This window comes from Hemicordylus capensis, chromosome 9 (assembly GCF_027244095.1).
Source record: "Hemicordylus capensis ecotype Gifberg chromosome 9, rHemCap1.1.pri, whole genome shotgun sequence".
Classification (NCBI taxonomy): domain Eukaryota; kingdom Metazoa; phylum Chordata; class Lepidosauria; order Squamata; family Cordylidae; genus Hemicordylus; species Hemicordylus capensis.
The window spans coordinates 26679551-26798478 of record NC_069665.1 but is presented as its reverse complement, the minus strand read 5'-3'; the positions used below and the strand labels follow the sequence as shown (position 1 = coordinate 26798478).

Here is a 118928-nt window from a genome sequence, read left to right as displayed (position 1 = left end):
CTCCTGAAACATCTCCGTCTCCTACCTGATTTATAGTCCTGTGAATGGGCCTAACCTCTGCTTTGTGATGTATAGAGACAGACTGTAGTTTATGCACTCAGATGAAACACAACACTCTGGCTGCATTCACATGTAACGCCGAACAGTGGGTCTAATGGACCAGCAGATCCATGCCCCCCTGCCCCCACTCTCCCATCCACATTCAGACATACTGGAGAGTGTACTCTCCGCAGTCAGCGAGGCTGCAAAGAGGTGGAGGACGCTGGCTGTATGGGCTTCTTTCCTGCTTGAAGAAAAGCCAGCACAGCCAATCAGAGAGGTAGAGTGGGAGGAGCTTCCTCCTGGCCGAATGCAGGCTCCAGTGCTGCATTTGGACAGAATGAAGGGTCCCTGGACCCTCAGTTTAGAGCAGCATAACTCACTACAAACTGAGGTTTCAAACTGGAAACCTTGGGTCGCGCTAGGGATGGGACTGGAATTGTACACGTTTGGACATAACGGTAAGGAAACCGCGGGTCCCTGCAACTCCAGTCACCCATTACATGTGAATGTGGCCTCCGTATCTACTCAGAAGTGTTCTGTTATGTAATATATTCCACAGCCCAGGTCAACCAATGCAAATAAAAATTCTGGCGCTAGCTCAGATTAAACCACAGAAATAGTTATTGCCATGTTGTACGTCTTTACCAGGTCTCTGATTTGCTGAATGTATGGGTGACGATGACTTATTCCACTGGACGGCTACCAGGAAACTTCGGGTTGGACTCATGAGTGTCTCTCCAGAATCCAGCTCATCTTTGGGTGCTTGGAAGGTTGCAAGTAAATTGTCTATCTTGAGCCAATTGTTGGGAAATTAAGTCCACCAAGGCTGGGAGCATCATGAAAAGTTATGACAAGTTCAACCATTTGGCAAGTCCTGCTGTATTTTCATAGGAGCAATTGGATTATTGCTAAAGAGGCTTCTTGGCCATAAAAATATGATGTTCATTGGATGAAATGCAGCAGCAACAACAACAAAAAGATACAATTGCATTAAAGGCTTATAGGATTGAGTTGGACAAGTTTGTCCCCTGGGGCTGACGAGGAGCAGAGATATTAAGCTTTCAAAATTACATCGAGGAGAGGAGGGAAAGGCATAATTGATCCAAAGAAGTCTCAGTAGTTTATATCAGATCAAGTTGGCCTGATAAGCCGAAAGGTCAGAAGAAAGGAGCTTGATTGAAGTATGGCAGATCTGGGAAATGAAATGTTTGGCTACGGCAAGGAGAACTTCTTGCTGGGCTGTGGGATAGCAGTCCAAGCTATGGATCATTCTGATGACCCAAGCCACATACCCCGTCATCTTCCAAGGGGGTAGCAAAGCATAGTGGGCTCTCACACCTCAAAATAGTTCCCACTCCTCTTTTCATCTACCAGACTGGAACTTTACAGCACAGCGTCAGTACAGTCTGAGTATATTATGGTCCTACAAGTTGAATTAATTATTTTAAAAGGTTGGAGTGTTTAAATAAAACCTCATCCACTTACTCCTCTACCCCAGAACATGTTAGAGGTTGTTGATTTTTACCCACAATAGGTAAAACAGCAGTGCACTAAGGAATGAGCACACACTCCAGTTACAGAGTAGGTAGCAGAGGATGGTTTGGATATTGCAGCTGTTTAGAGAAAACACATGGAGATCCTTGTATGACTAAACACTAAATATTTATTGGTTAAATACACTTAGATAGGAAAGACCTATCTCTAATCTAAAGGACTACATAGTGGCTAGGTAAGGAGAGAGAGAGATGTTTCCATCTGCTCTCTAGGAGGAAAGGAAGATTGTGACTCAGCACAGGAAGTGCTGCAGAGTCAGTTCAGGGGTCAGAGTAGGGACAGATAGGGAGACCCTTACTCACTGTCTCTACTCCCAATGCCCCTAGTGGTCATTAGGACAGTTGGTGCAAAAGGTCGATGCACTGGAAGTTCATTTCCAACAGAAAAAGCAGCAGAAGCTGGTGCATCCAGGTCAACAGGATACTCCTTCAGCCTCCCAGGAGCCAGGCGAACTCGTTGGCTTCCTCCCTGGCCAGGAACTGGGCTGGTGGAGACCACGTGTGCACGATACGGTGCACGATACGAATACGATGAATATTTATGTGCCGCTTCTCAACCAAAGTTCTCAAAGCAGCTTACACAGATTGGGTAAAGAGGAACCTATTTTACATGGTGATTCTCTTTATTGAGCAGGGGGAGAGTAACTGGCCCTCTCCACCCCCAGCACAGCATCCCTCCAGTGGCTGTTGCTGGTGTCTATCTTGTGTTTCTTTTTAAGGTTGTGAGCCCTTTGGGGACAGGGATACATTTTATTATTTCTTTCTGTAAACCACTTTGGAAACTTTTGTTGAAAAGCAATATATAAATATTTTTTGTTGTTATTGATGCCAACAAATCTCCATATACAAGACCTGAAAAGTTGGAAATGATTTTAATTTTATTCATACACATTCTAAATGAACTAAGAGGATTTTTTTGGGGGGGGGGCATGGGGTGTGGAGGCCCACCTGGAAATCTAGTGGGGGGGAGAAGAGTGCCCCTGAGTGGGGGTATCCTATTCAGTAGGAAATATAGTTAGGACATCTTTTTTTTTTTTAGCCTTTATGAGTCTTTTCCAGAATTAACTCTCACACACTTCCAAGTAAGAAATTGCATTCAGGTTCCAGAGCTGTATTGGAAACCTAGAATACCTCCTTTCCCAAAATTAATAATAATTTGAACTGAAGACAGAGGAGGAGAGCTGGTCTTGTGGCAGCAAACATGACTTGTCCCCTTTGCTAAGCGGGGTCTGCCCTGGTTGCTTATGAAAGGGAGACTAGAAGTGTGAGCATTAGAAGATCTTCCCCTCAGGGGATGGAGCCGCTCTGGGAAGAGCATCTAAGTTCCAAGTTCCCTCCCTGGCAGCATCTCCAAGATAGGACTGAGAGAGATTCCTGCCTGCAACCTTGGAGAAGCTGCTGCCAGTCTGTGAAAACAATAGTGAGCGAGATGGACCAAGGGTCTGACTCAGTATACGGCAGCTTCCTATGTTCCTAAGACATCTTGTAGAAATGCTGGGCCCTCCCCATTTTTAATGCATCTTACTGTGTTTTCGCCTCCTGGAAATGTGCATATGCATGTGTGCACACACCACACACAGAATTTACACAAGTACACACCATTTTCATTTTAAATTAAAAAATATTTAATTTTAAAGCATAGAAATCACACAAGCCACAGGATTAAAGGTCCAGAGGTGGGAATGTCACGTTATATAAAACACAGTATCACATATAAAACAGCAAAATAATTTGGTAATCAAGAAGGCAAAATCCTACACATGGGCCATAGATTGGATCTAGAACTATTCACTCAGGCTTTTTACATTTAATTTAAAACAGACTTTTAAGAAGTTTTAAAATGGTTTTGTACTGTATTTTTGTTTTTGAATGTGTGCTGATTTCATGTGTTTTATATGTATTTTTAATGCAGTGTTTTGAAAACAATATCTTATGGAGCAGCTAATAATAAAAACAATAAATATTATTTATTTTTTAAAATCATCATCATAACTGGCCTCTTCACCTGATATTGCAAGACTCGGAAACCCCGATTCTTCTGTTCAAACAATATTTTGTGCATTCACATCTAGGGATGATAGAAAATTATGCTGAAATTTGTGACCAAATGCACAGTTCTGGATCCCTTCTGTTCACCAGTGGTTCAGATTTCACAGTGCATGGAGATTTCTGCAGATTCTGTGCATTTTGTATAATGCAATATTGCACCAGCTGGATAGGACAGAGCTGCATAACTTTGGCCCACCAGCTGCTGTTGGTCTACAACTCCCATAATCCCCAGCCAATGTGGCCAGTAGTCAGGGATGATGGAACTTGTAGTCCAGCATCTGGAACAGAGGAAGCTGCTGCCTTCTTCTGAGTCCAATCATTGGTCCATCTAGCTAGAATCGTCTGCACAGACTGGCAGCGGCTTCTCCATGGTTGCAGGCAAGATGCAGGAGTCTCGCTCAGCCCTGTCAGGGGGAGAGATGCCAGGGAGGGATGGAACTTTCCACATGCAGGATGGGCCCATCCCCTAAGGGGGATATCTTACAGTGCTCACACATGTAGTCTCCCATTCAAATGCAAACCAGGGTGGTCCCTGCAGAGCGCTTGCTACTACAAGCTGAGCAGCCCAGGGTTTGGAGATAACTGGGGGGAAATGCAAACCAAATACAGATTTCGTCAGTGTCAAAGAAAACATATTCTGAGATTTTTAGCAGAAGAAAGTGGAATGAGGAAAAAAGAATCAAAGAAAACTGTGCCGAGTTTGCACTGAATGGAGAACAGATCAACCACCCCATCCCTAGTTTAAGGGCATTTAATGCTGTGTTAGATCGCAGCTAAGGAATGCAGTGAATGCTGCTTGTTAAGAAGAGCATTCTACCCCACTCCCTCTACACAATGGTGGGGGGAAGTGTTGATCTTGTGGTAGCAAGTATCATTCAGCAGGGTCCATCCTGGTTTGCATTGGAATGGGAGACTACATGTGAGCCCTGTAAGATATTCCCCTTAGGGGATGGGGCCGCTCTGGGAAGAGCACCTGTCTGCTTGCATGCAGAAGGTTCCAAGTTCCCTCCCTGGCAGCATCTCCAAGATAGGGCTGAGAGAGACTCCTGCCTGAAACCTTGGAGAAGCCGCTGCCAGTCTGTGAAGACAATACTGAGCGAGATGGACCAAGGGTCTGACTTGGTATATGGCAGCTTCCTATGTACCCACAAGCCCAAAGAGTCCTCCCAAACGTCACAAACTATCCACATTGGATACGGTTGTATCCCACTTTCCCACCACAGAGCAGCATACATGGGATTTCTGTTTTCTGACTCTGCTCCTGAAATTGCACTATTCCACACACTTGCAGAGTAGCATCTCTCAGGAACCCCTGGAGCAACTGCAGCAATGACAATGCTGAATCTTTGGCTCCAAAGTTACAACTTAACACCAGTTATGTATACACCCTATAGAGTAGGAGGGGGCAAATCAAGCCCTATTCCCAACACGGAACTAGTCTTAAGTCTCCAGTGCAAACCTCAAGTTAAATGAGGATTAGACAGACATTACTGCAGTGATCAAACCCTAAAGTAAAGGGGTGCCGTCGAGTCGGTGTCAACTCCTGGAGCCCACAGAGCCCTGTGGTTTTTCTTTGGTAGGATACAGGAGTGGTTTACCATTGCCATCTCCTGCACAGTATGAGATGACGCCTTTCAACATCTTCCTATATCACTGCTGACCGATATAGGTGTTTCCCATAGTCTAGGAAACATACCAGCAAGCATTCGAACCAGCAACCTCTTGTTCCCTAGGCAAGTTACTTCCCTGCTGTGCCATTAGGTGGCATAATTAAACACTAGAAGAGTGCAAAAAATATATATTGTATTATGGCTTGGCAGTGTAGTTAGTTACAAAGCCAATGTTCCCTGAGTGAGCTCTTTCTCTCTCACACCCTCCATACACAGTGGAGAAATGACTGCCCAGCACAGCTTTGTGTGGAACCAACAATTTCTTTTTGAAGGGGGAAATGAATTACCTTGGCTGAGAGACCCCAAAACAAATTCCACCCTGCCAAGGTAATGTCAGAAGGAGGTCCTCAAGGTGCCACCATTAGAGCCAACATGGCGAGTTTTAAAGGGGGCATGATGCCACCAACGGACATTCAAAGTCACCCTGACTGAAGAAGTAAAGATTAAATCCCGATGAGATCGTCGGAGAGCCATCATTGGGTCTCAGGTTTTTAAAAATTATTATTATTATTATTATTATTATTATTGCAGCCTCAGAGGAAGATATACTTATTGGGAGTGAAGTGCTGGGGTTAGGGTTGACTACAGTTGTGAAGGCCTTGGGGGGGAAAGGGGAAACAGGTTTCCCCCCTTTCCTCCCAAGAAAAAGAAAAGGAAGAAACCTGTTCCCCACACCCGTTTTTTCCAAGCCTTTGCAGCTCTAGGACTGACCCATTATCCTATGCCATTTCTTTTGGTTAAAATACCCTCCCCTCCTTCTGCTTTTGCCCTGCAAAAAACACAAACACTCACACTCGTACATGTGAAGGCTGCCCTCAGGACAGTGACATTCCAAACAACATTCCAGTTCTCTCTGTATCTGGCTTCTCAATAGGCCCAAGGCTTACTGCCCCATTTAGAAAGTTACAGCACTACCCTAGGGCTGTATAGCTTCTGCAGATGCGGTACTACGACTCCCATCATCCCTGACTATTGGCCACTCAGGCTGGGGATGATGAGAACTATAGTCCAGAAACAGCTGGAGGGCTGCGGCCATACAAACCTGCACGACAGCATGTCTTTTCAAGGTGGTGATATATGGAGTCTTGCACTCTTCCAAGATCCACAAACCAAATGAGGGCAAGGATGAAATTAGGCTAACTGATTCATTGGATAGCATGGACCACATCATTTCCAGGCCGATTCATTGGACAGCACGGACCACATTTAGAGGGTACCATTTTGTGTCTTCCTGTTGGTAGATCCACTGCTCGTTTGGGGGTGGGGGGGAAAGGCCATTTCCTAGCAAGCACACCTTCTCCCACTTGTTTCTAAACCGCACACAACTGGAGAGCACAGCTTCCCAGCTTGGTCTACACAACTGCATTGTTTCCTTCACATTTTCCCCCAAAGCCATAACAATCATTCAAGGGGACAACCAAGGTGGTCATCCCTCCCTCCCTCCCTCCTCTACCAAACAGACACAGAACCAAGAACATGGCCCAGACCAAGAAAGAGGAACAGGGAGTAACAGCACATGGGGGCAGGACAAAAAGGAAGGGGATACAAGGTGTTGCACAAAAGATGTCCCCTATTTAGACCTACTATGAAGACCGCCCAAGAGTCAAAGTTGAATCCTATTTTTTTAGATCCCAAGAAGCTCCAGCTCTCATTTCAAAAGGCCAAGTTCTCACAGGGCTGAGAAAAATCCACTCACTGGTCCAGAAATAGTTAGCTGTTTGCAAGTTTCCGCCACCAGACAAGCAAACACACACACTCTGCTCTTCCAGGAGTGGCTGCTACTGGGTCCCATTTTGCTCAGATGCAACAACCCACTGTGAGCAGAAGCACAACTAAAGCAGCCCAAGTGCCAAAACCAAAATAATTTATTAATTAAAACTGTCTGACACATGAAAAAATAGAAGCTGCTAAAATCTTTATCTTCGCCTCCCGTGATCAAAATTCAAAAACATGTTATTAAATTAGAAAAAAATCTTTGGGCAGGTTGAATGCAAAAGTGCATTTAGGCATTTTAAGGTTCAGTCTTCCTTTTTATCTGAGACATTCGAATTGTCATCTTCACTGGCTTGAGGACAAACTTTATTCCTAGGCATGGAGGATTTTTCAGAGAGTGGAGTCTTTACCACCGGGGAGGAACTGACTTCCGTCTCTTCCTCTAACTGGCATCGTTGGAGCTCAAGGTAAGTTGTGAACAGCTTGGCATATTCAGGGTGTTTTAGGGCAAAATCCTTGAATTCTTCTGCAAATTAACACACACAAATTTAGAAGTTACTTTTTATGTTATATGCAATAACAAGCACACACATACACATACCACAGGTGGGTGGGGAGAGCTGGTCTTGTGGTAGCAAGCATGAATTGTCCCCTTTGTGAAGCAGGGTCTGCCCTGATCTGCATTTGAATGGGAGACTATGGGTGAGCACTGTAAGATATTCTCCTTTGGGGATGGGGCCGCTCTAGGAAGAGAATCTGCATGCTTGCATGCAGAAGGTTCCAAATTTCCTCCCTGGCATCTCCAAGATAGGGCTGAGAGAGACTTCGGCCCTACCACCTTGAAGAAGTTGTCACTGCCAGTCTGGGTAGACGATCTTGAACTAGATGGACCAATGGTGTGACTCAGTAGAAGGCAGCTTCCTAGGTTCCTATGTGTTTTATGGCTGAAAGGGTATTTGAATGCAGGTCCCCAATGCACCAGCCTATGCACTATGCAGGCTATCTAGGGAATATATGGGAAATGTATGGGAACAAATGACTAAATACAGCATAATATACAATATCTTAATTTCAACACAAGTAACCCCTCATTCCGCTTCCCGTGCTGTGGTGCACTCCAGATGGCACGACAAAAGTAGCAGTTTCCCTCAAGCACATGCAGAGTGCCTTTTCCGCACCCAACAGGTAACCCTAAGTCCGTCTGCTTGCACAGAAACGTGCACACACCTAGGACTAGAGGACTGGGCAGAGACCCAACCTAAGAGCCATTGGGTTCATCTCGCAGTTGCAACCAGGAACCACTAGGGGGCTCTCGACTAAAAGGGAACAGAGCTAAAGATGAAAGGTGAGATTGGTTGTGTGTTTCAGGACTCTTTCTGACAAAGTGCACTCTCTTCGCCTTCAGCAGAAATGAGTGTAAATTGTAGAGTGCGGGGGGCGGGAGGGGGGAGCAGGGATTAAAACCCTCCAGGGTTTCAGACTGGAGCCTTTCCCAGCCCTACCTGGAGATAGGGCTGGGAAAGGAGGAGGAGAGCTGGTCTTGTGGTAGCAAGCATGACTTGTCCCCATAGCTAAGCTGGGTCTGCCCTGGTTGCATATGAATGGGAGACTTGATGTGTGAGCACTACAAGATATTCCCCTCAGGGGATGGAGCTGCTCTGGGAAGAGCAGAAGGTTCTAAAGTCCCCTCCCTGGCAGCATCTCCAAGATAGGGCTGAGAGAGAATCCTGTCTGCAACCTTGGAGAAGCCACTGCCAGTCTGTGAAGACAATACTGAGCTAGATAGACCAATGGTCTGACTCAGTATATGGCAGTTTCCTATGTTCCTATGCCAGAAATGAACCTGGGGTCTTCTGCCTGCAAAAGCATCTCAAAAGCATCTGAGCTACAGATTAACCACTGAGCTATATAGCCCCCCTCTTTGGTACCAAAGAACCAAAGGCTTTTACAAGTGCATTCTCCTACTCAGTTGAGGGAGTCCAAGGCCCTTCTGGGGGTTTCCTTGACTTTGGAGGTTTAGCAGCAGCAATTTAAGGCAATTTAAGGCGGCAGCAGCAATTAAAGGTGGTGGTGCCCCAATTGAAGAATTCCATTCTGAGTGGTGTTTGCTGGCATTATAAGAACAGCCCTGCTGGATCAGGCCCAAGGAAGCCCATCTAGTCCAGCATCCTGTTTCACACACTGGCCCACCAGATGCCGCTGGAAGCCATAGGCAGGAGTTGAGGGCATGCCCTCTCTCCTGCTGTTACTCATTTAATGTGCCAGGTAATGTGTCTCATTCATTCGTGAGACATTTAATGTGCCAGGTAAAGTCTGTCTTGCTTACCTAAACATTTGGTGGCTGATAAATTGTCAATGACTAGTTTTCATTGCTACTATTATTACTGGCTTCAAATTGATTCTGATAGTTTTCTATAGGGGTGTGCATGGAACCGCTCCAAGCGGTTTGGTTTGAGTTCGAACCGGACTCGAACCGAGCCACCTGGTCCACAAGCCGGTTTGTTAGAAGTGGCTGGCAGTTTGGTTGGTGCCTCAGACTGGGTCAAACCAGTTCGAGGATGCTTGCAAAAGGGAATCTGCTAAGGATTGCCCTTTACAAACACCAGCTGAACCCTACTAGTTTGAAGGTCAGGCGGGAGGTCTTCTGATGTGCAACTGTGGGCTGGCGGGTTGGTGGCAGTTCCCCTAGACCCCACTGGTACTGGTACAGTTGGAACGCCACCAGTTCAACCTCAAACCCTGCCGGTTCAACCTCAAACCAATTTGCACACCCCTAGTTTTATATAGACTTAATTTTAACTGACTTCTGGTGCTGCAAAGTAATTTTATACAGTGGCTTTGTATACACTTGTATACCATTATATACAGTGGCGTTTGTCTTGTACTTTTTTCTTCTCATCGTGTTTTTGGTATAATGTTTCTATATTTTTATTGTTAACCGCTTTGTGAAAATGCTCTAGTTTAAAAAGAAGTATATCAGCATATGACATGGGAAGAAGTTGCATTCGTTTTTTTGAAGCCATACACTCTCATTTTCTTCTGATTTCACTTGTTCATTCATCTTGACTGCCCTTGTTTATGCTTGCTCTTGGTTTGTTCGCAGTTGTTTGCAGGATTGTGATTTTACAGACTGTGTAAGCGGTCTGAACCCCACAATCGAGAGAAAGGTAGAACCTTGTTTGTAAAAATGAAATGAAAATGAGGCTATGCTTACCATAGGTGAGCTTATTGGAGTTGTCTGCATCGATTTCCTTGAATAGATTTGAAACATCAAGGTTGGGAAGGCCAAGTGATGACCGCACAATTAAGGCAAATTCGTCTTCTGATATAATGCCGTCTTCGTCAATGTCAAAGAGCTGGGTGGGGAGAGGGAGAGATTTTGAATGTTTTGCAATGTGGACTTGAATAGGTAACCTGGGCCCATTTGTGCCACAGGCAAAAAGCTTTGCATTAGAATGCCCATAAAGCCAACTACAGTTTTTCAAATCATCTTAGCACCCACCATGTTTAACTGAAAAGACCAGAGTCCTTTTAGTGCATTGATTACAGACATGTCTCATCAATGGGGGAAAAACCACACTTTTCTTTCTAAGTGTTGGTCTTGATCTTTTGAGCCCTAAAGAGCTCAGCCTTTATCTGGCCTGAGAAAGAGAGCTGGTCTTGTAGTAGCAGGCATGGATTGTCTGCTTTGCTAAATGGGGCTCACCTTGGTTTGCTTTTGGATGGGCGACTACATAGGAGCGCTGTAAGATATTCCCCTTAGGGGATGGGGTTATAGCTCAGTGGTATAGCATCTGCTTAGCATACAGAAGATCCCAAGTTTGATCACAGGAACATAGGGATCTGCCATATACTGAGTCAGACCATTGGTCTATCTAGTTCAGTATTGTCTTCACAGACTGGCAGCAGCTTCTCCAAGGTTGCAGGAAGGAATCTCTTTCAGCCCTATCTTGGAGAAGAAGCCAGGGAGAGAACTCAAAACCTTCTGCTCTTCCCAGAGTGGCTCCATCTCCTGAGGAGAATATCTTACAGAGCTCACACATCTAGTCTCCCATTCAAATGCAACCAGGGCAGACCCTGCTCAGCTAAGGGGACAAATCATGCCTGCTACCACAAGACCAGCTCTCATCTGGCAGCATCTCTAGTATGATCCCTGGCCAGCATCTCCGGGAAAGACTCCTGGCTGAATTGGAGAGCTGCTGCCAGTCAGTGTAGACAATACTGAGCTAGATGGGCCAAGGGTCTTTACTCAGCAGAAGGCAGTTAGTTTCTTATAGCAGGGAGGTTTGGTTGTTGGACTTCAACTCCCAGCTTCCCCTGACATTATGGCAGGGGATGCCTGGAGCTGTAGTCCAACAACTTCAAGGGTCATAAGATTTCAGAACCCCTAAAAACATGATTCCAAAGGCTTATTCAATGAAGCTTTTTTTTTTGGAGGGCTTGACACCAGTGTTCCTTCTAACAGGATTCTCAAATGTTGTGGACTACAGCTCCCATAATCCCCAAGCAAAAGCCATTGCAGCTGGGGATTCTGGGATTTGTAGTCAACAACATCTGGGAATCCTTGTAAGAGGGAACACTGCTTGACACTTTACTGAACTTACCTTAAAAGCCATCTGAATGGTCTGTTCTGTGTTGGCAGGGTTACAGAGGATGGAGAGGCCAATGACATATTCTCTGAAGTCAACGGTACCATCCCCATTCTGTAAGAAACAAAGGGAAACAGCTATTAAGCAGAGAAAAGGGGTGACCTTGGAGAACACATTAGAAATCTCTGTGCAGTGAGGGTTTTATTTTTAATTTTTAGAGAAGCGTATTCACACGTGCTATTTCGCACCTACAGACTAAATGGTACAGTCCAGGAAAGCTTACACCACTCCAGATCTCTTTCAGCCTCAACTTCTTCATGCAACTCATTTGTTTAGAGAGAAAAAGAGAATTTTGCAGGAACAGCTGGTTGCGTGAGCTATGCATTAGGAGGCTTATAAAATAAAAGTATTAAAAAATAATAAAAAATGAAAGAGGGGGGAAAAGGAAAGAGAAGATTTGTCGCTTTCTTGAAGAGAATAAACTCCCAACAAGGAAAGCTCGTTTACTCAATACATTTTATTCATTTATCATTAAGATTATATGATTGATTGATTGATTGATTGCTGTCAGGTTGGTGTGGACTCTTAGCGACCACATAGATAAATTCTCTCCAGGATGATCTGTCTTCAACTTGGCCTTTAAGGTCTCTCAGTGATGTATTCATTCATTGCTGTCTTAATCAAGTCCATCCATCTTGCTGCCAGCTGCCCTCTTCTTCTCTTTCCTTCAACTTTCCCCAGCATTATGGACTTCTCAAGGGAGCTGCATCTTCGCAGTATGCGTCCGAAGATGATAGTTTGAGCCTGGTCATTATATACTGCCTTTTCTTAAAACAATCTCAAGGTGGTTTACAAAACATTGTTAAGAACTATTAAACTAAAAACTAAACTATTAAATGATGCAAGTCCTTAACACTGCTCTTTTGAATTCACACGAACCGGATCGATTCTCATCACAGCCTCCATTTTCAGGCTCAGCTCCTTCCAGGGAAAAGTCGGGCAAGACACGGGAGGACCAAATCGAGAAGCAGCCCGCAGCTAGAAAACACAAGTCTCTACTTTGTTCGAAGCCAGCAAAGACGCTCAACCCAGAAGTTTTATAGTAGGGATTCTCAACGTCGGGTCTCCAGTTGTTATTGGACTTCAACCACTGGGCCTGGGGATTATGGGAGTTGAAGTCCAATAACATCTGGGGACCCAACGTTGAGAATCCCGGCTTTATAGGGTCAGGGAGTACCAGCTGATCTGCTCCGACCAATCAGTTTCCAGGCTTCATTGGCTGGCTTCCCTGCAGTCTCCTCTTCATCCAGAGCTGGCTGGGGCCCACACAGTAAAGCCATCTTTCTGATCACCAGTTCAAAACCCGCCTCTGGACTCAGTTCCTGCCCCCCACCCCCAGAGACCACTGAAACACTCCATTGGGGTGGCAACGTCACCCTGTGGCATCCATGATGCTTGAATGTTGATCATGGAGAAACAATGGCAGTTCTTCCCGGACAAAAAAAATAAGTGGACTTATTTAGGTCCCCCCCCCCCCAGTTCTCTGAGCATTCATTACTCAGGCAATGTGAGCAGAATGTAATTCCATTAAAGCACTATCGCTTGGACAGTGTAACGGCTAATAGGCTGCATCTTTATCAGGGAGTCCCTGGTTCAACACCCACCTCTGCTGTGAGTTTCCTAAGCTTCATGCAGACAGAGTCATCTGCAAGGTGGAGATAATATGTGAAGAACTGTGGGCATTGGTGCAGTTTAATGTGTTCAGTAAGGGCTATAGTCCTTCGTAGGATAAAAGACCACAAGAATGAATTCATTCTGGAACAAGAGATAATCAACGTACGCTCCTCAAAACAACTCCATCTTGATGGCTGGGCTGGAACCATCTCCCAGAATGCCTCCATGGTGCCACTTCTGCAGCTTCAAATCCCTCCTTAAATTGGGGCTCAGTGATAGAGCATCTGCTTTGCTCACAGAAGGTCCCTGGTTCACTTCCTGGCAGCATCTCCAGGTAGGGCTGGACAGCCTCCTGCCTGAAACTTTGGAGAGCTGCTGCCAGTCAGTGTAGACAATACTGAGCCAGATGGACCAATTGTCTGACTCAGTAATAGGCAGCATGTATAATGCAGCTTTTTTTTTTTTTGCCGCAGCCCCATAGACCCAATACCCTAATGAAGCTAAATTTAAGTACATGCAAAATAAATCAATGCACATGTTTTCATTCTTTACCCCACCTCCACACACACACACACCCATCATGTTGAATTTTAGTTTTAAGCCCCTTGAGGGCAAGATCTGGTCGTCTAGTTAATCTTGCAAAGCACTAGATGATACTATACCCCTGCTAACTTGGCAAAGAGGCAGCTTTTAACATGGTGATTCTCTTTATTGAGCAGGGGGAGAGTAACAGGCCCTATCCACCCCCAGCACAGCATCCCTCCAGTGACTGTGGCTGGTGTCTATCTGATGTTTCTTTTTAGATTGTGAGCCCTTTGGGGACAGGGAGCCATCTTATTTATTTGTTATTTCTCTGTGTAAACTGCCCTGAGCCATTTTTGGAAGGGCGGTATAGAAATCGAATAAATAAAAATAATAATAATAATGGGGATAAATAAACCAGCAACTTTACACTCAAGTGAGCCAAGGAGTATTCACTAACTGTAGGGGTGTGGCAGCAAAACCTGCCCTCGGGATATTGGCCAATCTCCAGTTAGGGTAGGCAGAGAGAGGATCCCCGACAGAGGAGAACAGAATGCTTCTCCCTGTTAGTGCCACATAGCAAGATTTAATTGCTTTTTAAAAGAAAGAAAATGCCTTCCAGCAGATGCCAAGTGTACCTAATTCGGATATGAAGCCTGCTCCCCCAAGATGTGGTGAGGGTCATTAGCTCAGGTGGCTTTAAAGGGGAAGCAGACAGATTCAGGGAAGGCAGATTTATCAATGCTTTCGGTCATGACTCACAATAGTTGCCAGACTGACTTTTTTAAAGCCAAATTTTGGGTTATCAGGAGCAGTATCCCTCTAAATACCCATTGGCATTTGGTTGGCCACTGTATGAAGCAGGATTCAGGACTAGAATCCTGAATGCCTTCTTTAAGAAGGCGTTTAAGAGAACGGCTTCTTCTTCATCAACCCCGCCGCCTATTAAGATCATCTGGGGAGGTCTGGTTGCAGTTTTCTAGAGTTGCCCTGGGCCTCTGGAACATGTTTCCTACTGAAATTAGAGTTTCCCCTTCTCTGGAAGTTTTTAAGAAGGAACTGAAAACATACCACCTATTTAGCCAAGCTTCTAGTTTATAGTTTCAAAGCTTTGGGTTTTAGAGTTTTCAATTTGTATTTTAAATGGTTTTAATGGTTATTTTTAGATTGTGATTGGCCCAAGGCCTTTTTTGTATGGGGCAGTATAGAAATGTACTACATAAATAAATAGATTGAAACCCTTTGGCCTAATCCAGCAGAGGCCCAGGAAAGGGAAAGGTGGCTGGTGGGGAAAGGGTTAGACTCGTAGCCTGTCCTGACCCGAAAGTGGCCAGAGCTTTTGTCCTGCACAAAACTGAGACCAGGTGCAGTGAGTTTCAGAAGAGTCCCTGTAAAGCTGATATCAGACCACAGAGAAGCAGGGTGGTTCTGTACTGGGTGGAGAGATGAGCAATGACAATAGGTGTTTTGATTTGTTGTTTTTAAAGATGGGAACTGACTTGATCTGTGTGCACTTTGCCAAAACAGAATGAATAATTCTTGCACATTCCATTCAGCTAACACACCGACACTTTTGTTTGGGTGTGAAAATGCAAAGAGATTGAAGGCAATGCACAGCCCAGCCAGACCTGGCAATCTGGTATGAAACTGGGAATGTAATTTGTATGGAGGGAACGGGGGGGGGGGGAGGATAAGCATTAAATTTAAAAAACAGCAGAAAAAAGAGAGAATGGTGTGTTGAAAGAAAGAAGTATTTTAGTACTTTCCATGCCTTTTGTTCCCCTCTGGCCCCCAAACAACAACATAGGATGCTGTCATATACTGAGTCAGACCTTTGGTCCATCTAGCTCAGTATTTCCAACACTGACTGGCAGCAGCTCTCCAAGGTTTCGAGCCGGAGTCTCTCCTAGCCCTACCTGGAGATGCTGCCAGGGTATAAACCTGGGGCCTTGTGCATGCAAAAACAGATGCTCTTCCAGTGAGCAACGGCACCATCCCGAGGGAAATATCATACAGTGCCCACATGTCTCCCATCCAAATGCAAACCAAGGCAGACCTTGCTTAGCAATTCGTGCTGGCTACCACAAAACTGGCTCTCCTCCACTCCAGGACCACATTCAAACCAGGAAGCAGGCAACGAAGATCAGGGTGGTCAACCGGAGACTCGCCAGCTGTCATTGGACTACAAGTCCCATCACCTCTAGCTGCAATTTACTGGGACTGGGGATGATAGGACTTGTAGTCTGACAACTGCTGGAAAGCCTCAGGATGTCTACCCATGAGGCATTCTGCACCTATGGCGTGCTGCAGGGGTTCTCGCAAAGGCCATTGTGGTTGGGGATTATGGGCGTCGAAGCCAACGACATCTGGGGACCTTTGGAGAACCCATGCAAGATTGATTCTGCAGTTCCTGCACACACCAGAGTGGCATGGCGCAGAGTGCGCAGAACCAGGGCTAGCGAGACCAGCTCAGTTGCAAGTACAATTCCCATCACCCCCAGCCACAGTATTGCAGTTGGGGATGATGGGACTTGTAGTCCACCACAGCTGGAGAGCCTAGGTTTGGCCACTGATGTGCTACAGCTTTAACTTGCACCTCAACTCACATTGCGAATGTTATGTTTAAAATAACCATCAAGATGAACGCAAGTGGCTGCATTCTTGGCTTTCAGCTTCTGTTGTGTGGATCCTGGGAACTTTGGCCTCTCAATGGGTCCAGTGTTTTAAATTTATCAGCATGCTAAACTGTGTCTGCACATTCTAAGATACAAATAAGGTGGCAAAATGGACTATGCCAGGGGTGTAAAGCTACAGTCTTTCTGCAGATGTGGGACTACAACTCCCATCATCCCTGGCTACTGGCCGCTGTCACTGGGCATGATGGGAGCTGAAGTCCAAAAACACTGGAGGAACACAGTTAGACTCCTCTGGACTTTGCTCTTCCAGGCTACACTTCAGAACTTGAAAATGGAAAAGTAGCATATGAAGAGGAGAGCTGGTCTTGTGGTAGCAAGCATGACTTGTCCCCTTAGCTAAGCAGGTTCCACCCTGGTTGCATATGAAAGGGAGACTAGAAGTGTGAGCAGCACTGCAAGATATTCCCTTTAGGGGATGGAGCAACTCTGGGAAGAGCAGAAGATTCCAAGATCCCTAGCTGGCTTCTCCAAGATAGGGCCGAGAGAGATTCCTGCCTGCAACCTTGGAGAAGCCGCTGCCAGTCTGGGTAGACAATACTGAGCAAGATGGACCAATGGTCTGACTCAGTATATGGCAGCTTCCTATGTTCCTATGAAGGGGAAAGGTCCTAGAACCGTTTTCTAGTCACAAAGATCTCTCTCTCTCTTTTTTTACTCAAAGGAACATTCACAAAGGGTCATCTTCCACAGCCTGCAGCCTAAAGTTGGGCAATTGCTTCTACCATCTCATTCTACATAAACCAAGTTCTCTTCGGTGATTTTGCAGTTTTCAAGTTACTGTCCTCAATGCCTGGGGTGTGTGTGGAATTGCCCACCCACACCAAGCTGTGCCATGACCCAGCAAACAGCAGAGATCTCAGGCTTATGTGATCCAAGTTTTATTTTTCTCTTGTTTGAATTCCTTCATGCTCAGAAAGGAGTAGAATGTCTGTTTTGCTAGTGCTTGCGATTCAAACCTGCCCTTCGGCAAAAAGCTGGAAATAGCTAATAGCACCTACCAAGGAAACCTTGCTCAGCCTGAAATTCATCTCCCCCCTGCAGTTCAGATACAATTTAAACTCAAGGAAGAAAAGCCACCCTGCAATGCAGCACAGCAGTCTGTCCAAATAACATTTCTGCCCGTGCTTTCTGCACCCCTAAAATGTATCTGGACAGTCCAGCATGCAAAAAGAGACAAGGTCCTCAAAGCAGTACAAAAACTTCTATGCATGGGTGATTTTTGACATGCCAAAGACACTTCGAGCAAGAAGGTACATATTGCAGAAATGCCATGTGTTTATACCTTCCCCATCTCTCCTTTCCCACTGCCACCCCACCAAACCACCCGAGGAGTAGCTGTGGGGCAGAGCTGGTCTCATCATAAGAAAGCAAGCAGATCCAGCTATCTAACTAAACAGCAAACACTTGCCGTTCTAGGCTAACAAGCAATGCACGCAATTTCCCCACCCCTAGTTCAGTCTCAAGAGTACATGGTCAGCTGGAGCCAGTCTTGAAGGTTCATCTGGACCTTCCCGTCTCCAGCCCGGTCCAGGGACTTGAAGGCCCGGAACATGCCATCCAGGCGGACCAAGCAGCTGATGAAGTTGTTGAAATCCATGGTGCCGTCTTCCTCGGCGTATCGCCGGATGATCAGCGCGTACAGCTGCTCGTGCAGGTTGAACCCCGCGGCCTTGAAAGCGGCAGGGATGCGGGCCATCTCCAGAGTCCCTGACGGGCCGACGTGCTGCTTGAAGACACACTGCCACTTCTTGATGTTGCCCCACAGGTACTTGAACTGGTAGAAGTCCAGCTTGCCGGTGGTGTCACTGTCCATGACGGAGACCATGCTGCGGCACGTGTCCAGGCTGAAGCCGTCCGACCTCAGGTCCTGGTGCCTGGCCACCACCTTGTTGAGGATGTTCATCAGCTCGGTGGGGCAGACCTCCATGTCGTCGCCGGCCAGCTGGGCGAAGAGCCGTCGGAACTGGCGGAGCTCCTCGCTCTCGTTGGCTTCCACGTTGGCAAAGTGGCTGCGGGGGGTTGGAGGCGGCTCCGGGGTGTACTGAGCGGCCGCCTCGCTGATGATGTTCACAAGCCCTCCTAGCAGCCCAAGAACATTCCCGGCGGTTTTCCCACCGCCGCCTCCGGACAGGAGTCCACCAAGGGCTCTCCCAGCACTGCCACCACTCCCTCCTCCACCTGCCGCCGACAAGAGGCCTCCAATGGCTCTCCCGGCACTGCCGCCGCCACCACCACCTCCCCCTGCCGCCGACAAGAGGCCTCCAATGGCTTTCCCGGCACTGCTGCCGCCACCTCCTTTCCCCTCCAAGAGTCCTCCAAGGCCTCTCACAATGGCTCCTCCAGCACCGCCGCCGCCGCCACCCCGGCCGCCGCTACCAGTGGCGGCATCAATCAAAGCCTGAGCGAGGAACATGGCGAAGAGTCCGAGAGAGCCAAGGAGCAAGCAGAGAGCTGATCACCTTCCAGAAAGCTCAGAGCATCTGAGAATAGGGGAGCTGGGCGTGCTCTGCAAAAGCAACAGAAGCCACCCACGCAGTTGCAGCCCGCCGTGTCCGTACACGTCACCCTGCACCGTTGGAATCCAAGACCCGCCCTTTGCCGCAACGAACAAAAATGCATTCTCCTTCTTGTGGACGGGGAGCTGCAAAGCCTTTTCTAGGCAGCAAATGAGGCTCATCTGGACTTCATTTCCTCTGCCTTTTTTGCATGCCCATTCTCTGCCCCCGCCCACTCGAGGCCCCCGTCTTCTCCAGCAGAAAACTTTTAACTTGGTTTTTGGATCGAGACGTTCCTCTCTGTTAAAAGCTTCTCTTTCGCAAGCTGCACACCCCATTCCCCTCCCCGTACATTTGAGCTAGGAAAGGAAGCAGGCGGAGGCCAAGCTCACCCTGTCAAAAAGCGCAAACAGCTCTCGGAGGACGTCTGAGATGGGCAGCTTCAGATGGTCTGCAAACTCCTGGATTCCAATCCTGCCCCCTTTCGCGGCACCAGCGATTGCTGCAAACTGATCCAGCTGTTCTCGGATGTTGTTCCACTTCAGACTGTTCAAACGGAGAAGTTGGAGGTTAGCATCTGCCAGAATCCAAGGGATATTTTTTATTTTTTATTGTATTCGATTTCTATACCGCCCTTCCAAAAATGGCTCAGGGCGGTTTACACAGAGAAATAAAAAAAATAAATAATACGGCTTCCTGTCCCCAAAGGGCTCACAGGAGGTAACCTATAGCCATCAAAGTGGTCCCCGATTCCTTCCCCATCATCTCCAGATAGGCCTGAGAAAAACTACTGCCTGTAATGTTGGAGAAGCCGCTGCCAGTCTCAGTAGGCCATACTGAGGGCCTAAGCCATTTAGGACTTTACAGGTTATTATAACCAGTACTTGTATTTTGCCCGGAAACCTACTAGCATCCAGTGTAGCTCTCTCAGCAAAGGAGTAATGTGGTCTCTCCGTGATGGGACTACAGCCCCCATCACCCCTCCCCTTCAGCCACTGCTGCTGGGGATGATGAGAGTTGTAGTCCAAAAAAACCCAGGGACTGAATTTGAGAACCTTGGCCACCAACATTACAATGGCATGACTGCACTAGCAGTTTCAATCACTTTCTTAACCATCTTCCATTTGAAATTTCCCTTACTTAATTCTATTAGACTTAAGCCATTTATGCATTTGTTTAACAGTTGCATACCAATTCAGAGAGCCTGAAGCACATAAGAACATGCCCTGCTGGATCAGGCCCAAGGAAGCCCATCCAGTCCAGCATCTTGTTTCCCACAGTGGCCCCCCAGATGCCTCTGTGAAGCCCACAGGCAAGAGGGGAGGGCATGCCCTCTCTCCTGCTGTGGCTGCCCTGCAGCTGGTATGGAGAGAGAAACATTGTCAGACAGGCAGGCATTTGTGTCGGGCTCTGGACAAGCCACTTACTTCAGCTTCTTGCTGATTTTCGTGAACTCCACCAAACCGGCTTCCATAGGCAAGGTCAGCTGTCCGGCTGAAATCATCAGGCGGCAGTCTTCATAGGTATGGTCTGTAACAGGCAGATCCAAGGCACTGCAATTATAACACACACCCATTCAGTTTCCTTCTTATTCGCTCAGCTTCAGCTCACGTTTATGGAATTCTAGGGCAACTCTTGTACAGGAAAATCTCGGTATTCACACGGGATTCCATTGCCCGACATTGCCGTGGAAAAGGAACCCGCGAATCATTACAGGCAATGTATTCATGCGGGTTACGTTTCTGGGGGCTGGGAAAGTGTGGTGAAAATGGGCCAAAATGGGGGGAAGGATGCAAAATAAAGTGACCTATCATGGTCTGCGGGCCACCAGCACTCTAGCAATGCCCCCCAAAGTGCCATAATCATTTCCCCCATGAAAAATGGCAATTTTTTATTTTTTTAAAAAGAGCCACAAAATGGCTCCGATGCACAAAATGGCAGCCAGAAATGACCTCTGTGGTCATTTCTGGCTGCCTTGTAGCAGCAGATACATGGATTTAAGCCATTTTTGCCGGTTTAACATTGTGTATACCGAGGTCAGGTGTTAATGACTTGACTGCTGATACGTGAAACTGAGTGCTGGACCCGCAATTAACAAGGTCCTCCTGTATTGCAAAAGCTTCATTGCAAATTGCATTAACAGGAGCAGTTATTAAATTCAAATATTACTTTAGGCTTATTACAGTAGCCAGAGGGTGAGAGAAACCAGGTATTAGTGAGGCTGGTCAATATTGTTCATGTGTAAGTGCAACATCTGTAGTGTGAGAGGATCGTGCCCCGTGCATTGACACCAGTCACCATCAGCCTGGACATATGGTGCAAAAGATCTCCAAGTGAGCAATCACCTTGCCATCTTGTTACGGACCCTGCTGGCAAACAGAATCGGGTTTTTCTTCTCATCCTCAGTTGGAACATAGACAGGCAAAAACTGGGGGGGGAAGAAGCAACAAACTTAACCCAACATGTACAAGTTGCTCAGCAACATGGGCATTTAGGGGATGTGCACACGTATGTTTATATCTTTACACATATGGATTTAGTAGAGCCAACATGATATAGAGGTTAGAATGTCAGACTAGGACGTGGGACATCTGGGGTTTAGCCTGCCTCCACTTGGACACAAAACTCACCGATGACCTTGGGTCAGTCATTCTTACTTAGCCTAATCTGCCTTGCAGGGCTGTTGTGGGAGAGATACCACGTATGCTACTATGAGCTCCTTCAACGAAGGGTGGGTTGAAAACATAAAACAAAGAATAAAGCAGCCAGGAAAGATAAGGCAGGTCAGCCACTAGATGGCGCCATATCCTAAAAATAAAATAATAAAAAAGTATGTGGACAGATGCAAAAACCTTCCACAGAAATAAAATGACCTTGCTCCACTTTTGAAAAACAGAATTCAACCTGACTGTTGAATGGAAGGCAAGAACCAAAAAGGGCAGGGGGCAGGGGAGAGAGTTACCACAGAATGGCAAGTGATCTCTACCAAGAAACTCAGCAACTATATATTTTTATGTGAATGTTCAAACTTTATATATAGATGGTTCAACATGCATTCATATACAGAGGGATTACTAAAATACACTCAATCTCTAATGAAAACATTTTGTATGTCTGTCAAGCACTTTATCAATTCCTGTAATACACCGCAAAATTTCAAATTGGCCCATTCCTTCCAGAAATCAAGAACTTTTACTACGTTCTGAATAAAATTAAATGCCAATTAAATGCCCCCATTTTAGACAAGCTTCACCACTCAACGTAACATCTTGGAAGCCAATGTTTTACTATAAGCATTTTGGTGGTGGCCAAATATTAACTCATCCTTATTTTTGGATCAGGTTAGGACTGTATGCAGATGAGCCTTGCCATTTGTGGATCCATCATTTGTGGTTTCGCATATCCGCAGCCGGGGAATTGACACCCGACCTCAGAATATGCACACACACACACAAGTTTCACAAGAGATTAATTCCACTTATCAGGAGATTCTTCATTTCGAGATGAGATATTTTGTGGCTTTTTAAAAAAATACCCCAATTTTTGTGGAAAAAACTGGATTGGGAGGGGCATTGCTGAACACCTGGATACCTGTAGAGCACTGTAGGTAGGGCACCCCCCTATTTTCAGGCCCTTTTTTTCCATTTCCGTAGCCTCCAGGAACCTGACCCCAAGCCCCATTGCCTTCATGACTTGGTATCCGTGGTTTCGAGAACAGAAACCCTGCAGATACTGGGGTTCATCTGTATATTCATAAAACTTGAAGCAAGTTATAGATTTCGGATTCCTTGATGGAAGCAGGTCAGGAAATGCTATGAATGGTGCATTCTGACATCACACCCAATTACCACATTTCCCCGAATACAAGACAACTCTGAATTTAAGAGGAGACCCTTACAAAATAGCAGTGAAATACAGGTTATGCCTATATTTACTCAAAAGGAAGAGGTCTCTGAATTTAAGATGACCCCCTGATTTCTAACAATGAAGAACTTGGGGGTGGGGGGGGGGAACCTAGTCTTGGATTCAAGTAAATACAGTAAAATTTAGGACCAAGCCATCTGCTTGAACCACAACATTCCCTGGTTCTTCTTACCTCCACTTCAACTTTTGTGATGAACTGGCACAAAGTCAAGACTAATGCCTCTTTGCTGGAAAACAATTAAAAGAAAAACTCCGTTAAAAAGTTTCTAATCAGCTCATCTGTTTGCATTTAGGTGCTTAGAATCTAGTGACTAGTGCCAACTAAATATTGACCATCGATCTTTCTGCTGCATTTTAATAAATATATATATATATATTTTTCGAATGCATTCTTTTTTACACACTTCTGTCCCAATTAGGTGACGTGAGATAGGTATGCAATATACCTGGCCCTATCCACCCACAGCACAGTTCCTCCAAATTTTGCTCATGCTGATCATTGCAGTTCTTGATCAGCATGAGCAACATTTGGAACAGCAAAGATATTAGTCTTCCAATCAAATGCAGACTAGTCAATGCAATAATATTTCCAATAGCTACATACAGGTGAACACTCATGGGAACATAGGAAGCTGCCATATACTGAGTCAGACCCTTGGTCCATCTAGCTCAGTATTGTCTACCCAGACCGGCAGCAGCTTCTCCAAGGACGCAGGCAGGAGTCTCTCTCAGATGATCTTGGAGATGCTGCCAGGGAGAGAATGTAGAACCTTCTGCATGCAAGCAGGAAGGTGCTCTTCCCATCTCCAAAGGGGAATCTCTGACAGTGCTCACACATGTAGCCTCCCATACAAATGCAAACCAGGGTAGTTTGGTGTGGGAGGAGAGGGGAGCTATGCAAGAGCGTATGCGAGACGACCCTGAAGGAAGTCTATCAGGGATATACAATATTCCACAGCGGCAACTTTTAGTGAGAAGGATTTTGTGTGCAGTTTTTCCACCTTTCCTTCTGGGGGAAAAGGTCAGTGAAACATTTTACAGACAGATCAATACCTGGTGCATTAACAGGGCTACTGAAAACAAAAAGATAAATGGTGATGTTTCTCATCCCTTCTGTACTTCCCTGAAAGCAAAGGAGGGTTTTTAAGTGTTCATGTGAAGATGAGCCCTTGAAAATGCCAATTCAGTTGCCATTCATAAGAGATCAGGCTCAAGGCCCATCTAGTCCAACATCCTGTTTCCCACAGTGGCCCACCAGATCCCTTGGGAAGCACCCGAGCGGGAGATGAACCTCTACCAGATGCATTTGGGAAGTCCACAACCCTCTCCTGCCATTGCTCCTCTGCAACTGCTTCTGAAAGTGGAGGCAGCCTATAGTAGTGGTGTGCACGGAACCAGTGCCGGCCAGTTCTGACTGGAAGTACCTGGAAGTGCTTGGTGCATGAGATAGGGCTGGGAGAGACTCCTGCCCACAGCCTTGGAGAAGCCGCTGCCAGTCTGGGTAGACAATATTGAGAAAGATGGGTCTGACTCAGCATATGGCAGCTTCCTATGTTCCTAACAAACAGGAAGCACCCAGCCCAAAAGCAAAAGGAAAGACAAAATCTCAAGGTGCTTTACAGCGCCTTGAGATTTTGTCTCTCGTTTTGCTTTCTTGCATTTCCCCGGCAATTTCCCCCCCAAATACTTGCCCCATGCCATCCAACCCCCCGCCCCCAGCGTGTGGTCTTGGAAGGCCTGCACATCATTTTGCAACCTCTAGCCAGAACATATGAGCTGCAGCTCTCGAGGGTTTGAAGGCAGTCAAAAGGAAGTCAACGCTCTGGACTTCTCCTTTCAACCGCAAGGCAGCTCGTTTTGACAGCAAGAGGGTGTGATGGTGCCTCTCGCACACCCTCCGTGTGTGGCAATCACGCCTCTATCCAGAAGTAGAAGAATGAAGCATGTGTTCCCTCTGAACAGGGCGCGACACCCTTCGGATCCTGCCCACCTTTCTACACTCCGTGAACTGGCTTCTAAAACTTGCAGAGAGTTTTGGCAAGAGCAGGTTCTTCCCCCTCCGCAGACCAGCCAGGCGACAACAGCCTCTTCTGCTCATGCACAGAAGAGCAGCCCTATTTCAAGCACAGCAGCCCTATCTGAGGTCGGATCTGGCCACCTTTACCACATCCAAGAACGGACATTGCAGCAAGGAAGGAAGGAAGCCAGCGAGTGGTGTGAACACACATGACTGAAGGTTGACAGGGGAAGGAAGCTCATGACCAAAGAGAGAGGTTTCTACATCTTCAGGCTCTCTAACACAGCAGAGGGCTGACAGTTCCTAAAAGTTGGCTTGCATTTAAAATGGCTTGGTGCCACGTTGATTTATGAGTGTCTCTTTGCTTTAAGAGTTCCACGTTACAAGCTCAGTGGTACAGCTGCTGTCATCTGCTGGGAATCGGAACCAGAGTCATTGGAGAGGGCTGTGTAAACTACCATCGGCATCAGACATACAGTGATTAAGCAGATTTAAAAAGGTTTAAGGGCAAGAGGATCGCTGTTTGTCCTGAGCCTTTATCTCCTTATTGAAATCCATAGAAATCTACTGAATCCACCTGGAGCCTTTGGAGTCAGGCAGTATATAGATTAAATTAACTAGATGAACCTGCACAGAGCATCTGTGCGCTAGGACTTTGTTGCTCTCATCCCCCTCCTCCACCAGCCCCTGCTTTATTGCTCCATGACAGCCACCCACTCTCACCTGCCCCTCCCTGCTGCTCACTCACTTGCCCGCTCCCCACCTGCTCACTCGCTCCCCACCTGCTCACTCACTCGCCCGCTCCCCGCTCCTCTTCCCCTATCTGCATATGGAACCCCCTGCCCAATCACCACGGTGCTTCTGTTCCATTTCCTCTGACTGGTAAAGCACTGTGTGGGCTGGGCTTGCCATGTACGCCCTTAGTGTATCATCATCTTCTTCATCATCATCATCATCTATCTATCTAAATCATCATAATAAATATATGAACCTGCCTTCAAGTCAGATTCTTGGTCCATCTAGCTCAATATTATATCTTTTTCATTATGGTTAACAGCCAGCTCCATATCCCAGGCTAGCTGAGTCCCATGCTAAAGTTCAAGGTAATTTGTAAGGTAAGTTCTATGGTAAGGTATGATTTAGTATAAGGTTGCTTCCTGTGTTCACAGTCCGGTGTTGCATCTGAACTGAGAAGAAAAGGCCATCTTGAAAAATTAAAATTAATGCATTAACTAGCTGATCTGGCACAGAGCATCTGCGCTCCTAGTTCTCCCTGCCTCTCCTCTACCATCATCTTCATTTCATCTTCAGCCCCAGTCCGTTCTCCCCCTCCCAGTCCACTTTCTCTCACTGCCCTCTGGCAGCACCTTCCACTTTCCCTCCCCACCCACCGGCTGGCCTGGCCACCTCCTGCCCGTCCCCGCTGCTATCTCACAGCTGCTTGTGAATTCTCACGAGAGCTGCTACAGGTATATCTCAGCGGGTATGCCTAAGATTGATTAGATAGATAGATAGATAGATAGATAGATAGATTCTTTTCAAAGCAAAACACAAGATATCAAACCTTGCAAAAGCATGTCCTGACACTTACCAATTAATGACCTAAAGCTTTAAATAATTGCTCTGCCAAATAAATCCCACAGCTCCACTTACACACTCTACTGGTATACAGCTAATTCTGTCCTAAAAACCTTTCAAGTACGGCTTCTCTTTTAAAAGCCGCATGCTACGCCATGATACAGTGTAGTAAGGTAGCCCAGCCTGACCACTGTCAAGATCTCGGCTACCTGTGAAAAGTACATTGATCACCAGGATGATGGCACTTACAAATTGTAGCCTTGCCATGTCCAGGTCACAGTATCCTAGAGAAAATAAAATGAATATTTAGTAGACAAGTTAAGAAAAAGCAAAGCCCATTTGGTCAGTTATGTTTGTTCCCCAAGAAAAGCAGAATAGGCCAAGCATAAGTGGAATACATGCAAATTTCTTTACTGGTCTGAATCAATAGACAACTGCCATTGTATAAATACAAATCAATGGATCAACTGTTTGTTTCGGTCTATGACCAGTAATCACAACAAAACAGTACAGTAATTAACCAAGCAAAACACATCCATATCACTATTGTTGATAAAATCTCAGCGGATACATTCTGCCGGTTCGGTTCAAATTCGAGCCAAATTTGAATCAGACCACTGGTCCGCAAACTGGTTTGTGTCAATCAATCAATCAATCAATCATCTTAATATGATCCAAGACCAGCATATGACAGAACAGTAGGGCATGGTTCATAAAAGCAAATTATGGAGCCATAAAACTATACTACTTTTAAAATGGTTACTCTAATACTATAAGACTATATTATAATTATAATACTATAAAACTGCTACAACTTAGAAAAGAGGGTAGCTGGGAAATCATTAAAGTCGAATCAGCCCCCGGTTCAGTTAGACAGTCGAACCGGGTTGGACCAAAACTGGTTCAAGAGAAATGCTTGTAAAAGAGAATCTAATGAGGATACCCATTTAGGAACATTGCCTTTAAAATACTTCTAATGACAGCCGGTGGGGGTGGGCATGGAGAGGGCATCTTATCACTGCTGGCGGCAACTCCTCTACATTGCAGACCAAGTCCCGCGCTTATAGCAAAGTTGCAGCGGGTAGGGACACCTAAGAAGCAAGTTGCATCTCAGCCACATCCAAGAAGATTTTTTGGACGTAGTATGGAAAAGCAGAAGTGATAGCAACCGCTTGGTTGAATAGGCGGATTTTTATGTATTTTTTTTTTAACCAACCCTAAGTTTGCCACTTGATAAATGAAGTGTCAGGTGAAGTAGTGCAAGTGTGTGAGGGAGAAAGCCCCAATCTGAACCTTCAGATAATCTCGAATGCAAGGGCAGTTCAAACAATCGTTAACTGGGCAGAGCAAGTTTCCTATGTAATTTGAGGAGCTGTTTCACAAAATCTCATTCTGTGATTGTGTAAAAGTGTGACACAAGGTGGGGAGCTTGATTTTTTGAGAAGCCCCAATTGGGAAGGCTGAGCACACTCTAACCAGAATCCATCCTCAGCTTTGGAGCAAGGTAGGATGGGAAGATACCCCTGCCGTGCTGGGTCTGAGCAAGTGATCAAGCTCCTACCCAACTGTGTAAACTGCCCTACTGTGCTTTTGAGTGGGGCTCAGGACAGCAAGCTGGGCCAGAGAATCTACCACACAGCCACCTTAAGAAAGAATTCTCGAGAGGTTGCATTGATAAAAAGAACAGAAGACACACCCGCTTGTTTGGGTATCGTAGCAGCACCGGCTGAACGGGGACTCCCGGAATAAAGGCTCCTGAAATACAAATTGTTTGTTAAACCAGTCGTAGAAAACCTGCTATGGGGAGAACTCATATAGAGTGACTGGAGATTTATCTAAAGAACCAATCCATTCTCAGGATGAGGATGATAAAATCATCGTCATCGTCGTCGTCATTGGTGCCCTGGGTGCAGTTCCAAAACATCTTGAAGAGCACCTCAACATCATAGGGGCCACAGAAATCACCATCAGCCAACTACAAAAAACAACTTTACTGGGAACAGCCTATATTTTGTGGTGATGTCTATAATAACAACAACAATATTGATAACAAAATTCTGGCATCCCAGGTCCTTGGGAAGGACTCGATGTCTGGATAAAACAAGCCAGTCAATAACACCTGTCTGACTGTGTAAACAAGAAATAATAATAATAATAATAATAATAATAAATTTCATTCATTCATTCATTATTTATTTAATGTATATACAGCCTGGATCTACAGGCTCTATTATTGGCAGTATTATAATTACTACTACTACTACTACTGCTGCTGCTGGAGAACCCATTAATCGTGTGCCCAGCATCCACCGTGTCGCATATCCGCGGTCAAACAACCTCAGTATACAACAGAAAACAACAATCAAGCACTGAAAGGGTTAAGACTCGTGTATCTGCCAGTTTGGGGTGGGTGGAAATGACTCTGAGGTCATTTTCGCCCACCATTTTAACTAAGGGAGCTATTTGCTGGTTCATTTCTAGTTTTTTAAAAAACCAACCATGATTTTTTGCTGAAAAATTGAAAGGTCCTGCCTTTGGGGGGCATTGCTGGGGACACACAAGGCATGATAGGGCACTTTGCCCTCCCAATATCCTTCACCTTTTGCTTGTTTTTTCTCTCTTATTCCCCGCTCACTTTCCCCCACTCGTTTTTCGTGGCTAGGAAACCTAACCCCCAAATTCGCATAGCCCTAATGCCCCATTATCTGTGGTTTCGCTATCGGCCCCCTGCAGAACGGAACCCCCACAGATAATGGGGCTCTCCTATAACAACAACAACAACAACAACAATAATAAATTTAAGTTTCAAATCAGCTTCCCAAAGTATGTACCTGCTTTCTACTTCTGCACATTCAGCAGTAAGGCATGTGACAAAAAGCTCCCTCACCTTGTTTAAAAGTGATCAGGCATGACCGGTTTGTACAGGTACCCTCCGGGAAAATCAATACCTGGAATACACAAATGGGGGGAGGGGGTGTGAAGGGAGGAAGATACACACATCTTATCCATTTTAAGAGTTACATACTTGGCCATTATTTTCCAAGCATCATTTGCTGTGGCTTCCTTCGTATCATATTTTTTAAAAGTACTGTATTTACCGGAGTCCAGGACTAGTTCCCTCCACCCCCGCAAGTTCTTTGACACTAAAAAGTGTGTGTGTGTGTACCCTTAAATGTGTGTGTGTGTAAGGACCCTTAAATTCAGGGTCCTCTTCCATTTGGGTAAATAGTATAGCCTATATTTAACCCATATTTTTAAGGGGGCCATCTTAAATTCAGGAGCGGTTCCTACTCGGATATCTTTCTGAACAGGACTGAGGCATATCCCCTGATAACTCAATTGTTTACAATTGTTGTAAACTGCCCAGAGACAAAAATTTGGGTTGGTGTAAAAATCAGATAGATAGACAGACAGACCGGGGACTAGGACCGGGGAGACCCGAGTTCAAATCCCCATTCAGCCATGAAACTAGCTGGGTGACTCTGGGCCAGTCGCTTCTCTCTCAGCCTAACCTACTTCACCGGGTTGTTGTGAAAGAGAAACTCAAGTATGTAGTACACCGCTCTGGGCTCCTTGGAGGAAGAGCTGGATATAAATGTAAAATAATAAATAATAAAATAATAATAGATAGATAGATAGATAGATAGATAGATAGATAGATAGATAGATAGATAAGCTCAACCAATAAACTACCATGTAATGTTGAGTTAAGATTCTCCACCATACATTCATCAGCAAATAAGCTGGCAAAAATTGGATTATGGTTTTAAAAACCTGACAAATCCATTAAAAAGAAGTTGCTGTTCACTGTTGGGGGGGAAAAAGCCATGTTTAAGATGGCCTTCTCTGCTAATGGCAAGCCAAGCGTTATCTTTGGTTAAGGAAATCACACAATCATGACCACTAGAGGGCAATCTAAATTCAACTTGTGTCTTTGGGATGCCACACAGAATGAACACTACATGCCTTGCATACTTTACTCCCAATTCTAGAACATGAGGGCAGGTGGGGATATTTTTACATTCTTGGCAGGCAGAGATTGGGGCACATCCACACAATGCATTGCTTGCTATATTCGTCCTTCTTTTCACTTACATTCAGCATCGTTATTAGAAGCGTTCACAAAAGTTTTTAGAAACAAATCAGCACAAAACTGTTTAGGATACTGTAAAGGCCAATAACCATTGGCCATTGTGTCAAGACATAATGGGAATCATCTGAGGACCCAGGGTTGGGAACCCCTAGCCTAGATGGACCCTTGGCTTGAACCCACATGGCACTCTCTCGTGTTCGTAATAAGACCGCTTTCTTGAGTTTGCATTAATCACTTGTTAGTGCTTGCTATTAACTAGGGATGTGCAAATTGGTTCTAGTTTGAACCCATTTTGACTCAAACTGGGGCAGATCATGTGGTCAGAGTTGAAACCGGCCCAGCCCCCCAAAAGGGGTTTAAACCAGACCGATTCGAACTGGTTCGGGCTTCCCTAAGGTTATGAGAAAGAGATAGGGGAGTTAGGGGACCTTACTCTGGGTAAGCGGCGGCAGCGCAGACAGCAGTGGGGATGGCGGCAGCTCTCCTCAGCCTCCCCGAGGACAGCCCGGGCCACCTGCAGCCTGCATTGTGCATGGGTGGAGGTGTGAACCAGTTTGCAGAAGGCCCAAACTGTGCTTCAGCCAGCCCAGACTGCCCTGGGGAAGGCCAGCAGGGGTTTAGGGGAGCTGCAGCCAACCCTGCTGCCATCTACACCGCCACTTACTTGGGGGAAGGTCCTCTGACTCCCCTATCTCTTTCTCTTAACCATAAGGAAGCCCCCTGCCCCTTTATAAGCAGAACCCCGAACTGGTCCACGAACTGGTTTGAACTGATCCGGCGGTCGAACTGGACTGGGCCCGGTTCGGATTTGAACCAAACCGGCCTGACCAGTTCCGTGAACATCCCTACTATTAACAGCATAGCAGAATTTGAGAACTCTCTCTTCAAACCCTTTTCTTGTCTCCACACCAAAAGGAACTTAAGTTGTACCTGTGGCCACCCTTCTCCCGAAGTTGCCCGTCTGGTGATTTCATTAATTGTGTTCTTTCGCGAATCAGGGTCGACACGGGAGACTACTACAGGCTGAAGGGCACTGAGGATCCCTGTTAAAATACACATCGATAAATAACGAGAGAGAGAGAGAGAGAGAGAGAGAGAGAGAGAGAGAGAGAGATTGAGATTGTTGGCCGACACAATGGTCTCAATAATCCTCCTAAGTAAAAAGAAGAACCTGATTGGGCTATGGATTTTATTTAGAATGTACCACTCAGCCTATCCTAATGACTCAGAATGGATAACAAAAGCACCACCTCCAACACCAACAGGAAAAGGTTTATCAAATGCACTTAAATGTAGGGGTGTGCACCGGACCGCGGACCTGCGGTTCGGCACTGGGGTGGGGGGTTCCATTAAGGGCGGGGGGGCTTTACTCATCCCTCCCGCGCTTTGCTGCTTTGGCGCCATAATTCGTTTAAAAAATGCGCCGCAGAATTGCTCTCCGCCCGCTCGCCGCTCCTATGGCTCCGGACCGGGGCTCCTTCTTGTCTTCAAAATCGGGCAGCAGAATACTTCCCTGCCGCCCCCCGAAGCCCCCTCAAGCCATTTTAGCTCTTTAGCTCCCTTCCCTGATCCTTGAGAGGAAAGCTGGTCTTGTGGTGGCAAGCATGACTTGTCTTATTAGCTAAGCAGGGTCTGCCCTGGTTGCATTTGAATGGGAGACCACATGTGAGCATTGCAAGATATTCCCCTCAGGGGATGGAGCTGTTCTGAGAATTGCAGAAGGTTCCAAGTTCCCTCCCTGGCTTCTCCAAGATAGGGCTGAGAGAGAATCCTGCCTGCAACCTTGGAGAAGCCACTGCCAGCCTGTGTAGACAATACTGAGCTAGATATACCAATGGTATAACTCGGTATATGGCAGCTTCCTAGGTTCCTATGTTCCCTTGTGCTCTGAAGAAGCCCAACCAAACCTTCCACTTCAGACTTGTCCTGCTGCAGGCATAACCCAAAGTCTACAACAGGCTTCTTCTTTCGGTTCAAAAACCAGGGGGAAACACCCTACCCGCCTACCTTCTCTCAAATTTCATGAAGACACTTACTGCCAAGAATGGGGGCAGAGAGGTTTTCCAGTCTAGACACCGTTGAGGGCAACCCCGCAAGGACACAGACAATTCCATCAAAGAAGCTAGAGTGTGGTGCTACCGTCAAGATGGGTGCCTCTTGAGGGCTGGCTAATTGACCCTTCACTTTGACTTGGAAGCCCATGGCGAAGAATAAGGCACGGCCCAGGAAGGTGAGGGCTCTGTAGGTGACCGCCCTTGGAATGCAAAAATCAGAAGAAGCCTTGAGCTTGGTTGGTTCACTCACCATCAAGGCCACTTTGGTTGCTTTAAACATAGAACAAAATATTCCCCGGAAACACAAAGGCATTAATACAAGCTTATTAGGACAGAGCCACCTAATGGTGTAGCATGGAAATGCTTGACTAACAAGCAAAAGGTTGCCAATTCGAATCCACGCTGGTACTATATTGGGCTGCAGCAATATAGGAAGATGCTGAAAGGTATCATCTCATACTGCGCAGGAGGCGGCAATGGTCAACCCTTCCTGTATTCTACCAAAAGAAAACCACAGGGCTCTGTGGTCGTCAGGAGTCAACACCGACTCGACGACAGACATGTCCTTGATTTCCTGTGGCAAGCAAGAGTTACCGGTCGATGACGAGTCAAGAAAGGTTATTAGACTTTGGTCTTCCCCTTTTTAGGTCACACATGGCTCAATAGTTCTGGGAGGTCCAAAACTCATTGCCAGGAAATTTAAGACTGACAAAAGGAAGCACTTTTCCCACACAGGGCATAATTAAACCCATGGCATTTCTGCCACAAGCTGTGGGGATGGCCACCAGCTCGGATGGCTTTAAGCAGGGCTTAGACAAGTTCATGGAGGACGGGTCTATCAAAGGCTATTAGTCCTGAGTTCTACAGGCTACCTCCAGCCTCAGAGGTGGGATTCCCCTGAATACCTGTTGCAGGGAAGCAACAGGAGGAGAGAGGGCATGCCTTCATCTCTTGCCTGTGGGCTTCCCAGAGGCATCTGGTGGGCCACTGTGAGGAAAAGGATGCCGGATTGCCTTGGGCCTGATCCAGCATATGTCCAATAGGCCCATAAGAACGAGCTTACAAAAGGCCCAAATGAGCTTACTGAATAGTATTACTCAGGAACTACCCTAAGGGCCTACTGGGTTTCAACAGGACTATTCAGGAGTAATTTAGACAGGACATCATGCCACTGTTTATTTCAGCCAACCTAGTTCATAGAATTGTTGTGAAGCACAGGCCGGTGGAGTGAGGAGGGGTGTGCCACGTATACCATCTCCAGCTCTTTGGAGGAAGGATGGGAATTAACTGACAATGTGATAATAATAATAAAAACAATAAGAATAGAGATGCCACGAGAACGAAACAAAATCTTATTCCTCAGTGCTACCATTTTACAGAATTTTTGGAACTTTTGCAGAACTAGTCTGTACAGGCAAGAAAGCTGGCTTTATACCAATAATATTTCACACACATATGGCCTTCCCCCCCACCCAATATGCCTAATATACATTATATTGTTGTAATTCTGTCTACGTCAGCATTAATTCACTTGCTGAATGCTTTCCAGTTGCTCTTCCCTTTAATTTTGAGGAAGTCTGCAAATCAGCTTATAAAAAGGTTTGGAGACAGAAATACAAGCAAAACAGCCAGAGTATAATAAAGGCATAAAACCATAAAGCAGCAAGGCAGGCAAACAGACACCAGCGTTCTGTAAGCTGATAAAAGCTGACCCAGAACAATAGGACCGATTGGGTGTGATGCCTAGAACTATATGAACCAGGCACGAGGCGAGTGTTTCTGGATGAAATTGCAGGGTAGAAGAGATGGGCTCACCTAAAATCATCAATTGAGCCCAATTTGAACTCGGGACTCTTATCCATAGCTCAGTCCTTGGCTGCTATGCAACATATAAGTATATCTGGAGGCCACATTCCAATACTGTATTATCAGGTGGGAACTAGCAGTTCATACCTGCAGTGAGAAAGTTATCTACAAGACCCAAACAGGTGCAGTCAGAAAGGAAATATTTGTATTTGAGAGTTGGTCAGGAACCACAGAATTCGGAGATCAAAATCCAGGAAGGGGGAGGTAAGGCTGACTGGAGTTTGGGGATGCATCTGCTAATATCTGGTGAATCCCTCTCTGCCTTTCCCCAGGTAGCAGCAACCAGAATAACCAGTTCTTTTCTCTAACGAAATGCTTTCCACAAATATGTTAGCTTTGGCTGGCCTCCAAATGACCCACAAGAAGCCCTTTTGAAATTAATAGGACAACATAGGCATGACTTGCCTGCCCCACTCATTTCGATGGGACTACTCATGAGTAATTCAGTCTGGATGTCAGCCTGTTGGACTTCATGCCGGGCCCGGATGAAGTCCAAGAAGAGCACTGCCAATAATATGAAAAGCAGCTGCATTTTCATATCCTACAGACGTTTACAAATATTTTTTTCTGCATTGCCACCACTGAGAATGTTCCCTATTCAAATCTCCCCAAATGGTACTGTTACCTTTTCCATCCTAGAAGTGGCACAGTCCCCTTCCCGGAGTGGCAGGAAGTTGCTAGAACGGCAAATGGCCAGGCAATTAGCAGAATTAACAGGAGGCATATAGCACGGAGTGGGACCAGAACAAGCCCAAATAGGACAGCCTGAAAAACAAGGGAGAACATTCAATTTAATCATTTATAAGAAGGGAAGGGGCCAGAGCTTGCGGTAGAGCACCAGCTTTGCACGCTGAGGGTCTTAGGTTCAGTCCCAGCATACCCACAGCTGGCTGGGGAGCACCCCTGTCTAAACTCCTACAGAGCTGCTGCCAGTCAGAGTAGAAAATCCTGAGCTGGGTGGACTAAGAGGCTGACTCAGCAGACAGCAGCTTCCGACACTCATCTATTTCAAAACACCGATTTCACCTGTCTGGCAATATGTGCAAGGCAGCTATTGACAATTTAACATCACAACAAAGAAGTAAACAGGAATAGGAAAGGAGCACACAACCAGTAAGGAGCGTTAAATATATATATATATATATATATATATATATATATATATATATATATATATTACAGTTTCTCCCCTGCAGTCTCAAGTGACACAACCATTCTGTGAGGATGGGGTCATGGCTCAGAGGTACAGCATCTGCCCTGCAATGCAGAAGGTCCCAGGTTCACTCCCGGGTATCTCCAGGTAGGGCTGGGGGGAAACACTTGTTCTTCTGCACAATTCTGGAGAGCTGGTCTTGTGGTAGCAAGCACGACTTGTCCCCTTAGCTAAGCAGGGTCCGCCCTGGTTGCATATGAATGGGAGACTAGAAGTGTGAGCACTGTGAGATATTTGTCTTTGGGGATGGGACAGCTCTGGGAAGAGCACCTGCCTACTTGCATGCAGAAGGTTCCAAGTTCCCTCCCTGGCAGCATCTCCAAGATAGGGCTGAGAGAGACTCCTGCCTGCAACCTTGGAGAAGCCGCTGCCAGTCTGTGAAGACAATACTGAGCTAGATAGACCAAACATCTGACTCAGTATATGGCCGCTTCCTATGTTCCTACCACCTCAGTCTGCTGAATTTGCAAACCCAGTCAGTCTGGGCTGGGTTCCCACAGAAGCAAACTTCCCTCAAGTTCTTCATGCATCTGACAAAGTGAGCCCACCAAAGCTTAGACTAATATCCATTTCTTAGACTTGACGATACTCTGTTGCCTTTGTTCTGGCAAACTGATGTGGCTTCCCTGTGGTTACGAGAGAGAGAGAGAGAGAGGGAGGGAGGGGGAGAGAGAGAGAGAGAGAGAGAACTTTCCTTTTTTTAAGAATACATCACACTCAGTTCCTGGAAACATTTAGTGATAATCAGCATTTGCAGATTAGAGAGGAGTACAATTATAAACCAAATTCTAAGCTCAAAGAAAGGAAATCCTGTTCTACAAAGATTGGTAACCTCCAAATTAGCCAGTGCCAACATAATTCAAGAGATACCATTTGCAGCTTAGGCTTAAAAGGAATCTTCAAGACCACCACAACAGAGGTGAAAAGGCGAATTTAATTTAAACAGTGTGTACAAACAAGATGAAATGGACACCATTCTTGAGAGGTGTTAAATTAGCCACATCCCAGACTGGAATATGACCATTTACAGAAAGGGAAGTTTGCTGCATGCAAACACAATAGTCAGATGACGTGGAGGGTAGCAAGAGATCTGTATCAAAATCTGACCACTTGTTACAGAGCTTGGTATTGCATTCATCTTCTCAGTTCAGTTCCTTATTCTTTTTTAAACTGGGAGCAACAGAAATCATCTGAGCAGCGGCATTACACAAAAGCAGATTGCACTTTGCAACTCTTATTTCCTGCACGGACTGCTGTGTCTTTAACACAAAGAGCTCAACAAAGAGCTTCCAGCATTAACTTGCCCCAAGAGACAGTGATGACCCTTAGCTTAAATGGCTTTTAAAAGAGGAAAAGGAGAACGGGACAATAATTATATCTAAATGGAACCCCCATGTTCAGTGTGTGGCAGTATACCACTGAAGACACCAGCTGAAGAGCAATATCGAAGGAGCAATATATGTCAACTATCCAGAGAACCTGATAAGACTTTTATTTGGATCCAGCAGGGCTCTTATATCCCCGATGCTTGACCTGGTTGCAGAGGAGGGTCTATAGCTCTCAGCAAAACTTTTCCATGCCAAAAAAAAAAAGCCCTGGTTCAGGCTCTAGTTAGCAGATCTCATCTAACAGGGGCAGGGAAAGACTCAAGACCCTGCAGGGCTGCGGCTACTCAGAGAAGAAATTGACTAGCTGAACCAACAGTCTGCCTTTGGTATAAAGGTCGCTTCCTATGCTTGGAAATCCCCCCAGCAAAAACTTCCCCTGTCAATTTCTGCTGGTGATGCAGACATGCAAGGGAGAGGACCCCTCACAGAAAATGTTCCCAGCAACTCCAGTTTCAAAAAAAGACACCTTGTCCACAACCTCTCTCTCATTACCTTCTTTAGCTTGTTTACAGGGGTTCCATTTCACAGCTAGGAAGACAAAGACCCAGAAAGAGAATCAAGACCACTCATTTGAATTCTGTAGCCAGATTCCAGCCTCTGCAGTTCCAGATTATTTATGGAGTCATGATTTAAAATATTTGTTTCCCACCCCACCTGCTCAGGGGTTGCAGTTCACAAAGACAACAACAAATATTTATATACTGCTTTTCAACAAAAGTTTCAAAGCAGTTTACATAGAGAAATAACAAATAAATAAGATGGCTCCCTGTCCCCAAAGGGCTCATCATCTAAAAAGAAACATAAGATAGACACCAGCAACAGTCACTGGAGATACTGTGCTGGGGATGGAGAAGGCCAGTTGCTCTCCCCCTGCTAAATAAAGAGAATCACCACATTAAAAATGTGCCTCTTTGCCCAGTTAGCAGGGGTTTATAAAACAAATAGAAGACAAAATTAATAGAATTCAGTTTAAAACAAGCCCCAGCTAAAACCAGATTTACTAATTAAAACCCTACTAGAAAGCTACTATATTGGGCAGCAGCGATATAGGAAGATGCTGAAAGGTATCATCTCACACTGCGCGGGAGGAGGCAATGGCAAACCCCTCCTGTATTCTTCCAAAGACAATCACAGGGCTCTGAGGTTGCCAGGAGTCGAAATAGACTTGATGGCACACTTTACCTTTAGAAAGAAACAAAGAACAAAACTAAATGTTTCTCTGAGAGGATGGGTCTTCAAGATTTCATTTTTAAAAGAAAAAACACCGAGGAAACTCATTGAGGAAGCCGTGCTGATTGAGCAAAGAGGCATCTTTTTAAAAGTGGTGATTCTCTTTATTGAGCAGGGGGAGAGCAACTGGCCCTATCCACCCCCAGCACAGCATCCCTCCAGTGGCTGTGGCTGGTGTCTGTCTTACGTTTCTTTCTCTTTTTTTAGATTGTGAGCCCTTTGGGGACAGGGAAACTTTTTAAAAAAATTCCATCTATGTAAACTGCTTTGGGAATGTGTATTGAAAAGCAGTATATAAATATTTGTTGTGTATGTGTGTGTATCTGGGAGGGCATTCCAAAGTTGAGGGGCCACAAGCAAAAAGGCCCTGTCTCTGTTCCCCACCAACTGGAACTTAGTCAATGGTAAGGCAGTGAGTATGTAGAATGAAATATAGAATGGAGGGCCCTGGCAGGTTCAACAAGGGCAACTCTGGTGGGGGTGTTGGGGTGAGGGGGTGGGTTTTCAAGCCCACCCACCCCAAAAAATGACATGCCCCCAACCACTATGACCTATTGCTGTTTCAGAAATCCAATATGTGAGATACAGCTCGTCCTCTCATAAATGCAGTTTGCCCCTTAGTCTTGTGGTAGCAAACATGAATTGTCCCCTTAGCTAAGCAGGTTCCACCCTGGTTTCCATTTGAATGGGAGACTACACATGAGCCCTGTAAAATATTCTCCTTAGGGGATGGGGCCGCTCTGGGAAGAACGTTTCAGTCCCAGATTCCTTTCCTGCCATCTCCAAGATGGGGCTAAAAGAGACTCCTGCCTGTAACCTTGGAGAAGCCACTGCCAGTCTGTAAAGACAACACCAAGCTCTATGGACCAGTGGTCTGACTCGCTATGGCAGCTTCCTATGCACCTCCCTTCCACAACAACAACAACAACAACAAACACCATTTTTTTTCTGGTGCCACCACTGAGGCTCATATGGGCAGATGTGATCCAACAGGTACCCTGACCGGTTACTCCTCCGCTCTCCCCAAAACCTGCATCCTTGCCAGGGAGGAAGAGGGGAAACGAAATAAAAACCGGAGGTGGCAAACCGTTTCCTTCCTGAAGCTGAGAGTCCGTGATGAACTCTCCCTGGCCTCCCCTGCAGGAAGTCGGCAGGGAGTGTCAGGTTCGGCAGGTGGGGCCCTGCGGGATGCCAAGACGGTGGAGCAGCCCTCTTGTTTTCAAACGAGGATTCCCGCCCTCCCTTAAGCAGGCACAAGCTTAGTGACATGTGAGGGGCAGTGGTGGTAGTGGGGGGGGGATAAATAAAGGGGGTGGGGTCACAGAAGAGACAAAGTGCATTTATGGGTGGGCATGCCGGGTCCCACATATCAGAGTTCTCTGAAACAGAAAGGGGAGGCAAGCCCAGAGGCACTCTTTCCCAGAGGCGCTCTTCCCCTTGGACTTCGGGGCGGATGTCCAGGGCCTCCACACCCCCTGCCCCCCCCCCTTTAGTCTGTCCTGGGTGGTGTGGTTTGTGCCCTTAAAAAACGATGTTTTACTTGCAGCCGCGGGTGGGGTGGCCCTCCAAAGGTCTTTAGCTCCCAAAGCACCGAGGTGCACCTCTGCTCTTCCCCCTGGACTTCTGAGCCGCAGTTCAGGGCCTCCACACTGGGGGGGGGGGCCTCCAAGTCCTTTCCCCATCTTTCTCGGGTGATGAGGTTGCGTTAAACATGTGTTTAAAATACAGTGCGCGCGGGGGCGGGGGCGGAGGGTGTCCAAAAGCCTTTGGGTCCAGGCTCCATCCTTACCTGGGCGCACCTCTGGGCAAGCTACTTTTCTGGAGGGAGGGGGAAAGGGCGCCCTCCTTTTCTGGAGGAGGAGGAGGAGGAGGAGGAGGAAGCTCCCCCCCCCCGCCCCTCGTCTAGGCACGTTTCCAGGCACCTGCCGCTGGGTCGCCTGCAAAGGGTCTTGCGGATGCCTGCGGGCAGCGCCTGCTGCAAAGGCGCCCGGCTGGGCTTGGAGGCGGCCCTGCTTCCTCCCCGCTGCTGGCCTCGGATGCCCGGCTAAGCCTCCCCGCCCGCCCGCCCGCCCTTTACCCGGGATCTCTCCTTGGCGTCCAGCAGCCTCTCCTGCACGAAGGGGTTCAGCACCGAGGGCGGGTAGAAGGAGTGCTGCCGGGGCAGCGTGAGGACCCGCGCCTGGGGATCCGACGACGACGACGGCATCATGCTGCTGCTGCTGGCACCCCCGGGCGCGGCCGCCGCAGAGCCCGCTTCCAGCGCCGCCGCCGCCTCGGCCGCTTCTGTGCACAGAGTCATCGCCGCGGGCAGCCGCAGGAGGAGGGGGGGGGATGCTGCCCAGCCCGCCTCCTGCGCGCCAAGGCGCCTGCGCCGCCTCCCGCTGGCCTGGAGGGACCCTGGGCCAACGGCTGTGCCGGCTCCCGCTCCTCTGCATTTGGCAGCTGCCAGCTGCTTGGCTGGCCCGCGCTCCTGTGCCTTTCGCACACCACCCGCCGGATTTTTCACTTTCCCCGGCTCTTCTGCATTTGGCAGCTGCCAGCTGCTCGGCCTGCCCACGCTCCTGTGCCTTTCGCGCAGCTGCCAGATTGTTCACTTTTCCCTGCGACTCTGCATTTGGCAGCTGCCAACTGCTTGGCTGGCCCGCGCTCCTGTGCCTTTCGCTCACCCGCCGGATTTTTCACTTTCCCCGGCTCTTCTGCATTTGGCAGCTGCCAACTGCTCGGCCTGCCCACGCTCCTGTGCCTTTCGCGCACCCGCCAGATTGTTCACTTTCCCCTGCACCTCTGCATTTGGCAGCTGCCAACTGCTTGGCTGGTCCACACTTCTGTGCCTTTCACGCACCCACCACATTGTTTACTTTTCCCTGCTCCTCTGTATTTGGCAGCTGCCAACTGCTTGGCTGGCCCGCACTCCTGTGCCTTTCACACACCCACCAGGTTGTTCACTTTCCCCTGCACCTCTGCATTTGGCAGCTGCCAACTGCTTGGCTGGCCTGCGCTCCTGTGCCTTTCGCACACAGTTTTGCTCCTAATGAGGGGCAAGTGGTTGTTGTCCTAATCAAGCTCCTAACCATCTTTGTAGCAGGCTTCCAGTTTATATACCTGAGAAGAGGGAGAGTCAAACACCAACTCAGTAGCAGTCCAGGTGCAAAGAATCTGCCATCTTTTCCCTGGGACAGTTGGCAGTTGTTAAGTGCAGAGGAGCTCAAGGCAATCAAACAGCTGTCAGCTACTATGCACAAGAGCAGGGAGGGACCAGTTACAAATCAGGCTGGTGTGAAATGGACCGGAGCCTGGGCCAGTCAAACAGTTGGCAACTGCTCAATGCACAGAGACTCAGATCGATGAAGCAGTTATCAGCCCAGCTGCTAAATGTAGAGGCGCAGAGAGCAATGAAAAAACTGGTAGGTGTGCAAGAGGCGCTATATGAGCAAAGAAGCACCTTTTAAAAGTGGTGATTTTCTTTATTTAGCAGGGGAGAGCAACTGGCCCTCTCCACCCACAGCACAGTACCTCCAGCGACTCTTGCTGGTGTCTGTCTTATGTTTCTTTTTAGCTTGTGAGCCCTTTGGGGACAGGGATCCATCTTCTTTATCTCTGTCTGTCTGTCTGTCTATCTATCTATCTGTCTATCTATGTAAACCACTTTGGACACTTTTGGTAAAAAGCGGTATATAAATGTTTGTTGTGTTGTGTGTGTGTTGTGTGTATGTGATCCAACCTTCACCTCGATGCCCATTCCCAGAAGGTAAGACCCTCCGGGACTTTTTATGTGAAAGAAAGTCCTCCTAAATCCATGAAGTCTTCTCATTGATAATAATAATAATAATAATAATAAACACATTTGTATACCACCCAAAATGCAAGTCTCTGGGCGGTTTACAGCAAAACAATAAAAACAACAGACAAAAAGATTAAAACATTACAACTATTAAAATTTAACATGTTAAAACTATTAAAACCACAATTAAAACAATATCTAATTAAAAGCCTGGGTGAACAAATGCGTCTTGACCACCTTTTAAAAAGCTGTAAGAGACGTGGAGGCTCTTATTTCATCAGGAAGTGTGTTCCAAAGCCTCGGGGCAGCAACAGAGAAGTCCCATCCCTGAGTAGTCACCAGATGAGATGGCACCTGCAGATGAACCTCTCCAGATGATCTCAATGGGCGGTGTGGTTCATAGCAAAGAAGGCGTTCTCTTAAATACCCAGGCCCCAAGCTGTTTAGGGCTTTATAGGTAATAACCAACACCTTGTATTTTGCCTGGAAATTTATTGGCAGCCAGTGCAGATCTTTTAAGATAGGAGTGATCTGGTCTCTCCGAGATGACCCAGAGACCAACCTGGCTGCCGCATTCTGAACCAACTGCAGTTTCCGGACTTTGTACAAAGACAGCCACACATAGAGCACATTACAGTAATCCAGTCTGGAGGTGACCAGCAGATGTACTACTGTAAGAAAGTAAGTAAAACTTTATTTCAGTCGTAGACTGGCAATACAACAATATAAAACAAATAAGAAAATAATAATAATAACAATATACAATCTGACTACATGTATACGCATTTGGCATATTATATAACAATATTTGGCCACAATATGAATAACATCCGAATTAAGAGATGGACCACTGTTCTGAGGTCATTTATCTCAAGAAACTGATGCAGCTGGTGTGTCAGCTGAAGTTGATAAAAGGCACCTCTGGCCACTGCCTCAACCTGGGAGACCAGGGAGAGGTTTGTGTCCAGAAGCACCCCTAGGCTACGATAGATAGATAGATAGTAGGCTTATACGGGAGTCCATTCTTGCTCGCAAAGCTGAATATATCATTCTGGTCTGCAAGTGGCACTGTTTCTTCATTTTACTCGGTTATGCCGGCTAGCTTGTTCCTAACTAACTATAGCCTTTGGGAAGATGAGCATAGAAAACTGTGCTTTACTGAAATGCACCGCTGGACTGTTAGCCCAGCTACATAGTTCCAAAAGAACTCCTTCTGTGAGGTGAGGAGCAGAGATTGTTTTATCTTAGAAGGCATTTGGGGCCCTCTGAAGAGCTGGGGATTCAAGGCTGCGGGTCCCGGGTTTATGAAACCACATAGTGTCAACGCTAGTGGAAGAAAGGGTGTGAACATAACAGCGCTACTGGATCAGGTCCAATCTAGTCCAGCATCCTGTTTCACACAGTGGCCCACCAGATGCCACTGAGAAGCCCAAAGGCAAGAGCCCTCTGGCTACTAGCCGGAGGGCTACAGGCCACCTCCAGCCTCAAAGGCAGGGTGCCTCTGAGTACCAGTTGCAGGGGAGTAACAGCAGGAGAGCGGGCATGCGCTCAACGTCTCCTGCATGTAGGCTTCCAGAGGCATCTGGTGGGCCACTGAGTGAAACAGGATGCTGGACTTGATGAGCCTTGGGCCTGATCCGGCAGGGCTGTTCTTATGTTCTTAAGAGGTGAGGGCATGCCCTCTCTCCTGCTGTTACTCCCCTGCAGCTGGCATCCAGGGGCATCTTACCGCTGAGGCTGGAGGTGGCCTATAGCCCTCAGAGCAGCCATACAAGGGAGGCTCCTCACTTGCCCACCCCAAAATTTGCCCAGGTCATCAGCTGCTTGCTTCACAGACTCTGCCTCCCCATCTGAGCTGCCCTGTTCCCTGCGTGCAGCCTGCCTGCCGCAATGTTTTCGATAGCACCACACTGAAATGCCACATGGTTCCTTGGACTGGATGGATGGACGGAGGGATGGATGTATTTTTGCGCGTAATATTATGTGTGCTACATTTTGTCTTTAGCATTTTGTGTACTATGCTATGAGTCTGTGGAGAGAGGAAGAGTGGGCATCTCTAAATGAAGTTGTGTTAGAATTTTAGAGATTATAAACATTCATGTTTGACATTATGTCTGCCCCCTTCTGGAACTCCTGCTCTGACACCATGCTCATCAAGACTCTGGCGCAGACAAGAGGTGTGCTGGATATTCTTGGCCCCTTACTTTCATCTCCGATATGCACATCTTCTGGGCCATCATGAAAGTCCCATCTGCTTCTGGGAAGCACAAGGCTTTCTCCACCTGTCGCAGTGGTGGATACCACACCATTCACACATAGCTGGTGACTGGAAGTGATGACTGGAGAAAGCCAGGAGAGCTGTCAGGGCCGTGGAAGCAAATAAGTAAGGGGACCTTAGATATTTGCCTTGGATTGAACTTAGTTGAGTTGAATTGCATTTGAATTTAGTTAAAAGCCTTGACTTGACCTCCAAGGGATGGGAGGGGGAAATACAAGAGTGAGAATATCTTGGTGGAACGTTTTTTTCTCCATCAGCTGAAAAACCACAAATCAAGACAAAATGTTGGTGGAATGCAGTGAAATGAAATGTAACTTGTTGAAACTGCAAGGCAATTGAACCTAACTAAGGCGAAAAGATGAACCTGTTACAAGACAATGAAATTTCCCATTGATTCTCAGACATGCGTAGAGTACTGTGAATGCTGATGTGTCTCTTTGTAAAATGTGTAAATACTGTGCTGGTAGAACAGAACTTTGCCTAGAGCCACATACCTGCCTTTAGATGCACCTAGGCACAGCTAAGTGCTTTGCTTAGGAAGCCAGTGTTGGAGCTCTGTATGCTCAATGGTCCATCTCAGCTGAAAAGAGAAATACGGCAGGGAAATAAAATCTGTTTACAGGTGCCTAAAGTCAATGTGAAGTTTGATTTCTCCCACAAAGCCTTGATGTGTTCTATCCAGAATCTTTTATGTCTTTGTTTAGAAATTTGTCCTTGTGGCGATCCTGTAAAGAGGAGATGGGGTGGAGTCAGGAAGGAAAAGGGAGGGAAAGGAGAAAATGGAGTTGTTGCTGAATAAATTCTTACTTAAATCTTAAGTGGCACGGCGGGGAAATGCTTGACTAACAAGCAGAAGGTTGCTGGTTTGAATCCCCGCTGGTATGTTCCCCAGACCTTGGGAAACACCTATATCAGGCATCAGTGATATAGGAAGATGCTGAAAGGCATCATCTCATACTGTGAGGAAGGAGGCAATGGTAAACCCTTCCTGTATTCATTCTACCAAAGACAACCACAGGGCTCTGTGAACACCAGGAGTCAAAATCGACTCGACGGCACACTTTACCTTAAAATCTATATATGACCCTGTGTTTGTGAGGGAAGCAGCTATAAAACAATTGGTGATCAGATTTTGAACCCGCTAAGCGTGTGAGCCTGCAAGGCTTGTGAATGTGCCTTCAACTTCATTTCAGTGCATTACTGGGCTTCCTACTGTTGCTGCTGCTAGTTGCCTTTCGAGGTTCCTGACCTGCACAACCTCTGAAGGTAAACCACTGCACAACCCCTATCAATCCAGGACTCTGTTGTTCCCTGGATGTTCTCTCTCCCATTAAGAGGGAGAGAGAGAACACAATTCTGGCTTTTGAGATCTCTACATAAAGTAAATTAGAGGCAGTCGCTGATGGATGGACATTCTGCAACAGAAGAGCATTTGCATCATCTGTTCCCATGTAGTCCGAGAAAAACAGGAACTGCTTCCGCGAGATGTTCTTGCAGGATATCACTTAAGCTCCCACAGAACAAAATCCTCCCTCGGGGAGTACCTCAGGGTAGAATAAAAAGGTGTATGAACACAGATTGCCAGCAGATGGTGCTAAGAATACAACTCAACCTTCTTAGCATGCATTTCCTAGTTTGTGTTCTCCACGTCCTCGTCTCCCCCTCCCCGTGGTAATTTGTGCTGATGTTGTAATATATCCACATCTGGAAGGACCCATGGAATGAAATTCCTAAACACTAAGTCAAGACACTGAGGGTGTGGTCCAGCTGAGAGCTCCTTCTCCTTCTGCAGCCTTGGTTGTGTTGGGGCTGCTGCTAGTTTAGTCTCCACTTTCCTTGGCTTTCTGCAGAACTGTGGGCAAAGGTGACAATCATCCCTAGAGCATGGGAATATGTGGAAGTGCCCACTTGGATCGGAGAGCTTTCCAAGGCCAGGTTTGCAAAAAGAGCCAACCTCCGATGCCAGGACAAGTCCTTCCGATCAAGTTGCCAAGGTTCCAGGCCAACCCAAATTAAAATTAATTCTTCTCTTAAAGTGTGGATTTGTTTTGGCTCCACTGATGCTGTCCTTGCAGCCAAATAGGTTAGTCACTGTCTGGAATGGCTGTGTTTTCTTCCCTTCGAAGATCTCCCCCAGGCATGGAATTGAACAACTCCTGAGCAGTCACAGTTCCTGGAAGTTCTCTTCAATTTTATTGGCTCCCATCTCTTTATGAGTGGGAGAGTCATGATGATGATGGTTAGATGAAGCCTCCATGTCCAGAGGCAGTATGCTACCAAACACCAGTAACTGGAGTCAGAGAGCAACAGTGGGAGAGGCTGTACTTCATGCCCAGCTTGTAGGCTTCTTGGCATCATAGGAACACAGGAAGCTGCCTTCTACTGAGTCAGACCATTGATCTATCTAGCTCAGCATTGTCTGCACAGACTGGCAGTGGCTCTCCAAGGTTACAGGAGTCTCTCCCAGTCCTATCTGGAGATGCCAGGGAGGGAACTTGGAACCTTCAGCATACAGGTGCTCTTCCCAGAGGGGTCCCATCCCCTAAGAGGTATATCTTGCAGTGCTCACACATGTAGTCTCCCATTCAAATGCAAACTGGGAAAGACTCTGTTTAGCAAAAGTGGCAATTCATGCTTGCTACTGCAAGACCAGTTCTCCTCCCAGCCCACATCTGGTTGGTCACTAGGGTGGGAAGCAGAAGGGATCCAGCAGGACTTCTAATGTCGTTAGGTCAAGAGGTTTCATAGGAGAAGTGCTTTTTTTCTGCAACCCCCTCTATTGTGCTGTATCTATTTTCTAGACTGGCTGGCATTCAGGGTAGAAGAGGCAAGCCATTGGAGTTGTTCTCATGACCAGAGTAGGAGGAGTATCCAGACAGGCTCCTGGCCTCATGCGGGCTCCTGGGAAACAGTGGTGCTTTGGCAAAAATTGAGGTAGGAGAAGGGTGTGCGTCCTAGTCACAATCTGGGTAGGATGGGGTGGGACATATTTTTTCTTTACCCTCAGGATAATGCTGGGTATTATGGATATGCAAAAAATTAGACCGAATCATTTCAAATCCGAATCAATTCGACTCGAGTCTGCTTGCACAGAATGGGATTTCTTTGAATTGATTCTAATTCACCTGAACTCAAACTGAATTCACTCAAATTCTATGTGAATTCGATTCAAGTTCAGGTGAATTAGAATCTATTTGAACGAATCCCATTCTGAGCAAGCAGATTCGAGTCGAATTGATTCGAATCAAATTCAAATCAATTGGGTCGGATTTTTTGCCCATCGCTACAGGTTATGCAATGTGGGTTAGCCAATGCCACCCTCCCCAGATCAGGGCTAGCACACCATCACTTCCCTCTCCTCCTATTTTGATTTTTGCTGACACACAACAGTTTCTTGGAAGTGCAGACAGGACTTGGAGCCTGACTAGATGCTTCTTTGTCCCATCCCGTTGTGAGAACAATCTGATGGCCAGTGTTTTCAGCTCCAGAGAGGAAGGTCTACATCAGAATCTCTGCACAGTTCTGCAGGTCCCGTGTGATTCCCCATCTCAGCCTCAATTTCTTGTCCATAGAACCTGAAAAATTAGGGTGGGTTCGGACATTGTTCCTTCACTTGCCAATGTTGGCATGGGGGGTAGTGGCATGAAACTGACTCCTCTTTGCCCGACAGGCCACTGAAAACAGAGCATATTATCCAAACTGGCAAAAAAGAAAGAAAAAGTGGGGGGCGGGGAGAGACTCCTTCAGGTAGACTGTGCATTGGGTTCCAGGTGGGACATAACATTTTTGCATGCTGTGGATGAATGAGTGGGGGAAATCCTCTTCAAAAATAATAAACATTTTTGTATCTCGGTGATTTCCTAAACAGCAATAGTAAGAAATGGATCGCACACAAGAACCAAGATGGTCTTTTATTTATTTATTTATTTATTTATTCCACTGACCATTTCATGTATGCAATCCTGCCCCCACCCCCTTTTAAAAATTCTTTGTGTGAACATAAACATCCCATCTGGTTGTACAGCGAAAACTTTGCACGGCCCAACGCTTTACATCTAAAAAGGAGAGGAGAAGAGAGAGAGAGAGAGAGAGAAAGGAGGAATCCCCTGGATATAACAAAGAACAGAAAAAATAAAACCAGTTGGACCTCCAAACTTGGCATTTCTATATAAAACATCGACTTCAAAAATCTGAGTCATTCTGCTTGTATATATAAAAAAGTTATGGTAGGTAACAAAGTGCAAGTAACAAATTGCTAACTTTTAAGTAATGGCGTTTGATTTTTTTTTTTAAAGTACTTTAAAACAATACTTTCCATACAGTTTCTCGCCATGATTCCATCATGTATCGACACAAATCCTTAGGCAGCCTGTGCCTTTGACAGTCTTTCTGTATTGGTGTGGAAAGAAACGGGAACAATGAATAAGACCATCAGGAAAGGACAAGTATGGAACCAGTCAAAGAACTTGGATGTGCCTCGTTTTGGCAAAGTGGGAACCAACTGAAGCTAAAAATGCTGCAACTCAAACAATAAGGATGTCAGATTTAACTTGTAAATGGCTATTTCTAAAATCTGAGGACTGGATTTTCCTTTTTGAGGGTTATCGGTTCTGATGGGCAATGGGCATATGTATGTTGAGAATTGTATTGACAAAATACCATTTCGGCATCCAGATATGCCAATAAAAACCTTTGCAATTCTAAGAACAAACCTTGCCTTACAACTGTTAAATCCTGGAATTGCAATTTTCTATTTGGGTCATTTAACTTTGGAATGCAAACAAAATTTCATCTCCGCTCCAAATTGAATGTATCTCCTGGCTTCATCAAGGTCCATGGAATTTCCAATGACTGCTACATTATCAGCAGCGCCCAGTGATGTATCTGTCGCTGGATGTACCACTTCGGCTGCAGATAAGATGTTTAGAACATTCTCCCATATAGATAACTATAAGCCACCTTACATATAGAAAACTAGCAGGGGGAAAGTCTGACTCTAGCTTTCTCCCGGACATTCTCCTTTTCTATGTGCAAGAAAATTTCTATATGAAATTTATTTATATGAAAGCAAATTCAAAAATCTAGCCTCTGGCCAGGAATGTTCCAACTTGCTTAAGCAAAGCAAAGTTTAACAGCTCTTCCGCTTCTAGCACCGACCTGCAAATATGGAAAGCTGAACGATGTACCACATTTCAGGCTACAGAAGTAAACATCTTTCGTTGTATGCTGAAAATTTTCCCAGAGTCTTAAATTAACTGACAAAAAAAAATGGCAAAGTCCTTGTGTGGCTGGCACTCTCAGTCCTAAATGTGTCTACTTGGAAGTAAATCCCATGATTTTGACAGAACTTGCTTCCAAGTGAGAGTGCTCATTAATCTAATCCATGGTTGAAGAAATAGTGGTACTTAATGGTGGTACCAGTACCAGACTGGCCCGTGAGTTAGCATACAGCTCTATCTCTAATTGCAGGTAAGACATAGGACCTTTACAAAACAAAAAATGTGTACATGGTTTGTTGTCATTGTTAAGTTGTCACACTGCTCAGCAACCCAACCAATCTGATTTCACATTGCCGACTTTCACGATCTTTAGGCTCTGGTCTTCCAGTTTTAGATAATACCAGTCTTTGAAGAAATAGCTGAAACCTGTAAGAAGAAGAAAAGACTTATGTATTTATGTCTATTTATATCTATTTCTGAAAGAGGTGGGAATGTGATGATCCTTATGGCTGTGTAACTGGTGCAGTCGCCGGTGAGAGTGAGGTGATGACGAACGCAGGGTAACCCACTGATACATTGGTTTCACAAAAATTTGAAGGAAAAAACTCTATGGAGGGGGGAGGGAGAGGAACTGAACAACACACCTAAGGCACCTGCCTTCAACAACAGTTCTAACTGACCAAGAGGGACCTATGAACATCTCATCATGCCTCTAGTGGCCAGAAGAGGTTACTGAGAGCAATTACTTTAAATGAGCAATACAATAATTTAATTAATTTAATACTTTATTGCTAAGAGCAATACTTTAGAATTCTCACTTCTAATGAGGAAAAAAACACCCTCCCAAACTTCCCACAACTAACTCAGTGGAATGGAATGTTCATGGAGTCAGGGGGCAGCTAACACCCAGGTGCGGGGAGCTAATGGAACCTGGTAGCAAGGAGGGCTTCAACAAAAAAAGCAGGAAATTTCTCAGCTTGAAGAATACGCTTGAAGAATTTCTCAGCTTGAAGAACACAATCATAACCCCTTCTGCTTCTGAGGGAGAAAGGTGCTTAACAGTGCCTAAAAAAATCAAGTACTCTATTCTTTTCAAGAACAAAACACAAAAAGGAGAAGACAGAAATGAAAAACTTGAATCTGATCTTCAATCATCCTCCCCCTTCTAATGAAAGGTTTTCGGTTATTCAGGAGTTCCAGTTCAAGGGGTGCCTCAGTCCTTGGTCTCCCGATGAATGCAACGCTCTTAACCACAATCTGTGCTGCATTAGGAGTGGTTTTGATTACTCTGTTGGAGACGAGTTATTTAGACAGCTCAGCAAAGTTCAGGGAAGGTCAGACTTCCTAAGTTTCCTGACAGCAGCGGGACATTTTAATGGAAGAGAAAAGGCCATCGTGACGGCCGGCAACATGCCAGGCCAGCGGCCTGTTTGGTGGCCACCGCAGAAGGGAATGGCTCCAAGAGAGTCATTCAGCAGACTGAAGGAATCAGTCACAGGAAAGGCACCAGTGCAAGCAAAGGTGGCAGCTTACCACTTCCGCTCACATCCAGCACCGCGTCTAAGTTGTCCGGGACACCGTTCCAAGCATCTGCAATCAGCTTAGGGAAACCAGGGTCCATTTTCTTCTTCACTTCATTGTACCTGCAGAAGATTTTTGGGATAAATATATTCCAACGTTAATGATGGTCAGATATTGGAGTAGGTTGCTTACGAAGCTGTCCTGTTGAATTCTGTATTCTCGAGGCTCTCGGGCAACTCAAGACTCCGGGCACCTGAGGCCGGGGGCCAAAATGCCACCCCTCTGAATGTATTCTTCCCCTCCCTTTTTTAAAGTAGAGGGCAGGAGGGTATCTTGCTGCCTTACCGGAGCCCTAGTAATTCCCTCCCTTGCCTGTTGTGAAGTTGCCTCTAACAAAAAAGACCTGCCCAGCACTGCAGGATCAGAGCCCGGATCAGGGGTGTAGCCATAATTGAGCAGATGGGTTCAAAGAACCCGGGGCCCCCAGCTCCTGTGGGGCCCCCCAGCTCCTGAGGGGCCCCCAGCTCCACCCCTCCCTATATTTTTTCATTATCTCCCTCATTCTGAGCGGCCGTCGGGGAGAGGGGTGAACACAGACCCCCTCTCCCCTAGCTATGCCCCCGGCCCGGATAACTTCATGAAAAGCAACGATCTTACCTCCAGAACTTATCTCCCGCAAAAATGTAGGTCTTCTTGTTTTTGCTCCAGTTAAAAGCCGCATTGACGCGCTGCACATCGGGAGGTAACCCCAGACTGGTGAGCGGTTTGGGATAACCTCTTTCCAAAGTGCTAGCTGAATACACCCAGTATTCGTTGCCTATGAAAACAAAGCGTCCAGGTCAGAATGATCTCCGTTACAAATGGAGCTCACAGAATGGGGAAAGGATTGCCTGGAGCAGTTTCATCACAGTTCAGGGTTCGGACATAGCATGGACTTCCGTGGAAGCTGCTCTTGGTTTTGGCAAGACCACCTCAAACCTTGGTTACAGATCTCAGTCTGAGGCCCCAAATGAACCTGGGGCCCCTCCCTTGATGTGGTTAATGCAGTAATGGACAAACTGGTCACCAAAAGCTCATGCCGTTTCCGTGTGATGTGTGAACCCTTCCCATGGGTCCGCATGATATGCACTGCCACATTTCTATCTCATTTTCTTTAAACGACATATTGGTGGTTTCCAGTTGCCAAAAGCACTTTCCTATCTTCAGTAATCCCTTACACTACGGATTTGTGTGTCTGGAGATACTGAGTCATGTTGCAGTGGAGAATGACACACTTTTCAAATTGTTTGCTGGCTCTGTTATTTAGAACACTGGAAACAAATTCCCAGTTCACCCAACACAGCTGCAGCAAATATAAATACAGAGGAAGACACACACACACACGAGCTGTCATGGGCACTGGACGTTTCCCTCTCTGCTTTCATTACTTCCTCAGCAAGCATAACTGCTGTGAGATGACTGGAAGAGACCATGGGTTTTTGGTTTGGGTCAGTAATGAATGCATGCTTCTTAGCTTCTTCTCCTTATGATCCAGAACCCTTCATAGGTGGTCCCTAGCAAGTCTGCTAAATAAGACTTCTTGAGTAATCTTAATGGTGTACAGAGAAACTGCACAGCACCGGCTCCTATGCTGTTGAAGTAACATAAGCCAGGAACCTTAGTTAACACTAAGGTTAACTGGAAAGTCGCTGTGTCAATCAGTTGCTGCACAACTACAAGTCTCCAGTAGTTGTTGGACTTCCTCATTCCCAACCCCGGTAGCCAGCAGTCAGGCATTATGGAAGTTGTAGTCCAGCATCTCCAGGAGGGCCAACGTTGTGCAACTCTGATGTAGACAATACTACTCTTCATCAGTGTTTCCTCTAGGATTCCCAGATGTTGTTGACTACAACTCCCAGAATCCCCAGCCAAAGGCCATTGCAGCTGGGGATGCAGGGAGTTTTAGTGAACAATATCTGGGAATCCCCGTGAGAGGGGACACTCCTCTCCATACCCTACTGTAACTAAGCCTTTGGCACAACATCCTCCCCGCAAACCAGTCCCTAGTTCCTTGGGCAGGAGTGCTGGCCTTGTGGTAGCGAGCATGAATGGTCCCCTTTGCTAAGCAGGTATGCCCTGGTTTGCATTTGGATGGGTGACTACATGGCAACTCTGTCAGAGATTTCCCTTAGGGGATGGAGCCATAGCTCAGTGGAAGAGCATGTGCTTGCATGCAGAAAGTCCCAGGTTCAATCCCTGGCAGCATCTCCAGGTACGGCTGGGAAAGACCCCTGCCTCAAACCTTGGAGAGCTGCTGCCAGTCAGTGTAGAAAATGCTGAGCTAGATGGACCAAGGGTCTGAGTCAGCAAAAGGCAGCTTTTTATGATCAAGCTGTTTGACTCGGTGACAATCAGAAACACAATCCTATAGGAAGAGGATGAAAACCACAGTCCTATAGAACAGGGGTAGGCAACCTTGGCTCTCCAGCCATTGTTGAACTACAACTCCTATCATCCCCAGCCACAATTTATGGCAATCCTATAGAATGAAGGGCAATTATCTCTCTGTGCCAACTCATGTGGAGCAACAATTCATGGAGGGCTGCATAAAGAGCTGGGCATCTTTGGAAGAAACATATTTATAGTAGCTGTGATAAGAAATGTGATTCCATCAAATCAGCCCCTTCTAGTACAGCAAGCAGTGGGAGCTGGAGCAGGTTTGAATGCCCTTGGGTCGTGCTTCATGTGGAATGCATACTGCCCTGCTTCTGTTGATCACTTAGGAGGGAAAATAAAAAGCATGCTTATGCAGACCATTCGGTCTTCAAGCCAGCAATACCTGAAAAAAAGACCGCTTTCTCTTCCTGCGGGGCCTCGTAGACAGCATCGATCTTTTCCGGCACCTCAGACCAGAATGTAGCTGTAAGCAAAGGACCAGTTGGTCTGTTTCGTTGGTTTGCCGTCCTCCAGATGAATCTAGGCAGAAAAATAACAGTGGTTGACAAAGAACTGATTCATTTTCACATCTGTTTCTCATCATTGCTGGCAATGGCGCATGCGCACATTTATGTGCATACACACACACACACAATCCATCAGCAACACAAACATATAATTACTAGAGTATACATTTTTTTAAAAAAATGGACTCAGGGTTGGAAATCATTCTTTTATTTGGGCCATAATTCTGCTCAACAGACACCTTAATGCAACATACGTAACATTAACTATTTGTAACAACTGCTCCAGCACTAACATTAATTCACGTGCCGAACAAAATAACGTATTTGAGGCTTCAATTATCCCAGCAAATAAAGCCATTTACGAGGCACTTAAGCTTTCACAGTCAATCCCATCGCTGCGCATTGAACAGATGGATCCACATTTGGCAAATGCCAGATTTGTACTGGGCACATTACTCTGGGCGCATATGATTGTCGCAACTCAAAAGATCATATCTAATTACCATCGATCAAACAGCTTGGCTGTAAATGAAACCTGCAGCATTTAAGCCGTTCATTAGAGGAATAAAGGAGGTGAATTAGTAGCTGTTTTTCTGTAAAGGCGGGCTCCTCTTCCGATTTACGAGCATTAAAAAAAAACAAAAGGAAAAAACACCCGGCAGTTGGATCTCAGTGGCAGTGTTCAAGGGAAGGAGGTGTAGCAAGTTAACAAAGGCACTATTGTGGGTGAGTCCACCCCCTCCTTTTTCTGTGTGATGAACAGTCCATTTTGTTCACAGGACAAAAAGGTTCCACCAGCTGGCCAATTTCACAAGCAACAAGTTTGCCGAATCCCTTGTAATAAGATGAGGCTGCAATTTGGGGGATGTTAAGCAAATTGCCAGCCTACATTACTGCCTTTATGAGGCTTCTCCGATTTTGCCTTCTCTGAAATGGAAGCAGGAGCTCAAGCAAAGTGAAAAAAAGGACATTGTCACAGCCTCTCACTGGAACACAAGTCTAATTGGAGTTCCTAATGAGTTATGAGTGAAGGATGGCCCATTGCACATGTCTGTTTGTCCCATCTGATGCAGGCTCCTCCCCTGGAATGGTTCAGTCCATTCTGCCACCTACAACTGCATTTTGCTGCATATCACAGGCCAGACCTGACTTTGGAAACTTGGCGTGCAGGGGCGGCCCTTTCATGAGGCAAGGTGAGGCAGTTGCCTCAGGCAGCAGATTACTGGGGCGCCAGCAAAGCAGCCAGATGTCCTCCCACCACAGCCACTGGAGGAACTCATCCAGATCTTTTTGACCCTTTCCCTCTTTTCCTGCAACATCCTATTTCAAATCCCCTCTCAAAACTGACCATTTTCAAGAAGCTTTTTGTAAAACCCAGTTGCCATTTTTATTCCCCATAAGTCCCCTGGGAATGACACTATCACCACATTCACATGTAACTCAGAACTGAGGATCTATTCACATGTAACATGCAACCAATGGACCCACGTTCCCCCCTGCCACCCGCAGTTACCTGTCCACATTCAGCTGTAACCACCAGGACCCTAACTGCAGTCAGGGAGTCTGGAGAGAGGAGGGGAAACTGGCTGTGTGGGCTTCCTTCAGGAATGAAGGACAGTCCCAGCAGCCAATCAGAGCTGGTGCAAGGGAGGAGTTTCCTCCTCAGTGCCGATTATTGCAGCATTTGGAGTAACAATCAGGAAAGGGAACCTCAAGTAAGAGTGACAAAACTTACTACAAACTTAAGGTTCAAATTGGAGTTTGGGGAGGGAAACCTTGGGTAGTTGGGTGTCTGAACCATGGTTGCATGAGCTCGGATGTTCAAGAAATTCAACCTCGGGCCCCTTCAACTCCAGTTTCCCATTACGTGTGAATAGGACCAGTGTGATGATGCCATGTCATTTTCAGGAGACCTTGGGAAGTAAAAATGGCAGCCACCAATCACCCAGAAGAATGACCACTCATACAAACCTGACAGTGGTGGAAAAGGTAAGCAGGGGGGCATTTCATACCCGCTCCTTTACCCCCAATTTCTCCCCCAAAAATGAAGCCCAAAGGTTCTCCACTAACTCAGCTGTATTCAGAACACAACCAAGTCCAAACAATGGCTTCCCCCTTCCTATGTATGTGTTTTCTGAGCTGGATTAAAAAGTTAGGGGGAAAAAAACCATTTTAGTGGAGCAGGGAAATTCAAAAGAGCTCCAGCTGACAACCCCAAAGGAGGGAGATTTCAGGAGATGCAGCTGGCACCAATGACTATTAAAGTGGCTTGGAAGTTGGAACTTGGAAGCTCTCTTTTTTCTGAGCATGCCTGGGCGGTTTATTTGGTTTGAGTCAAAGCAACCAAGGCGCTCATGTTTCTGCATCACATACAACTGGGACAGCTTCCAAAACCCTTAGAACACATCTGGCCCTTTTAAAAATGTGCACAGTTCTTATATGTCTGAAACAATACAATTAGCCTCGACATGTTGATCAGTGCCAATTTCCGATTACTGGACTGGGTTTTCCCCCTTTTGAGCCATTTGAAACACAATATGTTTAACCTGCGGGTGGCTGCTAGAAAATGAAAGTGCTTAAAAAAGAGAGAAATGCATGAAAAATCCTAGCTCATTTGCTTTAGGGACATATGAAGCTTCCTTCTACTGAGTCAGACCATTGACTATCTAGCTCAGTATTATCTACACTGACTGGCAGTGGCTTTCCAAGGTTTCAGGCAGAAGTCTATCCCAGCCCTACCTGGAGATGCCACCAGGGAATGAATTTGGGATCTTCTGCATGCAAAGCCAATGTTCTACCTCTGAGCTAAGGCAGGGGTTTCTAACCTGTGGTACTCAAGATGTTGAACTACAAATCTCAGCACCCCAGCTACAATTAATTGTGTCTGGGTATGATGGGAGTTGTAGTTCAGCAACACCTGGAGCACCACAGGTTGGGAACCCCTCTGCCCTAAGAGCAGACAGAACTCACATGTATTAACTCCTCCAAATGCAAACCAAGGCTGGCCCTGCTTAGCAAAGAGGGCAATTTCACGACCACAAGACTAGCTCTCCTCCTTCTTTGTTTCACACTGTCCAAGCTGGGGCACAGATAACCGCCAAGCAGCTGGGGGAACCTGTTATGGCAGAAATGCCCAAGGCATTTTACTTGAAGAGTTTATAAACAATCAACTGAGAAGTCAAACACCACCACTAAAAATAGGAGCAGACGATAAGAAAAGATGATTGCAAGCTCAAAAGAACCAGAGAAAGTCATATCAGGTTTGGGCCAGGCCAAAGTCCAGCTAGAATAAAGCCTTCTGATGGAACAAAAGATCATCAATGTTGGAGTTGGGCCTTCTGGGCCAGGGAGTTCTATAACTTGGGCCAGATGCTCAAAAGATAAACCAGAGGTTTCCATCCTTGTGGTCCCAGATATTGCTGCGCTACAGTCATCCACAGTTACAATGCCCTTTGAGACCCAAATGTAGGAACCTATGGCCTAGGCAAAACAACAGAGAAGACTCACTCCTGTGTTCCTGCCAAATGTACTTCAGGTGGTGGAGGGGAGATAACAGCGCCCCCCACAGGCAACCTGAGCAGACAGAGAAGGTTGTCTACCATATCTGGCTTTTTCGCTGAGGAACCCATGACCAGCTTCTGAGGAAACCAGGGCTTCCCAAAAGAGAGCCAAAAAAGCATGGTTGGAGAAAACTGTTCCAATTTTAGTATATGTGCTGCTGAAGCAAGCACCGGAGAAGACTGTTTTTTCATATATACAGGCATATGAATGCCCCCTGATCACACCCCCTCAGATTTTATTTAGGTGGCCTATTATAACCAAACCAGTTTCTCTCACTCACCTGTCTTTGAAGAAGAAGATCTCCCCTCTGAGTTGGGCGACAGCATCAAATACCAGGTCTTGACCACAAAGCTCAGGGGTGACTGGTCCAAGTGTTGGACTCGGGCCTGGTCCCACATCGGTAGAACCGCCTGTGGATGAAGGGGAAAAAGGATGAGAATGGAATGATGCAGTAATGTGGGGATTTCTTTAAAAATGAGAACTCAATAGGTCACCACCATCACCATCACTTCATTTCAAAATATGTTTATGGGGAGCTAAAAAGAAATAGGAAAGGGGAGGGAGACTTGATGTGGTTCAATTCCCATATTAACCACTCCATTAGTTATGCCAGGGGTTCCCAACCAGTGGCACTCCAGATGTTGCTGAACTACAATTCCCATCATTCCCAGGCCAGCCACAATAAACTGAAGCTGGGGTTGTAGGGATGTGTGAACTGGTTCGAGGTTGAGCCGGTTCGCCATTGAACCGGGCCTATTTGACAGCTCGCCCTTGAGCCAAACCGGGCCCAGTTCGGTTGGGCTTGACCTCAAACTGGGGCTGGCTGAGGGGAGGGTGGTTGGATTATTATTTTTTTAATTATTTTTAAAAACCAAACACCTAACACCTGATCCGGCAGCCTCTGGGGAGTGCCGCCGTGGCCGGGGGTGAGCGTGGGTCTCCAACAGTCCCTGATCCCCCCGTTGGCCTCCCCCCAGTCTTTTTAGGGATGGTTTGACCCACTTATGGGCCTCCTTATGGGACAGCTCAATACGCTGACTGGCAGCGGCTCTCCAAGGATTCAGGCAGGAGTCTCTCCTGGCCCTACCTGGAGATGCCCAGGTTCAATCCCTGCCAGGTACTGAACCTGGGACCTTTTGGATTCAAAGCAGATGCTCTACTGCTGAGCCATGGCCTCATCTCCCATTCCATTGTGGCTTTCTCTGTGGTCTTCACCTGCTGTTGGGCTGCTAGCCTAATTTGGAGTTGCGGTTCTTCAGACACTTGCATTGCAACCCATTAAGTTCTGCAGGGCCTAAGAACTCAACACCAGAGGATAATATATAATGCAGAGTCATTAACATGGACTGTGAATATGTGGTATTGTGTGAGTGACAGATATCAAAAGCTGTAGGTCATGGATGCCAAATTGTTTCAGATGAATGACACTTGAAACGAATGAGCACCTTACCATAAAGTTCCTGGATTCCCTGAACATCATCCTGGGACAGCCGGAAGTGCTTGGTGTAGGTATAGATAGGGGCCATGAGTGCTCCAGGATCTTCAGAGTGTTCTAGTCCCATGGCATGTCCAAATTCATGAGCAGCAACCAAGAAAAGGCTATAGCCTGAAAGAAAACACTGTTCATATGACTGCCTGAACATAACCTTATTTATGGTTCTTATTGTTGAAGCCAGATTTGGACAATGTTTAAAACCACCATCAAGTAGGGGTTGCAGGAAAGCTGGCGTCAGTCTGTTGTAATCGAACCTTCCTAGTCATTGACCAAGCAGCCAAGAGAGGTTATGGAATGTTAGTAAACAGTCCAACTTCCCAGAAGTTTTGAAGAGTGACCTTAAGGACCGAAACACACAGGAAAACCAAATCCTTTCTATTTATGGTGTGTGTTTTTTTAAGTATAAAGGTCTCCTTAGATTTTTTTTTTTTTTTAGTTTGCAAAACAGATTACATTTAAGTAGCTCTCCAGCTGAAGCAATCCTAACCAGGCATGCATAAAGAGTGAGAAATCACGCACTCAGCCAATACATCACTTGGACTCCTTGACCACTATAGTGAGTTTTGCAGCTCAGAACCGGGATTCCGGTACAACCTGGAGCCTCCAGTACATCCGAATGCAGCACTGGAGGCTGTATTCAACCAGACTGGAGTTGAAGGAGGAAGCTCCTCCCTCTCTCCCTCCATGACTGGTTGTGTGGGTTCTCCTTAATTCACGAAGAAAGCCTGCTCAGCTAGTTCCCCCTCTTCTCTGCAGTCAGCAAGACTGCAGTGAGGAAGCTCTTTACTTTGTCCGAATGTGGGGGTTGTGGGTGGGGGTAGAGGAACCATGAGTCCATTGGACCAGGGATCCTCAACGTTGGGCCCCCAGATGTTCTTGGACTTCAACTCCCATAATCCCCAGCCAAAGGCCACTGGGCCTGGGGATTATGGGAGTTGAAGTCCAAGAACATCTGGGGGCCCAATGTTGAGGATCCCTGCATTGGACCATATAGTGGCCATATAGTTTCTCAGTCAAATGAAAGCCAGGGGGGAACCCTGCTTAGCGAAGAGGGCAACTCATACCTGCTACTACAAGACCAGCTCTCCTGGGAAGGTGGGACAGGGAAAATTATAGTCTGCAAGGCTGCTTCTGGGTAGGAGGGCTCGATCCCACCTCTCAGCTGTTCGGCATCCAGAGAGGCCTCCATGCAGGCTTCCCTGAAGCTCAGGAAAGAAGCAAGCAAGCAGGCAGAGAGTGTCCAGCACCAGAGTTCTCTGCAGACCCTCGGCCCAGCCCTTCCCAAGTCATGGAGGTATGATGTGATCTCCTTTTTGGGGTTATCTCCCCTCACCCCCTGAATATTTAGGGATTGGCTTGCCATAGGGCTTTGGTATTGAGCAGAGATGTAGGGCTGGGTGGAAGGAATATGTAGATTTAAATTGAAGTGGTTTTTAATTTTAAAAACCCCATCCCAAAAGTCCTATAAGTGGCTTGCTTCATGGCAGAAAATTTCAAAAATGTCTGGAACTGAAGCCCCCACTTAGACCATCATTCCACCCCCAGATGGAAGAATCTACCCTTTGCCTTCATAAAAAAGGGTAAAACGCCCTCCTTTCTGCACCAGCCTTTAGATCACCTGTCCTGGAATGACTTGCCGTAGGGCTTTGGCATTGAGCAGCGATGTAGGGCAGGATGGGAGGAATATGTATATTTAAATTGAAGTGGACTGGACAAATCATTGGGGTTTGGGGTGTGTGTGTGGTGTTTTTTTTAACCCACTCAAGAAGTCCTATAAGCGACTTGTTTCACGGCAGAAAATTACAAAAACATCTGGCAACAAACAACCTATTATTTATTTATTTATATATTTATGAATGCACTATGCTCAAGTTGATTTGCAACCCAGAAGGTCTGAGAACTGGGAAGCATGTGCTGTGCTTTTTATTTTCATTCCTTTAGAAATGCATTATATGTCCAAGCTGGTTGGACATGTCCAAAAACCTCACTCGCACTATTTACGCTGTATGTCATCAATCAATATGATTCTGTAATAATATGAAATATTAAGGAGGCCCCGCACATGCTCATTTGCCCCCAGCCCCACACACCCCAATCTAGCTCAGTATTGTCTACACTGACTGTCAATGCCTCTCCAAGATTACAGCCAGGCATTTCTCCCAGATGTACCTGGAGATGCTGCCAGGAAGTGAACCTGGGGCCATCTGCATGCAAGCTGATGCTCTACCAAGGAGCTATAGCCCCATCCCCTAAGAGGAACACCTTACAGTGCTCACATGTAGTCATCCATTCAAGCGCAAATCAAGGCATACTCTGCTTAGCAAAGGGGATAATTCATGCTCACTCCCACAAGACCAGCTCTCCTCCATAATGAATGAGGTAGGAGGAAAAGGCCTACTACCCAGTGGGAGCCTCAAAGGTGATCACTTCCCCCAACTCCTACCATGCTTTTTATGAGCACCCAATCACAAGCCAGGAGCGCACACAGCTCTCAAAATTGGGTAAGACTCTTCTCCTACCCCGATAATGATCGTGTGGACTATCCTACTGTAATATGTTTCTCATGCGGCTGGTTTTGAAGACTTTGTTCTTGTGTGTCTTATGATGCCATTGCAAACCATCCTAGAAATACACTTGAATTTGCAATATAAACATGAATTAAACTAGCAAACAAACAAAAATAGAGCCTGACTTACAGAAAGGTGGAGATAAATCAAAAGTATTCATGGATGATATGCAGAAGACAGACCGAAATGGAGAAAGGGCTCCCTGGGCCTACTAGAATGCCCAGCTCTACCTTAAAGAACCAGGATACTTCCAGTTATGAAAAGGATCTTACCCTGATCTGGACAAAATCCCCACTTGCGGTCTTCATCATAGTTGCTCGTCGTGGAGCACCACATCTTCCCATCTTGACGTCCAGAACTGGTGCAAGAGTCATATTTATTCCCAAGGAATATGAAAGGGAACACACAGGGTTCTCCTTCAGAATTTCCACCGACTGTCGACATGGCTGTGAAGAAGAATGCAGAAGGGTCATAATCAGTAGAGATTCATGGATTTGCTGGATTCTGATTCACCTAGGAGGATTTGGGAGAATAATTCCAGAACTGGAGAATGAAGAGTTTGCATCAAACTCTTTTAGCTCCTTCAGTTCATCTGTGCCCCCCCCCCCTTTTTCTAACCCTATGTGGAGAATGTCGCTTCCTATGAAAAAACCCTACAGAGTCCAGAGGGGTCTCCAAGGTGTCCATCTAACACAGCCAGGAATGACACCTCCTTGGGGAGGAGGGGATGAAGGGAAGATGGGGGAGCCAAGGAGGCAGGCTGAAGATCTTGGGCACTGAGGGTGTGTGTGTGTGTGTGTGTGTGTGTGTGTGTGTGTGTGTGTGTGTGTGTGTGTCAAGTGTCATCTCTTCCACTTGTGTGCCTCCCAGTGCCAGGGAGGTAGGAGGTCATGCCCTGGGTTAGGAGGAGGTGACAGCAAAGGACCATTTGGCACAACTCTTGGCAAAGAGCTGAGTGAGATGGCAAAGAGTGACAAAGAGCAAGGGGCATATTTCCACCCCCTGGTGCTCAAAAATCCACCACTCAAGGTAATTACTTCAATTACCTTGCCCCATGAAAGGGTCACCCCTGCTTAGAAGGCTCCAGCTTCATAACATGACTGCCATTAAAACAATACAAATGCGAAAACGAAAAATATTTAGATACTGCTTTTCAACCAAAGTTCCCAAAACAGTTTACATAGATATAAATACGGATGGATCCCTGTCCCCAAAGAGCTCACAATCTAAAAATGAAATGACAGACACCAGCAACAGCCGCTGGAAAAATGCTGTGCTGGGGATGGATAGGGCCAGTTGCTCTCCCCCTGCTAAATAAAGAGAATCACCACTTATTGGCGAGTTTAAAAGGCACCTCTTTGCTCATATAGCAGGGGTAAATTTTCTGAATTTAGGTTTAATGTGATTAAACATTAGTGTGATTGTGTGAAGCTATGCTAAGGTGGAACTCTTGGGGTCCATAAACCACCTTGGCTTGTGTTCACACAATCACTTCAATGCTGGTAACCCACATGAAACCTAGATTCAAATGATTGTGTGAACAAGCCTAATAAAAGTTTGGCAGGCCTAACAAGGGGATGGCTTTCCTTTGAATAAACCCACACATAATTGCACATCATTTACTCTACCTGTTTCTGGACAAAATCCAAATTTCTTATCCCGGTCATAATCTTCGGTGGTGGCACACCATCGGTAGCCATCTTGCCTCCCTTCTGTTGTGCAGCTGTCGTAGGATTTACCTTGGAAGTTGAAGGGGAACTTACAGGGCTGCCCATCAGAATTTCCAGCCATGGTGAAAAGCGCTATGAAAGAAGAAGGTAGTACACCGTGTTAGTCTGAAAATGATCAGTCACACCTTTGACTGTTTACAAAATAATCTGTTTTTAATTTACAACAGATGTTGTTTGGAGAGAAACCATAGTTTTCAAGGCAAGGGGGGGTCATCCAGTTACAGAAAAGTATGCAGGAAGAAGACAGCAGCAGCTGTGAAGGAAACCAAGTGTCTTTTATTTTTCAGGTTTTCGGGATAAGCTCTTTCCAAGTGGCCCGTACAATTCTGAAACTGACAAATAAAGTCAATATACCAGCATCTGTATGCTTCAACACAGCTGTTCTTGTTTCCCAGCAAATACCACAATTCTACTGCAGATTACGTTCGTGTCCCAGTTCAAAAGAAGGACATCCCAGTAATGTCCAGTTCTCATTCCAAGGATCACCGCCTGATTCTCCACCTCCACACATTATTGGTGCCAAAGGCATCATTGATTATATATTTGGAAGAATTTGTATGTTTGCTTGTGAGAAATAAAGTCAGACTTCCCAATGACTTACAGAGACCAAATTTTGCAGACATAATGACAATTCTGTTATTGAAATTAACTGAGAGCTTTTTATCCTGGAATCTACTCATTGAACAGTTTAAATATATTTGAGGGGGTGGGGTTAGAAAAAATGCCATACTTTCTGATTACCTACAGATAACAAATTTTGCATGAATGATCATGGATATGCTGAATACGCTAATTTAAACTCCAGCTTCTGGTGGCAGCATTGAAGAACACAGTTGTGGTGCCCATCTGGGGGTTGCAGAGCTGACTAGAGGCTCTGCTAATCTGTCTTAAATGGAGTAAGGGGCCTTCTCAGCCCCAAACCACCCCCTTAATGTTTTTAACTTCTGTCATGTCCCCTCACCCCCTGGTCTTTTTTCCAGACTAAACAGTCTCAGAAGCTTCAGTCTATATAATCTAGAAAAAGGGAAAGGAAGGACGAAAACAGTCTTCTGAACAGGGTGTGTGTGTGTGTGTGTGTGTGTGTGTGTGTGTGTGTGTGTGTGTGTGTACACACTCTGGCAGCATCTGTATTTATCACTCATTTTTTTTAGAAAATGGTGATTTGGACTAATAAAGTGAACAATGCCACAATTTGTCTAACAAGAACCATCTGTGTGTGTCTTACCAGTCAGTGATTCTGGCAAACAATTGCATCACAGACAAAAGGCTGAAGCACTTGGCTCATGTGCAAAATCCCAGCACCAAGATAGCCAGCTTGCAACATGGGGGCTTTTAAAGTGTGATGTCCAAGGACACTGTCTGTAGTCCGATTGCCTCATGGTAAAAATATGTACATTGACAGACTCCTAGGCACATAGTTAGGAAATCTGTAAACTGCCCTCCTAGAATCACCAGCTCTAACTGAAGCTATTTCTGTGGGTGGGGTTGCCAATATATCTTCCCCTAATATGTTCCACAATATTAAGCTGTTAAAATCTCCAAGATTGCTTTAAGTTATCTGATGCCGATTCCTGAAGACTCAAGGCCAGACCAAGGGAGTTTATTTTTTATTTTTTATTGTTCAATTTTTATACTGCCTTTCATAACACATCCCAAGGCAGTTCACAAAATAAAATACCATAAAAGTCACATTTAAAACCTTAAAACCAGTTAAATAGTGGGGATGTGCAAATCAATTTGAATCTGAATCGATTCAGCTTGAATCTGGGTGATTTGAGTGATTTATTTATTTTGAATAGCGGGTTCAGATATAACACAAAAACAGCGGTCTCTTCACTTTCGGTTTCGCTAACTAAACACCTGAACATTGCAAGCTGCAGCTAAAGGAAAAAATTGACTCACAGTTTCCCACCCCAAACTCCACTTATTAACTTTGGGTCTCTCTAAGTGTAATTGTCCCAAACTCTGGTTGCTGAGGCCAGCATTACATCTGAACCTGGCACCGCTGTTAGCTTTGTCTGCAACCGAAGCTGAGTGAGGAAGCTCCTCCCCTTGCTTTGGCTGCCATTGGCTGTGTGGGCTGTCTTTTAGGCAATAGGGACGTTCGCACAGCCAGCTTCCCCACCTCTCTGCAGTCAGCAGTCTCCCCAGTGTCCAAACATGGATGGGAAGGGGGGGGCATGGAACCCAATGGTTTCGTGTTGCGTCTGAACCTAGCCCATGTGTGCAGGGAGGTGCAGAGTCCTCTACCCTGCAGATTTGGGCTAGCCTGGTACTGACCTCTTTTTCTAGAGGAATCTGCCACATTTTCTGGAAAAGAAAGCATAGCAAAATAATAAAGTTATCTGCCACCACTTTGCTTCCCAACATTAGTTGTTCTAGAGACACCTCTGTTCAGAAAATTCTCCCAGGGCAGCATTCAACAATAAAACAAAATCCAAAAAAATACAATGGGACAATAAATCACAGCAGAATATAAGACCAAAGTATTCAGGTTAAAAACCACCGGCATCTAACTGAAATTCTGGACAAATAAAAATATATTTGACTAGTGTTGAAAAGACACGGTAGTTGGTCCAGATGAACTTTCTTGGGGAGAGAATTCCAGAGTTGAGGGGCCACAACCGAGAAGGCCTTCCCACCAGTCATCACTTTCCACACTTAAGATGGAGGAGGGACTTGTGCTAGAGCTTCTGTAGCAAATCCAGATATCCAGACAAGTTCATGGGGTTACATAGGAACATAGGAAACTGCCATATACTGAGTCAGACCATTTGTCTATCTAGCTCAGTATTGTCTGCACAGACTGGCAGCAGCTTCTCCAAGGTTGCAGGCAGGAATCTCTCTCAGCCCTATCCCGGAGATGCCAGGGAGGGAACTTGAAACCTTCTGCTCTTCCCAGAGCGGCTTCATCCCCTGAGTGGTCCTTCAAGTACCCAGGTCCCAAACTATTCAGGGTGCCAGCACTTTGTACAAAAGGGGACCCATGTTTTGAAAGGGAAACAAAAGATTCCTCACTTCCTTCCCTGAATACTGACACTTCCTCTTTCTCCCCCCCGCTTTTAAAAAAAAGGTATCCACATGCATATCAGTTTAAGAATTGCAGACAACAACCGTTCTCCAATTTTCTCTGTGAGAATGAGTTTTTCCTTTAAGAGTTCATTCCAGATCTGGAGAGAAATTGTCTGTAAATCCTGGCTTGATATTCACAGCTCACAAAGCAGACAACTAAATATAATCTCAGCCTGCCAGGTTCTGCTAGCACATTTTTTCACTAAGATGTATTTGAACGTGTGGTTTCTAAAGTATAGAGCGTCACTTTTTCTCTGCCTAAACTGGGCAGCTGAAAGCTTTTCAGAAGGCAAGAGCCCTAAGATACATCTCTGTCAGGGAGGATGCAGGAGACCATGGCAAGGGATTTCTAGCAGATAATACTCATCACCTTCTTGCAAAACAAGCCTCACTCTTTGCGGGAAACCACAAACGTCTCCTGTGCAGGGTTGCAAAATCCAGACCCCAAGAAGATTGCTGTATCCTTCACTGTTGCCCAGATATTCCCCTTAATCAAGATATTTTGCAACATGCTAGGAAAATAAATACCCATCTATGCCTTTTGATGGAAAATTTCACCATGTGCCACTTTTCCTGTAACTGTGCTGCAGAGATGGGAGAAGCTGCATATTTATTCTATGCTACTCCTTAAAGCATCAAGACCTGTTGACTGTAATCCAAAGGCAGAGGAATAGGTCCAAACCCTCAAGTATGTAATAAAAGCAGGAAGAACTCTGGAGAAAGAGATCAAGCACCCAACAATTGGGCTTAACCCATTTTCAACAGACTTACCTGTGAGCCATACGTTCCTCTAGCATAGTGAGGAAAAGCTATTTTTCAAGTGGGGGCCACTTTGGCAAACAACAACCAACAACCCTTCCATGTGAAAGCCATTTCCCACTGGGCTGACTTCCACACAGAACTGCTTTTCTCAGTGCTGAGAGGGCCCTTGAAGAGGGATGGAGCCCTCTCAAAAGCTCGAGGTAGAAAGCACAAGCAAGGACTACACTTCCCAGAATTCTGTGCACACCGACCAAGATGTGCAAGGGCTCAAGAGCTCTCTGTTTCTCTTAAAGGAGCCCTCTTGCTGCTGGGTAAAGTGCAGTGAGAATGATCATCTTTTCAGGGTGCCAAGGTACCACTGTCCTGAGTATATAGCTTTGACCACAGCTTCACACAGGTCCAATAAACAATTAGCCAGGAAGCCACACTTAGACACCGCCCCCCATCCCCTGGCCTTGTAATGAAGAGCACTGCCTTAAAACATCAAGTCTTGTAGACCCTAATCCCAAGGCAGAAGAATAGGTCCAAACCCTCAAATGAATAATAAAAGCAGGGAGAACGCTGGAGAAATCAATGGAGCATCCAACCACTGGGCTCAACCCATTTTCAACAGACCTACATTGGAGCTATACTTCCCTCTAGTTCCCAAAACAGAGCTGAGCAATGTTTTTGTTTGATTCTGAAATCAAAGTTGGCTTTTTCTCCCTGGTTGCCAACAGTCCTGAGAGATAAACATGCCAGGTTTTATGGTGTTGCCTTCTTTTATGATCGTCATTCTTCAAATCCCTCCTCGAAACCCACCCTTTGCATGAAGACTTTGGCACAACCCATATATTCCACACATGCTCCATTCTAACTTAGCCTAAGTACATGCACCTGAAATAAATACATATTAATTCCCAGTTTACCCTGCCTCTATTGTACTCCCCTTCCTCTGTTGTCTCCCCAACACTGGCTTCTGGAGTGGGACAAGGACCTATCATCTTAAACTTTGTAAGCAATGATATCAACAACATGCCTTTACAAATTTTGTGCTCCTGCGGAGATGTCTGATGCACCCAACAGAGGGAGGGAAGGTACCCACGCTCACTTCCTTGCCATCACTTCTTGAATTATAAATGGCCCCTCTCTAGCTACAATTTTGGAAGACTATGGGGTGTGATGATAACTGGGTTTCATTCAGAGCCTTCTCCATTTCTCCCCATACTCTGAGCACTTCCATACATAAGGAGTGCAAGAGATCTTTTTTCTTGAACTGGTGAAATTCATCACAAAAAAGGTCTCAACTGACCAAGCAATTGGTCCAAAATGGGCAACAAGAAACAAATAGACACAAGCCATACCTGCTATGCAGAACAACAACACATTTCTAGACTAAAATAACCTCTTTAAAGCACTGGGCCTTCTGCATTGTCCTTGGACTTACATTCATGAGGGCAGAATCCGTATTTCCCATCAGTATCAAAGTTGTATGTTGTCGAACACCAAAGGAATCCATCACTGCGCCCAGCATCTGTGCAGCTGTTGTACTCTTTATCATTGAACAGGTAGGGGAATTTGCAGAATTCTCCATCGGCATTGCCATATTTCACCCTAACAACTTGAAAGGAAAGGAGGGCAAGAATCCATCAGCAGTGGCAAAAATATACCAGCATAGGGTTTCTTTGCAGAATTTCTTTCCGAGAACTTAAAATGTTAAAGTTAAAACTTAAATGACCCTTAAGCTATGAGCAGCAGTGGGTTAGAAATGTTATAACAAGAGATTCACTGGAAACATTACACATTGAGAACAGGGGATGGGGCTGTAACTCAGTGGTTGAGCATCTGGTTTACATGCAAAAGGACCCAGCTTCAGTTCCTGGCAGCATATCTGGGAAGGGCTGGGAAAGACTCCTGCCTGAAATCCCGAAGAGCTTGCTCCAGTTAATGTAGACAACAGTGAACTAGATGGACCAATGGTCTAACTTGGTATAAGGTAGGGGTGTGCACGGAAGTGGCTGGTCCAGTTCGATTTGAGTCCGAACCAGATCTGAACCAGACTGGGCCAGTTCGGTCTGACACCCCTGCAAACCCTCCCCCCCCCAGTTCAGTTGTAGGGGGTGTTTCATGATTTTTTAAAAAATTCTTTTTTCCAGCTTACCCCCTCCGGGGGAGTTATCCAAGGAGATGGGGGGGGGTCTCCAGAGGTCCCCCCTGAACAGCCAATTTTGGAACTAAGGGAGGCTGGCAAGGGGAGGGGGAACCTCCACAGACCCCCCGCCCATTGCCACCTTGGATAATTCCCCTGGAGGGGGTAAGTTTGAAAAAAGATTTTTAAAAAAACAATTCGCAACCCCCCAAACTGGCTGGGGGTGGTGGTGGTCAGTCTGGGGGCAGACTGAACAGGGGGTGATTCATTTTTACCCCGAACAGTCGAACCGAACTGGTTCAGTGTTGAACACATTCAACGTCGAACCTGTTTGCATATCCCTAGTATAAACCAGCTTTATATGCTTTTTAAATATAGGCAGCTCTTACATGACTCAGCTGAATCCCACAAGGTGCATGTATTGACTTTGTTTTCTTGCATAAAAGTTTCTGGGAAATGGTGGATGATTTGGAGCGGAGATCGAGCAGGTGAGGTGCTTCGTACCTTCCCTTCCTGCAACCAGGGAGTGGGGACTACAGGAACCAGTCCCTTCTGATGAGATTCGAGGTCATTCCCTGAATTTCAACCTTGATTTGTAAAAAGTACACCCTCAGATGCAATCTGCTGTTGATGTTACCTTGTCCTTCTCCCAACGTCCAGAGCTCGTCGTCATCAAAATGGGAATCACCTCCAACTCCTGGCCCCGGTGCAAAGGCATGAGCCAAGAGGCCATCTTTACCATCAAAAGGGTACCCATCACCGTGTTCTGTGGGAGGCAGAAAGAAACTGATACCAAGCCCAGGGAAACTAACTGCAGAATTCAGTTAGTCATTCCTCTCTTCTGAAGGAACCTTGAAAACCGTAGTACTGCGGGGAAGGAGCTGGAATAATATAATCATAGAATTGGAAAGAATCATTATGGTCTTCTAGTCCAGGGGTAGGTAACCTTGGCTCTCCAGCTGTTGTTGAACTACAGCTCCCATCACTCCCACCCACAATTTATTGCAGCTGGGGATGATGGGTATTGTAGTTCATCAAAAGCTGGAGAGCTAAGGTTGCCTACCCCTGGACTAGTCCGGCCTTCTGTAGTCCAATGACTGTGGCAGTACAGGACTCCATGGCAGTGTCTCTGGAAGATGGTCGTTGACCCTCTGTTTGTAATCACCAGCAAAGGAGAGCCTACCATGGTGTGAATCACACCACTCTGCTTTCAAGCAACCCTTACATAATTCCTTTCAAATTTCTCCTGAATCAACCCTTACATGTTCCTCCTGAATCTGTTTCCTTCTAATTTCAACACATGGGTTCTCATCCTTCCCCCAGGAGCACCAAAGAAAAGAGGGGGAAAATACTAGTCCAGTGACAGTCCTTCAGATATTTGAAGATGGATAATCCTTCATCTAACACTCAGCACCTCACCACACCAGATTACAGTGCTCTGGATTCTTGGAAGGAAGCCATGATGGTTACATGGGTATAAAACTAGTATCCTTAAACCCAAATCCATCTAACCTAGCATCCTGTTTCCAACAGCAGCCTCTGGAAGCCTTTAAGCAGGGAATAAACAGGACACCCTTCCTCTGTTTCTTTCCTTGTTGTTATCGCTATATTATTTGTGTCCAATACTGTCCGGCTCAGGTGGTCTTGCCTTTGGGTTTCTATGAATGAGCCCACGTTTCTTTTCCACCACGTTCTTCCAAGTCCTGCCGGGCAAAGGCCAGTTCTTGGCTTCTCCCGTCCTTTCACCAAGAGCTTTTCTTGGAAAGGCAACAGCCTGGCAAGGGCATAACCCTGCTATTCATCCCTTTTGCACAGCTGCCCAGGCTGTGGCGGCTTTCTGTGGCTCCTTTTGCATCACTAAGGGCCTTCTCGGTTTGATCAGTTGCCATCTGGAAACAAAACACTCAATATGCAAAGCCTAATCCTCCACTTGGCAATGTGTACCTTAGGTCAGAGCAATGCCAGGTCAAGAAAATGTGGTCAGGCAAGGAAAGAAGAATAAAGAACAGTATCCGTTCCCCCATCTAAGACTACCAACCAACTGACCAGGATAAAAACGGGGCTGTTTTTCTTTTGCTTTCAGGCCAGTTGAAAGAAAAGCAAGGTCATTTCTTTGTTTTCCTCAGTCACGTTTTCTTTAAAGCTGTACAATTCAAGTGAATGGACAGTGGTCATGTTCACACAATCATTCAAATCTAGGTTTAATGTGGGTTGTCAACATTAGCGTGCCTGTATGAACCAACACCAAGGTGGTTTATGGCCCAAGAGGCATCTGAGTTCCCCACCTTAGCACGAATCACACAATCGGGCTAATGTCAGTAACCAGTATTCCCTGTAACAGGGATTTCCAGATGTTCTTGACAACAACTCCCAGAATCCCCAGCAGCAATGGCCTCTGTGTGAGGATTCTGGGGATTGTAGTCAACAGCATCTGGGAATCCCTGTTACAGGGAACAGTGTCAGCAACCCACACTAAACCTGGATTTGAATGATTGCAAGAACCAGGCTAGTTTGTGCTGTGCTTTGGTCTACTGAAACCACCCTGAAGTCACACCAGCTGAGCCACCCCATGACTCCACCTTTCTTTCACCAATACATTTCTGCTATCCAACCTAAACTTTGATCCCTTGAAACGGGATGCAGAAATGCCCCCTTGAATACACAGCTTCGATTGTGGGAGAGGGCAACCAATGAGCACGGGGTCTCGGACAGGAAATACCAGGCTTGAAATAGCACATGCAAGAGATAGAGAAGGAAAGATGTGGCAAGGGCTCTATCCTGTTCCATTCCACTGCCTGCCACATCCCAGGGTTGGAGTTCAGCTAAGCGGGTACTGTCTCCAACTAGCCAGGGAGATGAGCCAAAAATCAGGACCCTGGACAGGGTTCAGGACTGAGAGAGAGCATGTAAAGTAGATGTTGCTCCAGCAAGAGCCTGCAGCTGAAAGAGGGCTTAAGTAGGCCTGCCAGCTGATGGCTGGCTTTGGCTCCACCCTCCTTTCTCGGGGGGAACTGGCAGGTTTAAAGGGCCAGTATCCAGTTTTACAGATGTGTGTGTGTGATGGTATCTGGGGGCCTCTGCTGCAGTTGGTTGGTTCTCCAAGAGCCCTCTGAATCTGAGCATGAGCGCATGGGTGTATAAAGTCATGGTGGGGAAACTAGGCCTGAATACCCTGCAGGGTCATTAGTCTAGAGGCTTCTCTGTCCTCCTCATCCTTTGGTCACTAGAATCCCAGAGTCTGGTTCCTTCACATACTTAGGATCACCTCCTGAGTGGTGTTATTATCCTTAACTGCTGTAGCAGTTTCCTGTACTGAACAGTGGGTTGGACTAGAAGACCTTCCAAGTGTTTGGCAACTCTAACATTCTATGATTCAAAACCAACCATTGTATGTTTTTGTAAGCTGCCTTGAAATTCTTCACATGGAAAGACAGAGGATAAATATTGTAATCAATACAGCAAATTAGGGTCTGACTAGGATTGAGGAGATCAAAGTTCAAATCCTCCCTCTGTTATTAAAAAAAACCTCACTGGGTAGCCTTAGGCCAGTCATTTTTGCTTTCCGCCTAAAGCTACCTGATAGGGTGATTGTGAGGGTAAAATGTCCAGGTCAGAGGGAAACCAGAGCTAGGAGAAAGAGAGCTGATCCCATGGTAGTGAGCATGAATAGTCCCCTTTGCTATGCAGGGTCTTCTTTGATTTGCTTTTGTTATAAAGGAGCTCTGGCCTCATCCCATAAAGGGAATATCTTACAGTGCTCACATGCCATCTCCCATCCAAATGCAAATCAAAGGAGACCCACCTTCCTATGTTCCTAAACACACACACACACACACACACACACACCCTCCATTTAGGTCATCCAAAATTTAACAAATAAAAAATACATACCCTATACATTTAGAGATAGAAATGTAGCAAATAAATACATGCATACCCCATCGTCCAAAATTGATCATGATGTCTGCTTCCCCATCATGAATTCGGGAAAATCTCAGGGGTGTGACATCGCTCCAAACTTTAAAGGCTCGGGCAAAAGCATCATCCACTGTTTCAGAGTCCAAATCTGGTGTGTAGCCTAAAATTCTGAATAATGATCAGATGGGGAGGGAACACAGGGGGGAAAGGTCATTACAAACTGTTTCAGACTAAAAGTGGCTTACTTCTGTGCTAAACATTTGTCATGCTTTGTTGCACTTGGTTTGGGCCATTTTAATTCTGTTGCGGGCAGGCCACCAGCCCATGAACACTTTGGGTTCTACTTCAGTTCCTGCTGGAGCTTATCAGCATGTTTTTACTCTCCAGCCCAGTTCTGGTTCTGACCCGAATGTTAAAGAGAGGCTCACTAACTGGTTCAGACACCTTGAACTGCTTTGGAAAGTGATAACAGGACTGGAAAGCCAGTCTCTTGTAGGTGTTCTAAAGATCTCTTCAGACATCTGATCCTCCTGGACATGAGCCTGCATGTCTACCTGATGATTCACCCAGAGTTTGCCAAGTTAGAGCAATAAATAATTGAAATGGTAGGCTTCCCTCCAAATCCCTTGCAGGTTCAACCCAATTCTATGCATGCTGACTTCAGGGGGTTACTCGCGAGTGAGGGTGCATAGGAATGCAGTTTTCCCCCCTTGCACATGTGTCATCATGAATTCCCAGCCAGCAACATCATTGGTCTGAGTTGCAGGAAAATGGTCGCCAATCTCAAAAAGTGAGCCACGGAGGCTTAAGTAGGGATGGAGACAATTAAAAGAGTCCTGCTCTGCTTCCTCTGCCTAAGACTTTAATGGACCATAGACTGCTTGTTAAAAGACATACTACCCGGATCTCAATGTAATTTCCAGTCAGCTGTTTCTGCAGACATTGCCGTGGGGTTAATATCATCTCCAGCTAGAAAGCCCAGATCTCAACCCCCGCCCACCCCACTTTCTTTTCTTTTTTTTAAAAAGAGAAACAGACAGACACTCTGGAGCCTGTGGAGTTTTGTTCCATGAAGTTCGATGGAGTTGCAAAAGGTTGATGAAAGGAATACATATTATGCCCAAAGGAAACATGGTGTTCTGGATTAACGGAGCAGTCCCTTCAACAAAGAGACAGCCCTGTGGGAAAGCAACTCTAAGGTCTATGGTAGCTCCAGCTGTGTCAGGTGTGAATTTGGATCTGGGAAACCTATGTCACACTGATTGATTTTTTGGTTCCCATGGAAGACTGCAGACTCAAAGCTAACCCATCCCTGCTGTCCTTCCTTCCTTCCTTCCTTCCTTCCTTCCTTCCTTCCTTCCTTCCTTCCTTCCTTCCTTCCGAGACATCACAAGAGGGTTGTGCGTTGACCTGCTCACCCTCTAGCCAGTTCGTCCTCGAGCCAGCTCTGCTCAAAGGCTTGCCCTCGAGCTGAACTAGGGGGTGAGGCTTGGTTCAGCGAGCGAGTTTGGTGGCGAACCGAGCTGAGCCCCCCGCTTGTGAGCCGGCTCGAGGGCCAAGCTTGTAAAGGGGAATCCAGCATTGCAAGGATTCCTATTTTCAAGTAAAGGACCTTGGGGCGGGAGTGGAAAGTCCCCCCTTTTATCTTAAAAACCCCCACTGCTGTGCAGTGGGATGGGGCTGTGGCAGCCATAGCAGCTGCAGGGATGGTGGAGGGGGTGAGGGGGAAGTTCCCCCTTTCACTTCCCAAAGGACCAAAACACTCCGCTGTGTGGTGGGATGGGGGTGGCAAGGGTGGCTCCTTCCAGCTCCCCTCCTGCCTCCCAAATGATGACACGACCAATTTTGGGCCTCTTTGCACACACAGAGAAGATGCTTGAATTGTCCAGTGCCATGCAAAGCCCCTTGCTTCCAGCAGCTGCCTGACAGGCAAACACTCAACTGGTCTAGCCTTTCCAAATACTCCATGCCTGGCCCTCTAAAGCAGGGATTCTCAGCGTTGGGTCCCCAGCTGTTATTGGACTTCAACTCCCATAATCCCCAAGCAAAGGCCCCTGGGGCTGGGGATTATGGGTCTTGAAGTCCAAGAACATCTGGGGACCCAATGTTGAGAATCCCTGCTCTAAAGCACATCAGCTCTGCCCAAACAGAAAGGTGGTAAATCCACTCTGGATCCATTCACACAACTATGTTTAATGTGGAAAGTTCACCATGGGGTGATGGTCTTCATACCTGTAGAGTGATAGGGCCTTGGGAGAGGACCCGGGTGTGGTCAAGCCTGCCGAAACAGAAAGAGCGTATCCTTGGAGCAACCTATTTGTCAGACAGTACCTACCGGTAAGTGACCATATTTTTCTCCCATTTTGGTTTCCGTGGAAAGAAGTTGTAGTTGGCTACATCCGGATTGCCACAGCGGGGCTTCTTCATGGTATCTATGGTGTTCTGATCCAATTCTCCCGTCTGAGGCAGCCCAAAGAATTTCTGCATTTTCTTCAGTGTGTCTTTCAGGACCATCAAATTGCAGTTGTCTTGCGGGCACCCATAGTACTTGTTCAGGTATTGCTTTGACAAAGGTGGAAACAACATCGTCACAATCAAACAGTCTGGCAAAGAGCCATGCAACCAGAGACCGGTGGAGAGCATGAATTCTTATTGACTGGGGAGGTTAAGTTGCCATGGAGAGGGGCACTGTTGCTGTATTGAGAGCTGCCTCTCTGCTGCTTGCAGGGTGCATTGTGGGATACTGGAGGACCCAGCTTGGTTTCCTTCCTTCCCTATTTCAACTATGGAGCTTGCTCACGTTGTTCATGTCCGTACATGAGTGGCAGAGCCATGAGCAGGCTCTGGTTGTCTGGGAGCAGGAAAGTGGGATCCTGCCTTCCTTCCAGCTCCCTGCCCCCTCTGTTTGGTCATGCAAACAAGCCCAGTGTGATCTTCAGCTATCCTCACCTGCCAATTGCTGCAAGTCAAACTGCTGTCAATAGCACAGGAGCAAGCCATGCTTCTTTGCTCTGGTCAGTTGGCAACTCGAGGCAGCAATTCCACCCCTGTTAAAGAGGATGCTTGGACATCAGTGCTTCCCAAGTGAAGATACCTCTCCTTTGTCATGGGGCACAAGGGACAGCAACATATTCTGCAGGGGAGGTGACTTCTGCTACTTGGCCGTCCTAAGGAATAACTAATCCAGCTCAGAGTAAATGGATGGGAAAGAGAGCTGGCGTGGCAGTAGCATGTGGTAGCCAGCATGGATTGTCCCCTTTGCTAAACAGGGTCCACCCAGATTTTCATTTGAATGGGAGACTACATGTGTGAGCACTGGAAGATATTCCCCTTAGGAGATGGGCCCACTCTGCGAAGAGCACCTGGATGCTTGCATGCAGAAGGTTCCAAGTTCCCTTCCTGGCATCTCCAGGTAGGGCTGCGAGAGACTCCTGCTGTGAGAGACAACCTTGAAGCTGCTGCAGCCAATCTGTGTAGACAATACTGAGCTAGATGGACCAAGGGTCTGGCTCAGTAGAAGGCAGCTTCCTCTGTTCCTATGGGTCAGCCAGTGAGTAATGCATAGAAGGTCTGATTTTCAGTTGAGGAATGGTCCATAGCAGGTTTGCTGGGATGTCTAACGGTGGGACTTTTAATGTTAAGGGGAGTTTTGAAGAACAACTCAACTTAACATCGGTCCCGGGCAGAGGTGCTCTAACCCCCGGACATTGGGGCCCTGGTCCGTGGCCTACAAGGTCCGGGGGGCCTCCAAATGGCGGGGGGGGGCCTCCGGCAGCCACCCCGTGTCCACCCTGCCGTGCTGAACCTCTGTTTTTTTTTAAATTTCAGCCACCATGTGGCTGAGAGTTGGCTGCTCTCTGTTTGGCCCAGCATCTTTTTCTAACTGTGAGGCATGCCTGTGGAGTTGAGAGAGATCTTTGCAAGCCTGTGACATCACTGGGAAATGTGCTGGGCTCACTGCCCGACAGCCACCCCTTGGCTGCACGGTGGCTGATTTTTAAAAAAATGGAAGTTCGGTGTGGCAGGAGGCCCCCCCCCAAGTAGGTTTTGGGGGGCTTTGCACCAGAGGCAGTCCAGGTGCCAAATTTGCATAGGTGTGCCCCTGGTCTCGGGTTGCCATGCCAACCAACTGGAAATAAACAGCTTGGCTGGGTCATTTGCTCTTGGGCCTGTTGCCAAGAAAGCAAGGCCTTAGATTAGATTAGAGAACTTTATTATGGTTTTTGACCGGAACCAACAAGCAGATAGCCAAGAAATCATGTGACAGGGCTATCTCTTTTGCTTGGCCATTTTTGTTTAATTCCACTTGTTAAGTGCAAAGGCAGCTTTGTATCATGAGTTACACACACACACACACACACACACAAACACACACACCCTCCCTACCAGCTTGTCCATCCTTTGACCTGTCCTCAACACTTGGCTCCGCTCTCTGGCTCCACCTATGGACCTACTCTGGAATCTGCACCATGACCAGAAAACCGACTTTTTTAAAAAAAAGCATTATACCCCGCCTCTCCAGTACACTACTGCTTAGGGCGGCTCACAACAATAAAATAGATACAATATACAGTAAAAGTAATAAAATTAACCAGATTAAGCAAACAAGTTAAAACTCAGGTTAAAAGCCACGATCAGTATGAAATTTCAAATTAAAAGTTATTTTAAAAGGTAAATTGAGAATTATAAAAACTAAAAACCAAAGAACTTACCAGATATAACCAAAGATGGAGCATTAAAAAGCCTCTTTAAAAAGATGTGTTTTTAGTTGTTTTAAAAACACTCAGGAAGGAAGCATGGCAAAGCTCTTCAGTGAGGGCATTCCAAAGCCGAGGGGCTACAACTGAAAAGGCCCTGTCTCTAGTCCCCAACAAATGGATCTCTGTTAGTGGTGGGGCCATGAGTAGGTCCTATGATGTTGAGCAGAGGGCCCTGGTAGGTTCATATGGGTCAATGTGGTCTGGCAGGTACGGTCTAGTCCTTTCCTAGGTATCAGCCTATTTGGTTTCAAGAGCTGGCAACTTTATTTGGGTCTCTAAGCCTGGAGTTCCCAGATTTGTGTCCCCAGATGTTCTTGGACTACAAAAACATCATCTCCAGCCACAGTGGCCTTGGACCACTGGAATTATAGTCCAATAACATGTGGAAAGTTCCCAAAGTTGAAAAACCCTGATGTAAGCAAAAGGAAGTAATGTAATCACCAGTACAACTGGGATTTCAGAGCATACAATATACCTAAGCATTCTAGGCTCACTTGGATACATGTTGGCAAATCCAGGTCTTCAGTAAAACTAGTATTTCAAAGCACAGAACATGCCTAAATATTCTAGGCTCACTTGGATACATGTTGACAAACCTAGGTCTGAATCTGGGAAATGTGTGGACTAACCCTCTATGATGTTTCAAACTGTGGGGGGTTGTGGGGAGGAGAGCATCTTGGGTTTACATACACAAGAAAAGATCCATCTTAATTTCCCAGAAATGTTCTTTTCTACAATAGTAAGTAAAACTTTATTTCGGCCGTAGACCAGCAATATTTTCTACAATATCATTCTTCTGAAGGACAAGTAAACAGGCATTGAATATTAACACAACTACAATTTTAAAAAAATGCTATGCAGTCATCCAAGTTTTTTCAGTGTCACTTCTCCTTTGTTTACAAAACATTGCCCAAGTATCACTTTAAGGGCAGCCACCACCACTGAAAGCAGATCTGCATTCAAACCATTCATTATGCCTTCTGAAAAATCAGACTTTAAGCCGTGATTGCCCTTGAAGCTATACTTAAAAGAGATGCCACATGAACATCAGGGCGGCAATTTCTTTTGTGGAGACAGTTTGAGTGTTATTATTGGCAATATCTGATACATTAAAAAACAAGACCATGGCACTGTGATCTGAATGCTGTACTTTTTACTAAATGCCATCTAAAGCTCCAGCGATTACTGGATGCGGGGCAGAAAAGTGATTCACAAATACTGATTTCTGGTCTGCCTTTAAAGGTTTTAGAGGGGGAAACAGAACTCACATTGACATTTGAAAGCTGATAACTTTGCCAGATGCTTCCCCTCTCTACCCCCTAGGACCTCTTGAAACAGAAGGCTACGCTTATTGCCCCGGCTTCAGTGGTTAACAAGACAAACATTTCGGAATACAGATCTCCAAAGGGAAGAGGGATTAAACAAACTCACCAAAGCCAGTTCTTTGTCTGTTTGGGGAGAAATGTCTCCTGGAAATTTAATGATGGGTGATGGTATCAGTTCTCTGGCTGTTTCTGGAAGCCGGAGGGTTGGTGGCGGTGGAGCTGAAGTTGGGTGGAAAATGGAGAGTTGGATCAGAAGGATTTTAAAAACACAGCCTGCTAAGCTAGAGAAAGCAGGCACCTCCATTCTGCTTTGAATTCTGATGATTTCCTGACACCCCCTCTTCAGAAAGAGCTTGGCTCTGTCAGGGAGTTGAGTTGTACAGTCCCTCCAGTTTCTTATCAGAGCATCTTCACTTTCCTTGAGTTTTGCTCTCTTTTGCTTGCTCCAGCAGTTCCTTTGTATGTTTAAAACATCCAGATGCACAGCTCCAAACCACAGCAAGAGGAAGTCTGAAAAACAGTGGAAACATGGAGGGGGAGAGCGGTTGCCAGATGTGGAATTTTAAGGTAGCGACAGACAATTGCTGTCTTCACTGAGAAAGAGAGAGAGAGGCCAGATTCTGTCCTTCCATACTCTTTAACATCATCCAAAAAAAAAACACTGTGCTGAACATAAGGCCAGGTTAAATTGTTAATAAAATCAGGCATTCATTAATGGAATGAAAGCAAGGGAATTAAGCAATGTTTGGGGGGGTTGGATAATAAAGGCAGCTGGGTCTACATTTAGTTCTACATTAGTAGAAGTAAAAGTTGGCTTTGGCTAAAAGTAGAAATCAACCCAAGGGCATCAAGGTACGTTTTGTCTCCTGGACTGGATGGATTCAGACACATTTTTTATCAAGTCACTGTAAGGTGGAAGAGGACCTTCTGGGTGTCCTTAAATTCTGCAATGCCTCATGATGGCTACAAAAGCATGGATGGCTGGCTCACTAGACATTTTGCCCTGGGTTGGATTTGTTTTCATAACTGTCTGGGTTTTTGAAATGGAGCTTATGAAATGCCAGTTCATTATGCTAAGTGGCATTTAAAAGAACTTGGGTAGCAGAACAGGGACGGATTTCTGCCTGAAACTCAAACCTCAAACTGGAATGCCACAGTGTGGTGTAGTGTTGGGCTAGGACCGGGGAGACCTGAGTTCAAATCCCTATTCAGCCATGGAACTCACGGGGTGACTCTGGGCCAGTCACTTCTCTCTCAGCCTAATCTACCTCACAGGGTTGTTATGAGGATAAACATAACCGTGTACACGGCTCTGGGCTCCTTGGAGGAAGAGTGGGATATAAATGTAATAAATAAATAAATAGGTAAGTAAGTAAACGGACCTCCTTAAGTTAGATCGACCATTGGTCTGATGCAGCTGCTTCACACAGATGTGTTGATGATAAAGGATTGTTGTGAGTTTGCCTTCATGAAGCAAAGTAGGCTTCCCTTTGTTAGCAGGCCAGGAGCATAAGTATAATTGAATAAGGGGAACAACTGCTCCTGGGGCCACTGAGGGAGGGGGCCCCAATGGTTGGGTGACAACTCACTCTTCACATAGTCACAACTTCTTATCTTTCAATACAAGGTAAGGACCATGATGGCAGAGTCTACCCTCTGGTTGTTTTCCATTTCCAAAAATGGCATCCCACCTCTTGGACCAGTGAAGGGTGAATTCAGTTCTTTCAGCCAGGTAGAGTCAGGGGTAAATTCAAACCAGCAGCTGTTCCTGTCCAATTTGGAGAGACCCGCCTTGCACTGTGAGCACCATGGCCTCCGATGAATCCCCTTCACTCCATTCTGGGCCAGCACAGCCTCTGTGATCTACATCGTTGGAGAACTTGTCTCTGGAATGCAGTGCTGGATTGTTATTTCCTGGATACAGATTTCCTACACAGTCGAGGGGACCAGCTGCTACCTTCCATTTCCAGTATCAACATACATTTTCAGTTTGTCAGCAGCAGTAGCAAAGAATGGACTTTTTCTCTCCTGTTGTACAATGAGCTTTGGTCTGATGACCTTGGACTGCATTAACTGCACATCCCGTTGGTTGGAAGTTGTAGATGTAATAAATGAGATTCAAGTGCATGGCGGAGGCATACATTTTACTTACTTACTTACTTACTTACTTTATTTATTTATTTATATGTATCTACATAAACTGCTTTGGGAACTTTTGTTGAAAAACAGTATATCAATATTCATCATATCTGTAAACAGTACTATGGCCCTCTTAGTAGTACAGTATAGCCACTTTAGTTCACTAGCTAGCCAAAGCCATTATTTGCAGCCACCAACAATTCTGTCTCTTCTTCCACTCTTCCCTAAGGCTGGACAGAGTGAAGGGGAGGTGAGGGATTGCCTGCAGCTGCCTACTGAGTTTGGGCCTTAAGAACATAAGGACAGCCCGGCTCGATCAGTCCCAAGGCCCATCTAGTCCATCACCCTGTTTTGCACAGTGGCCCACCAGATGCCTCTGGGGAGTCCATAGGCAAGAGCTGAGGCCATGCCCTCTCTCCTCTTGCTACTCCCCTGCAACTGGTATTCAGAGGCATCGTGCCTCCGACGCTGGTGGTGGCCTATATCCCTCAGACTAGAAGCCATTGATAGACCTCTCCTCCATGAATTTATCCAAACCCCTCTTCAGTCATCCAGATTGTTGGTTGTCAACACATCTTGTGGCATAGAATTCCATAGGTTAATTCTGCATTGTGTGAAAAAGTACTTCCTTTTGTTGGCCCAAAGAGGACACCTTGCTTCTCCTCTTTGGCAGGTTCTATATCAGTTTTGTCTATAATGCTGGGAAAAGTTGAAGGAAAGAGAAGAAGAGGATGACCAGCAGCAAGGTGGATGGACTTGATTCTGACAGCAACAAATGCACCACTGAGAGACCGTAAAGGCCAAGTTGAAGACGGATCACCCTGGAGAGAATCTATCTATGTGTTCGCTAGGAGCTGACACCGACTTGATGGCACTTAATCAATCAATCAATATCAGTCAAGGCTCTGCCCTCTATAGCAGACTCTGCAGTTGAGTTTCAACCAACTCCACTGATCCACGGGGTTTTGCATCCACTTCAGCTGCCCAGGTTGTCTACATTTCTTCTTCGCTGAAAAGTGTGAAAGTTCACTTAGAGTTGTAATGCGGCACTAGACTGGGTGTCCTATAAACCAGCAATGGGAAAGAAGTAAGTAAACTCTTCTAAGGCGAGTGGGGATAACCATCAAAAGTCAAAACAAAAACAAAAACAAAAACAAAGATTTCATGTTCCTTAAATAAATATGTAAATTTATATTGTTTTAAGCTGACTGTTTTTAATGGTTTTGGTTTTTGTACACCTCCCAGAGCCTTTGGATGCATAGAAATGTGACAGACAGACAGACAGACAGATAGAGTTTTCAAAACTTGCTCTACATGGTTCCTGTTAATAATAGATTCAATGTACTGGGTGCCATTTACTTCTACAAAAGAATCAGGAGTGTAGCTATATTTGAGCGGATCAGTTCAAAGAACCCAGACCCCTCCCCCCAGCTCGCCCCCCCCCCCAGCTCAACCCCACCCTATTTTATTCATTCTCCCTCACTCCAAGGGGCCCCTTGGCATCAGGGTGAACACAGGTCCCATCTCCCCTAGCTATGTCCCTGGAAAGAATCCAGTTTGACTCAGGCTTCAAGGGAGAAACTGTATCCACAAGTAAATGAGCATTAAAGGCCCCTGAGATTTGGATTGTCTCTTCCCTCCGATCCTTTTCTGGCACACAGGCAGAGGACATAGGAGATAAATTAGTCTTTTGTCATGAATTGTCCCCTTTGCTAAGCAGGGTCTGCCCTGGTTGCATATGAATGGGAGACTTGATGTGTGAGCACTGTGTGGTATTCCCCTCAGGGGATGGAGCCGCTCTGAGAAGAGCATCTACAGGTTCCAACTTCCCTCCCTGGCAGCATCTCCAAGATAGGGCTGAGAGAGATTCCTGCTGCCTGCAACCTTGAAGAAGCTGCTGCCAGTTTGTGGAGACAATTCTGAGCTAGATGGACCAATGGTCTGACTCAGTATATGGCAGATTCCTTTGTTCCAATGATATGGAGATGCTCAGAAACAGTCAGAGTCTCTACAACTGCTGTTCCCTATCTTCTCAGCAATGACAGTGGAAATGAGACCTCTGGGGTGGAGGTCTGTGGAGTGCTGAGTGTCCTATTTGCCAGAGGCCTGGGGGCACTCTCCACTGGGCAAGCTGGATTTGGCAATGCCGGAGTATGACCCTAGAAAGATGGCATGAAGGCAATCCATATCACCAGTAATTCATTAGGCAGCTGTTCATATTGGTGACAACATCAGAGAACTCAGGGACAGCATGAACTTTTCTTGCTCTACTTATATTTTTTAAAAACTTTCCTAAAGTTAAAAAAAACCAAAAAAACCAGAGCTCTTTCTGTTTTTCCATCACTTATCTACTGTTTCTTCCCTTCCTTTTTGGCAGGGTCAAACTGTTACTGCTGGATATCTCCATTTTCCAAGACCCAAATTATTCGCCTGAGGGATTTTGAAAATGGCGAGATTTGCAAGCAAATGAAAGGGTTGTAGCAAGAGCTCAGAGAACAGCCTCTTTGCCCCCTTATGATTCTGCCACTCGCTTTGCAAAGTCAAGGCATCACATTTGCACATGGCTTCAGCCTGTCGGCTTATCAATGAGTTACATGAGAGACCCTGGCAAATCTGTGAATGGGGTCAGCATTATTGAACGGCATCTTAGATGTCTTCCATCTGAAACAATCCAGATCCACAGCTGACATGGACTGTCCTGGCTCCGAACTTTATAAAGAAGCTGCTCTCTCTTCTTTGAACCAGTTTGGAATATCAGAATGTAAGAAGCCAACGAGGACTCCGCAGAGAAAAATCCCCAAAATGCTAAGACGAGAGTTAACATTTGTTTTCCATAAAAACGACCCTGTTCTCTGTCTGCAGTCATGTTCCTTTGCTCAGGTTTTATTACTTATCAATATTATCTTGTTTGTTGAAGAACTTTTTATCCCACTTTCCCACTCATTACAGGGCTCAAGGGGGCCAGCAATCCAGAGAAAGCAAAAATGCAAAACATAATACACACAACATATCAATCAACAGAAATAAGGCAGTGAGGCTATGCACACGCGTGTGCAAAACCAGGCTAAGGGAGCCTGGTTTTGCACACCTGTGTGAACTGCCGGGATCGGGCCCGATCTCGGCAGCACCACGGTGGCAAACCTACCTACAGAGCCACCCTTCAAAATGGGGTTTTTGATCGTGTGTGAGTCACATGTTTGATCGTGTTATTTTGACCATGTGTCGGTCACGGCTGCAAGCAGCCGCTGTTGGCATATTGCTCATGAAAAGGGGCTCAGTAGATTAAATCAGTTAAACAGAGGAGAGCCAGTACAAATCAGAAATTAACGATAGGCCAAAAGCTTTTGTTGCAGTAGTCCGGCATAGTGGTTAGGGCCAGACTAAGGTGGGGAGATGCTGCTCTGCATGCCAGTTATAAAGCTTGTTGGGTGGCTCTTGACCCAACCCATCTCAGAACCCGGTGTGATAAAAATGTAATTATTGTTTAACATTAGGAGAAACATTTTAATGGCAACAGCAATTCAACCATGCAAGCAATTATCTTGGGGAGGGGGGTGTAGTATATGAGCTCCCGTTTGCTGAAAGTCTTCAAGGAGAAACTGGAGAGCTATCTGTGGGGAGTAGTCTAGCTCTGGATTTCCTGTATCAAACAGGAGGTTAGACTAGATGGCCTTCAAGGTTCCTTCAATTCTAATATTCTAATATTCTACTAATATAATGATGATAGGAATGATAGGAATGTAGCCACAAAAGAAAGTGCCTTATACCAAGTCAGACCCTTGGTCCAACTAGCTCAGCATCGTCTACACAGACTGGCAGTGCCTCTCCAAGGTTACAGGCAGGAGTCTCTCCCAGCCCTATCTGGAGATGCTGCCAGGGAGTGAATTGCATGCAGATGCTCTTCTACAGAGCTATAGCCCCATTCCCTAAGGGGAAGATCTTACAGCACTCATGTGCAGTCTCCCATCCAAATGCAAACCAAGCTGGACCCTGCTGAGCCAAGGGGACCATCCATGCTTGCTACCAGCAGACCAGTTTTCCTCCCTTAGACTAGGGACGTATTTACTTAACAGGGATGTGCCCCGGAAAATAGAGACTGTTTGAGATGAGTAGGGAAGTGGGATGCCTGCTAATGAAAACCTCAACTCTCTTGGCCTATCAGATCTTCTCCTTGAAAGGCATTTCATAGAATGACCTCTTCCCAAAGAAGTGCTGTAGGCCCTTGGGCAGCTCAGATAAGTCCCAAAGGGGAGACCCGAATCTGACTCCATAGAGGGCAGGTTCGTTTGACAATGACTCCAAGGTAGAAGGTCAATCTCTGGCAATCCAAGCAGGGCTGGGGACGTCCCATCTGAAATCCTGCAAATCTGCTTTCAGGTCTGTCTCTATTCACTGGGGATGTCTTTCCTCTACCCATCCAACGCGCCATTCTGAGCATGTCAGAATAATAGTTCTTCAGGCATCGCTTGCCTTGCCATTCTGCTGCGGGTTGATAGGCACACTCACTTCTGGTCACGATAACGTCTGCATGGAGATACCAAGGGGGCTTTAATTAATAACTTTGAAGAGCTGCTCTTTTATAATTCATGGCAGGGCTTTAATTAAAATCAAATGGAGAGTGGTGGAAATAGCAAAGGAGTTCAGATTGCTCTGCCTTGGATGGGGAAAAACAATTCCCTCTGACCAGTGGTGTTACACGCAGCATGCAAATCACTCTCCGTTAGCGCTGAAGAGGAGGAGAGAGGCTGCTTTTCATCTAGCAAACAGGTCCCTATTGCTGGGGTCTCAGAAGGAACGCAAATGTCCAAGTTGCCCCCTAATCATCCCCATCTATTCTTCTCTTTAAAGAGTTCACCAACAGGTGAAGAACCTAATCAAAGCAAGATTGGCTCACGCTTGCTTCACATTTAGATAGGCAGAATGAGTGGATGCAGTCAATTAAAGAAACACATAATGTGACGCATACAGCTAACAAGGAAGAGGAAGATATTTATCACTGGACATCTTTTTAGGTAAAGGTAAAACCATGCCGTTGAGTTGGCGTCCAGCACTCTAACCACTACACCACGCTGGCTCTGTCACTGAGCTATGGCCCTGTCCCTAAAGTCAGGAAGCTGCCTTATACTGAGTCAGACCCTTGGTCCATCCATCTAGCTCAGTACTGTCTATACCGATTGGCAGAGGCTCTCCTAGCTTTCATACACGAGTCTTTCCCAGCCCTATTTGGAGATGCTGCCACCAGAGTTGGAACTTGGGACATTCTATATGCAAAGCAGTTGCTCTACCACTGAGCTACAGCCTCGTCCCCCTTTCCCTCCCTGCTATGTCACTCTTTTTTAAAAAATGTCTATGTTAGGGAGGCACATATATGAACATATGAAGGTGCCTTGCTGATCCATCTAGCTCAGTACTGTCTGCTCTGATGGGCAGCAATGGAAAGGAATCTTTCCAAGCTCTACCTGGAGATACTACCAGGGACTGAACCTTGGACCTTCTGCATGCAAAGCAGTGTTTTATCAAACCTCCTCATGTTAGAATAATGCAAACCGAATGTGCAGAGGCTGGGATCTGGGGATGGGACACACTAGACAAACCTTGACCCTGAAGCAGTTAAAACAGCATGCCCTATCATGTCTGTGACAGAACAGCAACGTGCTAAGCGGAAAAGTCTGAATTTCCCCCAGCTGTGTATATTTAAAGGCTGACACATGGTTCTTATGAAACGAATAGATTCTTTGTGGCTTTGGGGCAAATCACATGTGTAGCAGTCCAAAATGCCAGGGAGGATATTATATCAAGGGTTTTTCCAGGAGTTCCCTGGCGTGGCTGAGACATTAATAAAACAATGGATATGAATGTTGCCTAACTTCAAGCTAAGCTCATTTTGTACTTGAAGTTGAGGCTGAATTCAACAACAAAGAAGAATTCAGTGGAATTTCAGTGCCCCAAAGCCCATGTGGAAGCAGGGCTGGATTTTCCAAGGGCCTTATGACTTGATTATCAAGCCAGAGGTTGCTGGTTCGAATGCCCACTGGTATGTTTCCCAGACTATGGTAAACACCTATATTGGGCAGCAGTGATATAGGAAGATGCTGAAAGGCATCATCTCATACTGCGTGGGAGATGGCAATGGTAAACCCCTCCTGTATTCTACCAAAGAAAAACCACAGGGCTCTGTGGTTGCCGGATCTCAACACTGACTCGACGGCACACAAGGTCAAAGCAAGCAAAGGTTAAGCCGGTAAGTCAGGTCTACTTGGAAGCAAGGTCAGGCCTACACAACCTTGCTTGAGCAAAGTTCTGAAGCAGACACAGCCCTTGTGAAGGGGAAGTGAAAACTGGCCACGTCCCTTCCTCTGGAGTGCTGGAGCACTTAATGGACCTGTACCCTATTCTGCAGACACAGGCTCTGGAGAGGCTAAGGTGTCTCCCTCTTTTTGAGTGGATCCTCTGTGCAGAGTCCTCCAAGTATGAAGACTCCAGCAAGGAGACATCCTCTGGTTGTAGTAGAGGTGGATCTGGCACAAGTGGGGTTCCTCATCCCTACCTATCCCCCAAGCTATCCACATCACCCCCTGGATAAGGGGTTTCAGGACTCCAATTGTAACTCACCAAAAAGTCTGTCATAGCAACCAGAAACTTTGAAAACATGTCCCCTGCCTCAAAATGGTGGACACATGACTTCTCAATTGCACTATTCTCCCCATTCTTTTGCCTGAACGCTACTGAACCAATAGATACAGCTCACCTTTCAATCCATTGTGTGGTATTGTTGACATGCTAACTTCAGAAAAGAAGAACTGGTCCACCTCATCTTTTATGGAGCTCATATAGTCACGCTTTTAAATTTTTAATCCCAATACGTCTTGTTAAACACAAAGACTCGGAGAATCACGACCAAAGCCTTCATGATTATATGCATGGCTGGGTAGCCTCTGTCTTCATACCCTCATCATTCATTAATGATGCGTAGAGCTTTGTCGCTCTGATTCTTTTGACTTCACTTTATTGCTTATGAGTTGTGACACGCAGAACAGTTGGATGGTGAGTACTCCCTAGTCTCAGACAGACAGACAGATTGCCATGTCCAGATAGAGAAATAGAGAGATAGATGACAGACAGACAGACAGACAGACAGGTCTTGATAGATAGACTGCTAGGTTACCATGTTTTGATAGATAGATATGTTTTGATAGATGGATTTCCATGGTTAGATAGATAGACAGATGATAGATAGATGATAGACAAATAGATGTCCATGTTTAGATATGATTGTTAGACAGACAGACAGACAGATAGATAGATAGATAGATAGATAGATAGATAGATAGATAGATAGATAGATAGATAGACTAAATACTGTAAATTTGTACCTAAATACTGCAGGTACCATTGATAAATCAGGCTGAGGTGTTTTGGTTTTTTTAACAAATCCTGTTTAATTCCAGGATTTATTACAACTGCAGATAATAGGTGTCGTCTTCGATGAAGCTTCTCTCCTCAATGACACAAAGGAAAGAGTTCCTGTTCTAAGAAACCTAAAAAGACCCCAGTTTTGCCTCAATTCACTCTCCTTTAGACAGGAGTGGCTGGTGCAGGCACCACCAGGGAGATGGTGAGAGGCACCTTTAAGCAAATTAATAGGTGCTAACCGCTGCTCCGGCTGCAGCCGCAAAGTACTCCAGGCAGTAGTGTGCTGCCCGGTAGGGGTGTGCACAAAACCAGGTAGCTGAGTTCAGTTCGAGTCAAGACTGGACTCGAACCGGACTGGGCATGTTTAGTTTTGCCGCCCCCCCCCCAGTTAAGTTTGGTCCAGGGGGGTTAGCGCTATTGCTCAGAGTAGTTTGCAGCTGCAGCTGGAGCGGAGGTCAGCACCTATTAATTTGTATTTAAAGGTGCCTCTCACCACACCCCCGGTGGCACCCACACCGTCTGCCCCTGCCTTTAGAGAGCATATGCTTAGGATGGGAGTGTTCAAAAGAAATATACTGCTATTTCTCATGGAGAATGCTAACATGGGGCAAGAAGTTTGTCCAGCGCACTTGGTCCCTTTGGTGCCCCTCAATAGATTTATCGGCACCATCACTGGGCTTCCACAGTTGCAGCGGAGGATAATGGGAGTTGTAGTTCATTGACAGCTGGAGTGCCAAACATGGCCTGCCCCGATCTAAGCAGGCACATATTGAAAGAGTTAGTCCTTAAGAGATAGGAACATTGGAAGCTGCCTTGTCCCAGGTCAGGCCATTGGTCCATCTAGCTCCCCATTGGCCATTGAGGGCCACACATGTTTCCCATTGGCCATTGGGGGCCACGCACATTCCCCAATGGCCATTGGGGGCCATGTATGCACCCCATTGGCAGTGGTTCTCCAGGGTTACAGGAAGATGTTTCTCCCAGCCCTCCCTGAAGATGTCAAGGAGTGAGCCTGGGATCTCCCACTGAGCCATGGCCTTATCTCTTAAGGCGGATATCTTACAGCACAAATGTAGTTGCCCATCCAAATGCAAACCAAGGCAGACCCTGCTTAGCAAAGGGGGCAATTCATGCTCGCTGCCACAAGACCAGCTCTCCTCCCTGGTGCTATCCAAACCACAGTTCTATATTCAACTTGATCTATATTCTCCTCTATATGCCCTCCCATTCCTGTTCCCTTTCACTGTATCATTTGCTTTGCACACCTCTAAGCAGACCCAGTTGAAGAGAGAAGGCCATAAACCACCAGATTTCCCTCTTTTCAGTTCACTTTTGCACATGTGTTTTTAATTAACCAAATATGCATGTTCCCTACCAAACATAAATCCTACACCTCGGAGAAACAGACTTTTACAACACAGCGCTCAAATCCAAGGGCATAAATCCCCTTTAATCCCATGTCAGACACAGTTGCTCACCAAGCAAGCCACAAAATATCGCCCTCCCCTTTCACCATTTGCAAGCCGAGCAATTGTGGTTCTGCTGCTTTTCAAGCAGGGAGAAAAGAGGGGAAATGTCCCACAAGGTCAGGTAGGTTGAAAATCTTCAAATAGCCTGAAGGTCAAACGAGATGTTTGGCAGAGGAAAATATGAGTCTCTCCTGAATCATTAAAAAGCAGAGAAGTCGGGTGCAGCTTAGAGGGCTAGGGTTTATCCTGCCCCCTGGATCTTTCCCCCCTCAGATATGTTTCTCCCAGGCAGTGAAAATATTGCTCTGGGAAACCTGCCTTCATGAAGGGGGTCAGGGGCCGGTGGAGCTGTATTCATAATTAACTTTAAGATTTAAAGCCCTACACGATATGGGCCCTCCATACCTCCAGGACCGCCTTGTTCGATATGGCGCTCACTGGGTCCTGAGATCGGCCACAAGTAATACCTTGGTGAACCCGGGCCCTAGGGATGCTAAACTGCAATCAACGAGAGCCAGGGCCTTCTCAGTGGTGGCCCCGGCTCTATGGAATGGTCTCCCGGATAATATCAGAGCTCTCCATGATTTGTTGGCTTTCCTTAAGGCATGCAAGATGGAAATGTTCCGTCGGGTGTTCAGTCGCCGAGATAGCTGGTCGTAGAGTGATCCGGTAATCCATAGTTATTATGTCTTGTAATGAGTACTGTATGGGGTTGTGCTTATGATGTTACATATGTTGTATTTTATAAAACCGTGTTGCTTCGTATGTTATTGTTTGTAAGCTGGCCTGAGTCCTATGGGAGTAGGGCAACATATAAATCTAAATAAATAAACATAAGAAATGCCCCGCTGGATTGGGCCGAAGGCCCATCTAGTCAAGCATCCTGCTTCACACAGTGGCCCACCATTGTGTGGGGCCCAAGGAGTGATGCGTATGGGCAGGATCCATACAGAGGGTGAAGCAACACTCTTCCTGGGCCCAAACATCCAGAGGGTCTCAGTCTGGACTCAAACACAGTGCCATGAAAAACAGAAATGAGGCTAGTAGATTGCATGCAGGCCTGACCTTGGGGTGGTCCCAGATTCTCTTGCTGGCATCTCCAGACCGAGCTGAGAGAGACTCTTGCCTGTAACCTTGGAGAAGCTGCTGCCAGTCTGTGTAAGCAATACTGAGCTAGACGGACCAATGGTCTGACTCAGTAGATGGCAGTTTCCTAATTTCAACAGGACTTCTGTCAAGTAATTTAGTCAGGATGTCAGCCGGTATGTCCAACTCATAATACCTATACTGCAGAAAATTCCAGATTCGGAAAGTATCCAAATGGAAAATTGAGTTTTGGCAGCTCTAATTTTTTTTTTTAAATAACACTTTCTGGAGATGAAAGAAATCAAGGTCACCTAAATGAATTCAGATAACTTATTATATCAAAGAGATGGATCAAAGCATGGCAGAACTTCATCTTCACGACATTTGTAAAATTCAGTATTAAAGTCATTCAACTTAGGGAATAAAAATTGATGAGTGCTCATGTCAAGGACAGTAATTTCTCAAACACAGTCATGAAACCAAGTGTAGCCTTTGATCAAACATTAACTTTACACATCCCTCATTTTGTTTTTAATTTTATTAACAGGAACTTTTTAATTCATAGCATGCTGTCTGGGACTTCTGCTTTCACGTTTTTTTAAACCCCGATATAATGAAGGAGTTTGAGATAAAAAATCTAGTCATTCTATTTCTTTTAATATCTTCCATATGAAACCCAATATCCTACTTGTTGCATGCAGTCTATTAGATTCCCCATAGGTTTTTTCTCATAACCAGGGGAAACCTCGGACTCCAGTTCAGAAGCCATGCATGCTCCCCATTGGCCATGGGGAGCCATGCTAACTTCTGATTGGCCATTGGGCACCATGCATGCTCCCGATTGGCCATTGGGATCCATACACGCTTCCAGTTGGTCACTGGGGTCCAATGACCAACTGGAAGCTAAACGGGGTCTGCTCTGGTTGCATATGAATGGGAGACTAGAAGTGTGAGCACTGTAAGATATTCCCCTCAGGGGATGGAGCTGCCGCTCTGGATTGAACTGAAGGTTCCAAGTTCCCTCCCTGGCAGCATCTGCAAGATAGGGCTGAGAGAGATTCCTGCCTGCAACCTTGGAGAAGCCGCTGCCAGTCTGGGAAGACAATATTGAGCTAGATGGACCAAGGGTCTGACTCAGTATATGGCAGCCTCCTATGTCCCTAAATAGATATAAATAAATAAATGAACTAGATGGACCAAGAGTCTGGATCAGCATCAGGAAGCTTCCTGTGTTCCTGTGTTCCTACCTGTCAAGGATGCTGCTGCTGGTTCTTGCAGTGAGCAGGGAGGTGGATGGATGAGAAGAGCACTAAGGTTACCTCCAACTCTAAAATGCAATGGTTCTATCAACTTGGGACCTCCGGCATGCACAGCCTGTGTGTTACTATTGAGCTATGGCCCTCCTCTGAGGTTTAATCATGCCCTCAAGTCTTTGACACCTGGAATTTCTATAGTGCTAATATTTTCATGCTTTCTGTTGGGTTATATTGGATTGTGTAATTTATGGTCTCAAAGTGTCGGATTATGCCTGTGTTATGTTTGGGGGTGAACAACCGTGTGCGTCTTTGGCAGAGGGCAGAGATCAGGGAGATTTTTTCGGGCACCCACCGGAGAAGGTGAGTACCAACTGACAGCTCAGTTTGCAAGAAGGAGCCTGAGAAGAATTCTGGGTTGCATTTCGCAGGCCAGAGAAGATTGAATATCAAAGGGCTGCCAATTACCATGCTTGATGGCAGGAGCAGGAAACAAGAAGGAGGTTTCATTAGGATCGATTAGGGAACATGTTAGTCCAGAGAATAACGAGGTGGTGGCAACTTCTCAGCAGGATCTCCATTATCAGGGGCGAAGAGCGGCCACCTGATATTTGCGGTGCCGTTTCTGCTCTGATTTGCACCATGGTTTCAGCAGTGTTGGGTCAGGTGCCAGCAGAGGAAGTGGCTGTCATCCTGTTCTACACCGAGAGCATTCCTTGGTGTGCAGTGGGCCACATGCCAAGAAGCAGAGAGGTGTGATGAAGTCTTGAATATGTGCAAAGATGTTTACATTACCTTTCTGGAGAGCTAGGCCAGCCTCCAAAGTTTACTCCATGTGAATTGATGTTGTTTTAAAGACTCCCGGGTCAAGTTTGCATGTTGCTGGAGCACCACCCCCCAAGTCCATATTATTATTATTATTATTTCTATTATTATCATTGGTCTTCGGCCAGCTCGGCACTTCTGCTCGGAATATTGGCTCTGCCACGGCTTGTTGGCCCGGACGGCTTGTGGCTCTATTCATGGCGCTAGCTTTTACACTATAGCAACATGAAAATGAAGGAGTTCTGGGTCACTTAATGAGCACACTGGAATGATAAACCACATCCCAGGGTGGAAAGAATGTGAGTGGCTTTTTATCCCCAGGTGAAATAGTACTGGAGACCTCTTTCTCAGCCAGCATGTTGAAGCCAGTAGGGAATCGTTTCAATTATGATTTCACACATGTACCGCAGCAATATTCTTTTTGACAGTCTTTTGTGCATAGGAACATAGGAAGCTGCCGTATACTGAGTCAGACCGTCGGTCCATCTAGCTCAGTATTGCCTACTCTGACTGGTAGGGTTTCAGGCAGGAGTCTTTCCAAGACTTACCTGGATATGCTGGCAGGGATTGAAGCTGGGGCCTTCAGCATGTAAAGCAGATGCTCTACCTCTGAGTTATGGCTCCCATTCCTTCAAAACAGGGGGGAAGGCTAGTACAAAATAATAATAAAAAATTGGTGGCAATCTACTTTATATGTGCAAAGGGTTTGTTGTGGTCATGACATACTCAGAAAGTGAACGGAATGGGTTCTGAGAGAGAGCAAGAGAGAGGGAGGGAGGGAGATGTAATAGAAAGTAAACCCTTTGCAAGAGTTGTAATAATTCCATATCCTTCCCTCCCTCCCTTTACTGTATTAATTTGAAGTGACAGCTTAGTATGAAGCGACCTCTGGTGGCCGCTGAGATTTATCTTTTGGAATTCAAAGTTTGTCATTTATCATGACCGTCATGATAGGGTTATCTGTCTCAGCACGCTCATTAGCACATGTTCATGCTAATTAACATTGGTGTAAATTTCTTTCGCCACCCTGAAAATGTATATGCCCTGAAGGACAGGAGCGGGGAATGAGTGCATTAACTAAATCAAGACTCATCCACCTCAATGGGTCTCCCCAAGATCTGTACTGGGGCCAATCCTTAGGGATCTGGGGTCAAGCGAGCAGACAAATTGCTGAAAGTCAAGTGCATCAGTGGCTATTAGGCATGATATCTTAATAGTACATCTATGTGCAGAGGCAGTCTACCTCTGAATGCCATTTGTTGGAGGCAGTGTGGGAAACAACAGGCAGTGGGGGGGTATTGCTTTTGTGCTTTGGTTGTGGGCTTTCCTGGGGTGAGGAGTAAAGCGGGCATAGCTCCCCGCTTTAGAGCATCTGCTTTGTGGACAGATAGTCCTAGGTTTGTTGGTTTGGTTATCGTATTGATATTCTGTCTGATATGTGTATCGCTAGGTGTTAAAATGCAACAAATCTAAAACAGAATGACAGGATTAACACAATTTTATTAAGTTAAGTTTATTAATTTTTAGGTTTATTAACTGTAAGTTTATTAGGTTTATTAATTTTTAAGTTAAAATGCAACAAATATAAAACAGAATGACATGATTAAAACAATTTTATGCTATAAAACGGGCCATTTAAAACCAATGAATTAATTAAAAGCTTGAAAGCAGCTGATCCTTAAAGGGTTTTTTAAAAAACAGCCAGAGATGGAGAAGCTCTTATTTTGACAGGGAGAGTATTCCAAAGCCCTGGGGCAGCCACAGAGAAGGCCCTGTCACATGTTATCACCTAACGAGCTGGAAGCAACCATAACTGGACCTCTCCAGATGATCTTATAAGTAGGAGGGTTCACGACAAAGGAGGCTGTCTCTTAAATACCCTTGGCCCACGCCTGTTCAGTTTCCAGAATCTTCAGATAGGGCTGGGAAAGACGCCTGCCTGAAACCTTGTAGACTCCTTGGAGACTCCTGAGAAAGACTCCTTACCTGAAACCAAGGGTCAAACTCAGGAGACGGTAACTCAGCTCCATATCCAAGGATGGGGCTTTAGCTCAGTGGTAGAGCATCTCTGGACCACAGGAACGTAGGACGCTGCCTTAAACTGAGTCAGACCATTGGTCCATCTAGCTCAGTATTGTCTACACCAGGGATTCTCAACGTTGGGTCCCCAAATGTTATTGGACTTCAACTCCCATAATCCCCAACCAAAGGCCACTGGGGCTGGGGATTATGGGAGTTGTAGTCCAATAACATCTGGGGACCCAACGTTGAGGATCCCTGGTCTATACTGACGGGCAGTGGCATTGCAAGGTTTCAGGCTGGTGTCTTTCCCAGCCCTACCTGGAGATCCAAGGAATGAACCTGGGACCTTCTATGTATGAATCACATGCTCTTCCACTGAACTACATCCCCTTCTGCTTTGAATGCAGTAGGTCCCAGGTTCAATCCCAAGCAGGCTCAATCCCTAACCCTATCTTTCTTAGATAGGGGAAATATCCCTATATTTCCCAGATAGATTTCTCTCATGACTGAAAACGTGAAGAGTTGCTACCAGCCTGTGTTTGCAAGACTGAGCTAGACAGGCCAATGGCCAGACTCTGCAGAAGGCAGCTACCTATGCTTGCTGATCCCTAGTGGAAATAGGCCGCTGAACTAGGCAGAACTCTTCCTCTTTCCTCTTCTCATCCCTACTCTTATTGAATCAAAAGCAAAGCAAATTGAGAACCGTGTTGAATTCTATGACATAATCTCAGCTCCAATGTATTCATTACTTCTCCAGCACAAGACGGAGTTTATATGACCCTGTTTTGGAATCAAGGCTATTACTCACAAATGCTTGCCAGTAATGCTTTTTGTCAAAAACTTTGTGTAGGCGAGAAGGAGCGCTCCTTCTCCCTAGCCCCGAAATGGCCATGTAAAAGTCCAAAAGGAAATTGTCAGTGTTACTTAATTTAAGTGTACCAGGTTTCCTGCCTGGCTCAGTGAGCGAGGGATATTACGAAGGGAAATGAGAAAAAGAGTGTCTATAATTTCCATAACCCCCACCTGCTAAAGCCATTTGTAGGGGCTTCGCTCTCGATTTGTTACAAGGAAAAAGATCTTGGCGCTGGAGAGGCCACAGAGGAGAAAGAAATAAGGTTTCCCTTCTACGCAGAAGTGTCTTCGAAGACCGGCTGACAGGAGGCATGTTAATACCACGGCAGCAAATCCATTCAGAAAGGAACTCTGTGAAGCTGAGCGATTGCCACTTGAACCAAACAGAATCCTCAGTGACACCACCACTTGCTCTGAACATAAGAACAACCCTGTGGGATCAGGCGGATTGATCCTGCACTCTGTTTTCTGCAATGGCCCACCTGATTCCTCTGGGAAGCCCACAGGCAAGAGCTGAGGGCATGCCCAATCAAGGCTTCTTGCCTCTGAGGCTGGAGATGGCCTGTAGCCATCAGGCCTAGTAGCCAATTGCTAGACCGGTCCTCTGCAAATATGCCTTTTAAAGCCATCCAAGTTAATAGCCATCACCATATCTTGTGGCAAGAGAATTCCAAAGCTGAATTATGCGTTGTGTGTGTGTGGGGGGGGGAGTGCTTTCTTTTGTCAGTCCTAAATTTCCTGGCCTTCAGTTTCGTGGAAACCCTAGAACCCTGGTTCTAGTGTTGTGAAAGAGGGAGAAAAACTTCTCCCTCTTCTCCCTGTCTAATCTTAGAAACCTCTGTCATATATCCCTGTAGTCACCTCATTCCAAACAAAAAAGCCCCAAATGCTAAGCTCAGCTGAGTGTTACATTCTTAGTATCTCCCTCATTCATTCTGAACAGGCAAAAAGGCATATAGGGCAGGAGCAGAGCAACTGCCCTTCAAATGCAAGCCAGGGTGGACCCTGTATAGCAAAGAGGACAATTCGTGCTTGCAGCTACAAGACCAGCTCTCCTCCCTTACAAACTGGTGGCTCTCTTCTATTTAGCAAGAGGAGAATGACTGTCTCTCTTCAACCCAGCACAGCGTCCCTCCATTGGCTGTCACTGGGGGTCTCCCTCCTGTTTCTATCCCCCCAGTTTGTCAGCCCCTTTGAGACAAGGCACCCTCTTCAGGCCCTCTTGTGGCCCACAGATTGGGAGTCACTCCTGCTTAACTGGGCCAAGAGGCAATTTTCAAAGAGATGGCTCTTGTGTTTCAGGGCAAGAGCAACTGGCCTCACACAGCCCGACATAGCATCCTTCTTAGCGGCTGTTGCTGGCTTCTCCCTTGGGCTTATTTTTGGATGGCAAACTAGGGGTGTGCACAAAACCCACTGGCCTGGTTCGGTTCTAGTCCAAACTGGACCCGAACCGGACTGGGTCAATTTGGTTCTGCACCCCCTTGGGAACACCCCCCCCCCCGTTTGGTTCAGTTTGGTTCGGCGGGGGGCGGGTTCACAATCTTTAAAAAAAAATTGGGGGGGGATATTTAACTCACCCCTCTGGGGGGCTTCTCCAAGGCCATGGGGTGTGTGTGTCTCTGGAGTTTCACCTTCCCCCTGCTGGCCTCCATATTGGTGAAAATCACCCAGTCTGAAGAGTCACCCAGAAAATCACCCAGTCTGAAGATTCACCCAGACCACTGAAGAGTGGTCTTCAGCCCGTTCTGGGCCTGCCCTGTGTAATAGCGGCCATTTTTGAGGCCTCCATGTGTGACCAGTGGGCCTCTGAATGGCTGGACCCAAGCCCCCTGGAGGGGGTGAGTAAAATTACTTAAAAAAAGAGATTGTGACCCCCTCCCCGCCAAACAGCTGGAGGAGTTAATCCAATGCCGAACTGAACCAGGGGGGTTCAGTTCGATACGGGGCCATCGAACCAAACAGGTTCGATGTCGAACCTGTTCACACATCCCAATGGCAAGCCCCATTGGAACCCGAAACCATCTTCTCCCTCTTTTTGCTATGTAAACCACTTTGAGAACTTGTGTTGAAAAGCAGTATATAACTAGACTAAATCATGGCCACCCTTTCCTTCCAAAGGGATAGGCACCAACCCAACTTGATTTGGTATTAGAAGGGACAAGCAAGTATATAATTTTAATAGACATACTTATACAAGCAACTCCTCCAATCTATAAATAGGTGAATGGAGTAATGATAAGCTATTGGATTCCAATTGATATACACAGTTTGTTTCAGTTGACTATATTTTATTTTATCATTTATTTTTTGAGATGCAAGTTCTTCACTGTTATATTACTGGTACATGTTTTTATATCCTTTACTGTGTATATTTACCTTTACTGTCTATTCTTAACTGTTTCTCCTTACACTGTTTATACTGACTTATATCTGGCATTACATCACTACTATGTTATAGTACATCTGGTCAAAGACTGTGATAAGGGACTTACATACTTATTTATACAAACTGCTGAGGGCAAACACCATCTTGAACTTTCTCACAAGGGAGGAGCAGAGGAACATAGGAAGCTGCTGTATACTGAGTCAGACCATCGGTCCACCTATCTCAATACTGTCTACTCTGATTGGCAGGGTTTCAGGCAGGAGTATTTCCCAGACCTACCTGGAGATGCTGCCAGGGATGGAAGCTGGAACCTTCTGCCTACAAAGCAGATGTTCTGCTACTGAGCTACAGAAGCCTGCTACAGTTCATCTGTGCCTCATCTAAAAAAGACCCTGAGATGCCATTACTATCAATGTCAATATGATCATGATGTAAACAGCTGCAGCTGTTTCTTGTTGTGTTGAGCGTGTCTCATGACTTTGTCTTCACTCATATAGATGCACAAATCTTGCAATAAAATGAACTGAACGATCAAAATACCAAATACTGCCGGATCATAAGCTGACACAGTTTTCTCTTCGGCAATTGCAGCTTGGAAGAAGACACTCAAGATTTCTTCTTGATGAGAATGATTTCATGGCACCATCTAGTGGACACAAGTAGTGAAGCATCCAAACTAACGTTTCATTTGATAGATTTTAAGCCCAGAGGAGTCTTGAGCAGTACAAAGGACTAGTGCAGAATCACTACAGTACAGTACAGTACAGTACAGTACAGACCCTGCACTGTATCCATTCCCTTACAGTCAGCATTATCTGGTTGAATATCAGATAGAGGGAGAAGGCATATACTATCAAACTGAGAGTGATGCAGTGGTCAGTGTGTTATGGCAGGATCAGCGAGACCAGGTTGGGCATCCATTCTCTTTCTAACATACTTTTCAGGGCTATTGTAAGGATCAAATGGTGATAAAAGAACCATGGGCTGCACAACTTCAGCTCTCCGGGACTAAAGGTAATGGTAAAGTTGTGCCCTCGAGTCGTTGTCGAATCCTGGCGCCCACAGACCCCCGTGGTTGTCTTTGGAAGAATACAGGAGGGCTTGACCATTGCCTCCTCCCCTGAAGTATGAGATGATGCCTTTCAGCATCTTCCTAGATCGCTGCTGTCCGATAGAGGTGTTTCCCATAGTCTGGAAAAATAGCCATGGAGATTCGAACCAGTAACCTCATGCTTGCTACATAGGAACATAGGAAACTGCCATATACTGAGTCAGACCATTGGTCTATCTAGCTCAGTATTGTCTTCACAGACTGGCAGCGGCTTCTCCAAGGTGGCAGGCAGGAATTTCTCTCAGCCCTATCTTGGAGATGCTGCCAGGGAGGGAACTTGAAACCTTCTGCTCTTCTCAGAGTGGCTTCATCCCCTGAGGGGAATATCTTACAGTGCTCACACATCAAGTCTCCCATTCATATGCAACCAGGGCAGACCCTGCTTAGCTATGGGGACAAGCCATGCTTGCTACCACAAGACCAGCTCTCCTCTCTGGCAGGCTAGGCAAGTCATTTCCCTGCTGCACCATTAGACTGATGGATTGATTGATTAAGTGCCATTAAGTCAGTGTCAACTCTGAGCGACCACATAGATAGATTCTCTCCAGGATGATCCATCTCCAACTTGGCCTTGAAGGTCTCTCAGTGGTGCCTTCCTTGCTGTCATAATTGAGTCCATCCACCTTGCTGCTGGTCATCCTCTTCTTCTCTTTCCTTCAGCTTTAGACTACAACTCTCTTAATTCACTGTGGCCAGGGATCATGGCAGTTGTAGTCCCACAACAGCTGGAGAGGTCAAAATGGTGCTGCCCTGACTGATCATTGGAAGAAACAGAAGGTATAAATGGAATACATATTGCAGGAATGCATTGTTGCCTGTGTCAAGGATTCTCAGAGGTTTTCGACAACAACTCCCTTCATCCCCAGCCAAATGCCATTATGGCTGGGGATGGTGGGAGGTCATAGCCAACAGCATCTGGGGATCCCTGTTACTGGGAACACTGGTAGCTTGACCAGAGACAAATTAGCTATTGACTTCTCTTGTGTGCTTCTGTCTCTCTTCAATTACTACTACTACTGCAACAAATATTTATATACCGCTCTTCAACCAAAGTTCTCAAAACAGTTTACATAGATATAAATAAATAAACAAGGTGGCCCCCTGTCCCCAAAGGGCTTACAATCAAAAAAGAAACATGAAGGTAGACACCAGCAACAGCCACTGGAGGGATGCTGTGCTGGGGTTGGAGAGGTCCAGTTGCTCTCCCCTTGCTAAATAAAGAGAATCACCACTTTAAAAAAGGGGAGACCCGAGTTCAAATCCCCATTCAGCCATGAGACTAGCTGGGTGACTCTGGGCCAGTCACGTCTCTCTCAGCCTAACCTACTTCACAGGGTTGTTGTGAAGAGAAACTTAAGTAAGTAGTACACCACTCTGGGCTCCTTGGAGGAAGAGCAGGATATACAATGTAAATTAATAATAAATTAATAATAATTAATTTCCACAGATTAATTCATTTCAAAAAATAACCGGTATGATTGCAGAACTGCGTGCTTTTTTTTTTTTTTAAAGGACTTTTTATTGTGCAGGGTAGAACAAAAGACAGGAATCTGAGCCTATTAACAATAGGATGTGGGCTCTCTCTTGCAGATATATGAACAACCCACCTTGCCTCGCGGTTCTTTGATTCTACAATAAGCATTCTTCTGGCCCGTCACATGCGTCAGCCCACTTTCCCAGTTCTGAAATACTTCCCTCGCTGCTTTTGATCTTTTGTTATGCTGCGCTTGGGACGCGCTCTTGAATTTAGCGGAGAATCCTTTGGAGAAGCGTCTCTTTCCAGCTTCCCTTTTCTGGCATCGCCGACCCACTCAGTGCCCAGATCTGCCCAGTAGAATCATGGCTAAGAAGGTTTTCCTGTATTCCTCCTAGGGATGAGAAGCCCCAGGTCAGGCTTCTCTCTCTCTCTCTCTCCCTCTCCGCAGATGGCGAGGAGCCCATCAGAAAGACATGCCATTGGATTAGCCGCTTTCTTGGAGGAAGGCCCTTCAGAATGGCGCCAACGAGGGAACTGGATGCATGGCACCACTGGAATGGCTCGGCTAGTGCTTGGCTTGGGCTCCCTCCCGATACTACAAGACATTCAGGGCTCTGGCATGCAAACAGCCGAGGCAGGAAGGCCTCCGGGAAGTGAGACGTGTGTGAGCTCCGATGAGGTGAAAGCACCAGCTGTCTGAAGTGGATAAGAGGTGGCAGAAGAACCTGATAGAAAAGACCCCGAAGAGAGCAGCCAGACATGGGCACATGAGTCAACCTGAGTGGTTGGGACCATCTGTGGGGTGTCGAACCCCAAGGGAAGAGTTGTGGCATGCAATGGGAAGGCCGTGGAGTGGAACCGGCGATATCAATAGTTCAATCAAATAGATCTTATGTACAGAGAGACTGCTTTCCCGTGCTCTTGCTGCTGGCTGCTTGTTAGCCCCGCCTCTGCTCCAGGACTGGGATACTGGCAACTAAAGCCCCATGCAAAAGCTGGCCTGGATCAAGGGATGGATTAACCCAAAACACCACAGGGGGACAAAAGCTCATTGCAGGTTTTGACAAGGTCTACACACCTAGAGATGGCAGAGAGGTGATAGCATCTGTATGTTCTCATGCTTTCCTTGTCCTAGGAACATAGGACGCTGCCATCTGCTGAGTCAGACCATTGGTCTATCTAGCTCAGTATTGTCTTCACAGACTGGCAGCAGCTTCTCCAAGGTTGCAAGCAGGAATCTCTCTCAGCCCTGTTTTGGAGATGCTGCCAGGGAGGGAACTTGGAACCTGTAGATGCTCTTCTCAGAGCGGCTCCATCCCCTGAGGAGAATATCTTGCAGTGCTCACACATCAAGTCTCCCATTCATATGCAACCAGGGCAGACCCTGCTTAGCTATGGGGACAAGTCATGCCTGCTACCACAAGACCAGCTCTCCTCTCCATTAGGCATACAGCAGCCAAATCTCTGCAAGGGTGATTTAAAAGCTGTTCAAAAGCGGTTGAAAAATTGTCTATAACATTTATCGATGTTGTCAGAGGACTGGAAATGACCGTTGGTAGGGATGTTGTCAACAGAACTTAAGAACAGCCCTGCTGGATCAGGCCCAAGGAAGCCCATCTAGTCCAGCATCCTGTTTAACACAGTGGCCCACCAGATGCTGCTGGGAAGCCCCCAGGCAAGAGGTAAGGGCATGCACTCTCTCCAGCTGTTGCTCCCCTGCAACTGGTATTGAGAGGCATTGTGCCTCTTAAGCTGGAGGTGGACCACAGCCACTGGACTGGTAGCCGTTGATAGACCTGTCCTCCATGAATTGGTCTAAGCCCCTTTTAAAGCCGTCCAAGCTGGTGTCCATGGAGAGGGTCCAACAATTTGTTCATTGTTACCCTAATCCTGACCACAGGTCGCATCCCTCCTGGACTATTGGACACCATGGCTGGTGATGCTGGGAATTGTAGTCCAGCAACAGCTGAAGAGTTGAAGTTCTGCAGCCCTGGATTATACCCACATGGGAAGCTCCTTGCATGGCAAACCTTTCTTGCTTGGTCGGGGCAACTTGCTCCAAGGAACAGTTTGCCCTGGCCCACAAGAGCTTGCTCCAAGCTCTGGTCATGTGACCGGGCTTGGAATTATTTTATCGTTGGTGATCCTGATTAAGTCAATGGTGTGGGGTAGATTACACTCCAGTCCTCAAATTCCCCTCCATTTATGTTTCTGATGCATTTGGCTTTGATATCTGGCCTGTTTTAATGAAGAACAGGGCGTGCCAACGTTGGGTTACTTATGGCTGTGCTTTGACAAGGAGCCTGGATCTTAATAAAATCGCGCACACGCACAGAGTAAATAAAGCCCTTCATACGATATCAGCTCTTTTGCAAAATAAGCAAGAGAATGTCGTATTTCAGATTAAAGGGTCTTTTTCCCAGGAAAGAATGGTAATAAGGTGGGCATGTGGCTACTTTCTTCTTCTTCATTTTGGAAACTGCACACATTTGGTAAAGAGCTTAGAGAAAACAGTGTCAAATCCCATATTGAACCCAGCTGCCGGGTCTTACGTCTCCTTTTTTTTTTTTTTTTTTAATGTCAGGCTTACTTCCTGCTGATATACATCAAATTAAATTCTTTACTAAGCTCACAATGGTATTTTTCCTTTAAGCGGAAAGGCAACGGTCACCTGAATGAAATATCATCTCTCCTTAATGGTCTGCAAGAGCAAAGGCACATTTTAAAGTTGAACAAGGGGGCAGAGATGGCCGGAAGCCAAAGTTGGGGGGGTGGGGAGAAGCCATCTTGGCCACGGATATTGTGAATAGATCTGTTTTCCAAAATGGCCATTTTTGAACAAGGCAGTGTTAGGGTTTGTTGGGGATGTTGCAGTGATACATGTAGTGGAGAGATTTTATCTACTGGGGCTATTTATTTATATTTTATTTTTATTTATTTTGCCCTTCCTCCAAAAACACAAGGGTAGTTATCAACAAGATAAAAATCCTCAATAAAAACTTCAGTAGCAATAAAACGTCAATTAAAGTATGCCGATAAAGCAAAAACAAAGAAAGAAAGCTGGGGGCCACCTATTGGCCAAGAACTGGTCTTGTGGTAGCAAGCATGGCTTGTCCCCTTAGCTAAGCAGGGTCCACCCTGGTTGCATATGAATGGGAGACTAGACGTGTGAGCACTGTAAGAGATTCCCCTCAGGGGATGGAGCCACGCTGGGTAGAGCACCTGCCTGCTTGCATGCAGAAGTTCCCAAGTTCTTTCCCTGACATCTCCAGATAGGGCAGAGAGAGATTCCTGCCTGCAACCATAGAGAAGCAGCTGCCAGTCTGTGTAGACAATACTGAGCTATATAGACCAATGGTCTGATTCAGTATAAGGAAGCTTCCTATGTAACCTGCATAAGTGGAGGAGGGACATTTTATCTCAGCCCCTAGTTCTGAGCATCCCACTGGATCCCAGGCCTAGGAATGTGGAGCAACTCTCAGAGCAAATTCTCCGCTCTTTCTCCATGGCCTTGTTGGTGCAGTGGGTCGGTCTCAAAATCTGAAGGTCATGTTCCCTGTAACAAAGATTCCCAGATGTTGTTGACTACAACTCCCATCATCCCCAGACAAAGGCCATTGCAGTTGAGGATGATGGGAGTTGTAGTCAACAACATCTGGGAACTCATTGGTTATAAGTTCTAGCCACACACGGTGTATGGCTCAGTTTTGGGGGATAGGGCCATAGCTCAGCAGTAGAATGTCTGCTATGCATGTAAAATGTCTCAAGTTCAATCTCTGGCATCTCCAAGTAGGGCTGGGAAAGGTTCCTGCCTGAAGCCTTGGAGAGCTGCTGCCAGTCAGTGTAGACAATACTGAGCTATATGGACCAAGGGTCTGATTCAGTATAAGGCAGCTGCTTATGTTCCTATGTATATTCCTAACTTTCCTGAAATTGCAGTTTTCCATGGGCAGAACAACAGCTGATAGGGTCAGCAATATGGGACTCTTCCTTGCAGAACAGCATGTATGGAGGGAGGCATGGGGAACATAAGAAGAACCTTGCACGAAAGATCCATCTAACAAGAAAGAAACAGCTGGCCATTTACTGCCTTATTTACACCGCACATGTAAAAATATGTGTTTTCTTTGGAGGGGGTATATTTAACATTTCCCACCAACCTCAAATCCTAATTTTGTCGTATAGACCAGTGATAGGCTAAGTGTGAAACTTGAAGTTGATTTGCAATTTTGGGTCACTGTTTTCTTTCTCTTACTGCATACAAAGCAACCTCTGTTGTGACCAGTCCAAAGCCTTCAGTCGTCCTGGAAATGTGTGCGAAACATCTCTGCCAGCACTCCCTGGGAGACACAGTCTAGCAATGATTTAATCCTCTCTAATCCCCAGTTGAAAAACTTCGAAGAAAGAATATATTAAAAGAAGATCTGGAGGGGAAAAATAAAATGCTCTGACATGCATATTTCGAGGGTCACAGGCCATCTTTTCAAGGGATATCTTGGGTTTTTGCTTACAGTGTGCACCGCCTCATATGTGGAATCCTTCTCCAAACATAAATAAACACAAACAAATGCTCAAATAGGCCTTGTGCCTAAGTTCGGTTTTCCTTTAAAAAGGAAAAAAAGAGGAAAGATAGTAGGACAACCTAATCAGAGTTAGAGGAGCATCTAGCCAGAGTAGGAGAGCTCAGCATGCTCCTGATCAGTGGTCATGTGCACACATAGAACATGGTAGTTGGAGGGAAGAGTGATCATGTGGGAGGTGGGAGCTGGATAAGATGGACACAGGCAACTAGGGATGTGCAAATTGATTTGGATCCAAATTGATTCAACTTGAATCTGGGTGATCGGAGTGATTCAATTTTGAACCGAATCACCCCTCTGAAGGGCAATTCAATTCGAATTTCAAAACTAATTTTAAAATTTGATTCGGATTCTATTCGAGAGGTGTTTGGCACCCCTTTTCAACCATTCAGACCCCCTGATTGGTTAAAAAAGGTGCTAAAACAGGGTCGAATTGATTCAAATTTGAATCAACTTTTTGGACCAAATCTGAATCTGATTTGAATTGGAAACAAATGTTTGCAATCCAATTCAACTTGAAACGAATCAAAAAATTCATTCCGTGCACATCTCTACAGTCAACCCACATCCCAGCATTTTATCAAGAGTAGACAAAAAGCCATCCTACCCAGCTCCCAGCTTCCACAGCAATCTCCAAAGGCCTTCCTGCTTCTGATCCCACATGAGAGAGGCAGTTACAAAACGTCGGACTCAGTTTATGTACAAAAACATGGTTCCGAGAGTCTGTGGGCACATTTTCCTGGTCTGGTCCTCGAAGAAGCGCAGATTTGTCCTCCAGCTCTCAAATGGGCCAGCTTTTGCAGGCATCTGTTTGAAGATGTTCTCCATTGTTGCCACCGTCAGTTTTGCTGCTTGGAGAACTCCTGTCGCAACAGCTGCTGGTGATGTACAAAGCCCTGGCACATGGTCCTCCACATTTGCAGTCCTGCTGCTTTTGTGACTCTGACTCCATTGTTGGTAATCATAAGGCCTGCAAAGGGGCTACTGGAGGGAATCCAAGCACTTATCTGGTCTTTAGGCTTTGAGAGCACACTGGCAGCTGGGTGATCTTTGTCGAATTCCAAAATGCAAAAATGTAGCTTGTTCCTGTGAAGTGATGGAGCCAGATGCTTGACAGAACAGCCTCCAATGAGTCGTGGCACCCATGCCGATGGAGATTTTCCCACTTCCCCAAATATTATACTGACATGGGCATTCAGTCTCAGGGACTGTTGAATGAGTTGGGATTCCTCTGGTTTACAGACTCATGAGGTTGTAGGAGTCCTTGGAAGCATATACTCCCCAACACCTGTACACACAATCCATGGGGGAGATAAACACACCCCTCTCCTTTGAAATGTCAGTGCATGGTAGATAAATACGCCACTCACTGCACAGTCCCTCCAGCTGTTTTTGGACTACAAAAGTCCATCATCCCCTGCCACAGTGGCCAATAGTCAGGGATTATGGGAGTTGCAGGCCAGCGTGTGTGGGAGGGCTGATGCTGTGCTCCAGAGGGAGTTAATTTCTCAGGAAAGTGTAAAGCAGGAATGCTTGGCTGAATGTCACACCATCCTCTGGAAAGTAGGGCATTGGGAATATTGGACAGCCTGTGACTGACAGACAGACAGACAGACAGACAGACAGACACACACACACACACACACAGAGCATAAATTTCTAAGAGGACAGCAGATCTTGTGGTAACAAGCATGACTTGTCCCCTTGTCCCCTTAGCTAAGCAGGGTCCACCTTGGTTGCATATGAAAGGGAGACTTGATGTGTGAGCACTGGAAGATATTCCCCTCAGGCGATGGAGCTGCTCTGGGAAGAGCAGGAGGTTTCAAGTTCCCTCCCTGGCAGCATCTCCAAGATAGGGCTGAGAGAGACTCCTGCCTGCAACCTTGGAGAAGCCACTGCCAGTCTGTGAAGACAATACTGAGCTAGATGGACCAATGGTCTGACTCCACATATGGCAGCTTCCTATGTTCCACACCCCCCTCCCTTAGAATAGGTCAATACCAGCACTTTGAAGAGCAGGTGAGGAGTCGTCATTGGAGAGCAATAAGAGAAGAAAAATGAAGAAATGCAAGATTTGTGGTCTACCACATCTTTTGTTTTAGTCTCTTCCCTTTCTATTCTTTTGTAAACTGTTCCTTCCTGGAGTTTAGCCCTACAGACATCTGTTGGAAGCTGCTGAGTGTGGGAGGCATCATTTCTAATGCCAGCTGTGAAAAAATTGCACACTGTTAGTAGCACTCTACATCTGAATCTCCCCCCCCCCTTGCTTCAAATGGATCCTCGTCTTCATACAAGTGCGTTCCTGTTGCAATAGAATGTGCCCAGTGTATTAGTCAGTGAATACACAAATGTGAGACTGTAATTACAGTTATGGAATGCCACTCACCAGGGAGTCGAGATTGGACGAGAAAGGCAGGCCTGCCATAAATAATCCTGCCAATATTTTGATGTGGGAGCTCTTTTCGTCTTTCCCCCCTTCTCCTGGCTATATCTGCAGCAACTGATTGTTGCCAGTCATCTTCGATTTGGCACCCTTTCATTCAATGGAGATCCAGCATTTTGCCACAAATTGGAAGCTGGTCATCTTTGTCTTGGCGTTTGCAATGTTCAAACTCTCCCTGCTGGAGGAATGGGTTGGCTTCCCTGTGGTTCCTCATGGAGAACTTGGGCTGAGGTTTAGAAACTGGTCCAGTAATATATCATGAGCTGCTTCTGTTAGTTTCTGGATTTGATGCACAGGTGGACCCACGGATCCCTACATAATCGATACACCATTGGCAGAACCATGAAGGTGGTTGATGCCAGCAGATTGTTTCTGGCATATTGGACTTTGCTCAGTAATGCCATCCTGGGTCTATGCTAATGAAGAATCTCAGAGTTGCAAAGTTTTCAGGATATCTGAACCAGCTTCACTGTGGAACCTAGTCGGCTCAAACTTATGGATCCACTGGAGGTTTGTTCATACAACAGCCAGCAGGATAAGAAGAGCACCAAGCCAGGGGTGGGAGGGCCAGGGGAGGGCTGTGCATGCTCCCAATTTTCAGTCGTGTGCTTAAGATGGGAACAATGATCATGTGTGAGGCAGCAGCTGCGTAGGACAGCTTTTCCTCCTACCTCATAAAAAGCTAGGGACAGATTCTGGGCAGGATGTGATCATTTCCCCTGCATTCCACATTAATGTTGGCAAGCACACAACTGAAAACTGGGAGAATGCCTGGCCCACCTACCCAGGGTAGATGCTTCCAGTGTTCCCTCTAAGAGGGATTCCCAGATGTTGTTGACTAGAACTCCCAGAATCCCCAGCTGCAATGGCCTTTGCTTGAGGATTCTGGGAGCTGTAGTCAACAACATCTGGGAATCCCTTTTAAAGACAATACTGGATGCTTCTCTTATCTTTCTGGTGGTCATGAGAACAAGCCAAGCAGCTCCTGAAGCATTCCTTGAAGTAGAGGCAAAGCCATCCAAAGGTGACTGATGACCAATGCTGATGCTGATTAACCAGATTAATGGTGGACATCCAGGCTAAGTTACTCAGTGGTACGACTTCAGCATTACTCTAAAAGGCTACTTAATTTCAATAGGACAACTCAGAAGTCATTCACCCTGGATGTATTTTCCCTGACTTGGCTTCGTTGGAAGCTAGGCGACTACAGTTGCAGCCACCACAGTCCTCAAAGCCATGGTATGAATGGTGATAGAAATCATGAAGAAGCACAGTTCACGCTGGCCTCATTTGCACATAACGTGAAACTGTAGGGCCAATGGTCATGTGGTTATACTCCCTCCCTCAACCGATTATGGACGTCATGGAGAGCTTCCTTTCTGCAGTCAGTGAGAATGCAGGGAGGAGGGGGAATTGGCTGTCAGGGCTTTCTTCTTGACTGAAGGACAGCCCCAATAGCCAATAACAGCCAGAATGAGGGAGGAGCTTCCTCCCTTAAGTCTGGTTGAAAAGCAACCAGACTGTGGTGCCAACATTCGGATGTAACACTGGCACCATGGAACTGGAGGACCAAGCAGAGGACCTCACTACAAACTGAAGGTACAAATCTCTGTCTGAGGAGGGAAACCATAATTCAATTCTTAGTCTAAACTGTAGTTGCAGTGTACACAACTGGACACTGTAGTTGTGTACATTTGAACGAACACAAATTGAAACCAGAGGCCTCTTTACTTCTAGTCTCATTTTGCATCCTCTCTTGCTCCCCCTTAAAAATAAGATAACTCAAGGTCATCTATTTGAATTGATTGGCATTTGGTTTCAGAAGGAAATATTTCTTGGTCTAGGAACATAAGGAAATTCTTCTTGATTCAGTGTGTGAGACCTTTCCTCAAAATATGGGAATGACCACTAGCTTAGACGTGTGAAAAACGAATTAGACAAATTCATAGTGGATAGGATTGTCAATAACAATTAAACATGATAATTGAAAAGATAGTATGGAGTCAACATATTCAGAAGCAATATACTTCTGTTTACTAGATGTTGGGTGGCTACTTGCATCATGCCCTTCTTGTGATATTCTGAGGATATCTGGCTAGACACTGGGGGAAACCAGAGCATCGTTCCAGATAGACTTCAAGTCTCATCCATCAAGGCAATTTTTGTGCTTAAGGACAACCCAGTTTACAAAGCATTACAGAAATTCTGCCTTGAGGTTATAAAAGCCAGAATATCCATTCCCAACAAGCATCAGAATAATTTTGACTTATCAATACTATTAATTCTAGAGAAGTTGAAATGGAGCACATCATTTTATGGCTGTTGATTTCTCAATCACCTTTGGGCCGAACAAGACACATGTTTGTAAGACTAAAGAAAACTTTGAGCGGAAAAGAAATGGACGTAGCTGCAAGATCAGGTTTTCCTGGTTCTAGAAGCTCCAGCCATAATCTCCTTGGAAGACAAATCATATTTTCTATTCCACAAGAAGAGAGTGTATTATTATTTTTCATATTTGTCTAATTTTTCTTGTCTGACCATCTGTATGGTTATGTCTTAGCAAGATTAATCTTGTGATATTGGAAATCCAGACGGATGTTTTCAGTTGAAACACATATAAGTAACTTGAACTTGTATCAAGCTGTAATCCACAACATTGGTTTACATTAGAGCAGTTTAGCAGAATCCCCTCTCTCTTTATAGGAGATGTGTTTTATAACGTTTAATGATTGCAGAGATGGAGCAGCAGCTGGAGGGAACTGGGCACTGAGCAGAGGGCATTCCTGACAGGGAAAATTGAGGGGTTGTTTTTTTTGCAACCACAGATCTGAGTGCTAAATCATTTACGAATTGGTGCATATCCAAAATGCATCTGTTGACCCAGATTCTGCCTTCTGGTAACAAGACTGAAGTGATTATTTTTCCAAGAACCCAATAGATTTTATCCACATTATTAGCATGTGTGCCAACAAATACTTGCCTTGTGCTTTGGAAGACATTGTAGATCATGAATATTACGTTTCTGAAACCCACCCACTGTGTTTTCATGTTTCCATTTTTGCCAAAGAGAGGAGAGCTGGTCCTGTGGCAGCAAGTATGACTTGTCCCCTTAGCTGAGCAGAGTCCGCCCTGGTTGGATTTGAATGGGAGACCACATGTGAGCACAGAAAGATATTCCCCTTAGGGGATGGAACCTGTCTGGGAAGATCATCTGCCTGCTTGCATGCAGAAGGTTCCAAGTTCCCTCCCTGGCATCTCCAGATAGGGCTGAGAGAGACTCCTGCCTGCAACCTTGGAGAAGCTGCTGCCAGTCTGTGTAGACAATACTGAGCTAGATGGATCAGTTGTCTGACTCAGTATATGGCAGCTGCCTATGTTCCTTATCATTATTCAGTCTTTCAGGTGTATGGATGGTACCACTGTTGAGGGGCATCATTAGGGGGTAGCCCATGAGGTATGGGCCCCCAATGAATGGCTCAGAGCACCAGATCTCATCAGCGACCTCTCTTCAAGGACCTCTTCCAGAAAGGACGTACAACAGTGGAGGCACCTGCACAGAGCACCAGAGAGAGTACCTGGCCTCACTTAGCTCTCTGCTCCTTCCACTTCCGTAGGTGCTGTGTTTTTATTTATTTATTTAGTGCATTTTTATACCACTCCATACAAAATAGTCCCGGGGCGGTTCATAATATCAAAGCATTAAAACGTTAACACTGTTAAAGCAATTTAAAATACACTTTAAAAACTCTAAAACCGAAGCTATAAAACTATAAACTAAACACCTGACTAAACAGGTATGTGTTTAGGTCCTTCTTTAAAACATTCAGAGAAGGAAAAACTCTAATTTCATTAGGAAGCACATTCCCGGGGCCACTCTATAAAAGGCCCGGTTCCGAGTCGTCATCAACCAAGCCGGTGGCAGCCACAACTATACCTCCCCAGATGATCTTATCAGGCGGTGGAGTTGATGTAGAAAAAGGTGTTCTCTTAAATACCTTGGGCCCAAGCCGTATTATAATATTAGACTTTCAAAAACATATGTAATTATTATTGGGGGGCATTATTGAATTTAATTATTGTAAGGGGGGCTGTGGGCTTTGACCCCAGATATTTTAAGTACCTAGCAACACTTTTGCCATTGTCCTGGGCAGACAGAGAAGTGGAGAGGATGGATGAAGGAATCCAGGCTTTCAGCCAAGCATGTTCTCTTAAGGGTCAGGACCCTGCAAATGAAGAACGTTATAGGCACTGGCTGGGATATCACACATTCTAACAACATAAGAATTTGCCTTGCTAGGTCCATCACACTAAAGGTCCACTTAGCCAAGCATTCTGCCTCCACCTCTGGACAGCCAAACATCTTGAGAAGCTCACAGACAGGATATGATGTAACAGCCATGCCCTATTCTTGGCCTTCAGTATCCAACAATGAGCCAACAGCGTTATGTCAATATTTCCACTGCCTGTTCATGTCTATTTGCATCCTTGCTGGATTTCTATGGACCAACAACTTTTAACCAATCAATCACCACATGGCCAATAGAAGTATGTTATAAAATATCTGTGGAGTTGATCCAGCTAATGGCATCCATAATTCAAAAAGCTGAAAGTGTCAGATTAGTTCATATACTCCAGTGGGGAAAGGAAGAAGAGGAGAGGAGAGAGTGAAGAACATTATGATTCATTTCAACGAGATGGTTATTTCCATCGTCTGTTTTAGATGCAGTCCTAGATGACATTAGTGACTGCCTTTCAGCTCTTCGACCAACAGATCTCGTTGGAGTTGATGAATGAAGGGAAACTGGTTTGGGGGACTGAGTTGTATGTGTGTAAACACATGTGTGCCTTTATGTTCTTGTTAGGTTAGTTGGGGCTACGCAACGGTCTGCAAAGAACGCGAGTCTTGAAACATTTTACCTCCTTTCTGCACATATGGAGATACATTTCTGCCTCCCTGCAGAAGGAGCAAGCTCTGTATAATGAGAAGGCCAGATGTTTGCCTTTCGGACAGAATTTGCATGATTGTGGCTTCCAACCTGCCAGTTAGGTCTGGACCCCTATGGTGGGTTATTTCCGTACTTGGAGCCAAACAAATAGATATGGAAATAGGAGACCCCGTCCTAGTCTCTGTTCATTCATTACCGCTACAAAAGTATATGTACACTTCAGTGGGATATAACAAAGCAACAACATGTTGAAGAAGAAATGCCTGCTCCATGTTCTTGCCACTAAAAACATTGTTGAAAATTGAAGGCCAGGGAACAGGCCATGAATAGTTCCTCGTTCTTGAAACCAAGGTACCTTGACACTCAACCTCTTCCAAAGACAATAGGAACTCTGGAGGTTTGGTTGCCTCATTAGCTTGCCTCACTCCTCTTATCTTTCTCACTTTGCTTTTTTCAGGGCCTACGGGAATGAGCCGTGTGTCCAACAACATCCCTCAGACTTCTAAGGGGTTTTGTCGGCCACAGGGCTCATCCCTGTAGGCCCTGAAAACAGCAAAGCGAGAACTTAGGAACATAGGAATCTGCCATATACTGTCAGGCCATTGGTCTATCTAGCTCAGTACTGTCTTCTCAGACTAGCAGTGACTTCTCCAAGGTTGCAGGCAGGACTCTCTCTCTCAGTCCTATCATAGAGAAGCCAGGGAGGGAACTTGGAAGCTTCTGCTCTTCCCAGAGCAGCTCCTTCCCCTGAGGGGAATATCTTGCAGTGCTCACAATTCTAGTCTCCCATTTATATGCAACCAGGGTGGACCCTGCTTAGCTAAGGGGACAAGGTATGCTTGCTACCACAAGACCAGGAGTGAGGCAGACTTGCAGTGTGGCTGGAGAAGAGACCTTTGGATCAATCCTGGAGTGACGATGGAGAGAATATCCCAGTGAAGTGCTCCTTGGATCTGATAATGTGTTGCTGTAATTTTTCATTTCTCCTGACCAAATATCACTGTGCATTGTGAGCAAGTGAAGCTTAGGGAAATTCATGGAGAACAAGTTCATCAATAGCCACTAGTCTTGATGACTGTAGACTACCTCCAAGTTCAGAGGTAGGATGCCTCCGAATACCAGCTGCAGGGGAGAAACAGCAGGGGAGAGAGTATGCCCTTATCTCTTCCCTGTGGGTTTCCCAGAGGCATCTGGCGGGCCTCTGTGGGGAAGAGGATGTGAGATTAGATGGGCCTTGTGCCTGATCCAGCATGGCTGTTCTTATGCTCTTTTCACAGGGAAGCCATTTCCGGTAGGCTCCATGCAATGTTTGCACAATACACTCAGCTTCTTAGAATAAGCTAAACTTTGTAGGAATCTTGGAGACCAGTAGATCTTTGCATAGACCAGTAGATAATAGCCTCAATGGAGAACTCTTTCTAACAAAGAACGCCATCTGATCCCCCCTGCCCGGGTTCTGCCTTGTAGATTAATCATGTCAACAGCCAGTGGCATTAGGATAAAAACACATTTTTTGGGGTGGGGGGAGTAGAAGTGTCATGCTGCTCTTCTACAAATGTGCTTAATATTCTTCTTTATGTGTGCTGGCATTGGTTGAAATGAAATCTGTGTTATCATTTTTTTTTCCCCTGAAAGACAAGCAGGGTTCACAACTCAGCATGTCTAGCTAGTTTCCTTTAAGTGACTTTAAACACGAGACGGCATCTCAGGCTTCTATGCAGCACTGATAAAGAATCCTTCTCAGCTTGCTCAGCGGTCTGCCATTAATTAGAGCAACTTATTGGGAGCATATGTCGGCGGAGGAAAATGGTTTATTATCTTTTCCACAAAAGGTGGCAAGGAAATCAACAAGGCGTCCATCAGTTGCTCACTTTTTTCTTTTTCACCTCCCTCTGCTGGAACTTCTCACACCCGCCAGCATATGGGCTTTGGCGTCAGTCTTCTGCGAGAGGCAATTGTACGCATGACATGCTAATTGTTGCCAGCATCCAATGAAATGGCTCTTCTCCAGAAGAATGGGGTTGAACTCCAGGAAGCTCTGCACAGACCTTGTTTGCAATTGGACAAATAAATTACAAAGGAGATAAAAATATATTTATTGCCCAACTTGTCTTCATCCGCATATTTTGCTTAAACTCATTTGGCATGCATTGTCTCTCTCCCACAGCAATATATTCCTCCTCATTAAAAAACGGTTGGCATATTTCCTACATTTTTCCACTTTACGTCCCCCCAAGGCAATGTCATTATGTTCTTTGGATTTTTGCTAAAGAAGAAAGGTTTACATTTTATAAAAACTTGATTTCAATCAGAATTGAAAGCAGACATTCCCAAGCTCGGCTGAAACGACTCTCATCATTCCATGTTCATCCAAAACCACCTCCTTTGGGGGCACTTGTGAACATGCTCATGTTGTTTTGATGCTGTTTATATGGCATCAGTTCTCTTCTTCGCCATCAGGACACTGAGGTGAAGAATCCTTTGTCCCATGGCTGCCCCGTGAAATGAAGTATGGTGAGGAGAGCAGAACTGGTCTTGTGGTAGCAAGTATGACTTGTCCCCTTAGCTAAGCAGGGTCTACCCTGGTTGCATATGAAAGGGAGACTAGAAGTGTGAGCACTGTAAGATATTCCCCTTAGGGGATGGAGCTGCTCTGGGAAGAGCAGAAGGTTCCAAGTTCCCTCTGTAGCTTCTCCAAGATAGGGCTGTGAGAGGTTCCTGCCTGCAACCTTGAGAAGCCACTGCCAGTCTATGAAGACAATACTGAGCTAGACAGACCAATGGTCTGACTCAGTATATGGCAGCTTCCTTTTTTTATTTTTTATTTTTGGAAGAGAGCTGGTCTTGTGGTAGCAAGCATGACTTGTCCCCTTAGATAAGTAGGGTCTGCCCTGGTTGCATATGAAAGGGAGACTAGAAGTGTGAGCACTGTAAGGTATTCCCCTCAGGGAATGGATCTGTTCTGGGAAGGGAATCTAGGTTACAAGTTGCCTCCCTGGCATCTCCAAGGTAGGGCTGAGAGAGACTCCTGCCTGCAAACTTGGAGAAGCCGCTGCCAGTCTGTGTAGACAATACTGATCTAGATGGACCAAGGGTCTGACTCCGTATATGGCAGCTTCCTATGAAGCCTATGGATTAGATCATCTTCGGTAGTCAAGTATTCTCAAGCTCTGGGTTGGCTCTGCCCACCTTGGTTCTTCCCAGCTATAGAAGAGTTATAAAAGTCTTCCTGACCAGATGGGTACTTTGCCCGAACAACAACAGTCCCCTGCCTCTTATGTATGTACAGTTTGCTCTCTGCCTTAGTCCTGAGATTCAGCTTCCTAGCCACCGGAACTGTTTGCGTGCACCGTGGATGCATCCTTAGTGATCTAAGTTCCCAGGCCCATTTCCCTAAAAGTGCTCCAACTGTGGTTTGTTCACAGTCTCACAAGATGCCTCTAATACCAGTTGCAGGGGATCAACAGCAGGAGGAAGGGCATGCACATACCCCTTATCTGTGTGCTCCCCAGAGTCATCTGTCAGGCCACTGTGTGAAACAGGGTCCTGGACTAGATGGGCTTCCTTGGGCCTGATCTAGCAGGGCTGTTCTTATGAGCAGTTCAAAAGGGGGGGTGGCACAGACAACCCGAGGAAGAGGTGGGGTTGGTTGTTTTTCCTCACCTTTAGCCTGGGTAGCAGATCTGGATCACCCAGGCTCAGCACTGCTGGGTAAGGAGGATTCCCACTGCCCCAGATGAGAACAACCTACTGACTACACAGGTAACCATCACTGTCTACAGGGAAAGGCTGTAAAGCAGGAATTCTCAAACTTGGGTCTCCAGATATTCTTGGTCTACAGATCACATCATCCCCAGCCACAATGGCCTTATGGGATGGTGGAACCCAAGGGGTCTGAAGTTTGAAAGCCCCGAGGACAGCTTTTATCACAGTTTCTTGCTCTAGGTCTTCCTTCTGGAACTCTGGCTAAAGATGGTTAATAGACAGAAGGACATACAATCACAACAGCCTCACTGTTAAATGCAAAGGATTTGGTCTTCTTATTTGCACTAAAAGTGAGCATGTGTTTATGCTCTTGGAATACTTATCTACCCTCAGCATACTCTGGTAAAACTAATGTTGATATGTTCTACATATAAGCATATACACAGACTGTTAAGCCATTTTCAGTCGAGTAACTTGAGTTTTATGCTTGGAGTTAACAGTCCACTGGGACAGTTTATTTCATTGTTCAGAACAAATGGTAGTCAAAAATATTTGTATTGGCTTGTGTTGAAAGCTTCTGATCCTCAAGAGGATCATTGTCCTGGCTGACTTGTAATCTACTTGTGGTGTTACATTTGAAAGTTGATATTCGTCTTTAGGGACGAATCAGACTTGCCTCCCAAATGGATTCTTCACATAGATGTCAAGTTTCTGTTCCAAAGTCTGCTGAAAAAATAAAGGTGCTTCAGATTTATTTTGTTACGGGATGGATTAAAGGTGTGACTTACATGCATATTTGGTGGTGGACTTCGTTCTGTCTCGGCTTCTTGGGCTACCTTTTGTTCTGATCCATGCTGTTTGATGAAGAGTTGAGGATGAGCTGTTTCTGAAGCCCTGTGATCCACGGCATCTCCAGGCTTGAAGGTGCTCTTATGGTAGGGCGACAGGGCTGTGTTGGTAGCGATGCCTGTTGACAAGGGTCTGGCGGCCAGGACTGGAGGACCAGAAATGCAAGTGCAGAAGGTTGAAAGGTCATATCAGGAGAGTCGAGAAAGGAGTCAGAGTCTGAATTCATGCCAGAGGGTCAGCCAAGCAGAACCGTCAAAAAAAAAAAAAAAATCAGAATGGCGAGACCAGAGACGGGGTCAGGAGTGGGCAAGAAGTCAGAACGGTCCGACCGATCAGAAAGTCAAAGCAGACCTGGAAGTCAGAGTCACGCCAAGGGTCAAGCCAGGTACCAGTAGGCGCAGACAGGAACCGTGGTCAGGAAAAGGCCAGAACTTACAATGGCAGTCAGGAACTATGGTAAAGACATGCACACCAGATCAGGGAACCTTGATACTGAGGCAGTGAGTAATCCTGGCAGGAAGTCTTTTATACGCTTCCTGCCTGTGGGGGATCCAATGGGTGGGGTCAGTAAGGAGCTTGAAGGCACTGCAATATACTAGATGACCACAAGAGGCAGTGGTGAGCATGGAGCTCAATACCAGGGGCTCTGACATCTTGGCATGGTGACCTCTGGTAGCCCCCTACCTTGATAGGCCTCTCTCCTCTTACTATAGTTGTGGATGCAGTTCTTCCCCTGCCCCGCACCCCACCCCATTCTTGATCAACCAGCATCAACAATAACAGAATTCTAGCCGGCACCTATCATATTCTGCCCCCACCCCCACCCCCCAATGATCAACACAGCCCAGGATAACGTTGGGTTGCAGCTATTGGCTCGAAAGCTGTGTGGCCACTGCTGGCCCACAGAGAATGGTCAAAACCCATGTCTTCCACTAAAGTAAAGG

The 118928-nt window shown here is 46.0% G+C and overlaps 3 protein-coding genes across 3 annotated transcripts; all 3 read right to left on the bottom strand.

Moving 5' to 3' along the window:
- Positions 1-3196: 3196 nt before the first annotated feature.
- Positions 3197-40757, bottom strand: LPCAT2 (lysophosphatidylcholine acyltransferase 2). The gene is made up of 14 exons (XM_053271397.1): positions 40444-40757; positions 35161-35300; positions 32652-32869; positions 31546-31658; positions 29410-29470; positions 28219-28277; positions 26772-26806; positions 23100-23154; positions 21349-21431; positions 20431-20556; positions 19396-19549; positions 11632-11730; positions 10242-10383; positions 3197-7553 (listed from the first exon to the last, which is right to left on the bottom strand). The coding sequence occupies exons 1-14, from the start codon at positions 40663-40665 to the stop codon at positions 7333-7335; spliced, it is 1728 nt and encodes a 575-aa protein (XP_053127372.1). The 5' UTR covers positions 40666-40757; the 3' UTR covers positions 3197-7332.
- Positions 17365-19389, bottom strand: CAPNS2 (calpain small subunit 2). Its single transcript, XM_053271398.1, has one exon. The coding sequence runs from the start codon at positions 18919-18921 to the stop codon at positions 17968-17970; it is 954 nt and encodes a 317-aa protein (XP_053127373.1). The 5' UTR covers positions 18922-19389; the 3' UTR covers positions 17365-17967.
- A 7567-nt stretch (positions 40758-48324) lies between the features above and the next one.
- Positions 48325-79946, bottom strand: MMP2 (matrix metallopeptidase 2). The gene is made up of 13 exons (XM_053271454.1): positions 79532-79946; positions 75676-75902; positions 73360-73508; positions 70060-70188; positions 68721-68894; positions 63359-63532; positions 62003-62176; positions 59119-59274; positions 57949-58078; positions 53984-54120; positions 51823-51982; positions 51178-51287; positions 48325-50070 (listed from the first exon to the last, which is right to left on the bottom strand). Exons 1-13 carry the CDS (start codon positions 79727-79729, stop codon positions 49967-49969), a joined length of 2022 nt encoding a protein of 673 aa, XP_053127429.1. The 5' UTR covers positions 79730-79946; the 3' UTR covers positions 48325-49966.
- Positions 79947-118928: the final 38982 nt, after the last annotated feature.

Excerpts from the sequence above, each read along its gene's own strand:
- CAPNS2 (XM_053271398.1), bottom strand. The coding sequence starts at position 18,921 with ATGTTCCTCGCTCAGGCTTTGATTGATGCCGCCACTGGTAGCGGCGGC.
- LPCAT2 (XM_053271397.1), bottom strand. The coding sequence starts at position 40,665 with ATGACTCTGTGCACAGAAGCGGCCGAGGCGGCGGCGGCGCTGGAAGCG. Across the intron at positions 21,432-23,099 it reads TCACAAAAGTTGAAGTGGAG|TTTTTGCCTGTCTATGTTCC; the intron begins GTAAGAAGAACC and ends TTCCCCCCCCAG. Across the intron at positions 7,554-10,241 it reads CTCCAATAAGCTCACCTATG|AAGAATTCAAGGATTTTGCC; the intron begins GTAAGCATAGCC and ends GTTAATTTGCAG.
- MMP2 (XM_053271454.1), bottom strand. The coding sequence starts at position 79,729 with ATGGAGGTGCCTGCTTTCTCTAGCTTAGCAGGCTGTGTTTTTAAAATC. Across the intron at positions 51,288-51,822 it reads GCGGGAGATAAGTTCTGGAG|GTACAATGAAGTGAAGAAGA; the intron begins GTAAGATCGTTG and ends AATCTTCTGCAG. Across the intron at positions 50,071-51,177 it reads GCTGGATGTGAGCGGAAGTG|GTTTCAGCTATTTCTTCAAA; the intron begins GTAAGCTGCCAC and ends TTCTTCTTACAG.